Genomic DNA, 144,179 nt, shown 5'->3' on the forward strand with positions numbered 1-144,179 from the left:
AAGATTATCATGGAAGAGATCTAACAGAAGCAAATACGATTAAATGAAGATGGAAAGACTATACTGTAAAATCCCCTTCACAAACAGGATTAGAGAATTATAGAAAAAAGTTGGAGAGGTTTAACAAGCAATACACCAGCAATCAAAAAGGAAAGCACCAGGCATAGACCCAACAACTGGTTTAAAATTGCAGAAAAGAAAGATAAATAGTTAACAGCTGCATATCAGCAAATATGGAACAATACTATGTGACCTAGACATCGGAAAAGCTTGGAGTATATATCTAATACTGAAGAAAAGTGATGCAAGAGAATGTTCAAATGACTGGAACTTTGCACCAATTCCTTAAACTATAATATTTGTTTCAGTTCTTACAAAAAACCCAGAGCCATCCATGGAGGGATAAATGATAACTGAACAGGCAGGTTTCAGGAAAGGGGCACAAGATCAGTTAGCTAATGTAATATGGATAATGGAGAGAGCAAGAGAATATAAGCTTTCCTTCTGCTTTATTGACTGCAGCAAGGCCTTTGACTATGTGGATTATGCCAGAATGTGGAATATATTAAGGCTAATGGATGTGCCAGAACATGGGGTTATTCTTTGTAAAGAAACCTTGTACAATGGATAAGAAGCTACTGAACTTGAGAGGGACTGAGAAAAGGATGCATATTATTCCCACATCTATTAAACCTGTACAGTAAATAGGTTACAAGAATGGCAGGGTTGGGAAAAAAGACCGGACAGCTGGAAATAAAACAAAGAATTGAAACGTTAACAGTGTGAGATATGCATTGTAGGAGGAGAGCTGTTAGTCTATGATAGACCCAAATCAGGAAGAGTGCTGTAGCTCCTTTTCAGACTAATACATTTGATTAAAAGGCATAGACATTCATGAGTTACAGCTTACTTCGTCAGAGGCCTCCATGCATGCTAGGTTGAGAATGGGTTACCAGGCTCCTGATGCCTGAGATACACAGAGGATACTTTAGAAAAGTTCATTATGAAACAAAAAGCGGAAAATGGCAAAACTTGCCTGGTGTTCAGTATTAAGAAGACATCACTAACATCAAGCAATATGAGTACCTAACTTTCAGTTCTTGGCAAAAATGAAGGTGGCAGATATTTTTATTTTCTGGGGTTCAAGAGTAAAGATGTACACGGGGTCAGAGAAGTAAAGAGATTAATTCTACAGAGGAAGGCAATGACAAATTCAGATAAGTCTGTGAAGGATAAAGCTATCCAGCGCTCTTCTGGAAAAGCTACACATTTTTACTAGAGGCAGGTCAAGTTGATTCGTGTTTGTCTGTGTAATCCTTAGGAACTGAACGCGACCCGATGGCATCCAAATAAATATCAACCACAGCCATAATACAGGACAATTTAAAAGGATTATGGAGACAACGTAGACAAAGTGCTTTGAACGTTTAAAAGTGCTAGATAAACTGAGTGTTATTATTGCTACCTACTACTGCTTTCTCAAGCTTTTAGCTTTAGTTCCTGGCTCTGGCATGTGGGCATAATAGATAAGATTTAGCAGATGGCATTTCACCAAATGCTCTTGTCTTTTGAGATTGAAGATGAACCTATGTGGAATTTTCTCCAGTGTGAGTCTAATAGAGAACAATGACCTTGTCAGCTATTTTTATGTTTTTCTTAAGTGAATTCCTATCTGAGGAAAGCAAAATGTCTCTTAGGCCCCCGCTTGGTAAAAGGTTTTCCAAGTGTACACCTGCTTGGCATAGTCTCCCTCTCCAGTCCTTTAGAAAAGCGAATAGGGATAGCTGTGGGACCTTTGGAATCACAAGCCCATTTCCTCCCCACCCACCCCCTACCCACCCACCCCGGTTTGGCCTCTTTAAGAAAAGAGTGTGGCGGAAAATATTAAATCAATTATTCTTATGGCAAACACACCCACAGTCAATGCCATTTGCTCACTGACTGGCAGCATCCTTTCTGAAAATCTGCTATTATCTTCCTAGGACTTTCCAGAAACTTGCCTGCGTTTTGAAAATAGAATGACAGTATGATCCATGCCTAAGTGAACGAAAGAAACAGCGGCTAGTGAAATGGGTCGAGCAAAATGTTCTGCTTGTATTTTGTTTCTCACGTTTTATGCTTCTGGCCTTTCTGTGATGGGCCTTACAGCGATGGTTTAGTTTCACAATTATCCTCTTAAGAGGGTAAATTTTAATCTAGCCTTTCCTAGCTTGACTGGGAATTCAGAAAACTCTATTCCAGGGGTCTCCAACCTTGGCAACTTGAAGATTTGTGGACTTCAACTCCCAGAGTTCCTCAGCCAGCAAAGCTGGCTGTGGAACTCTGGGAGTTGAAGTCCACAAGTCTTCAAGTTGCCAAGGTTGGAGACCCCTGCTCTATTCCATTCCACCTGGAGGCACACTCGTAGAAGGAAACCTCTGGCGTAGCTCATTTAGATCACCCAGAAGATGCCATCTTTGTTTTTGTAATAAAACAAAAGCTTTAGCTCCCCTACTGCCATGAGCCAAGCCAACATGGCTTGAAGGGAGCCTCTGCAATGCTGCTCGTTTCTGCTCCCATATTCCCGCTAAAAACTCTAGTTCTGCGCAGGCTTTGCAAACATGCTGATCCTTGTCAGACTGCCACTCTTTATGAGTTCTGTTTGAAACCGTTTATTAAAGTTATCCGAGGGGTGCAAGGCTGGGGCAACAGGAGAGTTCCAGAACTGCAGGAAGATATAGAAGTCTCATGGCTGTGGAATACTAACAAAGTTCTCTGCACCCCAGCTGGGCATGAACCTGCCTGCTTGTACCCCCTTGAAATGCTGTAAACATTTTGTAGCAGAAGAGAAGGAATGATTTTTTTAAAAAAAAAGAAGAAGAAGAGGATGATTCCAGCTAAAGGCTTGCATAAAGCCCCATATCCTTTGTACCTGCTGGCCAGCAGCTCCCAAAGACCAAGGGTTTCCCCCCAAAGGCCAGGACTGCATTCATGGAAAACCCTCTTCACCCATGGCTGCAAAGGAGAGCTCCATCCCAAGCACAGGCGTTCCTTCCCCTCCCCACTCCTTGCATTCTCAGCCTCTACCACTTTTTATGGATTCCTGGGTGCTCCGACTGTGTGACATGCAGCATGGAGATCAATTATGGAAATTCCTGCCTCTGTGAACCCAATTCAGGGAGAATCACAGCTCATTAGGCCAGGATTTGCTTCCATTAATGCCATGACGATATCCATCTCTTCCACTGTGGTTTCCCTGGAAATTGCCCAGAAAACTCTCAATAAGCTTAGTAGTCACAGGATCACCCACAGCTCAAGGGAAAGAAACTATACACTCCCCAGGACGCACGGGCTGTCCTCTTCCTGATAAAAGCACATATTAAATGCAAACTCCAGAGCTCTTCTGGCTGAAACACAACAGTCATTTCTATCCCACAGGGCTGCTGGCCTTGAGACGATAGTCACCTCCCTTGGGGCTAGTTGGAAATACTCACAGCAGGGTGTTTGTGGGCCCAGACATGTTGATAAGTCTGTCGGGGAATAAGTAACGAACATGATAATAGAAACCAATGAGATGACGATGCCAGGAATATTTTCATTACCCTGTCCTCTTGCTCGTCCGCGAAGGCACTTTACTAACTCAAGGGCCAACTGTGCTTTCAGAAATTTATTTGCCGGAATAGCTTACATGAGGTGTATAGCATGACAGAGAATGACATTATCTGAGCAGGCAAAATGCAGAGTCGCCTTATGTTTTCATTTACTGCCGCAGAAGAACATCAGTCAGGGACCCATGGTTCATAACAAAATATAAAGGTTTCCCCTGCGTGCAGGGGAAACTCTCTGTTTCTTAGCTGTGGGAACCAGCATTCTCCGAAGACACTTCTGTGGTCATGAGGTCAGCATGACTATACGCCGAGGCGCACAGATCTCTGTTAACTTCCCACCAAAGTGGTACCTATTTATCTACTCACATTTGCAAGCTTTCAAACTGCTAGGGGGGCAGGAACTGGGGTAAGGAACGGGAGCTTACCCCATCGCACAGCATTTGGGTCTCGAACCTGGACTGTCAGTTTTCCAGCTGACAAGCTTAGCATCTTTAACTATTAAGCCATCTCACCCCTAGGCTCAGAATACCACCACTCAAAGCAATCATAACCATAGAAAAAAGCATAGAAAGAAAACCACTTGAGTTAAGAATTGTATACACAGACAACTTACAATTGAAGTAAGGAATTCAATTTTCTGCACAATACAGGGTATAATGATCAGTGATGAACATGTCAGCTTCCAAGGAGGCTACAGCTTAAAAGACCTCCCCACTCCTTTACAGATGTTGGCTAACTGCTTTCCTGGAGATTCCGATCTCTTCACCCACTTAATTATTTATTTTACGATAGTCTAAATAAATAGCTTCCCAGCATTCTGGATTTACAATGGTGATTTGATGGGCAGAATACTAGACAGGATAATGGGTTTATTGCCTGTAATTACAATCCTCTGAGTGGTCATCTGTGATTCACACATATGGGTAAACATCACACTTTTAATCTGGAAGAGGAATCTCATGAGATGACTGAAAACAGGATCAGTCTTCCAAAGGTTACATTTCTCTGGAGATGTAGATCCAGTTTATAGAGGCTGGATGAAGTTGAAGGAAAGAGGTTATACAGTTACCCAGCATAGGAATACCTTGTACTTTATAGAAAGGGAAGCAAGGCTGCTCCTGTAGAGTCAACACAAATGAGTGAAGGCATGACTCTTTGGCTACCTTACAAAAAAACCCAAAAGGGCTGCCACTCTCCACTCAGAGAAACTCATTTCTAGAAGGGTCTTAGAAAGTCAGGAATAAATGTTGGTCCTAATAAAAAAGTACCATGACATTTAAGTATACAGTGAGAGTGTGACAGACATCCAAGGAATGAAGAACTTCCCTATGGGTTCTTGAAAAAGTTGGAAAAATGATAGGTAATATAATGTATTGATTCAAACAGAAAGCCCCAATTCCCTTTGGAAAGAAAAATATATTTGGACAAGGGTCTACTTTGCCCCTATGAAAAACGAAGAAAACAGAATCTTAACAAGCTGACGTTATAATTGCTTTCCATGGCAGGATGTAAATTGGGGCAATAGATTCAATATTAACCTAGAAAGAATAAGAGAAGCTTGTTGTGTCTTGTCCGCTCTCACCGCAGCTGGGGTCTGCTTATCTGCTCCCGAACACGGAGGAATGTATGCCTCCCGGCCCCAGTCCTGGCTCCATGCCCAGACAAGCTGCAGAGGAGGGGGCACCTCCCGGTCCCAGCCCTGGCTCCATGCCCAAGCAGGCTGCAGAGGAGGGAGCATCCCCCGGCCCCAGCCCTGGCTCCATGCCCAGGCAAATGGAGCAGCTAGACCCCTCCCCCTCCTCCACAGCATGTGAGCCTGAGGAAAGTTTATTTCCAACAGCTGCTGATTGGAGTGACCCTCGCATCAGAAGACTGGATAGGCGGAGGCAACAGAAGGAAGGGAGGGGCAGGCCTTAATGAGTGCTGAGTCATGGAGCCACACCCCATGGCCTATATAAAGGATCTGCTTTCTGGCAGTCTCTGAGTCAGGCAAAGTCGAACTTATCTTGCTGAAGTCACTTTCTGGTCTCCTGCCTGCTCTGAGGACTTTGCTAGGATTTTGGGCAGAGCTGCAGAGGCAAGCCTGATTCGGATTTCCCTGACCCGGCCGTCAGCGGAGGAGTGGGACACGACAAAGCTGCAGGGTTGGAGATGTACTAAGGCTTCTCACAAAATGCCTTCTTAATGCGGGTTGGAAAGAGAAATATTTCTCAGTGAAAGCAAAAGGGAAGCGATGTCTGCAAAGTGTACCTTTGTTGAAAAGAGAGCAAAGCTGTTCGAAGCACAGGGAGAAAGCCAGAATGTGATGGACTTGATGTTGTAGGGAATTACAGTGTTGTTTCTGGACAGTGTTCAAAAAAATTGGTATGCAGCTGCATAGGACGCCTTTGCAGAAAGGCTCCCAAGGAGCTAAAATAATCTTTTCCCAGCTTATCCCAGACAGGCTCTGGAATTGAATCTTCCAGGCTGTGAGGCAGAGGGAACGAAGGTTCGACAAAAGACTTGTCCCAGGTGGATGGTGAGTAAGCTGGGAAATATTTGATTCAGAAGGCAGAGATACTTCCAGTGCACGGGACAGAGTATTGGATGAATCATAGATGCTGCAGCCAGTAAGGTATGATGAAAATGCAGTTATTTAAGTGTCTGTTGATCTTTGCTAGGACTCTGGTCTAGTCATCAGGGGAATGAAAAGAATCATATAAAAGAGGAAAGCATCAGTGCAAGACCAGGAGTCTATCTTGCCCCTGTTGTAAAAGCTTCAGCATGTGGCAAAATGATCTACCTTAGGGATGCCCGATGGTATCTGATAAAGGCCATCCTTGATGGGTGCAATCTCCTTTCACGAGTGGCCATTCTGATACTGCTGAGCTGGTCAGTGAGGATGTTGTCCCTTTCAGGCAGATGGATTGCCAGGGCCAAGATGAAATGATGGATGACGGCTGACAAATCTGTCATGCAAGGTACAGTGGTGGTATTTATCATTTGCCCTATGAACTAGAGCTAGATAAGAGAAGAAAATGATACCTTGTAGGTAGAAGAACCTGACAATGGATGCCATACTTTTAGAAAATAGAAAAACGTACGGTAGGGTACAAAAGATCAATGAAAGTATGCTTCCTGAAAATCTACAATGTAAGCTCCAACCCAATTACTGCAAGAGGGGAAGAATGGAGGCAATTGATATCATCTTGGCATAAGAATGTCTATAGATATTAAAATTGGAAAGGTGAAGTCAAATAAAAAAGAAAATGGGAGCCTAATCCTCAGGAGGTATAGTTTCCACACCCCTTACTTAGAGAAGAAGGGAAACCTCATGATTTTGATTTATTTTTGAAATTGACCTAAAGGTTTGGGTGGGTTTATGAATGAAATATGTAGCACTGTGGAAGAATTTTAAAAATCCACACATAATTAGTAACAATAACTCATGTATCTTGAAAGCAAGGCAGGTTATCCCTAAAGGGCCAGTATGGGGGTACATTAAGGACATAGATGTTTCTTGAAACCTTTGAAGTAGCATCCATGGCTTTGCTGTACTGATTGGGTAGATGGTGCTGATATCCTGTGAGCCCCACGGTATAGAACAGTTTGTCTTTTCCATTTGAAAGCCTGGTGACCTTGGTTGAGGCTTGACCAGGACCAGGAATGATAGTTGGAGGGGACAAAGTAGGATTGCTGCAAACCCCACTTGCTTGACTGTTTGTCTTTTCCTTCAGGCAAATGAGATAGTCACTGGGTAAAGAGATGTTGCTAAGGGAACAATAAGATAAGGAGAGACAGAACTACCTGTATGCAGTACATTTATTGGTCTTCCATTCTATAGTCTTCTCAAATTCTATCACCTAATTGTCCCTTGATTTGAACCAATGTGACGGGCAAAATTTAAAAAAACATATCTTTCCTGTTCTCAAGAACAGCTCTCTTCCAATACATTCCTTCAAGAAATTGTGTATTCTCATTCCAGACCGGCATGGCCTCTTCCTCATAGATCACCAACTTTCCCTCAGAAAGTTAGACACATATCTTCTGGCGCTAACTGGCTTCAGATTTTATCCACTGTTGTTGAGTGATTGGGTCCATCTCCTAGCAATGCTTATGCTCATCTCTCTGAACTACCTTAAAGTCTCCTCCTTTGGCTACTCAACATCTCCTTCAATATTGTTATCTAATGTTTAGGTTAAGAACCAGGTATCCATCTGTCCATTAGTAAATATCCAGTCTATTATAATGGTATTGAGGAAAGACCTTGGGAAATTGGACAAAGACACTGCCAAGGAACAGTCAGATAAGAGACAGCATAGCTTGCATCTGCAAAGTGGGTAGGACAAAAGGCTCAGAAGAGACCCTCCCTAGTTTCTCAAGTTATACAGGAGACAGGATAAAAGTACATGCAGACTTGCAAGATTCTTTCAGCCTTGTGGGGCAGACCAGCCTCTCAAGGTCTTTGCTACAGCGATCTCTTTTTCTCCCTCTCCCTCTCCTCTCTCTCTCTCCTCTCTCTCTCTCCCACCTCCCTCTTTCTCTCTTTACTAGAATCAGCTGCAGTTGCTAAATGAGGACTACTTATCTATCTTCAGCTATTCTAGAAGTATAGGCCTCCAACTGGGATCCTCACAGGAGCTTTGTGAGTTCATGGGAACTAATATAACAGGCAATCTATAGTACTTATGAGGGTTCCCCCTTCTTTGTATTAGCAAAATAAGGCAAACTTTTACTTCTGTTTCCAGGCATGTCAAGCAATTCCAGCGATGTTTATGTACAGTGGCTAAGCAAGCCTGATTCTTTCACCCAACATTCCTGTCCCTTGCAATATTTCAGATAAGATTGGTAAAGTAGTAGTACAAAGACTTGATTTAAGAGTACCAAACCAAGTATTTTAAAGTTAATTAATTTTCTACTGGAAGACAACCTATAGCATTGACGAAATATGCATTGCTATTTATGGATTCCTACTTAGAGTTAAGTAAGGGATACAATTATTCTGGTTGGCATTCTCTCTCAGGCTGGCAGATTATGACTTTTGCACTCTTCAGCTTCCCAATGAAGCCATGTGCCTCAGGAATAAAAATCTCATCCCTTGATGATCTTAAGGACACTCCTGAATACTGAATTCAGTAGTCTTCTTCAGAACCCATCATGGATCTAACATGTCTTCAGTAGTTTTTTAAAAAAATATCCATCTTAAGATCACCAGCTATCCTTTTTTAAAAAAAAAAATTCAGAAGCCTTTTCAGTAGCACTCCCATTCCTATTAGAAAGTTCTTCTATCTATGAAAAAGTTTGTTCTATTTTCTCAACTTCTGGTTATCTTTTCCCAACTTCTATTATAACCAAAATGGTGTGCATGTTTGCAAGCTTACGTGATAGGAGTGCTGATAGGCCTGGATTATGATATTCTGTCAGAGAGACCACAAATTGCTTGGTATTAGGAGGATCAATGATCTGCCCTAGAAGAGCAGAGCAGCACAACCAACTTTGGAGAGGAACACTGTTTGGAAGCAAGCTGGCCAACATATATGATCTTAGTGTTCTTGAAGCAGCCAAAAGGAAAAGTCAGTAATTTGAATTTTGTTGTTATTTGTTGCTTTGCATTATATTAAAAAAAAGAAGAAGAAGAACTGTCACATTGGGGCAGTGTTTATGGCATGGATGTTGCACTCCCATCTTATACGTTATACTGATTGGTGCAGAACATTTTTGTTTTGTTTTAAATGTATTGATTTGTCATAATACTATAGGACTATTGCATTTATAGAAAGATCAATAGTCCTGTGGCAAAAAAAAATAAAAATTAATCCTATCAGCTCTTCTCTGGGTAAGCGAGGTGTCCAATCTCTCTTGCAACCAAAGCCAAAATAGATATAGAAAATGATGATCAGCAAAAGGACAGAACACCAACGTGCTTAATTTTTTTTTATAAACAAGTCTTCCAGGAGAAAACAAATGAATAAAAAAATTGTGCAAACCAGATGCCTAATGTCTCCCATAGTCTAAGATTTGTAAGCTGATCTCTAAGTTATCACAGACTGCTCAAATGGTAAGATTCATGGCAAGGGAAGAAGAATAACAGTAGATATTAAATATGACTTCAGACTGCCAGTGCAGGGCCCTGGGAATAAGAAAGTGGAAACAACATGAGGACGTGTCTCTTGAAAATAGTTCCCAAGGAATCTTTCTGGCATGATCGGAAGATTGTAGTATGGCTGTTTCTTAAGCACCAATTTCCTTCATTCTACTGAAATAACAGCAAGACTGGATTCGACTTTAGGATGTATTAAAGCAGGATTTGTCAATCTTTTTTTTGCTCACGGACCCTTCTGAACCTCGTTTTACTTCTGGGACCTCTGTCTCCCTCTAGTCATTATTACCTGGGAAAAATGGTAACCGTGGCCCCATGAAAATAAAGGGGGAGGGTGCGTGGCTCATACTAAAAACCACTGTTTTAAAACAAAACGTATAAAAATATTAAAATCCAGCAATCCAACAATTAAAACAGGGGAATCAATCTGTAGCCTCCAGATGTGACTAGAATACAACTCCCAGCATCCTTCTCTTTTGGGTGTGCTGACCAAGCCTCCAGGGAGCTTATGTTTGCCAACACATTGCCCATCTTGTCATTAAACTATAAAAAGTACAACTGTTTATAGATACCCTAGCAATAAAAGAAGCATGCTTCGTTGTAATGTTCCTTGGATTTAGAGAGAGAGAAAAAAATAGGGTTTTTTTTTTACTGTTAGTCTTCTTTTATTTTCAATTCTCAATCTATTACACTTTATTCCTTCCAGACTGTTCTGTTTGTGTTTCTTATAAATTAGAGCATTGCCAATTCTTGCATATGGGAACCATTGAAAGTATTCCCTCATGGTCTGTTAATAAATTATGATATCCTAGTACAGTCAATATATTATAACTGTTCCACAAACAGTCAGCCTTGCCTCAATTTTCCCAGGTGGCACATGTTATCTCAGAGGTCACAGAGGTAACTCTCTGGCAAAGCAAATAAACGAATCTAATCCTGAGATCAGCATCTTCTAAACTGGCTCACCCAGTTCCATTGCACTGTAACTGCCACAATCCCAACAAACCTTAAAAATACCTGCTTGGAGTGAATTGATACAAATTCACTCCCCATGTTTTATCTTTGCTATCAGGAGATATTTGCCTAGAAAAAGGGCAACATAGCTGGATTAGCTAATTTCCATCTGTTGCTTCTATTCTGTTTTTGTCTCCCAGTAGTGCAGGTAACCACAGTAAATGCCATAAATCAAAAACATGCACACCAAAGCAAAAAATAAATAAATACATAGGTAGTCGTCGACTTGCAACAGTTCATTTAGTGACCGTTCAAAGATACAACGGCATTGAAAAAAGTGATTTGGGATCGTTTTCCACACTTATGACTGTTGAAGCATTTCCTCACCAACCCCCCATGGTCATGTGATAAAAGTTCAGATGCTTGGATCCTATTTATGACGGTTGCCGTGTCCCAGAGTCATGTGATCCCCTTTTGCGACCTTCTGACAAGCAAAGTCAAAGGGGAAAGCCAGATTCACTTAACAACCGTGTTACTAACTTAACAACTGGATTGATTCACTCAACAACTCTGGCAAGAAAGGTCATAAAATGGGGCAAAATTCACTTAACAAATGTTTTGCTTAGCAACAGAAATTTTTGGATCAATTGTGGTCATAATTCAAGACGTACCTGTAAAGATGGGTATATTTTAGAACGCTCACCCATGGTAATGGGCAGGAATGATTAAATATACGCCAGGAGCGGTTGCAAAGTATAAGAGACAATTTCCTCCTCCACTCTCTCTACCCAACATCCCCTCCATTTGCTTTTCAGTAACTCCTGTAATGTCCAAAATACTGTCCCACCTCCTTAATAATTCCTGAATTAATGTAGCTGCTTAATTAAATGTATTAGCTCAGATTATCTGGCTATATAACTGCCCCAACCTATTCCCTATCTTCTATCCCTCTCCACGCTCAAGCGGCAGTGAAGAGTTTCTTTATGGGCCATTAAAAGTGTAATGTTTAATTTATTGGTGCATTCTCAGGTGGGTGGGTTGGCTGGTCCCAGTGTCAACACTTTTAATTAAACAAGAAGAGCTTTTGCACAGAAAAGGGGCCACGTTTCCAGCAACTAATCAGGGAGCTACTGGGGTGAGGGCTCAGCTCTGGCAATGCAGACAAACATTGCTCTTCTTGCTAGTTGCGCATGACATGTCGGAAAGAGAAAATCTGGTGGGAGAACGAGCGGGCTCACCTTAGAGCAGACAATAGTGGCAGCAGCTGCGGTTTGTTCAGGACATCATTCCCAAATTTTCCTGCTGAGGCTTACCTACTAATGACCTTTGTGCACCAGAAGTAATGTGACTTGAAATTCTTTTCTGCTTTGCTTAAAATAGGGAATAGCTCTGACTGCAAAACACAGACCTTTAGAAGGCTCCCTCCTTTTAAAGCACTGGAGCAGAAAACCTCTTCTTCTTTTTTCTGGGAAGTTGATTATTAAATCACTGATTGCTTTGCTAGGCGGTGGATGTAAAAATCTGCACACCTGAATGTGCATTTACAGAATACGGAATAGACAGAATATTGATAATGAGATTGTGTTTTTTTCAAGCGGTGCCTTTGAATAACTGCACATGGGACTGCCCCTTGGAGGCAGTTTAGCAGATGGCTGGCCATTTAAAATACTGCATGCTAGGTTTGCAAAAGATGACAGTTCCGGAGTTTAATTAATGTGTTTATTTATTTATTTAGTGTATAGGAAAATTAATGTGTTGTTTCTTACCTTTAAGACCCTAAAACTAGAGGTTTTCAAATTATGTATCATGATCTTCTGAGAGATGATTTATAGTTTATTAGCAAATTTGAAGAGGATTACATTTGGTCTCATTCTGCTATAGGTGGCCTTCACAAACTGGGATGCATGGCCTTCACAACGTTGGGAGAAACTTGAGCTAGGCATGGATCCAGGCACTCGGTTTCAGCTTCAGCTCACGGACACAATTCCTGCCACAGTCCTCACTTACTTCTGAATGGTGCCCAAGGTGCCCTGACCAGAACTGAGGTGTTTTTGCCTAGTCCATTTCATCCTCTCCAAGGGTGTCTCTTTCTGGGTAGGGCACATGGTGTTCTGGCATTGACTTACATGTCCACTGAACTGTATCTCCTCTTCTTCAAAGAGGATAACCTCTTGATGCAAGAACCCATATATTTGGTGGCCCCTTGTGGGTGCTTAACCGATCGCCCTCCCTGGAGTTGAAGTTGCAAACAGGAAGAGTCAGCAGGGATCAGCATGGGCTGGTAGGCAGACTACTTTTTGCCGAAGTGTCCAGAGAAGGTGCATGGCTTCAGTGCTTCATTTGCTTTAATTCATTGTCCTGGGAGAGAAAGGAAATGCTTTGCAAAAACTGCACATGTTAGGCTCTGGTGCACTTGTGCAATTTTCATCTATTGGTGGGTGAAAGTCAGGACAAGGTTTCCCTCAGAGACAGGCTGAAATTGTAAATCAATATATATATTATGTTATGGGCATGGCCTTTGTCAATCAGGAAGAGGCTCTACTCTGCTCCTCTTGGCCTCATCCCCGACCCTCACATCACCCGTCTAAATGGGCTTACTCATGTTTGTGGGAGAGAGAGAGATACAGTTGGGGTGTATGCGTATGTCTGTGTGTCTGCGTTCACAATATTAGTTCCAATAGTTTTACTCAAGGAATTTAAGGAATGACAAGTTGCCATAATTCTCAAGATTCAGAACGTAATCTGAAATCATCATTGCTAAAGTGAATTACACCTTTTAAAGTTTTTGTTGTTGTTATTGTTAATTGCGAAGTCGTGTCCGACTCATCGCAACCTCATGGACAACGTTCCTTCAGGCCTTCCTATCCTCTATTATCCTCTGGAGTCCATTTAAACTCATGGCTACTGCTTCAGTAACTCCATCCAGCCACCTCATTCTCTGTTGTCCCTTTCTTCTTTTGCCCTCAATCTCTCCCAGTATTAGGCTCTTCTCCAGTGAGTCCTTCCTTCTCATTAGGTGGCCAAAGTTAGATTCCGCAAATAATCCTGTTTAATTTAAGACTAAACAAGGGGTTTTCTAGCCTCCTTTCATAAGGCATCCTCCTCCTGCAAGAAGCAGAGTCATTCATGGAGGTTCAGGTTGGAGAATTCCATATGACAACCTCAAAGAACAACCCTTAAATGAGGGGGAGGGCTTGGTTCAAGCCGGAATTCCTTGGGCAGAAATCATGAACAGATTGGGACCATTGCTGCAATTGTAAAAGTCACTGAAGGATAGCCCCAGCCCTGGAAGAGATATATCATAATGATCAGCACAGGCTGGTTGTCTTTGCTCAAGACCACTCCCAGATTATATTGTCCTCTACCTCATCAAAGTGACTCAGGATTAAGAATATTCACAATTTCAATTCAAACAGAGTGTCTTAAAGACAATCTTTTTCCAGGAATATCTTTCTATTCATTAAACACTTCTCTGAAGCTCTTTGTTATGATCTCCCCTCCAATCTTTCAGATTGATTTGTTTTTACTTCCTGTTCCAACCTGGCTCTTGCTCTTTCTTTCACTCTTTTATAGGATTTTGTATAGAGCTTATTAATTATTGCTTGTTCCAAAATCTTTTTCTGCCATTCTGGAAAGCAGGGAGAAGAATAACTTGGTTATATAAATCAAATAAATCAATAAACAAGACCTCTAATCTATAAATCTATAACTTGCACAAAATTCTGCAACATCTTGATTACTAAGCTTATCCAGTACACAGAACTAATGTAGTGATTAAAGCTTTAGACCCAGATCACAAATGCAGGATCACATTTTCACTTGACAAAGTACATCACTAACTTTGGGCCACTTTCTTTCAGCCCAATCTCAAACCAACTCATCATGAAATTTTTGAGAAAAATGTGAGACATAATTTCCAAAATAAATCATCTCTCCCTGTCCTTCTGGTCCTCCTTCTCTTCCCTCCTGTTCACCATTTCCCCAGCCTTCCAAAATACAGCACTTTTGGTGATCAGCCTTTAGTATGTGAACTACCTGCAGTCCATAGAGCTACAAGAAGTTTCACCTGCTGTTTCTCCAACAAGCTGATGAGATGACAAGTGGACCAGCCCACTTCTTACTGCTTAGCTAATGGCAGAAGGAAAACAGTATTGGGCAGTAGGATTAAGGGCCGTGGTGGTGCAGTGGTCAGAATGCAGTACTGCAGGTTACTTCTGCTGACTGCCGGCTGCCTGCAATTTGGCAGTTCGAATCTCACCAGACTCAAGGTTGACTCAACCTTCCATCCTTCAGAGGTCGGTAAAATGAGGACCCAGATTGTTGGGAGCAATATGCTGACTCTGTAAACTGCTTAGAGAAGGCTGTAAAGCACTGTGAAGTGGTAAATCTACGTGCTATTGCTATTGGAAGGAAGAAGGAACACTTGTTCCCTACTCCTGCCTCTAACTCTGGTTTACTGCTGTCATTAGAGGTGGAAATGAACAATCTGTATTAGCATTAGTGGGAGAAAAGGAGACCCGGTTCACAATGTCTCTACTCAGCTGCATGCATACATGGATACTGCAGATAGGTTGTTTGTATATCGGATGTGGGGTGGTCTCTGCAGTAGGGAATGGGCCAGCATTAATGATGTTACTTAGTTTGGGTAATGAAACTTCTGCAAGAAAATAACCAAGCTCAGAGAGCACCAAGGACCCTGCAGTTCAACACTGAGCTATAAATATTCTCTTCTGTATGTGATGTGCCTGTGAGTGGCACCTAGAACTTGATCAGCAAATATCACCCTTTTCAGTGCCAAAAGATCGGTTATCTTTTTACATGAGAATATGCAAATTATGTAAAGTGATCCAGAAATTATCCAGAAGTTGACCGACCCAGGTGGGAACTTCTGGAGGCTTGTCATCTCACCAGTTATCACCATTCCCCAGTCTTCATTCTCTATTCCACTCTGACCAAAGGGCAAGTAAGGCAGGTGAAATCTGCAGTCCTTTCCCTTTGTTCTCGTCATTATCCTCAGAAAGGAAGGGAAGGAATACACAGGGTGTTAGAGTTCATTAATGGGGGCACCTCAGTAGGCACTCGAGGAGGGCATCCCTATGCCCTTGGTGGGCATTTCACTGCAGGGCAATGGCATAGCTTTTCACCCCTCAGATGGAGCACAGAAAGCTGTGCTAAGGTTTTCTTTTTAATTGAATTTCAAACTGATGCAAATAAAAACAATTGCATGTAAAACTATTAAATTTCATTTCATTTATACTATTATCCCAACAGTGAAAACAAAGCAAAGAACAACAAAAAAGAGAGAGAGAGAGAAAAGATGTGAGAAAAAAAAGAGAAAAAATAGAAAAAGCTACTTTTATACCATTTCAAAATAAGAATAGTACAATATAGCATTCCATTTTTAAACATAACACTGGATCCCATATGGAAACATATTTTTAAATCTTGCCTTAGTTGCCTTTGTTGCAACAAAACTATCTAGAAGGTGGAGAATAATTAACACCCAGGTGAGCATAGTTTAACACCAAGATTAATATCAGACCAACAATCAAGGAATAAACAATACCCCAATTCTGCCAAACAAGCTAACAGTAAACAGCCCAAAGAAACACCAAGAACATTCCCACCAATACTGATAGGGCAAGCCACTAAAATATAAATTGACAGCAAGCCCCACTCCCTCCTAGCATTGATGACGTTACCTGGTTTGGGTAATGAAATGTCTGCAAGAAAACAACCAAACTCAGAGAGCACCAAGGACCTCTCACATATAATTAAATTAAACTTTAAAATCTGGTCTACATACATCTTTCAAAGAAAACTAAATAACTTGTTTCACGGTCATCCAACTATGATATATCCAAAGTTCTTAATAGACAAGTTCAATTTTTGGGAATGTAATTTAACATCAGATTAACATTTCTGGACCTTGGATCCAACAACCTGATCCAACACATTGATTTCAAGTCAAAAAGTGACTGCCAATGGATGTGCCCAAAGCATGTGCTACAAGTGTTTCTTCAAATTTATTGCATCTCCAGTGTAGAAAAGATAACCACCAATTTTTTTTTGAGTTCTATTTTATAGAGTGAGTTTTTAAATCATAAGGAACATACTTCAGCTTTCTTAAAACCTAAAGCCACTGTTCTGTAATATAGCATGCCCCCATTCTGCACTCCATGTCACTTGTATGTTATAAAAATTCATTTTAGAGAATTTTCTTCTGGACAGCTCCTTCTGTGAAATTTGTGGAATGAGGGTGGAGGAAAACTATATAATGGTATAAGGAATAAAGGCAGAGCCAGAACGGCTCTTAAGTATCCAGCTATTTCAACTGTGCTATTTAGTACTATTGGTACAATATATTCAAAATGGGACAACTTGCCATAGCCAACTCGCTGCGGCCAACTTGCCATAGTTAACTCGCCACAGCCAGCTTGCCACGGCCAAGTCACCACGGCCAACTCGCTACAGGAAAATTTGCCACGGGACCAGCACACCATGGGACAATTCTCTGCAAGACAATTTAACAAATCTATTTAATTTTTGTCATTCACATTTCATTCTGTCCCTCCTTTTGCATCTTTTCTTTAATGATCCTATTACACTATTTCTTTGCTATTAATATAATTCTTGTCCTGCAGTGAGTTGTCATGCGTTGAGTTGGCCATGGGGAGTTGGCCTGCACCAAGCTGGCCATAGCAAGTTGGCTGTGGCGAATTGTCATAGACCCCAATATGTTTGGCTGTGGGGGGAAAAAGGCAATATTGTCGGACTTTGTTGGAGGAGACAGGAAGATCTATACTGGATAACAGAAGCAAGTTTAGAATGTAAGGTTGGGAAGTGGAAGGACTGTAATTGTTTTTCCTTATTCAAAAGTACAATTGCTACCATGGCTGCTATTCTTTAAAGCTCTTCATGGCCTGGGGAAAAAAAACCTAGAAGCCGTGGCTTGCGTTATGTGAAACAGATGTGAGTGATCTCTATACCTATTGTGAAAAAGTAATGACAGCTGAGGGAAGGAGCTGTAGGCTTTTTTTTTTTTTTTTTTGGCATTTGTTTCAAGGCTATGAAACAGCTTCAGAGAATCATAGCTAATCAGTTCTTACTGCTTTTCAGAAAGGATGCACAGCCAACTTCTTTTAAAAGAAGAAGTGCTATTGCAATGGTAGCTGCTTTTAGCCGTTTTTGCCATTTTGTTTAACAGGCTGTTGCTATTTTCCTTAAAAGTGGACTTTGTGCTACAAAAATGCACCTAACAGCAAATATAACTCCTTGAGTAGAAAGAAAGAACATGTTTTCTTGCATCAAAACAGAGAACTTTGGGAATGCCCAATAAAATCACTAGGTTTGGGGAGGCAAATGAATACACTAGGCAGACATTGATTAGGGTAAATCTTCTGCTTCCTGATTGGTGATGGTGGTTGATGGTTTTAAAAGAAAAGTTGGGCTACTGATGGAGAATGAGCTTATGCAAAACTATCAACCTTGATGGCTAGGTAGAGCCTTTGAGGAGCAGTTATTTAGGGTAAATATCAGGACAAACATTTAGGGCAAACATGAAGTCTTAGCCTTCATTTTGGAAGCTTCCAAAACCTTCAGATTGCCTATGTTAAAAATGGAGTGCTGGACAAAATGGACTTTTGGTTTGATTGATCCCAAAACACTGTATCACAATATCAACTATATATAAAGTATTACTACTGTAGAAAATTGGTGAATCTCTCTGGATGAATAGTATGATTTCATGCAATATTGCAGCTCCTTGCTTTTGTGTATGTAGCTTGTGAACTAATACATTCCATAAAATCTAAGCTATTCGGGTCCAAGAAATGGATTTGGGATTGCAATCTAGCATATTCAAGGATCATGAATAATTACTTCATAAAAACTCCAACAGTCACTACAGGCAGTGTAGGCTGGGGTGGAAGTTTGTAGGGAATAGAGGCAAATAGACAACTCATCAGAAAGAATTAATCTATTTGGAGCACTCCCTTGTTTCTTAGACTGGTATCTACTGTGACTCCAAGACAAATTGCCTCTTAATGCTATTAGGAGTTCTAGCTTAGCCCTGGTATTTCCCCTAGATTCACTTCTACATTTTTTGTGAATTGAAATTCTGAGGCTTGGATTTCTTTACCACAATGTTGGGAAGTGAGTAAATATGAGTAAGACGGTCTAAACAAATGACCTCTTCTGGGCTTTGACTTCATGATCGCTTCAGTCCAGTTCGACCAGCAAATGCTCTTGCAGAGTGTGAGAGACACAACCCTTTCATCTGCCCCTGCAATCTTCTTCTCCAATGGCCAGACTTGTGTCACTGCTGTAGGCACTCCAGGAAATGGTTGGCAGAAGGAGCCAGGCAAAACTGCTGCGGTTGTCCCTGGTAGCGGCTGTTCCTTGACACACTCGGCAAGTGGGACTTGCTCCCAAACCTATTCTGTGCTCTATCCAGAAAATTCCATTCTTCAGCCACATCCCCTCCTGCTTCCATTCAAGGTGAATCTGGGGTGCTTCCAGTCCTTGCACCACTCCCTCCTGAACGTGAATCTACTTTAATTACAAAGCTAAACAACTAGGAAGGAAATATTAGAAATTTGCAGTGGAGGAAGGGAAGAAGAGTTGGAAAGAAAAAGGAAAAAGGAAAAAAAAAACTACACACAAAGCAAGTTTGCTTGGGTTGGCTGTTGGCTCACCGAGCCGGAGAACAGAGCAATGATGGCACTGTGCCGCTCACTAAAAGCATGAGTGTCACTAAATCAATAATTCATTTACTTTAATGAGATAAGTACTTTGAAAACTAATTGCAAACCTGCTCCATTTACTCCAACCCCGGTTATAGGCCTTAATGTAAATCGTACAAGTGCCGCTAGAGGAAAGAACTGGGGGAATCATGTGTCATCTTTCTCCCCTCTTCTAAGAAACAAAAATATCCATCATACACCAGAGAGAACCACTTCAATCAATCAAGGCATCTGACAAAGCTTCCATCCTCACCTTGATACACCATATACACCTTGGGAAAGCAATGCATGCCTGATCATATGAAATCCCAAATAAAGTATAATATGCGGCCAGGAAGAAAACAGAAGGTAGCCTTCTCCGTGGTGGTGATTAGACCACTAGGCTAGTTATATGAGCAGAGTGGCTTGAGAAGGTAATACCACACCTTAATCCACCCTATCAATCATACCTGACGATTAAAGCACAGTACAACAGATGTACATGGAATATATAACTTAATAGGATATGGTTTTTAATCACCCTTTTCTAATTTAGGTCCACCTTGGTTGAGAACATATATGGGTAAATCCAGCTACTGATATAAGGAATATATTTACTTGTTAACTGTGGCATGTACTGTCATATATAGGAGGCAAAGAAATGGGCAACCTGAAGGTAATGTCTCCAGAAGCCACCACAGGCAAAACTGATAAGAATAACTTTCATGGACTACAACTGTCATTGGTATTGTTGGAAGAGCAGATCTTTAGAAGAGAAAAAACAATATTAATAACAACAATAGTTACTGTATATCTTATATACCTAAATAAAGTAGACGCTGGCAATCAACATCCTTAATGCTATTAGCTAGTTTGTAGGGATAAAAGTCAGCAAAGGTCTGGCACTAGACAATTTATTAGTTTCTTGTTAAACAGCCCAATAAATTTCATACTGCCTACACACCATTTTTAGAATTTGAAAAAGTGTGATGGAGAAAAATGAACGGATGATGCAGCAAAAAAAGATTAGCTAGACAGAAATGGTTTTGTTTAATAAAGGATCACATTCAAGATGAATATGCATGTGACATTAATTATAGATCAAATCCACAAAGAAGGAGGGTTAAAAAAAAATCATAAAATCCCAAACCTCATCTTGACCTAATGAGTCTTGTGCTGATAGATACTGCAATGAAAGATAAAGTCAGCATCATGTATCTGGGTTTGTTGTGTACATATGTATATTAGTATATAGAGAAAGGGAGGGGGAGGGAGAGATTAGCTCCAAAAGGAAAATACTATTTTGGAATGCTCATAAAACAAATTCTATAGAAATAATATCTATTTGTAAATCTTACATGTTTATGTCATTTTCCTATGAAATAGGTTCCATCCCTGATTATCACTCACTGGGTTTGTCTGCTTGTGGCCCATGCATGACCCATTCATGGTCCCTCAACTATTTTTAAGTAGATGTTAGAGACCTATCCTACTGAAGTGCCAAAATTCAAAATTCTCCTACTGAAAATTGGAGGCATGGAGGCATGGTTTCCTATAACATTTAGGCAAGGAACAGGGTAAGAAGGTTGTTTAAATCTTTGAATAGACTTACATTATTTCACAACCCGCTAATCTTCTCCCCAAATCGGAACAAAAATTAAACTCATGGTCCCCAGCAGCAAATGGATCTGATATTATTACCAGGGAGGACAGAAGGATGCCAAGGCTAATGGTCCTGGCACCACTACAACTAAGCAAACAGTTTCTTTCTTAATTTGCATATGCTTATTTTATTATTTTTACTTTCAAAAATATTATTTCCAATAACCAAGCGGTGCTTATTCCCATAGTATAACCTTTTATAAGAACCTAAGAAACTAAGGCCTGAAATTACACAGCTTGCAACACTGCTGAAAAAAAAGTTGAAAATGCAGACAGGGGAATTCAGAGGTTGAGACATTATCTTAAAGAACTTACAGGTTTTTTTAGGCAAATTATGTTTTCTTCTTCTGGAATTTGCTATGCAAGAAAGGAACAGCTCTATGTGAAGAAGTAGAGATGATGGAAAGAATGAATAAGCGTTCCGAAAACTCGGCAACTGCTATAGATATTCTGAATTGATGTTACAGATCAGCCTTCCCCATAGACATCCATTGCAGAAATGCCTCTTCCCAACTAATTATTTACACTGCTATTAGAGGGCTGGCCTCACAGGAGGACTGATGTAACCAACAGGGGATGGTCTGATCCCAAATATTACCATTCCTTATGTTTATCAAATGTCTATATGCATAACAGAAAACGTCTCAAGCTTGGGGAACTTTAAGCATTAAAGAAAGATAGCAAATGTTTAAGGGGAAAAATGAACCGGGGGAAGAGCTGTGGAAACAGACCTATCAGTATAAACATTCTCAGTATCCAGAGGTTACTGAGAGACAGGATGATCAAATGAAAAATTAGAGAGAAATGGTATGAAGTAGCTCAGTAGTAGATACAGCTAATTCGAGTGAAACAGCGCTTGTGCATCTGATTTGTGTATTTATCAAAAGTTTTATACTTTAAAATGACTTCAGGTGGTTCACAATACAACAGAAGGCCCATTTTTTATAAGCTGTCCGAAAACACTGAGAGTGAGTGGCCCTATAAGTGTTCTTAAATAAATAAATTCTAAATTTAAAAAATCAAGTAATTAACTTATGTTAAGAATTCTGGTTATTTGGCAATGTTACAAAAAAAAACCCTATCTCCTTCGGTTGGCCCTGTGAGATGTCATGTTTTCTTATGGGTTACTTGGGAATCTTGCCATTCTATGCCATTCTACAATATATGAAACCTGGAATCGACAAACATTAAAGAAACTGCTCGACATCAAACATGAAAACAAGAACATCAAACGTGAAAAACTAAGGCAGATTTTTAGGGGAAAAGACTGCAAAGGGTGGCAGGTTCAAAGACAGATGTCAAACCTTGACATCCCTCAACCCTAGTGAGAAAGCAGACTAGGATAGGATGGCCATGTGGGTTGAAGAAAGTGGGATCATGTAGAGCTTTAGATCAATGCTTAGAAGGCAATGGTAGAGTCAGCAGGCATTTCCCCAGGCCAGCCATTGATTTTATACTAGTATGACATCTGAATAAGACTGAGGATTCAGCTGAATGTGCAAACTGTTTTCACTGAAAAATTAAATAATGTGAACTTGAAACCGAGTTGACATTGGATGCTTCTCTTGGTAGTTCTTTCACACATGCAAGTCAACACCTGAATCTGCCCTAAGAAGCTGTTTTCAAGAAAGAAAGAAAGAAAGAAAGAAAGAAAGAAAGAAAGAAAGAAAGAAAGAAAGAAAGAATAGTTGCGATAATAACTTGGCAATTCAGAAACAAGATAAACTTATGGGGAATCTAATACATTTGGGTGTAGATGCATAAGAAGATTAACCTTCTGAGATTATGCTAATTGTCAATATTATGGGATGAACCACAAACATTTTGTCAAGAAAAGCAGCAAAGGATGTAGAAAGCAGATTCAATGCAATAGTCATTAGCCTGCAGTAGTTATATTCTTTCCTGACCCCAGGAGCTTTATTCTAAGTACCCAAGAGGAACAGATCTGAACAGCATCAAAATTAATGATGTCATCATATTTTTAATTTCATTAAGTTCTTAATAAGAATTTGTTCAGTGCATAATAAAAGGCACCGGTATTCCAAACTGAATACTGCAGCTGTCCCCAAGTGTCTAGTCGCTGGGATTGTAAACCTAGAAATACCAATAGAGAGAAGTACGAACGTAGCCTCCAAAGACCAAATGCAAGAACAGCTCGATCAACATCAGCTTGGCTCTGAGACGTTTGTTTCAGGGAGGAGCAGGGAGGATAAAAAAATGCAAATTGCCACACCTTGAGTCTCTTTCCTGATCTAGCCTATATTGAAGGGCTGACAGCCAGACACCAGAAACACTGGAACTTAAAGTTTTCAACCTATTTTGCAGTGTACATAAGCCAAACCAACAAACACATTGCAGCTCGGAGTCTGGCTGAACCATTCCAGGCAGGTTGCAATAAAGCCAAAACAAAACCAGGAACATCTTATTTGTTATGAAAGCTTCAGAACTGAAGAACTGAGGCTGTTCAGAGCTGAAGAAGCTTCTTGGATGAGAAGTGAAACGTCTTCAAAGGAAAACCAGAAAGTTCAATTGCCTCTTGAAAAAGCACCTTTGGGACAACCATGACCTGGATGACTGAGAATCTCCATAGACATTTAGCTATCTTATTTGTTCCGGGTTTTGGGCAAAATAGGTTAAGGGTGTTATGAAAGGAATAGAGCAAGGCTACTGCCTTGCCATCTCCCCCCCACTCCCCAACACTTCCATAAAATAAGCCAACCCACCTGCTCATCTTCTCTGCCCTTTCCTTTTTTCACATCCTCTACAATATGCCATCAGCTGACCCTAAATACAAGTATGACACATTCAACTGGTTTATGTCAGTCTCCCAACATGGCTGGGCTGAACCCAGTTAAACAGACACATGCCTGAATCTATGAACGTTGGATAAGAAATGCGTTGTAAAGAAGATAAAAAGCCATTATGAAAAACATCCAGCAATTGGAACTTTTATATGTGATAATGTTAAAGTATCTTGCATATTTTTCTCTCAGACGCTTTGTGTAAAAGACTAGAATTTATTTCTCTTCTTGGTGGTAGTTACGTTTCCATTTGCTGCAGTGGTGGGCTGTTGCCGGTTCAGACCGGTTCAGGCGAACTGGTAGTTCTGATGATCAGCTGGCCCCGCCCACCCCACCCTATCCTGTCCTATATTTCCTTCTTTCTGGCTCAGCTGATTCATGCGGCATAGCTGATTTCCGTGCCTCCGCTGTTCTACTTACTTGCCTTAGAAGGTAAGCAGCTGAGCTTCAAATGGCTGTATTTTGAACACTGCATGCAAGCGCGTTAGGCGTGCGTTAAGGGCACGCTCACTGAACCTGTTGTTAAACCGGTTGCAGCCCACCACTGATCTGCTCCTTAATTTGGTAATGTCCCAGTATAGAATCAGGATGTTTGTTTTTGACCATGTGAACACTCACCTTTAAAGCCCACTTGTCTCTCTGGCCTTCCCAGTGCCTTCCTTTCCTTGCTTATGTTTAGCCGCTGCTACTGCCGGCCCTGATGGTCTTGTCTTTTTTCCACACTCTCCCACTCAGAATACTGTTGTCCCAAACAAACATGTTTCAGGACCATACTTGGACAAAACACAGATCTTTTAGCCTGGGCATGGATCACCTGGCCCATTTGGCCATTCCACACACTGAAAGTTTTGTATATTCCTACTTGTCTTCAATGGCAATGACTTGGACTGCCTGGGGGAAAAAAATGACTTTGTTTGGTGCTTGGGGAAGCTGTCACTGCAGAGAGACCCAGGAGGAAGAACTCGGAGAGAGATCTCTGCTGAGACTTCTCTGTTAGAACTGGGGACCAAAAGGCATGAAAGGCTTGCAGGAAAACTGTAGAGAAAAAGAAAGACCCCACTTTCCTTTATGCTCCCAATTATGTTATCGGGAACATCTTGAGATCTAGATTTCAGGTAGGTTGGCAAAGGTGCGGAGCCAGGAGAAGAACTCAGGGGAACAAAACTTCAGGTCCTTTTTTAGAGCAAGAGCAGTAACGTCATCCCAGGTAAATATGCACATGATTGCAGTCATGCCCCATAAACCTTACGGTGAGATTTGATTACTGGTTTGTTTATTTTAGATGCCTGTGTTTTATAATGGAGATTTAAACCAGAGTGTTAGTTCCTCTGAGTATAGATAATAGAAAAGCAGTATGTATGCATGTTATAGATTTTTTTCTGTGGATGTTTTAAATGCATACTTGGAGACATAAGTATGGATTTCTCTTTGACGACATAGTTAGGGCAGCTCACACGATGAACATCGAAACTTCAGAGTTTATCCCGACATGTTTTTTGAGAAATCAGCGCAATCTCTCAAATCAGCACATCACTAATCATAATTTTAGCCATCCCTGTTCCAAATAGGAAGATTCCTTCAACCTCACCAGAGTTCTCAGCTTCTGCATGCAGCCTCTGTGGATTTCTCTGAACGTCTAAGAGATCAGATAGAAATATTTCAAAGTTTTTAGTGGGACTTGTATATCCAGAGCATGATGATTTACACTAATTGAACAACCTTTTAAATAGGGCAGTGCTCAGAAACTCGATTGGTAAAAATAAACATGATATTTAATAAATGAAAAAATAATTGGGAGTGGGAAAAGAAAGCAACAGCAAAAAGGATAAAACAGAAACCCAAATGTCCATTCCTAAGAGCCAAGCTCTTCCCTAACATGCATTGAGGCCATAGCAAGGAATCCTAAATAATTTGCTTTATTTTTCTTAAAGATTACCCGTAAACCTGTCTTTTGTTATTGCAACTGTTTTCTTTTGCATTTCGCTTAGAGCTAGAGTGGACAACTTGTTAGCAGCAAACAAAAACCACGCTAGGCTTTCGAACGAAAGCTTATTGTTCTAAAATAAACCATGGTTTATTCATGTACACCTCTAATTGCATATCACATGAAATGAAAGACAAACCATCCAACTACATTATAGCTTTGCATGATGTGTGAACTCAGACCTGGATTTTCACATCTCATATTTGTCTCCATCTCCTAGATCAAAAACACCGGCGGTTAAAGATTTCAAGACTAGCAAATCTATTTACTACGGCATAAACTTTCATGGGCTACAATTTATTTCACCAGATGTAAACCTGGCACCTGATGCATTACAGTCAGCCCACAGATTCAGAATCTATTCAGCTGTCAAGGCAAGACAGAAGCCAGGTGATATCCATTCTCTGGAATAAGAGTAAAGATCTGGTGAGCCCAAAGCCTGGGGAAACCTGATGTACTGCCCAGATTCTCATACTGGCGCCAAAGCTTTTTTCTAACCGGAGCCTTGGTGAGAAAAGAAATTACATACAGATCCTCTGAGGAGGGACATCTATCTACTCAGCAGTTGCGATGGGGAGGAAAAAAAAGGAGGAGGCTTCTGAATCTTACTTTCTTTGTCTCACATGGCAAAGGAGCCCCCTTTTATTTCTTCAGCTGAGAGACACTGGAAAAGAACGGAGCCTTATGAAAATAAGAGATTGCTGAAAATTTTCCCTCCATTTATGAGAGGAAAGCAGAAGCAGAAGGCCAGAATCATAAAACGTGAGGGCTGGAAGGGAGCGCAGTCTCCATCGGCAGAGAGTACTTCTTGGGAAGGAGGAAAAACACTGAGAAGAACGATTCTGTGTCTGTGTGTGTATATATGTGTGTGTGTGTGAGGGAGAGAGAGAGAGAGGGAGAGAGAGAGAGAGAGGGAGAAAGAGCGCACACGTGCACACGTGCCTTGGTTATTATGAGGACATTACCAAAAAGGGGCAATCAAGAGAAAAGCAATGACAGTGAGTATATAGGAAATGGCTTGTTGATCACGGTGACTTTTTTTTTAAAGGAGTTCCCCAAGGCAGCTAACAAAGAAATAAAATTATAGTAAAGACAAATGAAACAGAAACCATGTTAAAGAATTTAAAACAAATTTAAAAAAAAGGATTTGCATAAGGGCAGTCAAGAGAAACCACAGAAAACACACTCAACTGATGGGAAGAGACAAATGAGTCAGATTAAAACACTAAGCTGCTGGATAGCCCTTAGCTAAAGAATAAAACTCTACTGATCCCCCCACCCTGCCCCGTGATCTTTGAGGTGCTCATCTCTTCCTCTGAGCCAAGGAAGGTAATTTTTTCTCCCTGCTTTTACATGCCACACACTTGGGAGGACTAAAAAGAGCCATGCCTCTCCAGCCTGGCAACCAGCTGCAAGCTGCTCTCCAAGCAAATACCTACACTTCATAGATTGTTTTGCTTCCCTTCTTTTCTCAGGGAAGGGTAGGAAAATCAATGGGTAACAACTCAATTTATCCCATGGGGAACTGGGAGAGGATGGAAATGGGGTTAAATCGATTTTGGTCCTCAATAAGGTTGGTGTGGTTGTCTACTCAGATGGCAGGACCCTTTCATCATCACTCTTATTTATAGGAGGTGTTGATTAGTAAGGAACTGGGATCCTGGTGCTGCTTGCAGTTAACACAGAGGAAATAGAAGCTGAGCCTTGTGCTCAACACTAAGTGGGGTTTCCACAATATACCCCTCACTTGTGGGTCCAAGTGACCAATAGCTGTATAATTTGTAGTATGGATTTAAGAGTAGATTTGGGAATGAGAGGCTGGAATACACCCAGATACGTATGAGGTTTTCTGAAGCCAGTGCTACTTATGAGTACTCAATGCTGCAGTTTTTGTCTGCTTTATGATCCTTCTTTTCTTAGAGACTGACAGCTTCCCACCATTCAGTCCCTGCATTCATGTTGGCAAGAGCTGGCTGCGTATATACGCTACAGGAAAGAGTTCAGGCCTAATATTGCAAAGCTGAATCGTGGAACTCTCACATCACAACATTTTGCAGTTAATAGACTTGTGATTCTGATGTTGGTAAAACAGTTCTGGAAACTGCTGAGAAGGCAAAAGTGATTAGGGAAGAATGATATTGAAGAATGTACATTTCAAAATCTGGGATTATAAAAATGCATGATACATGGCGGCTAACCACAGCTTTTTGCACAGTACGATCCCTGTGGAACCAGAAAAACAACAACATTATTTCCAGTAATTTTTTTATAGGTGAAGCAAGGGCCATTCCACAATGATGGACCAAGACTATTAAGAAAAATGGTTTTAGATTTTTTTACAAAAACATCTAGAATGCAGGCAAGTGATTCAGCCTCAAATGGAGCTGTTTGCACAGAGTGATAGATATTTAACTCTGAACAGAAAGGATCTGTTTATTTATTTGTTTGAATATCCTAAATATGGAAGAATGAAACAAATATAAAATCCCAAACTAGGAAAAGAGACATTTTATGAAATTATGAAGATTACTTATATTTACATAGATCCAGTTCATTTTGCATGCTATCATCCTATATAGTTAAGAAATTTAAAATCATACTTAGTTTGAAGAGCAGGTGGTACTTCATCTTAAATGAATAATTTCAGCTTGCTACAACCAGAGATGTAAACATTTAAGAGTCTGCTCCCCCTCTCTCAAGGTACCGTGAACATTTCAGCACTTTATGTAATTAAAGTTCTATTTTGAAAACAAAAACATATTTTAATTCTTTTGGCTGCAAAGAGAAGTCTTGAAAGCAAATGACTGGTGTTTGATGAACACAGAAAAGGTGGACTGCTTGTTTTCCCTTATTGCAAGCAGAAAGAGATTGCATACATGCAAAATGTGCATATATTATTTATTTAGTAAATTTATTTACATGAAGTGACTCTGGATATATACAACCATTAAAACAGAACAATAAATAAATAAAAAGCAGCCATTATTAAAAATGCAGCCAACCAGTTCAGGAGAAAAGAGATTACACATAATGCTAGAGAGTCCTTAATACATCCCCTGTCCCAAGGCCTGATAACAAAGCCACGTCTCGAGGGACTTACAGACCATTAAGAGGGATGGAGCTAACCTCACTTTGGCAGCAAGAATGTTATTTATTTATTTAGATTTTTTTATACCGCCCTTCTCCCAAAGGACTCAGGGCGGTTCACAGCCAGATAAAATAGACAATAATATAAATACAATATAAAATACTATTAAAAAACTTATTCCAATTGGCCAAAATTAAAAGAAATTTAAAATCATAAAACCCATTCAAAAATTAAAAACCAAATAAATCTAAAATCCTATGCCAGTCCTGCACGAATGAACAGATAGGTCTTCAGCTCGTGGCGAAAGGTTCGAAGGTCAGGGAGTTAGCGAAGTCCTGTGGGAAGTTCATTCCAGAGGGTAGGGCCCCCCACAGAGAAGGCCCTTCCCCTGGGGGTCGCCAGCCGACATTGCCTGGCAGACGGCACCCTGAGGAGTCCCTCTCTGTGAGAGCGCACGGGTCGGTGGGAGGCATTCGGTAGCAGTAGGCGGTCCCATATATAACCCGGCCCTAAGCCATGGAGCGCTTTAAAGATAGTAACTAGCACCTTGAAGTGCACCCGAAAGACCACAGGTAGCCAGTGCAGTCTGCGCAGGAGTGGTGTCACATGGGAGCCACGAGCGGCTCCCTCTATCACCCGCGCAGCTGCATTCTGGACCAGCTGGAGCCTCCGGGTGCTCTTCAAGGGGAGCCCCATGTAGAGAGCATTGCAGTAGTCCAAGCGAGAGGTAACCAGAGCATGAGTGACCGTGCATAGGGCATCCCGGTTGAGGAAGGGGCGCAACTGGCAAATCAGGCGAACCTGATGAAAAGCTCTCCTTCCCTGGAGACGGTCGTCAGGTGATCTTCAAAGGACAACCGCCCATCCAGGAGAACGCCCAAGTTGCGCACCCTTTCCACTGGGGCCAGTGACTCGCCCCCAACAGTCAGCCGCAGCTGCAGCTGACTATACCGGGGTGCCGGCATCCACAGCCACTCCGTCTTGGAGGGATTGATCTTGAGCCTGTTTCTCCCCATCCAGACCCATACAGCTTCCAGACACCGGGACAGTACTTCAACGGCTTCGTTGGGGTGGCCTGGGGTGGAAAAGTACAGCTGCATGTCATCAGCGTACAGTTGGTACCTCACCCCAAAACCACTGATGATCTCACCCAGCGGCTTCATATAGATGTTGAACAGGAGAGGCGAGAGAATCGATCCCTGCGGCACCCCACAAGTGAGGCGCCTCGAGGTCGATTTCTGCCCCCCTGCCAACACCGTCTGCGACCGGTCGGAGAGATAGGAGGAGAACCACCGATGAACGGTGCCTCCCACTCCCAGACTCTCCAGCTGGTGCAGCAGGATACCATGGTCGATGGTATCAAAAGCCGCTGGAGGTCTAATAGGACCAGGGCAGAGGAGTGACCCCTATCCCTGGCCCTCCAGAGATCATCAACCAACACGACCAAAGCCATCTCCGTACTGTAACTGGGCCGAAAACCGGACTGGAACGGGTCTAGATATACAGTTTCCTCCAGGTATTGGGGTTATTGACGTGCCACCACACTCTCTACAACCTTCGCCACAAAGCAAAGGTTGGAGACCGGACGATAATTTCCTAAAACAGCTGGGTCCAGGGAAGGCTTCTTGAGGAGGGGTCTCACCACCGCCTCTTTCAAGGCAGTAGGGAAAACCCCTTCCAACAAAGAAGCTGTTGTGTCTCGTCCGATCTCACCTCAGCCGAGGTCTTCTTATCTGCTTCCAAACACGGAGAAATGTTCTAGTATGCCTCCCGGCCCCAGCCCTGGCTCCATGCCCAGACAGGCTGAAGAGGAAGAAATACCTCCAGCCCCCAGCTCTGGCTCCATGCCCAGGTAAACGGAGCAACTAGACCCCTCCCCCTCCTCCACAGCTTGTGAGCCTGAGGGAGGTCAATTACCAACAGCTGCCGACTGGAGTGACCCTTGTGTCAGAAGACTTGATAGGCGGAGGCAACAGAAGGAAGGGAGGGGCAGGCCTGGATAAGTGCTGAGTCATGGAGCCATACCCCATGGCCTATATAAAGGATCTGCTTTCTGGCATTCTCTGAGTCAGGCAAAGTCTAAACATATCTTGCTGAAGTCACTTTCTGGTCTCCTGCCTGCCCTGAGGACTTTGCTAGGACTTTGGCAGAGCTGCAGAGGCACACCTGATTCGGATTTCCCTGACCCGGCCGTCAGCGGAGGAGTGGGACATGACAGAAGCATTAGTAATCCCCTGGAGCCAGCCTCATGTCACCTCCTGCGTGGCCAGTACCAGCCAGGAGGGGCACGGGTCCAGTAAACATGTGGTGGCATTCAATCTCCCCAACAACCTGTCCATGTCCTCAGGAGTCACAGGATCAAATTCATCCCAAACAATCTCAACAAGACGCGTCTCTGACCTCTCACCTGGATCAACCCAATTTTGATCCAAACCATCCCGAAGCTGAACGATTTTATCGTATAGATAACCACTAAACTCCTCGGCACGTCCCTGTAATGGGTCATCCCGCACCTCCTGTTGAGGGAGAGAGCGGGTCACCCGAAACAGGGCGGCCGGGCAGTTATCTGCCGATGCAATGAGGGAGGAAACGTGGAGACGTCTCGCTTCCCTCATTGCCACTAGATAGGCCCTACTATATGACCTAACTAGTGTCCGGTCAGCCTCCGAACGGCTGGATCTCCAGGAACTCTCTAGGCGTCTTCTCCAGCGTTTCATCTCCCTCAGCTCCTCGGAGAACCAAGGAGCTGGTTGAGACCTACGCCGGGTCAGAGGCCGCAAAGGCACGACACGATCCAGAGCCCCAGCCGCGGCCTGTTCCCAAGCCGTGACTAGTTCTTCAGCCGTGCCGTGGGCCAGACCCACAGGTAGCGGCCCAAGCTCCGTCAGGAACCTCTCCGGGTCCATCAGGCGCCTGGGACGGAACCAACGAATTGGTCCCGTCTCCCTGCAGTGTTGAGTGGCGGTCCGAAAGTCCAGACGAAGGAGAGAATGATCTGACTATGACAAAGGCTTGGTGACTAGATCTCCTAAATCCAGATCATTCAACCACTGTCCAGAGATGAAAATCAAATCCAGTGTGCCTCCCCCAATGTGAGTAGGGCCATCAACTACTTGTGTCAGGTCCAAGGCTGTCATGGAGGCCATGAACTCCCGAGCTGCTGTCGATGACACGCCGGTCGATGGCAAGTTAAAGTCCCCCATGACCATAAGTCTGGGGGTCTCAACCGCCACCCCGGCAAGCACCTCCAGCAGCTCGGGCAGGGCTGTTGTCACGCAGCAAGGAGCCAGGTATGCGACCAACAAGCCCATCTGACCCCTATGACTCCATTTTACAAAAAGGGATTTACAACCGGCAATCTGAGGAACAGTGGTCTCCCTCGGTTCTAGACTCTCCTTAATAACAACCGCCACCCCCCCCACCTTGGGCCCTCGGCTGATGAAATGCTCGGAAACCCGGTGGACACATTTCAACAAGGGGCACCCCCCCCTCCGTGCCCAGCCAGGTCTCCATAATGCCCATAAGGTCCGCGGACTCCCCCTGTATAAGATCCCGAATTAGGGGGGCTTTATTAACCATGGACCGAGCATTGCACAACATCACCCGAAGGTCCAAGCCCTGGTGATACTGGCCGCTCGGGGAACGGGAAAAGTCTGAGGGGCCGGAGCGTGCAATCGCCTTTAAACAGCGAGAGCGCGCCCCTTGAACATGATACGGCCCCTCACTTCTGCCATATCTGCCCCTCCCACTCACCGTGCTGATGGAACATCCCTCTGGAGTAGAATAATGAACCTCCCCGTTCACCTCCGAACCGGATAAAATCTCGCCGCGAGCATTTGTGAGGACTGGCTCCCTCCCTGACGGGTTTCCCCCATTACCCGACTTTACCCTCCCTCCCCTTAAAAATCTATCTAAAAAACTTCTTTGTTCAGCAAAGAAGTCCAGATAATCTGTTTCTTCCAAGGACCTCTGAAACCTTCTCAATCACCTTATCTCCAAAAGGTAGGCTAGATATGATGGACAGGCTTATTGAGGAGGGAGTGAACCAGAGTCTACTGAAGGGGTAAAGGAACAACCCCCTAACTCAGAGAAGAATTAAACACTGCTAAAACCCACTAGTATGAAGAATTAAACACCACTAAAAAACCCTAATCCCCAAGCCATTTTAACAAGCCAGAAGGGCACAGATCTAAAGAGCAGATGGCTGAGTTCACAGTCCTAAGGACCCTCTCTACTTCCTCAGGTCCAAGAGGTTCAAACTGTTCCCTGATAACCAGAGAAGATTCCTTCCCAGGCATCTCCTCTGGACCTGTACCAAAGCTGGCAACTTTGTTGACAGATCTCTGCACATCCTCCGAACCCTCTTTATTGAAGAAGGCTTGTATCTCCTGAAATAGAGCTGTGGTGATGCTATCTGCAGACACACATTACGGGCGGAGAAATGCTACCATTTTGCTTCCCTTACTGCCCCAAGGTAGTCCTTAATATTGGCTCTAAACAATGTTAGGTGGTGTTGAGCACCCTTTGTTGATCACCAGGATTGCTTGAGATCTTTTCTTTTCTCCTTTCATCTCCCTCAGTTCCTCTGTGGTTTGTTTGTGTGTGTGTGTGTGTGTGTGTGTGTGTGTGTGTGTGTGTGTTGGTATCCTTGAGAGGGGAAAGGTCACATGGGTTTACATTGGTGTTTACAAAGATAGCAGAAATGAATCTGCCTTAGAAGAATTTATAAATTCTTATAGAATTTATAAATATTTCTTAAACGACTCGATATTTTAAGTATCAAAACAAAACGTTTTCTAGATCTCTAATCCAGTAAAGCTATAATAAATACATTTACATTTCACATTATGCCAGGCTTCCCAACTCAAAATCAGGAGAAACTACCCAGTCACTAAACACAGATGAGGCAAGATTAGAATCTTGATTGCATTCTAGGATGAAGCATCGCAAAACGCTTGTCTGCCCTCTGTCCATATAGGAGTGCAGTTCATTCTTAAACCCAGAGCAGTTGATATCTGGCACTTCTTTTTCCTGCGCTTTAACTCACACCCCATTCGGCAATTCTCACCGTTAGTGGTACAACAGGTGGCAGGTGACTCTTGATATAACTGCCACGCCTGTTCTTAGGAAGTATAGTTCCCACCATGATTCTCAAGGTCCTACAAACTCTGCCCCTTTTGTGGATGGATGTGATATTGCAATGGTGGTAAAAAAAAGGGGGGGGGGCTTGCAATATTGTTTTAATCAGTCAGATCCTCCCTGGCAGATCTACTCCTTGGACAATCCACCCTAAAGCAGGAATCATTAGTTAGCTTCTGCTAACAAAACAAAGTAGGAGAATTTTGGGTAGTGCTGAAATCTGTATTAAACAACAAGAAAATAAATCCAGTTGCCATGGCTCAACTTTCAGACACCTTTACCTGAATGACTGAGAATCTTCATCGACATCCTGCCACACTTTGCGAAAGAAACCTCTGAGATTGGTGCAGGAGGAGTTGGTACATTCCAACAACTCTCTTCCTAACTAACCAGCTTTGACTGCTGAAGCTGCTTGGATGAACAGCGAAATGTCTCAAACTCACAAGAAAACAAGTCCAATTACCATGACTCAACTTTCAGACAATTTTACCTGGTTGACTGGGAACCTCAATGACATCATGTAACATTAAACAGTTCTAAACCAAAAGGCTTTAAACATCTCAAATAAGACCCTCCCCCCACCTATGTTGGGAATGCTCAGTTGCCAAGTTGCCAAGCCCGTCTCCACAAGCCTCAATCATTGAGGGTTGGAGGGAAGCAGGGAAGAAGATATGGCTGCTTTTGCCCTAACAGGGTTTCCCTCACTTTTTCACTCATGCCTTCCCCCTTTCTGTTCAATGGAATTGGAATAAGTTCTTCTCTCCCTCTGCCATCCATGTACATATAGCACTCACACACACACCCTCCCCTCAGAAGATCACTAGTTAAACTGCCTGAAAGCTTTTCATTTTTAGGCCTATCGTATCTGAATTGTATAAATCCGGATCAGTGGATGGAAGCAAAGAGTTGACTTCGCTTCCTACTCCTCTCTTTCTTTCCCACCGTGTGGTTGCCCCCAGGTTTTTTTCATCTCAGTTATGGCAACCCTAACTCACACAATCAGCATTGTTGAAAATACAGAGCAAAGAGTGGGTGGCAAGAGAGGCCTCTGTATCTGGAGGACCCCAAGCTGGCTTCCTTTGTAACTCATGATTGAGAGAAGGGGAAAGGATTCTTATCAGAAATACAGATCCACTGCTATATTGGTCAGAAACAATTGCTTTAAAAAAAACTCCTCTACAAACAGCCCAAAGTGTTTCAGAATCTGGCTAGAAGGAAGGAGTCTGATAGTGCTAAGGAAGCCCAGATGCAAGGTTAAATAATATATCCACAACATCGAGCTCTTTCACCCTGAGGTGTTTCCTTATGCATTCCTTTAAAAGTGGAAGGAGAAGGGTTTGGGTCTTTTTTTTTTTTTAATTCTCAGTTGCTTAATTTCATTACAAGTACAAAAAAAACCCATGGAAACAGCTTTTTTTACCGGTTGTTATTGTCTTCAAATTGGCATCAAATTCCTGCAAATAAGTTGCTGTGGAAGAACTTGTTTTGTGTGTGGAGGTTGACTGGCAGACAGATTTCATAAAGGTGCTTGGCTTTTTGGGGGTAAGAATACATCATTATTGTTGGATTCTGTTTATCTGGCAATTCATTCTTATGCATCTGCAATGTTATTACCCCCTCTTTTAATGCCAAAATGTTGAGCTGCTTTTCATTTCCTTCCATAATACAGAATGGCCCTTGTTGCATGAACGTTAACATCTGCCTTGCATCTCTCTTCATTCAAGTATTTGGTGAGAAAGAATCAATTAATGCAAAGAAGTTAAAGATGACAGTTCCTGCTCATTTACTAGAAGTATTACCATAAATTCTACCAGTGACAAAGAATTCCCTTTAACAAATACGAAATGTATTATCTTCCCTTGGAGTCTTAAAATAATTGACTCTCCTCTCAATAATGCAAAAGAAGGAGGAGGAGGAGAAAAAGAAGAAGAAAAATGTCTGCTTTGGAGATATGAACTGTTCCTTTGTGCTACAGTTAACAGGTTTATATTATTGCATAAATGCCATTATTATTTTATTGTAAATATTACGATATCAAGCATTACATTTAACACTTGGTTCTGCTTAATGTACTATTCCAGAATTGCCATTTTCATTCTTTTGCAAGAATCCTTAAGCGTTCTACCTATATTGTTTCTTCTTTGATTCTTAGAATTAGGGAAACATTTGGCAGTACAGTGTTTCCCCAAAATAAGACCAGGTCTTATATTAATTTTTGCTCCAAAAGATGCATTAGGGCTTATTTTCCAGTTAGGTCTGAATGTGTCCATCTGGCTGACAATCTTAACTGGGGCTTATTTTTTTGGGTAGGGCTTATATTATGAGCATCCTGAAAAATCACGCTAGGGCTTATTTTCTGGTTGGGTCTTATTTTGGGTGAAACACGCTAGGTAGGGTGAAAATTGTCAGCCTGAAGGTATACAGAAAGGGGTGGCTGATTGTTGTATAACAAGTTTCCCACCAGAATCAGAGCTCTGATACAGTACCGGCCCCCTTCTAGGCCAGGAGGCTGATAAGCCTTGATATCACAGCTTCATCAAGAAAGATCTGCAATTCACGCCTCTGATTTGGAGCATGGTGAGCTACTGTTTGTTCCTGAGGGCCAACAACACTTGCCCAACTCTGCTCTGTTCACTCCCCGAGATGTAGGTTGATTTCTTAGTAGCATCTGGGAGTAGATTTACAGCAGCTTTGGGAAACTATGGCAGTGTGACTTCTGAACAGACTTGGGCAAATGCCATGGGATGGAACTAAATCACTGTGCATCCCTAGATTATAATGATTAGCAGTGTCTGTTTTAAACTACAATGACACCAGCATGATGATATGCAGGTAATGCTGCAATCACAGGAATGTCATAATTATGTATCTTTCTATGATGCAAGTCTGATGTGAATATATACATATATGTATGTACACATACACACACACAAATATACATATGTTGTCATTTGTCTCTTTTGTCCCTCCCCCTAAGAATATCCATGTTGTTGTTGTTGTTGTTGTTGTTGATGATGATGATGATATTGAAAAGGACTCAAATTGTAGGTGCTTAGAAACCACTGTTATCATGAAAAAAATGAACTGCTGCATTAACTCATTGCACAAACTGATTGCCATGCCATCTTCTAAAAACCTGGTTTTATATATTTATGCCTTCAAGTCAAGAGTTTGGTGACTGGTGACTGCCTGGACAGGTTTTTGCAGTTTTCTTGGCAAGAGTTCAGATTTTTGCCATTGAACCCTTCCTACGGCTGAGAGAAACTGACTGGGACAAAGTCACCCAGCTGGCTTTGTGGCTAAAGTGGGACTAGAACTACACATTCCTGGTTTCTAGCCTGCAGCCTTAAGCCCTGCATCAAACTGGCCATCTTTCAACAACAAGAACAACCAGATAGCCGTACTTAGCTCTGAATCAATTTTCTGTACTAATTCTTAGTACAAATAGATTGCCCCCATTTTTCTTTTAATTGGTTGTGGAGTTGAAACTCCATCTTCCATTCAAGAATTTACATAAATAAATAAATGGCCAAAAATATCAACGAAGTCAAGAGAAATGGCAAGAATTTTCAGAAGCATAAGAGTAAACTATGCTTATATTCTTGATCTTTCATAAAGTATAGACATCATGATAGTGATAGATAGATTTGCCTGAAGTGAATATATCAACCTATTTGGATATGGACTTCACTATAGAGATTGTCTACAAGTACAGAATAGAACAAACCCATTTTTGGATGGATTCAGTTTTATGAAAACAACTTCATTATGGGCAGATTAAATTTTTAAGGGATCTCAAGTTAACTTTCTCATTCATTCCATAATCATTCTGATAAATACAGCATCTTGAGTACATTATATCTGCTCTGAAGAGTTACCTCGGTATGTGACATATTAATATTAGAATTACAGAACTAGTATTGTATTAGAAAAGCCTTGACAATTTACAATATTTTCTGGAGCTCACAGGGAATCGAGTCCAATACTGAGAAGGCTCAATTTGCCATATGTACCTCATGAGCAAAGCAAAGTGAAGCAAAGTGAAGCAAAGCAAAACAAAGCGGAAAAACATAAGACAAGACTAATTGCCAGTTGTTACCGTTTCAGCCACACAAGCAGAATATGCATTTCTAAGACTTGTTGACTTCGGCTAGAGTTTTTCCTCTTTTGTGTGCACTATTGTGTGCCCATGTAATGCAGAGCTAAGGAGGTCTGAGCTATCAATTCATGATGAGTACAATTTGGGTGCACTGGTCTTATAAAACCAGGTGTGAGTTTATCCTTGGATGGCAGGATTGGCTGTTTGTCCTTGGAAATGGAAAAATTTGAGGAAAGTTGGTTAAAATGGTAACTGCTTTTAAGAATGAGTTCCTATTAATTATGGAGAGTCAGGGTGCCACCAATATTTGCCCTACATTTTGTTCCAACAAGGATTTTTTTAAAGCTATCCATTAGATATTACCTCCCTTGAACCAAAGAGAGAAGCATGAATTCTACTATTTGAACTAACAGAAACAGAGAACTTACCACTCTGTAGTTATGTATAGGAGGATGAAAAGCACTATGTGAAAAACAGCCAAGTTACAGGAAAAGATCTGCTTTTCCTTGCAGGATATTCAATCCTGCAAACCCAAATTCACCCACCCTTAAGACATCACCCCTTAACAATCCTTGGCAATGGGGCATTGTCTGCCCATCTCAAGCACCACAAAATGTCATATTTTATCTTGATGTGTCAGGATTTATATAAAAAGGGATAGTTCAGCTCTAAATGTAATGAGTTAGAAGAACAGCCCTCCAGTGGCTTCCTTGAGCGTCGATAACATTGATTGCTAAAAATAACTAATAACCTAGGTCTGGTCCCGGCTGGGAGCTGCTCAGAGCAGGATCATAAAAATCATTGTATGCAACTAGTGTGTGCTCCCTATACAGCAGTGGCTCACAGGTTGCAGCATGGGAGGAGAGGTGTCTGCACACCAAAGCAAGAAGCATTGCTGTTATAAGGGTTCTCAAGGCAGGCTGCTTTTTCCTGTCCAAAAGATAGCCAAGGAAGGGAGTTTGTGAGACAGACTGGGTGGAAATGACATTTTCCTGGCTTCAAAATAAATGTGGGTCCAAAGAGAAGGCTAGGACAGAGAGTGTCAATACTCAGATGCTGCAGAACATATCTAGCATAGCATTTATGAAAGATATTTATTTGACAGAGGGAGAATATACAACCCATTTTCATTTTTAAAATTTGTTTTAATGTAATAAGGGGGAAAAAACCAAAGGGAAACAAAGGAAGACAAAAAAATAAACAATAACGAAAAGGAAAAAGATTACAGAAAACATGAAATATAAATACTGTGATGCCATTGGAATGATTTAAAAGTCAAAATTGTGCAGAGCAAAAAGAAGGAACATAAAGTTGAACTATTTGACCAGGGATAAACTATTGTTTCAGATATCTGGTAATTCCTAATGGTCGTTTGGCTGAACTAGAAATGAAAAGATGATTTCTGGATTGCATATAGATAAAAGTTAGGCTATGGGGAGAAGAGTTTTTTATCTATATCTTTAAAAGAAGATGAAAAGCTACTAGCTTATGCTCAGTGTGATGAAGTTACTACTTTATTATTGTCTTTGTTGCCTTTTTCTTTTTTCTGTACCTTCTGAACTTTTCTTTCACCCTTTTCTTCTAGTTTAGTTTGTGTTAGTTTTTGCAGCTTATTAAACACATCAATAAGCTTAATAAAAAAGAAAACATATTACATGAAATATAAAGTCCTTCAGCATCCAGCACAGACCACATGGAATCACAGTAATCAATCTTTGTGTTATGCCAAAAGAAGGACAATTCATAGACAGAAAATGAATAAGTGACATTTATGCAAGATTGCAGATCCTGGAACACCCATTTTTCCAATATGTTAAGTATAAAAGCATAATATATATATATATATATATATATATATATATATATATATATATATATATATATATTGCTGCATTCCATGCTTGGTAATTCCACAGTTCTTTGAACAATGCTTAATTCCACCTTTTTGGCATATAGTTCAAAAGCACATTCACATCTTTAAATCATATGAATCTTTAAAAGAACTTATTGGCCAACTTATAGATACTAAATCAGAAGTCTAATATGCCTGCTATATGCATCTGACGGTGGCAGATAAGATATATTGCAAAGTTGGCACTTTCCAGTTGGGTTGGACTGAAATTCTCTTATCTCGAGGCAGAAAGATTGTGCTGACTGGGTATAACAGGGGTTTCAGTCGAACATTTCAAAGATGCAAGTTGGGTAAGGAACTTACAGCCAGAGTGGGCAGGTGATCTGTAGATATAAAGAGATATGTATGGCTAAATAGGATGTGCAGTTGGATTCAGGAAATTTAGAGAGAAAAGCCACGGAATCAGGATGGATTCTAGCTGCAATTGGGCAACGTATACTGACTGGCAAAGGGAAAGTGTCTTTTAATTATCAGGGCAACTGGATTTTCAAGGAATATAGAATTCTGAAACTAGTTCAGGAAGAATCACTAGAATAAATGGATTAAATCAGGGGTGTCAGACTCAAGGCCCAGGGACCAGATCTGACCTGCAGGGCTGCCCTGAAAACAGCAAAGGACTGGCCCACAGTGCCTCTGCCAGCAAAAATAAAGCTCAGGAGGGCCACAGGTGGCCCTCCCGAGTTCTCTTTTCGCTGGTAGAGGGTTGGAGGAAGCCATCGCAGCCAAAAATGGAGCCCATTTTCACTGGCAGAACGCTCAGGCCACCACATGCGCCCCCATTACAAGTGATGTCGAGCTGGCCACACCCACCCCGACTCCCTGAGGTCAAACACAATGCTGATGCGGTCCTCAGTGAAATCGAGTTTGACATCCCTGGATTAAACAAAGAAGAAAACAAACTAGACTTCTGAAGGAATCCTTTTGTCCACACTAATTGAATTGCTTTGGCAAACAATTTCTGGTCAGTGTTAGCCTCTGTCTACTGGTAGTATTTGACTTACAACCATTCATTTAGTAATCATTTGAAGTTAGAATGACACTGAAAAAAGTGACTTATGACTCTTTTTCACACTTATGACTGTTGCAGCATGTGATTGAAATTTGGAAGCTTGGCAACTGGTTTATATTTATGACCATTGTGGTGTCCTGGAGTCATGTGATCACCTTTTGTGACCTTGTGACAGCAAAGTCAATGGGGAAGCCAGATTCACTTATCAATGGTGTTACTGGCTTATAACTGCAGTGATTTACTTAACAACCATGGCAAGAAAGGTCGTAAAATGGGGCAAAATTCACTTAACAACTGTCTCACTTAGCAAGAGAAAATTTTGGCGCGATTGAAGTTATAAGTTGACCTGTAGTCTTGTGAATGGTTCTTTTGGAAATTTTGCTCTCAAAAATAAAACATAACATAAAAGTATTTTGCATTTGTGAACTGTAAATGAATAATGAGAGTGAGTGTGGTGCAGTAGTTAAAGTGTTGGATGACAAGCAAGGAAATCCAGTTCTTATCCACTTTGGGTTGCAGAAGTTCCCTACATGACTTTGGTCCAGTCACATTTAACCAGTGGAACAGTTTGCCTTCAGAAGTTGACAGTGCTCTATCACTGGAGGCTGTTAGGAAGAGGCTGGACAGCCATTTAACTGAAATGGTATAAGGTCTCCTGCTTGAGAAGGCCATTGGACCTCCAAGGTCCCTTCCAAATTTGTTATTCTGTTACTCTCTCTCAGCTCAGTCTATGTCACAAGACTGTTGTAAGGAGAAATCAAGGATGGAATACAACCGATACCGCTTTGAGCTACTCTACAAAAAGCAGGATACAAATATAATAAATATATGAATAAATTAATGAAAGATACATACTGTAGATGATACAAGATCAGATAATGCTCTCAAGAAAGCATTTGAGGATAGTAAGGATTGACCTACCCTTACAAGTTGGCACTAAGGATATGCCTTGATCATGAGCCATGGGGGCGCAGTGGTTAGAGTGTAGTACTGCAGGCTACTTGACTGCAATTTGGCAGATTGAATCTCACCAGGCTCAAGGTTGACTCAGCCTTCCATCCTTCCAACGGAGGTAAAATGAAGACCCAGATTGCTGGGGGGCAATATGCTGACTTTGTAAATCTCTTAGAGAGGGCTGTAAAGGACTTTGAAGTGGTATATAAGTCTAAGTGCTATTGCTATTGCTATCATTACCCTATTTTAATGTTTTCTAATACTTCAGGGGTCCCCAATCCCTGGTCTGTGGCCCAAAGCCGGCCCTGGCTCATTGGGAACCAGGCTGAGCAGGCAACGGGTGAGCTTGCATGTCAAAGTGCATTTGTGCAAGTGGGGTGCACAAACATCCACTCTCCCCTCCCCTCCCCTCCACTACCAGTTTGCCAAGCCAGAAAAGTTGGGGACTGCTGTGTTACTTGATATAAAGCACTCAGAGCCATTTGGACTTGAGCACAATATAAATGCCTAGGCAAGTAAATAAGCAAGTGATAGACAGATAGAGCCAGATATTCTTGAAGTTTGAGATTGTAGATGAAGCCAGCTATGCAAGCTAAGAATGCACAAGTTTGTTCATTTGAAAAATGAATGCATCATTTTTCCAATCTTAAGTTTGAACTGGTTTCTTTGTTTTGCCTGATGTTGCATTAACTTGCATCTCTAAATAAATAAATATCCATTGTGTGCATTATTTATGAGCATTTCATATAATTTTACCAAATACATACATTTTGCAAGTAGTTTCTCTTTTTAATTGCATTGTATAGATTATTTTCACTTAAAAAATCACACGTTTTCATGCACTTCTTCTACACTACACTACTTAAAAATTGTGAATTTTACTGTAATTCAGAAAAGTGTGTATGCTGAAAGGCAAATACATTTATATTCTACTATTACTTCAAAAAGCACACCTTAAAATGCAAACCAACGATCTGTTCTCCCATCTTTTAAGGTGAACTCAAGCTGAAGTTGGCTTTTCTATGCATGACTGCAAAAGAAGAGGGAATTCATTAATGGCAACCAAGTCTCAGTCCCAAAAAAGTTCGGAAGAATGACTAATTCCCAAAGGTAATTTAAGGAATTCTTTATACATGCTCCACAGTATAAAATTTCATGAAAGACAAAGGCACGAATTTTATAGCCAGATGAGGCCTGGAACTATTGCAACTAAGAAAAATATCAGATATAGGGATGGAGATAAATAGATCAGAAACAAATCCATTTTGCTTGTTCATTTGCCTGAAAAGTTGCCATTATTGTTCTGTTTTCGCCGAGAACATCTATGTTAGAAAACATATAAAGAAACATGAAAAGCTGACCATTCAAGATAGCCAAGAGCAGAGCTTAGCAAAAAAGCTTAGCCAAAAAAAAAAAATGCATTGCCCTTCCAAAAATCTTGTACGCAAGCCATAGACACACAGTCCCACATCATCTCCGTTCAAAGTAAACTCTCAATGACCATGATCAACATGGGGCCTGTGAATTCTGGAAATTGTTATCCCATACATCTGGAGAGTATCATCTGGTATCAGAATGTCTAAGACCTCTTTGGGAGAAGGGAATTCTGCAGGACATCTCAAGGGTCACCAACCAGTATCCACTTTTTTCCAATAGTATCTGTAACTACAGCACTTATTTTTTTAAAACAACAACAACAACAACAGCAACAACAATATAAACACTGAAATGATCAAGAAGCTAAAATCAATTACTTGTATCATGCTATTCACTTTTTTTTTTGGCTTGGTTGTTTTGAAGTATGGAATACTGACAGGCCTGGTCAATACAATCAGCTGCAGCTTTTGGTTTCTAAGAACTTATAGATTATTTAGTTGTCACCTATTAGAGGATAAGCAACGAAGAGTGGCTTTAGTGATTCAATTTGCTTTGAGAAATGGAGGATAATGTTGTGATCTGGTGGGTCCTGCTTCAATGAGAGAAACATGCTTAGTCTGAGATGCACCATACCCATTACTGTAGATACAATTATAATATTGACAATATTAGAGATGTAACATTGTCCAAAAGATGTTAGAGGGAAAAGAAAACATGTAAAAAAAAAAAAAGAAATCCAGTGGCAATAAATCTCTAGGCTACAGCTAGAGAAATCTGTTTTCTGAAAATGGGGAAAATAAGAATTAAGAAGTTTTAAAATTATTTTAAAATTAACTATATAAATGACAGTAGCAATGGTTGAGATGTGAGACTTTGTAGTTACTTAAATACCTTTTGTAAAGAATGTTTCTTTCCAAAGCTTAAATGCGAGGGCAGAGGGGGAAAAAAAGAGAATGTTACAGCCATGCACTGGCACTATCCTTTATTATTTTATTTTTTAAAAAAATGAACCCGGCTTTTATTCCTGTGGAATGCCAGGCTAAAGTATGTACCTTTATAAAAGGGCAAATGCCAAATCATAACAATAAAATTACAAAGTTGAAGGCAAATGGTTGAGCCAACAAATAAATCAATCTAATTTTTTTTTTTTAAGTTAAAAGGCCGGGATGGGGGAAAAACACTATGTTGGTGCCAAGAGAAAGCAAGGTCAGCTCCAGCTGAATCTTATTTGGCAGGGCATTCCAAAGTCACTGACTCAGAGTTCTATGTCATGGTAGTCATACAGAGGCTGTAAAGAAGGACTTTTCCATTGTGGTTGTTCCCCTCGGAAGATCAGTCCAATCACAGGCAGAGTCTCCAGCAGTCAATGTTATAAAAATATGACCTACAGCACTTGGCACTTGGCTTAGGGCTGCCAGGACTTATGCATCAAGCCATTATGACATGGAGATCTCGACTTCCCATGGCTCTTCCCAATAATGAATTGATATTGTAACCATATTAGCCTGGGTTGTCTAGATTACTTGTTTCAAAAACCACGTTGTTCTGCAGATGGAAGGGAGCGGTTCTGAAATCAGATTATGAAACAGATGTTAGGGAAAGTATATAATTTCTCGTTCCTTGTTTGAAGTATTAATTATGGATTTATAAAGAATGGGTAGATCAGGCAAAGACTGGCTTCTCAGATGAACAAATACTGCATGGAGACAATCTAGGCAAGAATTATATGTGGAAAGTAAAATATAAGAATATAACTAGGTTTGGGTGGCAATATGCTAACTCTAGAATCATAGACAGCATGTCACCAATTATCAGGGAGCAATAAACAGAAGAGGAGAAGGATCCAATCTGGATTGGTCACCAGGATCAGAGCCTTCTGAGCTTTCAGACTCCTGCTGGAGCCCATCCTCAGGGAACTTCTCTCTAACACTGTTTGCTTTGAGCTATTCTCTGTGTGGTGCTTATCAGGTGCCTTGTGGTACCACTAGACATCCTATAAATAACACAAACAGAATAGCCCATAGCACACACTCTGCTAGAGAGAACTTCCCTGAGGATGGGCTCCAGTACAAGTTCGAAAGCTCAGAAGACAAAACTTCTGGTCCCAGGAACCGAACCAGATTAGATCCTGCAACATTTCCCTGGGACACATATATTTGCCTTTATTCATCAGAAGACGACAAAATTCTCCTGTCCTTGTTTGAGAATTTTTTGAATCTGATTGGTCACTACTGTATGTGCCATAGAAGACTGGAATGCAAGGTCTTTCTACATCACAGCTTTGTTATATTCATTTGTGACCCTAGAGATGTCTTGCTTTCTAGTCACTAGATGTCATTGGGATATTATTTTCTAAATCAGATGTTGTCTCTTCTAAGAGCTTTGAGATGGTTGGTCAAATTGCTATAGCAAAACTGCTTATCTTTCTTCTTTTAATTTCTAATAGAAAAGAGTTGATATATTTCTGTGTTAGTATTAGTACCACTTTATAATGCCTTGGTAAGGCCACACTTGGAATATTGCATCCAGTTTTGTTTGCCATGATATAAAAAAGATGTTGAGACTCTAGAAAGAGTGCAGAGAAGAGCAACAAAGATGATTAGGGGACTGGAGGCTAAAACATATGAAGAACGGTTGCAAGAACTCGGTATGTCTAGTTTAATGAAAAGAAGGCCTAGGGGAGACATGATAGCAGTGTTCCAATATCTCAGGGGTTGCCACAAAGAAGAGGGGGTCAAGCTATTCTCCAAAGCAGCTGAGGGTAGAACAAGAAGCAATGGATGGAAACTAATCAAGGAGAGAACCAATCTAGAAATAAAGAGAAATTTCATGACAGAACACTTAATCAGTGGAATGTCTTGGATTCAGAAGTTACGGGTACTCTGTCACTGAAGATTTTAAAGAAGAGATTGGACAATCTCTTGTCTGAAATGGTAAAGTGTCTCCTGACTGAGCAGGGGGTTGGAGTAAAAGAGCTCCAAGGTCCTTTCCTACTCTGTTATTCTGTTTCTTAATATAATATTGAATATTGATTTAATAGTGTGACATTGGTATGGAAATATCAAAAGAAACTGTTTCTGGAGATATTTATTTCACTCTCTCTAACTGGATAATTTACACAAGTACATTTTATATTAAAGAGTCATTTGTGCTGTAAGACTATACATTATGTAAGGTAATTATAGTCAGGTAGAACATTACCAATTGTTAGAGAACATAGGTAGGATTTACTATTGTTCTCAATTCTCATTTTTTGGCGGGGAGGAGGGGAGAGGGCGGCTTCCAGAAAGCATTTGGTTAGCTCCTGTGGGAACAAAATACTTGGCTAGAGAGATCTTTGATTTCATCCAAAACAGTCTCGCTTATATTTTATTGTATATTATATAATTATATTATATCGAGGTAGTCTTGCATTAAAATATGTATGCCTTCACGTTTATGTTTCTGCAGCTAACAGTGGTTTCTTTCAAAAACCAAAAAACTGCACAGGGATGTCCAGTCAGATATCAACCACATATTGATTTGCTTTGCCCTAAAGCAGTTTAGAGCTGGAAATTTGACTTGCAGCATCTAGCCCATGTTTAATCCCAACCTTTCCATGTCAATTATCTCCCTGAAATAATCCAACCAAAGTTGTTGTGATACAAAATATGTGAAGGAAGGGTTCCCCTGTCTTAATTACATAGAGTACCAATTACTGTTCCAGTACTTTCTCTTTGCAAATAGCCATGGTCAGATTTTGACCACATTTTAACACAACGCAATCACCAGTCCAAATCAGATTATATGGAGATAACAGCTGTAACGAATTCTTAATTATGGCCTTTGAGAAGGTACTAATACTCCTTTGATTGAGATCGGAAAGAAGGTGATCACAGCAAGCAGTGCCTAAATGATCCTGCCTTCAGGTAAAAAGAAAAACCACAGAGCTAAAAGACATATAGTTCTTAATGCTCACATCTGCCCAGTTGACAGTGAGCAGAAAGAGGAGCAATTTGCCCTGCCCATTCATTAACATCTATTATAAAGTGGCCTAAGGGGCCAAAAAAAAAAAAGCTACCTTATAGCAATTCCAGATGCCTTTAAATAGGAAAGTGAAGACAGAGTTTTTGAAGAGGGCAGCCAGACTTAAGTTTCATAACAAGTTACAATTTTTGGATGCTGACTGATGGCCAATTATGCTTTAATAGACACAGCAGAGATTCAATTCCCTCTTTCTCTCTAAAGAAGCGTTGTATTAATTATTTAATTAGTCTCAGGACCAATTCTAATTCCAACTCAGAGTAAACAAACATGATGTTAAAACAACTGTTCCATCAAAGGCATAGAGTTGTCTTCTCCTCCTTCTAGCAAATGGTACATTAAAACACAGCTTATGTTCTTGAATTGTTAACTCATATACAGCCAAAGTGCCATAGACCGAACATAATGGCAAAATCTACTTTAATATAAGCCAGTAACTCACCTCAAAGTATATGACAGGAGGAATGGTAGAGAATTAGGAAGTGACAAAATCATCAACCAGTATGGTATAGTGGTTAAAGCAGCAGGCTAGACTATGGGTTATAATCCCAACTGGGAGACTTTGGGCCAGTCCCTCTCTCTCTCAATCCTAGGAAAAAAGCAATCACAAATTACTGAAAACACTGAGAACTGCAGGGATTTGTTCATGCAGTTGTCAGGAGTCAAGACTGGCTCAAAGATTGATCTATCTATCTATCTATCTATCTATCTATCTATCTATCTATCTATCTATCTATCTATCTACTACCTACCTACCTACCTACCTACCTACCTACCTACCTACCTACCTACCTACCTATCTATCTATCCATCCACACACATACACATACATGTATTAGTGTGCATGCATGTATCCATCTACCAAGGTTTGAGAGATTGCACCTGATGAAGGCTTGAGGGCAACCCAACTGCAACTGAGCTGTATTTAAAAGTTTTGGAGTACTGTCAGGATAGAAGTGGCTTAACCTGCCTGGTCAGTGGAGCAGTCCCCCTAGGTTAGGATAGTGACAGTCTTTCTCTAGGGCAGCTCCCCCCGCTTATGGAATTCTCTCCCTACATAGCTAAGGTGCATCCCCTTACCTAGTTAATATTCTGTGAGAAACCCCAGGCTGTATAGTTTTAGTAAGCCTCTAGTGGTTCTGAATGGGGGCATTCACCTTTTATGTACTATATTACTGTTTGTTACCCAGAGTCCAATGGGACTGGAGCAAACTGTAAATTGTGTTGTTTGTGTGTGTTTGTGTGCATGTGTTGTGGGGTGTTGAAGCATCATCCTGTACCTTCACCCATTCATGCCATCTCACTTATTCACTAGCACACACATGCATATCAATTACATCCATGTATATACAGCGTAAAGAGGTTAACTCCTGTTACTTGTCCCAGTACTTCTGGGTTGGCAGAAGTAACCAGTACTTCTGGTTACTTCTGCCAACCTAGCAGTTCAAAAGTACATTAAAAAAATGCAAGTAGAAAAATAGGGACCAGCTTTGGCGGGAGGGTAACAGCGTTCCATGTGCCTTTGGCGTTTAGTCATGCCGACCACATGACCACGGAGACGTCTTTGGACAGCGCTGGCTCTTCGGCTTTGATGAGCACCGCCCCCTAGAGTCAGGAACAACGAGCACATATGTGCGAGGGGAACCTTTACATTTATATATAGTCGCACACAGGGCTGAAAACTACTTTCCCAGGGAGACTTCTGCTGTGTTAGGAAAATTACCTTATTTCTGAAAAAAATCCTAGACAGTCCTAGAAAAAGGCTCATTTCTAATCAGCAGATGGCTGGAAAAAAAATGTCCTTTTTCCTCTCAACTTCACCGCAGGGAAACAGAAAGGACCTTACGTCCAATCTGGTACAGATGAGAGGTCAACTCTAAAGGTAGGACCAGATAGAGGTCCTGTTTTTGACCCACAGGCTGGATGCTTCCCACAGCTACCTTGTACCAGATTGGTGAGAACAGATTTAGGAAGGAGTCTTGTGTCAAAGAAAAGGAAATAATGACACATATGATTTTACAAGTCGGAGACTCTTCATCATAAATACTTGGATGGACATTCGTAAAGAAAAAAAAACACTGTGATGAAACTGTTGTGCTAAAGAAGGATAGTTCTGTGCTAAACACACACACACACACACACACACACACACACACACACACCTGAGAATGCAGAGGCCAAGAGCACTCCAAATTATTTGCAAGTAATCCCTAATTAAGGAAGCTCCCTGACTTGGAAGGCTGAGGGCTATTCTAGGCAGGAACAACATTGCTCTCCTTCCTTCCCCTTTTCAGTTAACCGCTTGGGGTGGGATGGAGGGGGAGGAGGGGAAAGGAAGTTGGGAAGGCACCATTGTGAATTAGAAGAGACTTTGTTGCATTTAATATCAATTTATTTTGCAGACCTGCTGACACGGCAGGATTGCGCCACTTAGAATTTATGATCCTTTGAGAAGCGCAGGCGCAGAGAGTTGACTGGGGGTATTAAAAAAAACAAAAAACAAAAAATTCTTGCTATCAGCAAAAAAATATCAAGAGACCAGAGATAAAGGAGATAGGGCTTTTCTGAAGAGAATGACAGAAAAAAAAATCCTCTTATAAGTGGAGCTCTGGAGAGTGGCTGAGAGGAATTTCATTTGTATCTGGTCTCCTCACTCTTTTTTTCTCATACAATGAATAAAATCTCCAAACTGGCTTATCTGCCCAGTATCTGATCTAAGCATGCTGGAATTAAATGTCTGCTCTTCTGTGAGAAGCTCAACTTTCAGCGGGGGTGATTCTCTATTCTGCTTCTAGGAGTAAAGTCAGGCATCAAGGACAGGGTTTTGGGAGACCTAAAGTATTGATCAAAATCGCAACTCAGAGATGTTGCTAATGAGCAGTTTGTTGTTTGGACTGTGACCACCACCTCCATACTTCTTTCCCAGAAGCCCCTGGCAGAGATTTCTGGCACTAAACCAAGCCACTCCTTACTCCCCAAAGATGCCTCGGAACAGCACGAACAGGCAATAGCACTACCCACCGGTCCCAAGCTGAAATACTTCAAGTAGGTCAAATAGTGAAAAACCAGGAGAATTTTTTATGGCCCTTAAGGAGGAGGTACTCGGTGGCCATTGGGCCTACGCCAACCCATGTTCCCTTGGTGGTCCCAGCAATTGCTATGTGGATTTGTGTACAGGTAAGCTAGAGGCTCAATTCTAATATGTATGTTGTTTCTCAGAGGATGAGGTTTGGCACAAAAAAGCAAAGCAAGGGTTTTGGATAGAAAAGCAAACCGCAATACCATAAGGGGGCTTTAGTAGGAACTGAGAGTACTTTTATAGAGATGATGTGTTTTAGATTATAGCACAAGACACCCAAAGCATCATTATCTTCTCTTCTTCTTCTTCCATAATGCTCCCTCTGCCTAGCTCTTATTTCTCCCTGCTGCCAACATTGCTGGCTGGGCTGCAGCATCTACCTACTGTAGTTGGCTCCCACCGCACTGCAGCTGGTAAGACTGCTTATTATGTCCTGGTAAGAGACAAAGCACAGCCTGATGGGTTGGAGAAAGAGTGGAAGGCTCTTCTCACCTCTGCTTTGGGGGCTGGATAGTGAAACAGGAGGGGCCTGTCAACATTCAAAACTGGATGACAAACAGTGCTTCCTTCCTGAGGTAGCAATTGCTTTTGTTCAGTAAGGTGCTTATATTAAAAAAGCGAGCTCTTGCTATTGGGCTTGGCAGCTCTAGGACCAGCCATTGAGCCAGTCATGCCCAGCCTGATGGGTGACCACATCTCTCCTCCCACCTCAATTTGCCTAGAAAAGCCTTGTTGCAGTGCCTCACAATTCCCTTTCCAGCCCAAAAGCCACTAATCAAAGAGCCATTATTACCTATCCCCATGGGGGCTTTAACAAAGTGATGTGTAACTCAAATGGCTGCTGTAAACAGAGTTTTTAAAAGGGCAGTGTGCAAACTATAGCCTCCCCAAGGATAAAGAAAATTATCTCTTTATTTCTCCACCTCACTACCTTAGTGCTCTATTAATTATTAGCTATTACCAGTTGCTTGCTCTGCATGATAGCCACAAATCTGTTAGTTAGGGACCTTTTCCAACAGTTAGTTAGGGACCTTTTCCAACAGGGACCTATCCTGTAAAACCAGGGGACTTCGTGGAGAGCATATTACATACAATTTACCTGGGAAATTTCAGGGCAACAGGTTTAATGTGGTCTTTAAATTTTTCGAGGTGGCAGAAGAATGGATTCCATTTATACGTAAGTTGCCTAGGATTGCCTTGTGCTTAAACATACAGTGTATGAACACCGAAGCCATCAATACAATACCAATATATCAATACCTGGAAAGAAGTCTCCAAGAAAATAGTTGTTTTAACATGTCCCTTTCTCTTTAGCTTTGCTCAAAGCAATCAGAAATTAAATTCCCATTGCTGGCCAAGATATGTCTCTTGCTTCTTTCCCCTCTGTCTTCTTTAGTTCTTTGATTTAGTGGCCAAGCCTTTGATAGCCAGGTGCATTTAACATTTGGAGATGAATAAAGGGCACAGCAGGTGGATTGAGGATGCAAAATGAATAAGGCCATTTTAATACCATGTGCCTATTGGGCTTTGGTTTCCCATTTTTTTCTTGTTCTTATGGGTGGTGAGTCAAGCTTTTATTTCCTATTTAAACCATGGTAAGCCTATTTTAAAACCTACAATATGGTGCATGGGGGGTGGGGTGGGAGCTCGTGCCTCAAAATGGCAGGAAAGTCCAGAGTCCAGATTCAGCAATCATGCTTTCAACATTTGGTGATGCAATCTGAGGTGGGCAAAAAAGAGGCTTTGGGGACTCAGTGCAATTAGTGTGCAGCTTCTGCTTTAGTTGTTCTGCCATTTAGGGATTTGGTATGGCAAAGGAAGTGAACATCAACTGTAATTAATCTTGTAGAAAGTGAGAAAAATGTTCCACATGGAGGAGAAATCTTTAAGCATCCTGGGGAAGTCAGATTATTTGGTGGGTGGGGGGAATCCTACAATAACTGGCCTTGAAAAGACTGGCGAAGAGCAGTATCCATCCTGGATCAGGTGCAACATACATGTTGTAGGCTATGGAAGATGACAATTATTCCAGAAATGCCATGTTAGAATGGAAACTTGCATATTTATTTCAATCTGTGTGGCGGTTCTACGTTTTCCCTTTTGGCTTTTATACACTTCTTTGATTTCATTAAATTTCCTCTTGAGTTCATCAAAATTAATGATGAATGGCGTGTGATTAAGGAGCACACGCTCAAGGATTGAGGGTTTGAATACAAGGCTTCCCTCTTAAGGAAGCGAAAACTCAGATGCTAAGCAACACATTCCCCCGCCCCCCCCAGCTATGACTATAGGTTATGGCAGCAGGAGGAAAAGAGCATGGTCAGATGTCTGTTGCTTTTCTGCTGCACTAGAAGCAGCAAACCCAAGGCCCTTTCCTCCCCTTTAAATGACTGAGGAGAGAAGGGGCTGAAGGCTGGTAGCAATCCTGCTGCTCCTAGTCCTGCTGACTGAGGTAAGGGATAAGGAGGGACCAGAAGCAGAGGAAAGGGTGTTGTAGCAGCAACATCATTGGGGGGGGGTGGCAGCGGCTCCTCCCTTCCACGCTGTCATGACTTCAATTAGAGGCCCTGTGCAACCAGGTTTATGGACAATATGAGGCAAGGAGGAATCTGGGGCCATTTTTACCAGCCGCCAAAGCAACTGTTGCCCATCTTGATTATTTGGATACCTTCAATTAGAGGGGAACTCAGTTGTGGGAGCTTTGATGTCAGCCCTTTGAGTACACAAGATCAGGGAACAGAATCCACAGGATGACTAGAACTCTATTGAGGTAGGCTATAATAAGATAATCTTATGTGTCCAATTATATGTTACGTCTCCTCCCTCTTATACCCCAGTGTATCAGAAGGAGCCTGCCTCAGTCTTTTCCAAACCCTTTTTTGTTTTTCAGGTCTTAAACAATGCTTCTTCTTTGCTTATGCCATGGTTCTTACTTGAATTGTGGTAAAATGAGGGACTTTTATTGGCTGAGAGGTGGGTAGTTCTGGGTGGTGAGAGGCCAAGACTGAATTCTCATAATATAGTTGAGTCTGAGGAGGAGAGAGAAAGAGGAGGGAGAGAGGGAAGGGTTGGAGATAGGTTGAATGGAACATTTGAAATATGGATTGTTGGTATGGTTGCAGAGGGGTGTAGTAAGGATGGGTTAGAGTGGTTTTCCCAAAGCATATTGATACTCCCTTTGCAAAAGCATCCCTGTCTAAGTTACTTGACCTCACCACTGGGTTGATGGTGCTGGGAATTTCAATCTACTTTCCTTGAGGGAGGGGATCAGATACAGCCCAGGATTTATGGCCCCCCAACTTCCAGGGGCCGATAGAAGGCTGAGTCAAGGCAGGGTTAATTAAGCAGGTTGTGACAGAGGCTGTGAGGACCACCTTTTCAAAAACATGTCACTTAACCCAGCAATATTGAACAATTATGATACTGTCTTCAACCTCCCTTCTGGGGAAAACTTTGAAAAAATGATGTGGTAGTTGTTGCTCAAAACCTAGAGAAAATGGATTATATGGACCCTTTTCATTTTAGTTTTAGGCTAAGTACACTTCTGAGACTACAACAGTCATACCTTCAGAAAACATGAGGAGATCTAGAGAGAAGGATGGCAACCCTCCTAGTGTTACTGGATCTCTTAGCATCTTGCGATAACATTAACCATGGAAAAGCTCAAGCGTTGGACTGGGATGAACTTCCTTAAGGGATTGGTCCAGATAGTCCGGATTAGTCAAGCCCTTCAAGGCTTCTTACTTATGAAATGCCACAAGTTCAAATTTTGCTTGCTCCCATCTCCATGAAGCCACTGGAAGAGATAATCCATTTACAATAGGCTGATGATATATAGCCCTACATTTTAACTCTGCATGACAGAAGTGATGTAGCTGAAGCACTGTCCTAGTGCCTGGAGGCTGTTAGGGTCTTGATGTGGAGAAATAAGTTTAAAATCAATTCCAACAAGACAGATTGGCTGTGGATCAGGAAGCCATCAGGAAATCATCTGTAAAGTTGGGGTTTTCCTTGACTTACAGCTTCTGCTCAAAAGGCAGCTCCGTCTGATGTGCCAATTATGACTTTTCATGGAATAGAAGGTCCTATCAACAATCACTCGTGATTTGATTATCTCTGACTTGGACTACTGCAGTATGTGCCCTTTTTGGAGCTGCCCCTGAAGACCACTTGCAAATCCAAGTAGATTTTAAAAAGTTCTGCTTTGAGAGCTGGGCTGATTATCAGGGTGCACTTCAAAGTGTTGCTTGTCATTTTTAAAATCTTCCAAGGCCAAAGATCTGGTGTCTTTGGGACACAAGTATCTTCTCCCAATAGGACCTGATTGGCTGAAAAAGCAGAAGGGGCTTTTCCCCAGTCCCTGCTCTCAGGAAATGTTAGCTTCAGGGACCTCAGAGATGGGCAGGTTTCTTCAGCTGCTGTCCCCCTTCTAAGAAACCACATCTCCCTGTGATTTGCATGGCCTCAAACCTGCAGGGATTTTGAAAAAATAATCAAAATCTGGTTTTCCCAACAGTGTTAGATTGATATGTCCTGAATGCTGATCCTTTTTATGGTTTGGAGTTTTATCTGTATGGAATTCTCGAATTGCTCCTTGGAAGGGGCACGGGATACATATATAGTATCTCATTCCGGGTCTTCTTAGTCTAATTTTTTCATGTTCCGACTCCCACCTTGTGCTTCCAGCCATTGATAAAATCTTTTCCATGTGTCATCATATTCTGACTCTCCTTTGTTTTTTAATTCTAACATTAATCTATCATCTCTGCAGATACTAATATCTTCCTTATTATCTCCTTTTCTGAAGGGGTATTTTCACATTTCCATTGCTATGCATATACCATTCTCACTGCCATCAGGATGTGTAATATTAGGTATATTGACCCTTTGCCATCTGTTATAATGCCTAATAGAAATAATTCTGGCTTAAATTCTATACGTTGTCCAACCATTTTTTCTAGCCACCTCTGAATTTGTAACAAAAATTTCCTTCCTTTTTTACAGGCCCACCGCATGTGGTAGTATGTACCTGGTGATTGCTTACATTTCCAACATTTTGGAGATATATTACTAAACATTTTAGCCAATCTTGCCGGAGGAGGGGGGATATGCCACCTGTAAAACATTTTATAAAGATTCTCTTTATATGATGTGGCCAATGTCAATTTCCTATTCCTTTCCCAAAGTTTTTGCCAATTATCCAAATCAATATTATATCCAAAGTTCTTTGCCCATACAACCATTGTCTCCTTAACTTGTTCTTCCTCTATTTTGTAGTCTGGTAAATATTTATATATTGTCTTTATCAATTTGTCATCGGTCCCCACTAATAGTTTATCTAATGTCATTAATTCTCTATAGATACCACATACTTTCACATCCTTCACATAACATGATTGTATTTGCAGGTATGACCACCATTCTAGATCCACCCCTTGTTCTTTTAATTCTAGTCTAGTTTTCAATTCGCCCTTCTCATTTAATGTATCCTTATATGAAACAATTTTTTCCATGTTTATAAGATTTGGGTGTATTAATGCTTCTAAGGTGAAAAGCTGGTATTTTCATATAATTTTGTTGTTTGATTTTATTCCACACCGCTAATAATGCATTTCTTATGTAATGCCTTTGAAAGTATTGATGTGCTGTGCTTCTCCCGTACCCTTCAATAATAATAATCTCCTATTCCTTAAGGTTATCCACTCTTCTACCCATGTCAGTACAGCAGCTTGGTGATACAATTCCCAGGCAGGCTGGCCAAACCCTCCTTTCCCTTTTGATTCTTGCAATAATTTCAGTTTAATTCTCAGTTTTTTTCCTTGCCATATGAACTTCAACATTGTTTTATTTAAGTTCTCAAAATATTTTTTCTCTAATTTTATGGGTATGTTTTGAAATGAAGAGTATCTTCGGCAGAATGCTCATTTTTATTGCAGCTATTCTGCCCATTAAGGATAGTTGCAGATTTTTCCATTTCTCCATGTCCAATTTGATTTGATTTGTTAGTTTTGTGTAGTTATCCTCTTTAATTGTTATACACCTTGCTGTTAAGTAAATTCGTAAATATTTCACTTTTTTCACTATCTGAATCTTCATTCCCTTTGTTAGTTCACCCTTCTGTTTGTTTATCATATTTTTAACTATCATTTTGGTTTTTTAATCCTATTTACAGAACTTGGGTATATGAACAGCTCAGAATCTGGAACGACTGGAGAAATATATAATCCCAGCAAACAAATAAATAAAAAAAACCCTGCTTTCCTAACCCTTTTAAAATAAAGAGGCTAAGCTGAGCTACCTGCTTATGTCTGAGATAGGCTGCAGACACCAAGGAGAGTGCAAATTGGAGCCCAGTTGTACTATTTGGAAAACCAGAGATCAGTGTGAACCTGTGGTATTAAATGAGGCATAATATGCAATGCATTCTTCATTCTTGTCTCATCACTTTTAGCTATTATTCACTAAGGTTCTACAATATATACAATCATATACATATTGGTTCTGATTCCCCCGTCTTTTGTCTACTGTTCTTTGAAGATCACTAGCTCAACATTCTTACAATTCCATCCAGCCTTTGAATCTCAAACCAGTTTATTCTGACATGTCATTAAATGCTCAGATTACCCAGCTTGTTCTATGGTATAGTGTTCTGTAACTGCAATCTAAAATAGTTTGTATTGGACCTATTGGTGAAATCCTTTGTGTGTCTGGTCACATGTAACTATTATCAGGTAAAGTATGCACAGCATTGAGAGTTGGGGAAATTGGAAGGGAAGAAAGACGTGCTTAGGATTACATTATAATTGTGACCCCAAAGGATGAAAATTGCTGTTGTGACTGAGACCTCTTACCATACCTATTGGGAACATGCTGACCCAAGACTAATGGCAGTCCTGAAGGACGGTGGGAATTCTATACTCTGCAAATAGACTTGCTCCTAGAATTTGGGTTTGCACAAAGAATATGCTCCATGCGCTCTGGAGTATAAACTCCCCGAGGGACAGCATTCTTCTGTGATCTCTCCTTCAGAACTACTGAACTGGGACTAAAAACAGGTTTTGTTTAACGGAAATCAGCTAGTTGCCGGCTCTTTGAGTGCCTGTAGGAATCTTGATGACAAGGCACAGAAACACAAAGAAAGTGATTAAGAGATCTCCAGGGAACGGGCTGGCCTTGGGGGTGATCCCATCAGAAAGCTTGCTTGCCAGACTAATGTGTTTAATAAAAGGGTTTCCTTCTGTCTAATAAATGTTGGTATCTTTAATTCCCAGCCAAGGCTTCAACCCACCCCATTAAACCCTTCTCATTAAGCATATACCAGCTTGATAGTAGTCCTACCCTATTCCAGATACCATAAGCACATTAAAGCTGGCTATTCAAAATCTAAGTCACTCTTTATAGAGATATATCTTTGCATGCTGTCCTTTCTTACCCCTCAAGCAAGGCTTATATTTCACCCCCAGACAGGGGTTGCCATGTAAGCGATTACTACTCCCAGCGGCTGGATTATCTCATCACTATACCCAATCTTATCTAATGCCACTCTACCTGCCTCTCCTTGAGCTACCTTCCTACCAAAAATCTTTTTGCCTTGCTTAGAAGACGGAGTGCCCTTCATACTTATGCCATTGTTTTCTCAACCGTGTCAACTTGAAGATGTGTGGACTTCAACTGGCATACCGGCTGGGGAATTCTGGGAGTTGAAGTCCACACATCTTCAAGTTGACAAGGTTGAGAAACAATGCACGAAGGACCGGGCAAAATTATACTGAGTATAAAGCTCCCTGGAGGTCTGTCAGAAGTGTTTGTAGGGTTGAACAAAACACTCTGATCCCCATACAGAAAGGCAGAATATAAAGCAAGTGAACCAACAGACTTCACCAATGACCAGCAGTAATATATATGAACTCTGGTGCTGGAGAAGACTCCTGCGAGTCCCTTGGACTGCAAGGTGAACAAACAAGTCAGTCCTAGAGGAGATCAACCCTGACTGCTCTTTAGAAGGCCAGATCCTGAAGATGAAACTGAAATACTTTGGCCACCTAATGAGAAGGGAGGACTCACTGGAGAAGAGCCTAATGCTGGGAAAGATTACGGGCAAAAGAAGAAAGGGACGACAGAGAATGAGGTGGCTGGATGGAGTCAGTGAAGCAGTACGCATGAGCTTAAATGGACTCCAGAGGATGGTAGAGGACAGGAAGGCCTGGAGGAACGTTGTCCATGGGGTCGCGATGGGTCGGACATGACTTCGCAACTAACAACAACAACAAATATATATGCATCTCTTTCAAAACATTGGAATTGTCTCCTGCATGAAGCAAGGTGTTACCTATCAGATGCTTGCTGAGAAAAGGAAATTAGAATGGACCCCTATGTATGTTCAACAACCAACTCTTTTTCTTTATTATTAATTCATCCACAGGCTTTAAAGACAAAGTTCATTTAAGATGCTTCCGTCCAGCTGACCTAAATGAGAATGTGGCCACAATTACCCGAAGAGCCACTTGCTCTCAAAATAAGTATGGCCAGTCAGAAGAGGGATGAGAGAATTTGGAAAGGACATACATTTCCTCCTCCTTTCCTACTTCCTCACTGTCAACATTGCTAACAAATGGGGTGGGGGGAGAACAATCCAGATTTAAGGAAAGCAATTTTAATGCTAGTCAGGAGTGAAAACATAATCTTGAAAACTGTTAAGGGTAAAGTCTCCGACTGACTTACTGTAAGCCAATTAAGGTAAAATCTCTTTGAAGTGTTTCCTTCCCACTCGCACTCACCCGAACACATTAATACATGTGAGGTGGAATGTATGTAAGGATGCAATTTTCCAGAAAGGCAAACAGACCTACTTGTCTGTAAGAGAGGGTTTCTCGGTGCAAGAAGAGTTTACCTTTTCCTGTCTTGTACTACTTCCCCATTCATTTTAGATATCTCTCGGTACATTTAATGAAGTTAATGGAGGCATTTAATAGAAACTAATGCCTATGACAGAAGCAGCAAAGTAAAATGGTGACAGTGAAACTCCTCCGTACTGCATTAGATGGTCAGGCAGTGGAATTTTCCAGGGAAGTGTGAAATCAAAGATTTCTTCTGCATTTCTTACTGCAGAAAGACTAATATCGTGTTTATATTTTATCGACTGTTATCAAAACACCTTCTTTATTCTCAGTAAACATTTGGAAGGTTTATTTTGAGTGTAGCTGATGGGAAGTATGCCGCAGTTAACAGACAGGAAAAAGTGAAGCAATCAACTAGGAGAAAGTTCCTCTCTGTGGAGGCGATGTTGTTTTCCTAATCTTTCCTGCACACAGTAAAGGACTTTAGTATTTGGGAGACAAACACTCCGCTGTTCTTTAGGGAGCAGATATAAGCTAATAAAAAGAGGAATGTTATGGGTTTTTTAAAAATCAGATTTCTGTAGGTTGCTTGGAGGCAACATCTAGACCTAGTAAAATACTATAAACTCCAAAGATGCTCAAGACTATTTAATGCTGCAAGAAAGTCCTGGTCACAGGAAATAAATCTTCTGATTCCTTCCTCTCCTGTATGAAGGGAAAAAAATAACAACAAACCACAGTTGTGGGAGGGGGGAGGAGGAGAGATGCAAACAGTTGAGTTCAGGCTCTGTAAGGATCTCGGAATGCTGGCTATATTCCCACCGATATAATGAGGAAGCATTGGGCTTTGCTATTTGCTGGAGTAGTTAAGTTATGCTTCCACTAAGCACAATATTTAAACATTACAGCACACCAATAAATCATATCGGATTCCCTGCCAAAGGAATCAAATGTAGGGGAAGCACTGCAGATCTGGAGTTTCACCCTGCCGGAAGGAAGGATGTAAGCAGACTGAGAGCTTACATGGGGTATGAACTATTTGCAGGGGTGAAATGCTACCGGTTCAGACCGGTTCGGCTGATGGCAGTGGCTGGTTCAGAGAACCAGTAGCGACGGCAGCATGAGGCTCCGCCCACCCACCCAGTCGTTACTTCCTGGTTTTAACCAGAAAGTAACCTGTTTTTTACCCTCTGCGCATGTGCAGAAGGGTTTGCACATGCACAGAGGGTCCAAGTGCGCAAGTGACATGTGTGCACGCATGAGTGGAGCACTTCCAAACTGGTAGGGAAGGTAAGTAGATTTCACCACTTACTATTTGCCTTTATTTCTATTTGACACACAAGAGTCAAGCCACATGTAAGATTCTTTCAAACTGAGCTTGATTCCTGATGATTTTATGGACACATTCATGCGGTCTTCTTGGCAATAATAAGGAAATGATTTGCCATTGCCTTCTTCCATATCTATTTCTGGTAGATCTTCTATACAAGTAGTACATCGGTGCATACTACATCGGTGCAACTCTAGTTGGCTTTTTGAGATCAGCCAAGATCAGCTAAGTGCTACCATCTACTGTAGGCTTGGAATACCTCTATATTGCAGACAGTGATCAGCAACATTTATATTTAGCACACACACAAAATGCTAATATAACACACATCATTCCTAAAGTGAGGTTTACGTAATAATAAAGAAATGATATAGATAGGATGATATAATTCTTCTAGAAATGAAAGCGCAACCTTTGATGACCATATTAAAATGAACTTTGACTCTCCCTTCTTTAGCACAAGTTCCTGTGGCACAATGGCTAGATCAGTGGCAAATCAGGACAGAAAAAAACTTGGGAGAAATAGTCAGCTCTGAAATGTACCTTATCTTGTGCTACAATCATAACTGGTTTATGGTCTAATCTTCTTCCTTGTTGTAGAAATAAAAGGAGAAGGTGGAATAAAAATGTATTTAACATAAACCTTGCCATAAAACATAATTATTATTATTTTTACTTTGAGAATCTCTCTGGGTTTGTTTTTTTTTATTATTGTTTCTAAAGATCCAGTAGCTTGACAGCTAAGGGATCATTTTGAAATACAGCGGGACAAATTTTCAAGTGGCTTTGAAGTGAGAATGACTACATGTGTGACAATTAAGTGAGACCTACTTACAGTTCTCTGAAATTAACAGCAGCTTGTCGGTTCCCAGATCCACAAGGACCACTGCTGTGATTCAGAAGATTATACAAGCTTCTGTCTGTATAACAGAAGGGAAGAAGAGGGATTTCTATTTTCTTTTTTTTATGGGTTAGAAAAAGGCAGGAAGCTTCTCTGGTAAAGCTATGGTGGTTTCAGTGGTGTATGTTCAACTGAAACAGATCTGCTAAAGGAATTTTCTGCCTTTAGCTAACTTGCATAATGCAGAGATCAGTATTTGTATAAAGTGGGCTAACTGCTTGCAGCGTGACTCCTGTGCCTGCCTGCGATAGGGATTCCTGCAAGAAATCTGCAAACTACAGTGGTGACAGGATTTGTTACAGACCATTAACTACCTCACAGCGGAGTTAAAATGCAAGAAAAAATATTAACGCATATTGCCTTGAACAACTATGGTGGGAACGTGGATTGCTAATCAGAGTAACAAAGATACATGTTTGGCCAAGTGAGCCCAGGCAGTCATACATGCGCAAGGGAATACAGATTATTCTGGGATATTTTTTCTTTATATACTAAAGACTAACTCATTCGGTTCAGCAAAAATGCTTTTCTCCCATTCTTAGTTTATTTGAACTGAAATTTTTCTTATAATCTCTGATGCTTCCAATTGGATGCCAGTGTGTACAGTTCATGGTCCGTTTTATCTGGAAATTTTTCCGTTAAAGAATGAAACATAGTTCTGCATTTTAAAAATAAACTTTTGTATCTCAGTATGAAACACTAGTAATCTAGCTGGGTCCTTAGCTTATACCAAGGCCAAGACACAATTCAAGGAAGAAAAACTTAACTTGGCCATGTTTACAGAGTTTCCTATTTCCAAATTTCTTTACAGCATATCTTCTTACATTGGGAAAAGTTTATGAGTGCCTCTTTTTTGTAATGACATCTTTGCCCAAAGTGGTGGCCTATACTGTATTCATTTGTTGTAAACCCCAGTTATAATCTTCAGGCTTTCTTGCCATCTCCCACCCACCTCTGGTTGCTACTAACCTCCAAATTTTTTAATGTACATTCCTTTCTAAATCATGGATGAAGGCTGGCTTGCTTATTCACCTGAGTTCCATTACAGAGAGCCTTGCACTGCTGCGATGTGGTTCAGTTTAGTTTGCAAAAGAAAAAGAAATAGAAGGGGGGGAAAAACCAGCCTCTCAGGAGAAACCCACCTAGGAGCTGTCCAGTGCTGAACTCAGAGATGATGGACGATTATGGACCATCTGCACTTTCAGAGCAGGATAGATTTATGAGCTATACAGACAGCTGAAAGAATGTCCATTACTATAACTCACTGGCCTCTTCTAAACAGGCATTTTCTGCCACCACTGCAACGTCCAGGTTAAGAACTGGCAAGAAAGAATACGTGTGTGTGTGTTTGTGAGTGTGTGCGCATGCGCATGCATGCTGTCTTCACAGCATGATGCAGCAAAGTATACATCTGTATAGAACTAGAATTGGTCCTGAAACATCTCTTGATAATGGTACACTGAATACACATTTAGTCTTTACAGCCAAGCTTGAGTCTATGCATTTGGCAGGCTGCAACTACAATTCGGTCAGAAAGTATATACCGTATATACTCGAATATAAGCTGATCCGAGTATAAGCCGAGGTCCCCAATTTTACCCCAAAAACTGGGGTAAACTGGGGACTCGAGTATAAGCCGAGGGTGGGAAATGAGGCACCTACCGGTTGGGGAAACCCTCCCTCCCTCAGCTGAGAAGGCTGGCGGCTCCCCCGCCCCGCCCTCTCACTGCACCGGCAGGGCTTCCCCGCGCCGTCCGGTAAAATGTGAAAAAAAGAAAAAAAGAAAAAACTCGAGTATAAGCCGTATATACTCGAGTATAAGCCGAGGGGCTTAAAAAAAAAAAAACTCGAGTATAAGCCGTATAGACCCGAGTATAAGCCGAGGGGACGTTTTTCAGCACAAAAAACGTGCTGAAAAACTCGGCTTATACTCGAGTATATACGGTATATATATTATTCACTGATATTTCATACACATACACACATGAAATCTCAGTGAATAAATAACATCATTGTTATTCGCTTATTTCATTACTAAGGTCACCAAACATGTGATCTTCCCTTCAGTCAATCAATTCAATTAAAGGGATAATTACAGGCAGTTGTATGAGCATTTTATTTATCAAGCAGGGATGATTTGGATTATCCTTGCCATAAGTAAACATCCATAACAATATTCTCATTATATAGGTTCTGTAAGCACATGATGCTCCACTCAAACCAAATGTTTTCAAGACTTTTATAAAAAGTCACTAATACTTACCAGTCTGGAAAAGATTACCAAAAAGTCTTTACCCATCCATAGAATCATAGTCTTGAGATGTAAAAGATTTGAGACAATAATGAATCTTCCTAAGAGTCACCATCCTGTCAAAATCACTCCAAAAGCACAGCATAAAATCATACAACAAGTCACAAAGAACCCCAGCGAAACATCCAGGAATCTGCATTAATCTTGTGTCAATGTTTATGACCATCAAAAAAGCATTGGGTATAAATGGGAAGCATGTAACAAGACAGAAGCCATTTATCACTTAGAAGACCATTGATGCTCATCTCAAGTTTACCAAAAAGTTCCTGAATTATCCTACAGATTTTTGGAGGACTATTTTATGGATAGAGGGGTCAAAAGTAATTTCCGTTAGGATCCATCATCATTATTATAGCTGGAAGAAACCAATCTATGCTTAATTGTTAAGCATAGAGATGGTGGGTCCTTGATTGGAGGTGCTTTGCTGCCTCTGAATATGGATGACTTAGTATCCTTGAAAGAAGCATGAATTCTACTTTGTATCAGAAAATTCTACAAGAGAATATCGGATCATCTGTTTGTCAATTTAGGCTGAAGCACAAATGGGTCATGCAGCAAAAGGTCATAATTCCAAATACGCAAGCAAGCCTCCAAGAGAACTCATGAAGAACAAATTCAATGGAATGGCCATGGCAAAGTCCATAACTTACACAGAGATGTTGCAGTGGAACTGAAAATGAGCAATTCACGGTAGAAAACTCTCAAATGTTACTGAACTGAAGCATTTGCCAAGGAGAAACAGACCAGCATTTCTACGCAGAGTGTGAGAAACAGATTACCAACTACACAAAGTATCTGCTTGCAGTTACTACACTTACAGATGGTGCAGCTAGTTATTCGATATAATGGAGTGTTTATACTTTTCATTGCACATTATATGTTGGATAAGTTTGTTTATAAAATTAACTACCGAATGATGATGCTATTTGTTCATCCATACTCCAGTTATAACTCAGTAGGACCAGCATTCAGCTCTGATCACGTTCAGTGGCAAAAATATATGAACATTCAAAAAATCCAAATGCAAAAAAAAAAATTTTTTTTCACAGATTTGTAAAGTTCTGATTAAAACTTTGCAATTTTAATCTAAGTAGCAAGGCCTTCTTAGCAAACAGAGACTACCACAGGACATGGAATTCAGAGACTGCAGCTGAGATTACCAAATGAGTATTTAGTTTTTCTTCTGAATGCTTGCTATAATGGGACAACCTTTAAATTGATTACGTTTTGAAACTTCAAATGATTCAATGAAAGGAATTCTACAATTTGTACAATTAGAGAAAGAAGTAATTTCTTTTAACTTGCTTAAAAGTCCACAGCCACTTTACAAACTTACACTTTACACTTTGCAATTCTAGTTCTGAATTATAAAAAGAGATAAATAATAATTTGGTAAATGAATGCCCATCTCTTATCATCTATTTTATTTTCTGAAGACATAGGTGTTTAAACATATGCATTCTATAATCACAGGACTTGAGAACCCACACATGCTTGTATACAAAAGGGAGATTATAAGAGGCACATCTCTTATAATAGAGACACTACTGTATACACATCCCATCCACAGATGTGCTTTTTACCTTCATAATGATCACTCCTATTTTCCTTTTTTCCACACCATGGTATCAACAATCTAATATTTGAATAGGGAAAATACACTAATGAATAACAGTGGCCAGCTCCATGAACCTTCTGCTGATGTTTTAGCCATGGATTACAGCTGTCAAGTGGCAATTAAAAAGGTGTCATAAAATGTTAAGTGATCGTATTTCATGGTTCTTAGTCTCCTCTGTTGTGGAGAGACTTAGGGTAGACTGAAATGTGCTTCTCCCACGCTTTTTATTGTGATGCCAGAGGGTGAAAGATTTTGTTTCCCCTTTGGAAGACTTTGGGCAAAGATCTTGAGCCCAGGGAGACAGCTGGAAAATCCACTCCAACCTACTTCCTAAGTAGCCTTTGATAACTTTGCTTTGGAGGAACTAATTTTTCTGTCTTTGTGTCTGGAAGCTTAGCTTCTGTTTTGGAGGCTGTGGAAGTCTTTTTCCTGTGAACCAAGGTAAGTGAAACAAAATATTTGGGGGAAAGTAATTAAGGATTGGGAATGTTGTGCTCTGGAAAATTGCCCAGGAAAATTCACATCAAAAGGCTGAATAATCTAGGACCTCGTTCCAATCGTCCTTCAAAATTCTTTATCGAATTCGTGAACAGAGAAATGGAATGCAGAGTTACTCCAAATTTTTTATACTCCTCCAACTATCCTCTTAAGGGCCAGACTCTCCCTAAATAGCGACACCAGCACAACTGTTCTCACAAACACAGTGAGAAGACATTCCTCATTATTTCTTCCCTTGACAATTAATTGAAGTGTGAGATGTCAGGGAGGTGACAGACTGCTGGATAAATGATTTTATAATGAAAGGCTGGACATTCACAAACACACTCCCTTGCCACTAAATAAATCTAAGAAAACTATAGTTCATAGGATGTAATATCTTGGAAAGATATATTCTTCCTTTAAAATACTTTAGAAAGTAAATTTGCTTTTATTAAAGTTTTTATTTTGTTGTGTCCTTGGCCCAAACTGAATGGGGGTGCTATGCTGTTTGTTTTTTCAATAGGAATTTTACAATAGTAGATATCTGTTGTAATTGCATTGTTGCTGTTTTATTGTTTATTGACCATAGAGAGTGAGGCAACCTAGGAATGCCTTTAAATAAGTAAATAACTCAGCCTGAATAAGAACTGACTAAATAGTAATAGGTTTTCTCTCCATGTTTTATAGGAAGCTACCATATCAAAACAATCCAGTTCCTCTACCTCACTTCCACTTTAAAGCAGAAACTAGAATAGGAAAAGTGTGGGGACTAAAGATATACTACATTAAGCCTTAGTTCAAACCTTCACCAAACTGTGAATTCAGTAGTTGGCTGAAGAAGAACTATTATTCTGAAATGTTATCCCATACATGTCCATAAACTGAAAGACGGGAATAATAATACTGGTTTAACTTACTTAGTTACCATAAGTCACTAAAGTCTACAAAATCTTCAAAGATAAAAAAGCTGCATATAAATTCTAACTCTGATTAGAGGTATTTCTATATCTAATTAGGTAATAAAGGAATAAATGTTATATCCAAGAAACCCATAAAATCTGGATGCTCTGTTTTGTCCAACTCTAACAAATTACTAGGGGATTTGCTGAAATATGCTTTGCTTCAGGAGGTACTATATAAGCCCACTAGGCTTCCACAGCTGAAGAAGTATGCAGAAATGAGCAGATGTCTTTGCAATAAAAGGAACATAGTCCTAAAGAGTTGCTAAAAGAATCTGTATTCCGTGTGTCAGTTATCACTGATGGCTTGTACTTTTTGAGAAGGAAATCTGTGATGTGGAGATTCAAGAATAAGTGAATAAAAAGGGGGTATAGAAATTGTCTTTTAAAAAAATCCAGGGGTCCATCATAATGGGAGAGAGAGAGGGAGAGAGAGAGAGAGAGAGAGAGAGAGAGAGAGAGAGAGAGGGAGAGGGAACACAGAGATGTGTCAATATAAAATTGCCTTATACATTGTAAGCCGCCCTGAGTCTTCGGAGAAGGGCGGGGTATAAATGTAAACAAAACAAAAAAGGTAAATTTTCCCTAAAATTGAACAAACTTTACAGCAACGGCAATGGTTTGCCATTGCTATCTTCTATAATGTTTAGTTTTCCAGGTGAGTGTTCAGTCATGGGATTTCTTGCCAGTGTCCCATCCAAGTACAAAGATGGTCTAACTGTCCTCAGCTTTATCACATATGCACATCATGCACTTCTCACTCCAGCTACACTTAACATCAAAAGCAACTATTAACTAAAACTGAATATTTGCACCAACAGAAAATAAGACTTCATTTCACATTATTAAAGTTCAATTTTGGGAGGTGTAGAAATGGGAATATTTCTAGCTGATTTTTTCCCCTGAATGTAAAAAATATTTTTCATCATGGGGAAAGCTACCAAAAGTCAGATATAATTAATAAGTTGTCAGAACACAATATGATTGAGTTGCGGCAAAGTACCTCAGTCATCCAAACTTTCATCCCTTCCTCCATCCTAAATTTGATTTGCCCCTTTATTTGTGTCCAGTATCTAAAACACAACAAAACACACAAAACAAAAACACTGAATGCAGCCAATGGGGGAAAAAAAACCAAAGTACTTAATTCCAAAAGTATTAAAGTCCTACAGTGCAATGGAGTTTTCATTTCCTTCTTCATAGAGACACAACAGCTTGCAAGAGGAAAAGTCTTAAAAGAATTACAGGATTTCCTTTTGCAAGTTGCTAAATGCTTTTGCTGTATAAATAGTTCCTGGAACACACTGAAGTCTTGTCTGGGTCATTTGCAGGACTTGTAAGATAGACAGCCCTTTTCCATGTGGAAAAGAAAACAAAAACAAAAATCAGCTGCACCAAGGCCAATATTCAAAACAGGATTTGCAAGGAGTGCATCTGAGTCATCTTGTAGCACGTAGCCACAAGCTTCCTACATTTCACCAGCCTAGCTTCTACTGTGGGTCCTCCAAGTAACATTGTCGGAATGTCGGAAGTAAATGAGATTACAGACTCTGTTTGCCTAAGGTGCTGAGACAAGCTGTGAATGTTCCCTTATTAACTAAGCAGAAAAAGGCCCAACCTTGCCTTCCACATCAGATAAGGTGGAATTCCAGAAAAGCTGTAGAAAGAAAAAGTAGCCATACGGTGGGGTGTCATGTTAAGGCAGGCCGTTCACCCACATTCAAGATCCGCTTTCCCATGCTATAGATTCAGTAGGCTGTCTTAAAACTAGCTAAATAGCAACCTTTGCTTAAGGCACGGAAAAAAGATTAGCAGTAAGAGAGTGACTGTAAAGTAGTACCCCTAAGGACCAAACTACACATTATGTTTGCTATATAAAGAGTACTTATACTTTTCATTTAGAAGTGGGTGGTTGTTGTATGCAATCATATTCGAGGATGGAAGCAATCCTTCCCCATTCACTAGATAAATTCTCCCTCCTCTTTTAATTTATGAAGAAAAGATACAGTTGCACTAGGCATGCAGTAGGCTGAAACACAGAGCGATTCCTATGGTGGCTGCACATGAATCATTTCTAGAAGAAAACTGTACCCAAGGCCTCCCTGAATCACAACTAGACTTCAGCGTCTTCATGTACATTAAAGGCGCTAAATCATAGATTCTTTCTTTAGTAAAAGAGAGATGATGTTGGTGTCTGGACAGAATCTGGATCTGAAAGGATTCAGAGGAACCAGAGAGAGAGATCCATAGCTTATTGAGGTAACGTGCCAGGGCACCTTTCACCATGCCAAAAATGGACATGCACAATACAAATTCCAGAAACACCTGGAGATACACTGGGATGTCCATTACCAACTGAGGCTGTGCTGATGTCAGGAAGCCCAATGTTTTGGCCACACTTTTGGGAAGCAAACTATTGGTGTCAAATCCAATTTGTTGTGCCTTTCTACCACTTCAGATCTTTGAGTGGGCGTGGACAGAGGTAAGAAGTCCACTATGGAAATAGTACTGCTTGTTACACATCCGTCTATGCGGTTCCAGTGGTGAGCCAGGGGGACTCTGCCCTCGTCTCTTAAGCGGTTGTGATGAAGGGAAGAAGCTCAAGCATAAAATAAACTGCTTGCCAATAGTATCTGGCAAAACCATTTACCTGACAATTTAAAGAGCAACCTGCTCCCATTTCACAGCAAAGAATGTCTAACCACAGCATGCAATCAGTCCCTCATATACGATGCGGTCAAATCATAGACAAATGCCAGCTACCCAGTTAGCTGCATAACAAGAAACAAAAATATTCTGATGCAATGATTCTTTCCCCCAAACTCCATGAGAACATGGAAATAATTAATAGGCTAACCCACAGTAAAGTTCATTCTTCCAAGATTCCTTGCTTAGGAAAATGGAGAGCTTTCTACCAGATTTGTACTATCTCATCAACTGTTGTTTGGCATACCTGCCCTCTTCTTGCTCAATATCCCCAGTAAGAGACAGTTGAGGTGTTACCATAAGAAAGAACGTAAGGACTGCTAGCACACTTACTTCTACTCTAGTAACTGCAACCTGGTGGAAGAGCATATAATATAGAAATAGTATGCCAAGTTTTCCCACCTTTGGCATGAAATAACAGCATTATCTTATGGGATGAGGGGTGGGGGGAAAATCACAGCAGACTGATATCCAACTCTGAATTTCTAGAAAGAGAATTTCTCTAGGAAATTCTCCCCTTATTTAGAACATCAAGCAGAATTTGCCGCAAAGAAAGCCCTCTCTTTCTCCCTGTCCATTGTGCACTGCTCCTAGAGGGCCCCCACTGTATCCCTTCTTATTCTGCGTAATATTCATCATGCTGGTTTATTTATGGGGCCCCTTATTCGGGTAGGTATTTTTCAGGCCTGGTGAATAAAACATAAACCTCTGCAGTTTGTCAGAATGCATGCAGCTCCTCTGAAGCTGGCCTGACAAACGGTCTTTGGTTTTCTCTGATGACTGCACTTGGAGAGGAATACATTTGAATCTGGATTCTTGGCACTCAAGGGAGGGACGAAAACTTTCCCCAACGGAATAAGGGATTTTTTTTTTATTTTTACAGCTTCCTGGCAAAGCGCGATAAACCATTCTGGATTACCATAGGCTGCAAAGCACAAATACTGGATTGCATACCAGGAAACAAAATGTGCATTGTTGGGCTGAGAGTCTACAAGATGGGAGGGTGGGAAAAAGGCTGAGGAAAGGAAATAAAGAACTGTTAATACCTTTCTCAGAATTCACTTGTGGAGGGCTAGTTTTACTTGCAGTCCTTCCAAGTTCCTTGCAACTTCTGCTGCTTGCCAAAAATTGGCTCAAGGAAGCCTCGGATTACAAATTTCCATTTAGATCCCCTCTGAGGAATCTTACTTGTTTCTAATCCAAAACTTCACAGGAGTTGTGGGAAGTATCTGAATAAAAAAGCCCACCTTCCATGTGGCCGATTACTCTATCCAGGCCTCCTGACTTTAACCCTATTAGAAGGTATTAAAGGAGGTGGATATATGATGGGGTGGAAACTACAAAACACTAGGCATCTGGGCTACTGTCCCAGAAGTAAATTACCTGCGTCAGTTCTAGAAAGCTGAGATGGGATGGGAACACTGTCTTTTCTCATAGTATAAACTTGAGTTTAAAATGATAAGAATCTAACTCTATGCCGACCCATTTCAAGGCCTTTGTTTTCTTTGGCCATTGGCCAGTGAGGTTTTCTCCCCTTCTGGTAAGTTTCTGTTTGCAGAAGCAATGCATCATGCCACTCACTCCCCTCATTTTTAGTTCCTTTGAACTAGTCTTGACAGCAGTGGTGAAATTCAATTTTTTTTACTACTGGTTCTGTGGGTGTGGCTTGGTGGGCGTGGCTTGGTGGGCGTGGCAGGGAAGGATACTGCAAAATCTCCATTCCCCCCCCCACCCTAAGGCCAGCCAGAGGTGGTATTTGCCGGTTCTCTGAACTACTCAAAATTTCCGCTACCGGTTCTCCAGAAACTGTCAGAATAGCACCCCTGCTTGACAGGTCCCTCCACTTTTCTTAGCAGCATTTTTGGAAGTGATTTGCCCTTGTCTTCTTTTTAGGGCTTAGAGAGAGTGACTGGCCCAAGGTCACCCAGCTGGCTTTGTGGCTCAGGCAGGACTAGAACTCAGAGTCTCCTGGTTTCTAGCCTGGCACCTTAATCACTGCACCAAACTATCTCTCTTCTCCCTATTACATGTTTTAAAAAATCATTTTGTTAGCTTTTTATCTTGTGGCTTCCTTGGCAAATTTAAATAGTGAGATCTAGTGGCCTTGCTTAGCCTGTGGAATTAGACTGGATGCAATGGTTTGGGATGTCCTGTTTAAAAGCCTCAGTGCCCCCCTGAGATCCGGGGACCCCCATTAAAATTGCCAGAAGGAATAAAACAGATAAGGGATTAATTGCCTCCTCCAAATTACATAGCCATTGCCCTGACATGGATACCGGTTCCTGTGTGCAACCACTCTCCCATATTGCGCTCGGGGTGATCTAGGATAGGTCCATGGCAGTTGTGGTGACTATGAACTCCCAAGTTGTCTCAGTTCCCACTACTAGAGAAAACAGACTGAAGTCCCCACTCCCCATTATAAGTCTGGGGAACTCCACTGCCAACCCAGAAATGGAGTCAAGGAGCTCAGGCAAAGAGGTTGCTGTGCCGCAGGGAGGTTGGTGCAACAGCAAAAATCTCAACTGATCCCAATGTAATGAACCAAGTCTCCCATTCTGTGATCTGTGCCCAGCTCCCATGGAAGCTGTAAGAGATTCCTGGATGACAATCACCACATCTTCACCCCTACATCAGAGTTTCAGCTGATGTCACACCTGAAGCCGAGTTTGGCATATCTCCGAAAGAACTAACTCTCCTTTCCAGACCCAGCCAGGTCTTGGTGATACGTGCCAGGTTGGCCTTATCCTCAATGATTTAGTCACTAATGAGGGAGGCCTTTTTATTGACTGACCAGGCATTTAGTAGCAGCAGCTAAAAGTCAGGGCCGCTGAAGGTCTGCTGACACTGAAGGGTATTGGAGCCGAGGCCAAGGAACTGGAACACAAACCGGTATAAGATAATGGTGCTGCATTCCCCGAGAATAGCCTGCTCCCTGTCTCCCACCATATCTCCCCATGCCATAATCACCATCATAATATTATGGTCTGCCTCCACCTCCCCAATGGCGGACCCATCCCCACAGCCAGGGGAGGTAAGATCAGGAACCTTTCGTTGTTCTTTCCAACCATCCCTGGATGAGGAAGCAGGGAGCCCTTTAGCTTTACAGCTCACTTAGTGGCTTACAACCGTTCACACTGACTGAAGTTATAACGGCACTGCAAAAACTGATTTATGACCGTTTTTCACCCTTATGACTGCTGCAGCATCCCCATGATCATTTGATTTACATTCATGGATGCTTGACAACTGACTCACATTTATGACGGTTGCAGTGTCCTGGAATCACACAAACACCTTCTGCGACCTTCCGACAAGCAAAGTCAATGGGGAAGCCAGATTCACTTAACAACTGCGTTACTAACTCAACAACTGCAGTGATTAACAAATGTGGCAAGAAAAGTTGTAAAATGGGGCAAAACTCACTTAACACATTCCTCACTTAGCAACATAAATTTTGGGCTCAATTGTGATCGTAAGTTGAGGACTACCTGTACTAACTTTCAGCGCCATAAGGGTATCCAGCCACTGTTTCCCCATTCACCACAATACATTCATACTGCCTACAATGTATTGATACATACTAACTTATAGTTTGGAAAAGCTAGAAGCAATTTAATTGGCTTTCTTTTCCACCGGCAAATGAGCTTATCTCTAGCTATTGTATCTATGAAATAAAATGACATCCAGGATAGACTTTCCCAATTTCATGCACATATATACTAGAACCAGTACAGTGCTAGCAATGAAACATACTTGAAAAGTTGAATTAGGAATAATTATATACCATTATGCCACTCCCCTGTCTACATTTAATAGCGTAATTATCTTACGTTATCTAATGCTAGCTACTTAATATGGTAAGAGTTAACTATAATTATCTACATAAGATTGAAGGAGTTAAACAGGAGAAAGAGAAAGAAATGGGAGTGTCTAAAACGGAAATAAATCCAAGCTGTTTCTGTGGAACTAAACATTCCTTTTTTCTTCTACCCTAATAAAAACCAAAAGTCAAGCAAAGAAATGTATTTCATTACATCAAGTAGCATTCGGAATGCAGAGAAGATTTGAGTTATGTATCAGTCAAACACTGATGTTCAAAGCAAAATTATATTTTCAGTGTGGAAATGCTGGGGGGGGGGGAATTGAATGATTAGCTAAGACAAAGAGGAGAAAGGTTGGAACTCAAAAGCTCTTTTTGACAGATTACAAACTGTCCTCCCATATTGGCAGGACCTGCAAAATAATGTTTAAAAATCAGAAAAAGTAACTTAGTAAGGAATTCTAAAGAAAACACACTGCAGGATTCTCTCTCTCTCTCTCTCTCTCTCTCTCTCTCTCTCTCTCTCTCTCTCTCTCTCTCTCTGTGTGTGTGTGTGTGTGTGTGTGTTTCATTTCAGTTTTCAAAATCACTGGGCTAACGGAATCTTTAAATTGTAAAGGGTAGAAAGGGCAAATCTAGTAACTATATGAAATACTTTTAAGTTAGTCTCTAGTGCTAAACAAGCAATGCTATTTCAGGCTTTGCTAATAAATATTGCCTTCACTCTTCCAAACCAAAACCTTCAGATTAAAGAGAACCGATTATTTATGTTACAAGCTGAATCCAGGCACACCATTACCAGCAAGCCCAGTGTAAAATTATGTTCTCCCTCAAACTCATTATGTCCAATTCTGAGTACTTCACACACACACACACACACACACGAATACAAATTGGTATAGGCTAGATTTTGAGAACTCTAAAAATCCTCATTTTGAGGCTATAGAAAAACAAGCACTATAAGGAGAAATTGAGGAATCTGGGCAATCTGAAGAAACCAATTAAGGGAGGAGGAGGATGAAATAGTACTTTTCAAATACTAGAAGGTGCTTCATATCATAGGCTTACATTAGGGGAGGAGGAATCTTGTTGAAAAAAAGAGCTGTGTGATGCTTCACATGGGTAATTTGATTCCAAGGATTTGATCAAATCACCCCTTCAATCAGACTCTTTGAATCATTTAATTCTTTGAGGTGACCTCAAATAATGTCAAAGAGATGTGAAGACGACTGAGAAATTTAGTAGGCTTTCTGGTTTCAGAAACAAATTCTGTTGCAAATTTACTTTTACATATGGACGAAACTGGAGGGTTTGGATGTGGTGCTTTTGATATGATACCAATATTAGTGGGTAGTCGGTTGGTTTTGTCACCTGTGTAAACCTAAGGATTTTTGAAAACCGTGTACTGCTATTTATGTCTTCGGTTAAAATTTGTTCAGGCAGGTTTGCTGGGAGGGAGATTTTCATTCCGCTGCTCCTTTTTACCTTTCCCCCTCTTTCTTGTGAATCTCTTTTCTCACTTCAATGTCATTTTATCCTGACCTAATTCTCAATTTGTCTGACCAGCATTATTAGCCCCTAGATGCAGCCGTCTCAAGTTTTTCAACTTTTTCAATTTCCCTTTTAGTTTTTTAGTTTTCCCATGCTCATCTGGAATAATTCCCTTTCCCCTCTCTATTACTTATTTTTGTGTTATCTTGTCCTGAAAAAGTTAACTTTTTTCTTTTTTACATGAATGAGTCTGATGTAGCATACTTGTTATGCTAAACATTTTGGAAAGTTTTTGTTTGGAAGCTGAAGTATGATTTCAGTGTAGGTTCTTATATACACTTGGCTGGGGAATTTTGAAGGTTGCTGTGTAGTTCTCACCCTGGTTATCTCTGCCTTTAAAAGGAGGGGGAAAATGTTTGAAAAAAATATTGTGGTGAAGTTCTTGATGCTACTCAGCTCAAACAGTGTAATGTTAATGTCTTGTGAAGGGGTATGTCAAATCTGCTGTTTTCATGTTGTTCTCCACCACAATCAAAACAGCGCAAACGTTTTCAAGCTTCTTTGCAACAGACTAGGATCTTAAATCTTTAGCTGAAGACCAATTGGCCTGCATTGAATCATACTGCTTTTCTAGCTAGAATCTTCCATTTGAATTGAATGTTGCCACACATGAATCTCAAATCTTGACTGATTCAAGACTCTGCCGGTTATACTGCCAGAAGGTCTTCAAGCTGAAGTGGGCTACCCATATGTATTAAGGCACTTTCCAGCCCTGAGTATTCTGCACTGAACAGTGAACTGAGAGTGCTTTCAACCCCACAGATCTAAATACTTTAGAAATCCTGACATGCCATCAGATGCAAGCCAGCTACAGATGCTTTCAATCATTCCCTACCTCTCCTCTCTCATACTAACTTTGTCTCCATTTTGTCATTTGAGGAATTTCTGGCTCTCCCCCAAAACCCCTATTATAAAAATCAAACTATTTTAAAAATGGGGGGGGGAAAAGAAAGACGCCAAGAGATTTCCCTGTGCCACCATCTGCTAATTTACAGGGTTATTTGTGTCAGCAGTTTAGAAAGAAGCAAAGTGATATCAGGGTGTGTGTGTGTGTGTGGAAATCTTCCATAGATGCAGTTTTAGAAATGGGATTACTGGTTTCTATACACAGAACTTGCATTTCACAGATTTTAGAAATGAAAATGGCATACATTAGTCTTTGTTCACTCTGAAGCAAACTCAACCTGATACATCATGGAAGGGTACACAAATACATTTCCAATGAACTGGAGCAACACAGATGTGAGCTTGCATACTAAAGGAAGCTTGCTTTAAGCAATTAGTGGTGACAAACCATCTTTAGTGCTAAAAGGCACAGGCCATTAAGGAAGCAGTTCACCAGGCCACCAAGGGAAGCACTGACTGCTCCTTCATGCTCAAGTGCCCTACTCCCTCTGGTTGACCAGCCTCAACTTTCTTCCTGACATTTGAGGAGGAAACAATGTAGCATCATATGGGCAGGCATGGTCATTTTCTGAGTCTTCTGACTATCTGCCCTTCTCTCTGGCTCCGGCTTGGGAGTTGGAATGGAATGAGTAAAAAGGAATTCTTCTTAATCTCGCATGATTTCTGAGAGTCGAGACCAATTCAATATTTCCAAAGAAGCAAAAGGTCAAGGGAAGAAAAGCTGGAATACACAATAGGAAAGTGTGTTGTTATCTGTGTACTTATTGACATTGGGGATGCACTGAGGAAACATGGTTGTACAGTTGACCGTGTTTGTGTTTTTAAAGTCCCAAGCTAAGTCTCCTTATTAGGGAGTAAAGTTTCATTCCCAATCCAGATAAAAGATTCATAGGTAGCAGGACTGCAATATGATTTGGCCCGAGTTCTTGAAGTTGCTGCCAGCCAGAGTATATCACTCTGGTTACATAAATGAATGGTTGGCCCTAACAGCCTTTTTCATAACTCCATTTACCAAACACAAAGAGAACAGAGCTCTTCATCTGGGGCTGCACGCTTATTTTTGATCACATTCATTCCTGAATATACTGTGGCCCAATGTTTGAACAATATGAGTCTGATCCTCTTTACTATACATGGTTGCAGCAAGGGCAAGCTTATAGACATCAGGCCTGGAGCTGCAAGGAACCACACTTCAGCTCTTTATAAAAGGGAAATATGATCAATCAGATTAAAGGAAATGGAGGCAATATAACACAAGGTGACAAAAGAAGCAATTGTCTGTGAGAAAGGGAATCAAACAAAGAAGCAAGCCCTGTAGAAGACAATGACAAACAAAAACAGGGGATGGCAGAGAAATCCCATCATATACAATATATTTCACGTTATTGGAATGGAAAGAACATGCTTTCGGCCTTTACAGGGGAAAAAAAAGTAGTAGTACTTGGAGACATAATTATTAAGGCCGGAAGGGCAGAGATGCAGGTGTTCTTCACAAGACAAGAAACAGAAACATTCCGGTAATAGTTGACTCTGTCCTGTGAAGAACAGAAACATGTAACAGCCAGTCCCACTGGTTCATGAACTTCACTGTCTGCTAGGAGCAAGGATCAGGATGAGGCAGAACAATTTCCAAGACTTATCAGTTCTACTGGTAATTACCAGGCTAATTCATGTGTGACAAATTCTATCGCATGGGTGTCAAACTGGCGGCCCGCGGGCCAGATGCGTCATGCACAGGCCACACTCGCTTCAGTTCTGCAAACGGGGAAAAAATTCACAAAACGGCAATGTGATGAGGTGAGTCTGACACCTGCGTGCTATTGTGAAGAACAGCTTCAACATGGAGGTTTGAAGACCTAAGAGGGAGTCTCAAAAATTGAGGCTCAGATGCTAGCCTCTCACTCCTTGGAAGAGGACTGAGAAGAGAAGCAGGAATATTACAGGCGCATCATTGGCTATAAAAATCCTTGCATCAGGAGTGATTTCGTTACTAAGAGGATGGTAGCCTATTGACACAAGAGCAGAGGTGGGCTGCTGCTGGTTCGGACTGGTTTGGGGGAACTGGTAGTTGCGACTTGTAGGTGGGCCTGCCCACCCACCCCAGCGCTATCCTGTCCTATATTGCGGTGCTTTTGAAGCTGTGCGCATGTGCGGAAGGTTGTGTGCGCTCACATTTTCGGTGCAGGGCGAACCAGTTACAACTGGCAGCAGCCCACCACCGCATAAGGGGTTGCACTTTCCAAGAATTGACCAAAACTTGTTTGGTGAAAGCATGATAAGTTTGGATGAGGAGAGATTTATACTGAAAACCTGCTGTTGGAGACAAAAATCCTGGGGTAAGGACCTCAGATAAAGATTTGTGCACTATGAAAGGAACCAGCAGTGTTGCTTTAATGGGGCTCTAAACCACTCAATAAAGTATCAAGAGGAATATTGGCTCATAGCATTCAAGACCTTCACTGTCTATACATTAAGGCTCAAAATATGGAAAATGAACAAGATGAGCTTGAACTCTTAGTTCAAAAGGTCTTTAATAGACATAGTGGAGACCTGTGAAAGTGATGCCATAACCTCCATGCAGCGACTGAAGGATATAACTTGTCTAAAAGAAGCAACAGAAAGAGAGAAGGAATTGCACTGTAGATTAAAAGTATCCACCCCTCTTCAGAAATCCAAGTTAATGAATTTGGTGATTCTGTAGAAAGCATTCTGATTAAAATAATTGAAGAATAAAAATAATTCTGTTGTGTATTACCCAACTGAAGGGATGGCGTGAAAGGCATGAAATATTTTGATAAGAAGCTTAATTATATCCCAGCATCTGTTAGAAGGCAATTCCTTCAAGGATGTTTTTTTCATTGGGGAAAAAAAATCTTCTGAAAGAGTAAGGTAAAGGTAAAAGAGAAGAGCGATCCTTTTCTTACTACTAACCAATTGGGAAGACTCATCCGAGAACGCAGAAGTAGTTGGGATGTTCAAAGTAAACGATTGTGTAATGCTAGGGCTCCTTGTGTTATTCTGCACTGTCATTCCAGAGCTTTAATCTATTCCCCCCTGCTTAGAATTGATTGGCCTAGTTATGTAAATGGCTGTTAACCAGTCACTTCATAGCCACTTAAATCTTAAAATCCTCCGGCAATTAGCCAAGTTGGAGAGCAACCTGATCCTTGGAAATCCTAAAGTGCTCTACATGGACCAGTAATTCTGGGATCCTATATTATTAAAATCTAGTGAGCAGGCAAAAACAATTGTCTGGACCAGTTTAACGATAGCTCCTTTTCCCATTAACAATTATTTCTGTACTTTATCATATCTAATTATCCCCTCATGTGAAGCAACAAGCACCTGTTGCTGGGTATATTACATGAGCCTGACCCCTATCCTTTTTGTCTTCCCCATATCACAAAACAGTAAAACTTAACTTTAAGGAAAAGGTTGGGAGTGGTGTCTGGTTACATTTGCTGGAGATGCTTTTAGGGACTCCTGCACTGAACAGGAGATTAGATCTTACGAATTACAGATATTTTTTAACCCAAGCATTCAGTTGTTCTGTGATAGGATATGCAGTCTATCATGCAATTATGGAGAGCAGAATGAATAGACAAGATTGAAATTTGAGGTTGATAGACACGCGGGCAGGAAATACCTATTTATTTTCAGTATTTAAATTTCTAGAACCAACTGCATCAAAGATTACAGAAGGAACTTGCTAATGGACTTTGTGTTTTACCTTTAAAGATCCAGGAAAATGCGCGAAGTGCCAAATGACTGGAGGAAGACAAATGTTGGTTTCAAACATTTTGAAAAAAGAAGACTCCAAGGAACTACAGACCAATCAGCCTGACACTGGGAAGGTTCTGCAGAAGATCATAAAGCAATTGATTGGTAAACGCATTGAAAACAACACAATAAATTATTATCTTTCTCCTTCTCTCTATTTTGGTTGGAGTAATCTCCTCAGTAGATTATGGGATACTATTTATAGGATACTGTTTATAATACAGGCAGTCCCTGATGTACGACCATTCATTTAACAATTGCTTGAAGTTACAATGGACCCAGAAAAAGTGTCTTATGACCCATCCTCAAAGCTACAACCATTGTACAACTGCCATAGTGATGTGATTGCAATTTGGACACTTGGCAATTGTCTCACATTTATGATGGTTGTGGGGTCTTATGGTCACATAATTCCAATTTGCAATTTCCTCAGCTGACTTTTGACAACCCAAGTCAGTTGGGTAGGCTGGATTTGCTTAATGACCGTGTGATTCATTTATCAACTATATAATTGCTTAACAACCACAGTGATTAATTTAATGATCACAGCAAAAATGGTTGTAAAAATCAGATCTGGTTGCGTGACAACTCACAATACCGACATTGCTTAGTAATCAAAACTCTGGTTTCAACTGTGGTTGTAAATCAAGTACTACCTGTTATACCCCATTTTTTACCACAATTAGTTACATGAGACCTCAGTGACATGTCAATTAACAAGATACAGTATATAGCTCAAAGAATTCTTATCAACACAACCTCATTAACTGGAGTAAATATTGAGTTGGGTATTACAAAGGTTTGGCCCATGCCTTATACAGTTAAGTATTCTACTAATGATATGGATGAAAGAGGAGGGAATGGTCAAGAAATCTGCAGCTTACACAGAGTTAGGCAAGACAGCTAATTTTTCTGGAACAGGGGTCTCCAGCCCACTAACTGGCTGCGGCCTATTCGGAATTGGGTCACGCGAGTGGCTGACCCAGGTGCTCAATTCAACTCGTGTGAGCAGTGGGCACTTGCGCATGTGAGCATCAGCCTGCCACTCATGTGGCCCAGTTCCCCTCTCTCCCCCCACCACCACCAACTGGGCCGCCAAACCTCAAAGGTTGGGGATCACTGCTCTAGAAAACAGAAATAAAAGTCAAAATAATCTTGTAGGTTAGAGAAATGGACTGAAAGCCACAAAATGAGATTTGACAGAGAAAGACAAAATTATGCACTTAGCAAACTTAAGCCAAATATGCAGTTGTAGAAAAGGGGATAACATGCTTGGGAATTAAGACTAGTTAACTGGAAGCTGAGTATCAGCAGAGTAGAATGAAAAGACAAAAAAAAAATTAGATTGTGTTAACAGAACTACCCTTTACAAACAGCAGGGAGTAATTGCTCTACTGTATTCCACTTTATTCTGCAATGTATTGTATTTAAGCTTCACAATGGCAACGCCACATGTGAAATGCTGTAACTTGTGTTCTTAGATATTGGGATGCAAGTTTGTAATCATGGCCATTGTGGCTTCATATTGGTTTGTGGTTGATACCATGGCAGCAGCTCTCTGACAAGATTTTATAGACATAACTTTTATATAACTTAGAACTTGTAACTTGATAGATAATTCAACTTTCATACCAGTCTCCCTGCTTCTTAAGATCTGATTAAAGGTGAGTAACTGACTTGGTCATGAGAAGAAAAAAAAATATTTGCAGACATTGCCTGTAAATTATAAAAAATTTTATTCCATCCAGTTAAATCAGCATTGTCTTTAGCATAAGATGAAGCCCATCTTGATCATAAAATTGGAAGGGATCTTAGAAGTTATCTAGCCCAGTCCTTCCTTAGTGCAGAGTGTGAATTATAGCTGATAGATTTATTTATCTGACGTTTTCTGTTTCAACTGCACATTTTCCCCGTTTCAAGATTTGATCTGACTGCATGGCAAGCTAAGCCATACACCGTAACTTGGATTACAATGTCATTGGAGCCCCAAACGTGCCTACCGTTCCTGTCCTATTGCTTTTCTTTTCTTCTTCCTATATATGTTTATATGTGTATATACTATATAATCTTTTTGTATGATGTTGTGACAAAATAAATAAATAAATAAAAATAAATAAGTCAACTGTGTTAAAGAAGAGTTCTTTTATTGCCAGGATATAAAATTTGGATAAATAACGAATTATTTAAATCGCTATAAACCAAAATAAAATGTCAATATATGCTCATAATACCAAGCTTTTAAACTTTTTTTAACTAAAAGAAAAAGCAATCCATAAACAAAAAACCAAGAGAGTATTCCACCTCATTTCTCTATAAACATTTTAATAAGATGATGTGTGCTTGATTCATTACGAATGAGGAGATACGACTGAGCTCCAGCCACATGGCTAGATTTAATCTTTGAGCCAAAGATCAGGCAGATGGTGCTAAATGCTTAAACCTCCTGAGAGGAAGGGAGCAAACAATGTTTCTGATCTCCGAGTATTGTATTAGATTTATTGTTACTCTCGGTATGAAATCAAAAGCAAGGGAAATCAGGAATATTCAACTTATTTTCATTGTGCTCCGATTCCAATATTTTGGGGTGCTTCTTTTGCTATGAATGAAATTGCCCCCTTTCTCTCCCTACAGTGCAACATGTAGATAAGTAGTGGGTTTCAATTTCGGTCGCTACCGGTTCACTCATGGGTGCAGGAAAGCTCATGTGTGTGTGTGACGCTTCTGCACATGCACAGAAGCTTCTGCGCATGCACAGAGACGTCTGGGCGGGTGGGTAGAGCCTCCCGCCACAGCCACTACCGGTTTGCCCAATCTGGGGCAAACCGATAGCAACCCACCACTGATGTAGATGCAACTCCAAACAAGTTCCCAAGGGCAGCATTATACTGTACCTGCCTCTGGTTTCTTGCTAGAGAAAGAGATGTAAATCAAATTAATAATAATAAAAAAAATTCATAGCTGTAATGATGCTGATCTCTCAAATTTGCATGGGCCAAGTTAACTGAAATTACATGGCAAAATGGAAATTTATAGAAATGTTGCTAATGCTTTAGATGCAACAAACACAGCCTACATACAGCCTGTGTGTTTAGAGTTTCTATGCAAGGGAAATGTTCACTATAAGGGATGTCTGAATATTTGCCTATTAATGAATCCAGCAAGAGAGGTTGGCAAAATGGACATGTCGCTTTACAATCTAATAAAATAATTTTGTGTTCTATTAAATATTGTAAAAGATGTATTCTATTATCTATTATCTGTGTTCTATTACCGCTTTAGAGAGGGGCTAGTTAAACACACATATTGAATTATCAATGCAGATCTTAAAATTAATCCAAATATCCTTGGTACCCTCTTAACTGTTATCTTGGACTACAACTCCATCATACCCCAGCCACGCTGGCTAGGTATGGAGAAAGTGTTAATCTAAGGACATCTGGAAGGCTGAATTATGTATCTTTATAATGATATATACTTGATATATTACATAAAGCCTTCTTTATGATTCAAGACCACAAGAGATACAACTTGGGGAAAAAAATACCCTCTTTCAAGGTTTTGTACACTTTAATAAGGTTCCAATCTGATTCCTATATAAAATTTTGATTGCTGGGTTTAGCTAACCTTGTCATGCAATTTTCAGAAGTCTTGCAACATCTCTTCCAAGGAAAAGATCGTATGTCATATGGAAGGGACTGTTCAGGTACCGTTTTGACAAAAAGTACTGCCAAGACTAAATGTTTGTCATTCAATTTACCATTACATAGGTTTGAAGAAACTGCAAAGAAATCACATTCCTTTTTAAAGGGCTGCAATTGCAAAACTACAAAAGGTTCACAATGCCTCCGCTTCCCTTTTGCCTTGTTTCCATGAAATCAAATCTATATCTATTTGCAGAATTTAATCAATAGATTACATTTTCATGAATTATCCATCATATTTTTTCCATCTCTCCCTCTCGCTCTCTGTCTCATTCTCATACACCCAAAATATTTTACATTCACTTCTTATTCCAAGCATCTTAAGTATTCAAAACGCTGCAGATGGCATTTTCAAAAAAAATGCACTTAAAAGCCTTACTCTGATCTAAGTACACAGTGTAAATTACAATATAAGTTACAGTGTAAAACTGTTGGGAGCGCTCCAGGCACAACTGTAATACAAAATTATTATTACTGTTATTATTCATAATAGCCTTTGCTTTCAGAGTTTAGCTCGGCTCTCCCACTTGGTTTCCAGCACCACGTGTGCCTCTTACGCACACTTTTGTGAAGTCCTTAAGAGAATTATTTCGAAACAAAGAGCTCCATAGATTTCTCTGCTCAGCTCTCTCCTGTCCATGAGATACTTCATAGCTCTCTTTCTTGACGGCTTGTTGTACGGCTCTTTTATTTATCCATCAGGATGGGCTGTGAAACCTGGGATTTTTATGGTGGGTTTTGTTTTTAGTTCAAGTTAGTTTGTTCATTCTTTTCTCTGCTTCTTTATTTGTTCATTAAGGATTCAATAAAAGTGTGATAAAAATGTCTATTTCAGTAGTTAATTGCACTTGCCAGTTTAATATGCAAGTTGTACTCCACTCTCACTCCTGGGAGATATTCTGTGCCTTTCTGTAAATAAAAAAGGCAGCTTCTCTCGTCTACCAGACCAGTAAGGCAGACAGAGAAAGCACAGAATTGCTGTTGATTTGCTACTTTTTCCCCTCCTTCACCTGCACTCATTCCTGGTAGACCTTTTTTTTTTAAATGTATGGGAACCAGTGATGAAATCCAAATCTTTTTACTATTGGTTCTGTGGGCGTGGCTTGGTGGGCGTGGTGTGGCTTGATGGGCGTGACTTGATGGGCGTGGCAGGGGAAGGATACTGCAGAATCTCCATTCCCACCCCACTCCAGGGTGGGAATGGTGAGGCCCCTCCTCAAGAAGCCTTCCCTGGATCCAGCTATTTTAGCAAATTACCGTCCTGTCTCCAACCTTGGTTTTGTGGCGAAGGTTGTTGAGAGTGTGGTTGCACGACAGTTGCCCCAGTACCTGGATGAAACTGTCTATCTAGATCCGTTCCAGTCCAGTTTCCGGCCTGGTTACAGCACGGAAACAGCCTTGGTCGCGTTGGTTGATGATCTCTGGAGGGCTCGGGATAGAGATTGCTCCTCTGTCCTGGTCCTATTAGATCTCTCAGCGGCTTTCGATACCATCGACCATGGTATCCTGCTGCGCCGGATCGGGGGACTTGGAGTGGGGGGCACCGTTCATCAGTGGTTCTCCTCCTACCTCTCCGACTGGTCGCAGACGGTGTTGACAGGAGGGCAGAGATTGGCCCCGAGGCGCCTCTTATGTGGGGTGCCGCAAGGGTCAGTTCTCTCGCCTCTTCTGTTCAACATCTATATGAAGCCGCTGGGTGAGATCATCCGTGGTTTTGGGGTGAGTTGTCATCTATATGCTGATGATACTCAGCTGTATATTTCCACCCCTAACCACCCCAACGAGGCTGTTGAAGTGATGTTCCAGTGCCTTGAGGCCGTACGGGTCTGGATGGGGAGAAACAGACTCAGACTCAATCCCACCAAGACCGAATGGCTGTGGATGCCGGCGGCCCAGTACAGTCAGCTAATTCCATCGCTGACCGTTGGGGGCGAGTTGTTGGCCACCACAGAAAGGGCTCGCAATCTGGGCGTCCTCCTGGATGTACGGCTGTCTTTAGAAGAACATATGACGGCCGTCGCCAGGGGAGCTTTTTATCAGGTTCTCCTGATACACCAGTTGCGCCCCTTTCTGGACTGGGCTTCCTTATGCACAGTCACTCATGCCCTTGTTACATCCCGCCTGGACTACTGCAATGCTCTCTACATGGGGCTTCCCTTGAAGGGTACCCGGAGGCTTCAACTGGTCCAGAATGCGGCTGCGCAGGTGATAGAGGGAGCACCTCATGGCTCCCGCATGACACCTCTCCTGCGCAGTCTGCACTGGCTCCCAGTGGTCTTCCGGATTCAATTCAAGGTACTTGTCATCACCTTTAAAGCGCTCCATGGTTTAGGACCGGGGTACTTACGGGACCGCCTACTGCCACCAGTAGTCTCACACCGACTAGTGCGCTCTCACAGAGAGGGCCTCCTCTGGATACCGTCAGCCAAACAATGTCGGCTGGCGACCTCCAGGGGGAGGGCCTTCTCTGTGGGGGCTCCCGCCCTTTGGAACGAGCTGCCTCCGGGGCTTCGTCAACTCCCCCACCTCCGGACCTTCCACCGCGAGCTGAAGACGTTGTAGTTTCGACGTGCAGGACTAGCTTGAACATAGTTTTAAATCGGGGTTTTGAATTAGGGGTTTTAGGGGTTTTAAATGGGGTTTTAATTGTATTTAAAAAATTTTAGGCCATTAATCGAATCAGTTTTTTATATTGTTTTTAATTTGTATTATATGTATTTTGTTTTTACTGGCTGTGAACCGCCCTGAGTCCTTCGGGAGAAGGGCAGTATACAAATATAAATAATAATAATAATAATAATAATAATAATAATAATAATAATAATAATAATAATAATAATAATAATAATAATAAAATCCCCATTCCCTTCCCACTCCTGGGGGAAAGATATTGCAAAATCTCCATTCCCATTCCACTCTGTGGCCAGCCAGAGGCGGTATTTGCCGTTTCTCTGAACTGCTCAAAATTTCTGCTACCGGTTCTCCGGAACCTGCTGGATTTCACCCCTGATAGGGATCCAAGGCCAATCAAAGTAGATTTATTCAGCTCCTTCACTATATACTACTGTAGCCCTCCATCTCATAGTGACCGTCTCAATTTTTCCTCCTGAAAACTCTTCCAGAATACCCAGCTGGATGGCAATTCTAGGATTTGCGCTATCAAGGGGGCAGCAGATTAGAGAAAGCTACTGTACAGTATGTATTTTGGTCTCGGGCAAACAAGTGGACCTGGTAGAAAGGAATAGTGTGTTTTTGTATCTTTATAAACTTTATCAATGGAGAAGAAAGAAAAGGACAATAACCAAGTGCAATAATTAAGATTAATTAAAGATTAAAGATTAAGAAACAACAAAAAAGGAAACAAATTTCAAATAATTTTTAAACATGCTTATAAATATTAGAAAAATTAAATAGACGATGGGACTTGCATTTTAAACAACAATTAAACTCGGACCAGATGGAATCGTATTGATCAGATTTTTGATGACATCAATAAACAATCTTCTTAGCTGCTGCCTACAGACAATAATTCTTTGCACTTCAGTAGATTCCAAATGCTAGGAATGCAATTCAACATCACATTCCCACCTTTGACACTTATTTCTTTTCCAATCACTCCTTTTACAACCTGATGAATAATAAACTAAGACAATGTTACTGAGAGCAGGCCCCAAAGATCTGAGCTGTGCTGGACTTGCTTTATGGTAGGCCTTGACTTATGACTGTTCATTTAACAATGGTTCAAAGGTACAAAAGCACTGAAAAAAGTAACTGAGACCCATCCTCAAAATTATGACTGTCACACCACCCCTACAGACATGTGATTTCAATCTGCGTACTTGCTTGTAGCATCTTGCAGTCACATGATTGAGATTTGCAACCTACCCAGCCAGCTGCAAATAAGCAAAGGCAGTGAAGAAATCAAATTTGCTTAATGATCATGGTAAAAAAATGGTTGTAAAATCCGTTCTAGTCACATGATGATGCGCTTAATGACCACATCGTTTAATGAGTGAAATTTGACTGGAATATGACCCAACTGTGGTCATAAGTCAAGGACTACCTGGATACCACCGATGAAACCCAGCCCTGGCAAAACATTTTGCTAAATGTGAGCCGTGGTGGCACAGTGGTTAGAATGCAGTACTGCAGGGCTAACACAGCTCACTCCAGGCATTCGATTCTGAATGGCTCAAGGTTGACTCAACCTTCCATCCTTCTAAGGTCAATAAAATGAGGACACAGATTGTTGGGAGCAATATGCTGACTCCGTAAACCGCTTAGAGAAGGCTGTAAAGCACTGTGAAGCGGTATATAAGTTTAAGTGCTATTGCTATTGTTATTTTTCTGGGGTATTCAATATACGGGACCGCCTACTGCTACCAAATACCTCTCACCGACCCGTGCGCTCTCACAGAGAGGGACTCCTCAGGGTGCCGTCAGCTAGGCAGTGCCGTCTGGCGACACCCAGGGGAAGGGCCTTCTCTGTGGGGGCTCCCACCCTCTGGAACGAACTCCCTCCAGGACTTCGTCAACTTCCGGACCTCCGAACCTTTCGTCGCGAGCTTAAAACACACTTATTTATCTGCGCGGGACTGGATTAGATTTTAAAGTTATGGGTTTTAAGGGGTTTTTATTATTTCTACTATTTTAAATTTGGGCAATAGAATAAGTTTTTTAATTGTTGTTTTTTTAATCTGTTTTTTTATATGTATTTTAACTGCCTGTGAACCGCCCTGAGTCCTTAGGGAGATAGGGCGGTATATAAATTTGAATAAATAAATAAATAAATAAATAAATATACTAACAAAAAAAACCCTGTTGTTGAATTATCAACATCATGCAATACTAATGCAACATTCTTTAAGCCCTAGGCCTCCACTGATCCGTTAAGAAAAAATATTCTAGCTCATTATTCCAAATTACCTGTAAATTACCCATATACCATATTTTTTGGAGTATAAGACCCATCTATCTTTTTTGGTGAGGAAAACAAGAAAAAGAAATCTGCCTCTGCCTCCCAGCAATTTTGCCTCATTGCAGCAAACAGCAAATAGCCTGCTTTACTTTCATTTTCATTTTCAGTATAGCTTGATTAGCACAAGAAAAACAAATCTGCTCCCAGCAATTTACCTCTTTGCAGCAAGCAGCAGAGGCCGGTGCAAAATAGCTGAGAGTTGGGAGGCTGATCCAGGACAATCAACTTGTGCTAATTAGGCTGTGCTGAAGGTAAAATGGGCTGTTTGTTCTTGCTGCTTGCTGCAAGGAGGTAAATTGCTGGGAGGCAGAGGCCAAAGGGTGGGGGCCAGTGGATGGGTAGGGCTACATTAGGTGTATAAGACACACCTAAATTTTCATCCCCTTTTAGGGGAGAAAAAGGTGTGTTTTATATGCCGAAAAATACGGTATATCTTATACAAAATTTCAAGTGAAAATTAACATTAAAACTTTTCCTAGTAGTATTAATAATTAATAATGTTAATGAAAATTCATTTTTATCCAATTCTTATACAAGTTTTATTTTTTATAAAACATAAGTCTTTATTGTGTTGGGTACTAATTTTCAGTGGCTACTTCTTGAACAATGTAGGCACCAACTACTGCACCTACAATTTTTATGTATTTATATTTTATTTTTCCATATCTTTTTTAAAGTAGTAATAAAGGTAAAGTCTCCTTTATGTTGAATCTCCTGAGAACTCCTGAATGTAGCTTCTCACTACAATTCAGAAGCGTTTTGCCATTTCCTTCTTCCATAATGTTGCTTCATCTTCCTAGTCTAGCTTACAACCCCCAAATTAAATCTTTCACTGAAGTAGAATAGAATGAATAGAATTTTTTATTGGCCAAGTGTGATTGGACACACAAGGAATTTGTCTTGGTGCATATGCTCTCAGTGTACATAAAAGAAAAGATACGTTCATCAAGGTACAACATTTAGTACGAACCAAGATCTACTTTATTTTGTTTTTGAGGTCAGCCAAGGTTAGCCAGGTGTGTGTATATAAGCACACAGACATGTTTCTATATTAACATAGCAGTCCGTGATATCCTCCCCATCCCATACTGTGTTAGCACGCCATTTCAAAATGACAGTGGGAAGTTAGGAAATAAAAGAGATAATTCTTTTTTCTGCTTCCTCCCAAAGAGATATAAGATTATGCTTGTAATCAGGGTCACAGCCAATCAGTTACAGATTAGTCTTGATTGATCCTATTATCCATTGCTTTATGAGGGTCTCACCTCCAATTATATCCTTACTGTACCTTAAAAACCTTATTCCTCTTTACTATAAGCTAGTCCTCAGCCTAGTTGAGATTCTAGACGTAGAGCCTCTATGTCTTCTCCTCTGCAGGCATCATCTTCACTGCAATTTAAAAACAAAACAGGGAGCTATCTGCTATGCTTTTGTAACATTGTACAGCCCAGATGTTACGTAGGACTCCTTTTTTTAATACCATGAATATTTTGGTTGGGGTAGAATTCAGCAGTTCCTTGTAGAAGACTCGGAGCAGCAACAACTAAAAGTCATTTCAAACCCCATTCCTGGCGCTACCTATTCATTTATAAAAAAGCTATTTTCATAGGAGCCCATTCACCATTTAATATCTGCTGAGTTTAACCGGCATCTGCTTGTGTTAGGCATTGCCACAGGGGGAATGGAACATTCTCAGTTAATGCTACATATTTTATAAACACACTGCCTAGAATGCATGACAAAAGCAGCCTCCCCTAACCTAATGGCATTATGTCCAGGGATTATGGTAGTTGTGGTACAACACTCAAAGAGGCTGGAGGAGGCTGTCCAGATTCAAAACCCTTTCAAGGAAGCATTCCAATTTGTTTTAATCCAAAAAGCATTTAAAGTAACTACTACAACCCTATTTAACAAATAGTTTTACATTTTTCATTTCGATTCTTTTTTTCTATAAAGGCTTCTCAGGGATACAGAATTTTAAATAATTTCAAGTACTCATAAGCAAGTTGGCCTTTTCTGATAACCCAATTTTCCCAGTAAAATGTTCAAAGTTATTTTCAAAATAAAAATAAACATAGCAACTAACCCATCCGCACTACATAGATATGCAATTTCTCTGCTTTTTTCTCTCTCTCTCCCTTTTGATGTAGCGTTATTTACTCTCTGGTATGCCTGAAATTGTAACAGAAGCTTCTCTTTAATTATGGCATCTCCCACCATTTGCAGAAGTTTCCATCTCCATCAGAATATATTTCTCCTTATTTTACCATGAGTGATATACTTTAAAGTAGCAAAACTGATAACTTAATGTCAGTGAATAAGAGTATATCCAAATCTACCTTTAGACTGAACTATTTGAGGGTATCAAAAAGAAAATTCCGATCAATTTTGAAGACTATTGTTTGACTAAGTAACAATAAAAAAAACTTTTCTTGGATCTAATCCTTGAGAATGAAAAAAGGAATTTTAGTATTGTAAGATACAAATTATTTGTGAATAGTTTCCATCAGCAAGTCAGCAATATTTATGTATGTTAACAGTGCCACTTAAAAATTGTCCTTTCAGTATATAATTAATATGACAATTTTTAAGTGGCACTGTTAACATACATAAATATTGCTGACTTGCTGATGGAAACTATTCACAAATAAAAGGAACTGACTGAATATTCAGGAAAGGAATCCTAGAGCTCAGCTAACAAACCTGTGATAGTTGAATACATTTCACGTGGTTAATCAATGAAGTTCTGAAAACTTGTTACGTTCTCCCTTTCAGTCTGTGGAAAAAGTAATAAGATGGTTTATGTCCTGTCCGCTGGACATAGCATCTGAAAAAGCAAATAGATTACATATAGGTCTAGTCTTTCATTTCTCAATTTTAGATTTCAGTGTGCTTTCCACATTACGGTACTTGATGAATTTTTTCAGAATTTTGAAAATAATATAGAATCATTAACTATGTGTGCTTCAATGGTGGGTTGTCCCCAGTTCGGACTGGTTCTATAGAACCAGTTATATAGTTATAGTTATATAGTTATATAGAACCGGTAGTAAAACTGGCGGGAGGCTCCACACACTTTTTTTTTTATTTGCATTTATATCCCGCCATTCTCCGAAGACTCAGGGCTTACACTATGTCAAGCAATAGTCTTCATCCATTTGTATATTATATACAAAGTCAACTTATTGCCCCCAACAATCGGGGTCCTCATTTTACCTACCTTATAAAGGATGGAAGGCTGAGTCAACCTTGGGCCTGGTAGGACTTAAACCTGCAGCAATTGCAAGCAGCTGCTGTTAATAACAGACTGCATTAGTCTGTTGAGCCACCAGAGGCCTGGTGGCTCAACCTGGTGGCTCAACACTGACCCGAACATCATCAAAAGTGATCTGTGCATGGGCGATCGAACCGGTAGTAAAGGTAAGTAGAACCCACCCCTGCTGTGCTTGTGTTTTAAACCAGGCCAAACCCCCCACCCATTAAAGCAGCACAGCGGAGCTTCTGATCCAAAGCAGGTCTGTGAGCATGGCAAAGAATGAAGATACTTGGAATTCTGGAAATATATAATGGCTACAGTACTGAGCATGATCAATAACAAAAATATTTATGAGTTGTATCCTGACATTCTATCTAGATTCCTAAAATGCACTATATAGGTAGTCCTCGACTTACGACTACAATTGAGCCCAAAATTTCTGTTGTTAAGGGAGACATTTGTTAAGTGAGTTTTACGACCTTTCATGTCACAGTTGTTAAATGAATCACTGCAATTGATTAGTTAGTAACCCAGTTGTTAAGGTGAATCTGGCTTCCCCATTTGACTTTGCTTATCAGAAGGTCGCAAAAGAGGATCACATGACCCCGGATACTGCAATCGTCATAAATATGAACCAGTAGCCAAACTGTCAGCGTTCCAGAAAAACGCCTCACCAAGTAAAACTCCGAAGCACGCATCTTTCAAAGTTCTTTTACTAGGATAGGTAAACTGGCACATCTGGGAAAATCCAAATCTGAGAGATCCGGGTTTTCCCTCAGTAAATCAAAAAACCCCAAACCACCCTGACTCCTCTGCCGATCACATGCTCCAATTGCCAACCGTCCCATCTCGAGACATCCCTCCAACCACTCCTTCTCCAGCTGCAGGACCGGCCTGACCTTGACTGGCAGGAAGAATGTTATTATGTCTATTGGCCCCGTCTACTAAATTCCCCCTTCCTACTTTCCCACACATGAGAAAGTGACAGCATGGAAACTTCTGGCCTAGTATGGCTTCCAATGACATTTTGATCATATGATACTGAGGATGCTGCAAAGATCGTAACTGTGAAAAACTGTCATAAGCCACTTTTTTCAGTGCCATTGTAACTTTGCACGGTGACTAAATGAACTGTTGTAAGCCGAGGACTAATTCTATACCACCCAGCTTACCTTTTCTGAGAGATGGCCATGTTTTCCAGCAGAGCACAGGGTTTTAGTCACTCAACATTTTATTTTCTAAGAATTTCTTGTGAAGCCTATGTGAGACCAAGAGGGAGACCCGAGCACTAGCAGCTTGCTAGTTTCTCATTTTATTGTTTAAATTAAATAATGTACAGTATATACCAGGCAGCCAAAAGAGGTGGTTGCAGACATTCTGGAGCCTACAATTCCTCTGGTTATGATGGTTAAGGAAGTCTTCCCTATTGTAGTAACTCTTTGGCACTCTATGCTCAGAGGATTAATCTGAATTTTCACTAATTGGCTTAATATGAATTTACTGGACTGTCAGAAAAAAAAATTGGCATTCATAGAAAGCCAAGAAGTTTGTTTTCCATAAAATTATCTTTCGCTTCATTATATTGCCTTTAACGTGCTAGTGAAGGGATGAAGAAATAGATTGGTTCAACTTTTTAATATTTCAGTTTTGGAGTTAGGAACCGTCTAATCTATGTTTCCTTATTTAATTGTTTTTTTTTTTAAATACAAGACTTAGAATGGGTACAGTTGAAATCCTGCTCCCAAAGAAGTTTTTCATCCATTCTGGAGGTGAGTGGGGCTGTCAGAAGTACAGGTAGTCCATGACTTATGGCCATAATGGAGCCCAAAATTTCTGTTGCTAAGTGAGACATTTGTTAAGTGAATTTCCTCCCATTTTGTGACCTTTTTTGGCATGGTTGTTAAGCAAATTACTGCAGTTGTTAAGTGAATAATGTGGTCCGTAAATAAATCTGGTTTCCCCTACAGACTTTGCTGGGAAAGTTACAAATGGTGATCACATGACCCCAGGACACTGCCATTGTCATAAATACATGCCAATTGCCAAGAACCCGAATTTTTGATCATGTGATCATGGGGAGGCTGAAATGGTTGCTAAGTGTGAAAACCAATCATAAGTCACTTTTTCCAGCGCCACTGCAATTTCAAATGATCACTAAACAAATGTTTGTTAAGTCAAGGACTACCTGTATAGGTTTCCCAAAGGACTGTAGAGTGTCAACTAAACATTTGTAATGGCTTCAATGCTAATAAAATCTCATAAAAGGAAGAGATGATCTAGCCAAAGCTCTCAATCATAAAATGGTATTGAAATTACCAGGTAGCAGCACAGAACCACTTTCTAGATGAACCTGTCCTTTCTTGTAACCATTAGTTAATAGAGCAATATCAATAATGTGAAAGGAGATTTCTAGAATAAAAGCAAACTTATTTATCAATGCTACAGCAGGTAATCAGTAGTATGGCAAATATAACCTGCTGTAATACCCAGAAGGAAAGAGAAAACTCACACTGTATTTAATAATTAGTTCCTAATTTATGTAAGAAGGCCATTAAGCTACAGAAAAATCTAGTGCAATGCATACAGCAAGCCTTTACTTTAGAAACTGGCTACCAGAGCACAGTACAATATTGTTCTCCTGCTGCATTGTGATTTATCAAAGTCAGCATCTCCAGAGCAAGAGAAATCAAACATCATGAATAAAGTGCAACTTTAAAATTCCTCTCCTCTGACTGAGCCCAAGCAGAGCCTACCAACATGCAGGGTTTTTTTGTTTTGTTTTGTTTTGTTATTGATGCTCTTCTCTAATAAAGTCGATGCTGGCTTAGCTTCCATGCGTACAGCACATTTGCTCAATTAGAAAGGAACAAATAAGGCAACAGGCCAACATGGCCTAGAAATGAAACTCCATAGAAATGAAACAGGTTTTTGCAGTCAAGACAAGAAAGAGCTGCAATTTTATCATTTGAAGCGATGCTTTGGGTGTAACTCGCATGCCTAGGTCAGGATATTTAAGCAGTACAGGTAGTCCTCAAATTACAACGATTCGTTTAGTTACAACAGCACTGAAAAAAAGTGACTTATGATGGTTTTTCCCACTTAGACCATTGCAGCATTCCCATGGTCATGTGATCAAAATCTGAATGCTTGGTGATAGGTTCATATTTATTTATTTATTTTATTTTATTTATTTTTATTTTATTTATCTTATTAAATTTTTATACCGCCCTTCTCCCGAAGGACTCAGGGCGGTGTACAGCCAAAATAAAACAAAATATATACAATTAGAACAACATTTAAAACAAAGCAAATTATAAAGGCTGACAGTTGTAGTGTATTTATGACAGTTGTAGTGTCCCGGGTTCATATGATCATCTTTTGTGGCTATCAGATAAGCAAAGTGAATGAGGGAAGCCAGATTCACTGACCAACCGGGTTATTAATTTAAGAACTTCAGTGATTCGCTTATCAACTGTGGCAAGAATGGTCATAAAACGGGGCAAAACTCACTTAACAATTGTTTTACTTAGCAACAGAAATGTTGCCTTAATTGTGGTTGTAAGTCGAGGGCTAGCTGTAAGCTGTAAGAGCAGAAAGATTTAAAAAGAAAAAAAATGTACTTTTCATACTCAACTTAGACTGGGGATCTGCATGTCAAGTGTTCCTATAAAAAGAATAGGGGAAGCTAATCTGTGGTGGGATTCAGAGGGTTTGCACTGGTTCAGGCAGACCGGTTATTCCACTATCAAAGTGGAACCTGGGTGCTACGCTGCACTAGAGAAACAGGCCACCGAGCGATTGGCACAAGGGAAATGTTGTGGTCTGTCAGCAACCTATGGAGCTGGCAACGGAATCGGACAGCGATGAGGCTGAGGTCAGACCAGGGCCATCGGGAAGTGAGATGTGGACTCCAGAGCGTCCAGAGACTGATAGTAGTGAGGCAGAGGAACAAGAGGAGCCTGTTCCTAATGCATGCATGAGAAGAACTGCCAGAAGGCAAGAGCAGCTCAAGCAGAAAGGACAACTCGGGATAGGGCCAAGAGGTGATTGGTCTCTCCCATAAGGCTTAAAACAGACCAGTACCGGTGTTTCAGATTTGCCAGAAAACAACGTTGTAGCTGCGTCCTCTGCTTCATGTATGTCTTTGTTTTTGTGGCTTCAGGACATTTGCCAGGAAGGGCCTTTGGCAATTTGCCTAATTGGACTAAGGTTTGTGAGATAACAGTGGAATTTGTGTTGGGAGACATTTGTTTTACTTTGAGTTGAACAACGCTGGGAATGAACTAATTCCCAGCTGTTTGGATAAAGTTTGTTTTTTCACGGACTAAGTTTATTACTACCTACTTGGGCCTAGGTCCCAACAGGAAGGCCATTTTCCTTCTTTCTTCTCTCTGCTCCTCCTTCTTCCCTCATGCTGGCTGCTCCATTTTTCCATTTCTCTATTGCAGCACAGCGCCCAGGATCCACTTTGATAGCGGGGGGAGGGGATTAACAACCAGTTCACCCAGGGTCAGACTGGCCGTCGCAGGAGGCTCATCCCACATATACGGTGCAGCTGGAGGATGAGGATGGGCCACAGCTCCCCTGACAGCCAACCTGACCCTGGGTGAACCTGGTTGTTAAATTATTTCAATCCCACTACTGGAATTAATCATATAAAATAAATCATAAGTGTTGTTTTGGATTATGTCTGCAAAAATTAAAAAAGAAAGAGAAATGAAACTGCAATTGATTTTTTCTCTCTTCAAAGTCTTTTTCCCTTTGCCATTTCAATCAGTTTCTCAGGCATATGGGGCACACAGCTAAAACTCAAATGACCTCTAAAACAAGCCAATTGAACCTGAAAAGCCAAAACCAAAATTTCAAAATTCTGCTTTAGAGGAAAATATTTTCAAGTACTTTAGCTTAACTTATAGTTTATTCCAGTAGTATGGTTTTTCCTATATATAAATGATAATAAAATAAATGTCAAAGGGAAGTAAATGGCTTCAAACAGCCAAAGAGATTTTATGTAATAATTTTGATTATTGTTGGAAGGTATTAATTTAAAGCCTTTTTCTTCATAATCAAAAGGTTTTTCACATTATATATCTTTTGCTGACAATTTATAGAGAATATGCTAAAGTTATAGCTTTTCCATACATACATACATACATGGTTAAAAAAATGCCTCATTCGATATAAATGTACATCACTTACAATGATTATTGTTTGTGCATTATGGCATCATGTACATCCTAGTTTACTAAACCTTGTCAGGAATGCAGACCATTCACTATCAATTTACTGTTCTCTGTACAAGTAGACTATTCAGTCAAAATCCTAGAAGCAAACAAATTTCCTGTTCAATTTTTGATTCAAAATGTCAGACACTCTGAAGTCAAACCTCAATTATAAGCAGGCATGTTTGGAAATACAGTTTCAGATTGAGTTTTATTAGGAAGCAATGTTTAACTGTAACTTACTAGTTTGTGTAACTGCTTGCATGAAGCCAGGAGCAAACTCAGAACAATCGGACAGGAAGAAACACATTTTCTTGTGCACAATGTAGTATAATAAGCTCAGATACATGGTTGGTTGTGATGATAAACCAGGTTGGTTTATAGCTAAGCCATCATGCATAGAGCTGACTGAAGATTATATTTGAATTCTTATACCAGGACAATACTGATCCCAAGCAGATTTTGAAGCCTATTTTAATATTTTGAAAAAAAGACAAGCTACCACGTGAAAGATTAATTGAAAATAATATACTGCTGCAGGAGTCTCTCTACACGATAGCTGCTTAGAAAAGGATGGTGAGGAAAGAGAAACTTTTTTCAACCACTGGTTGACAGTCAAAGGTATGGAGCACTAATTCTCTGCCATCAGAGAATTATTATTATCAGTTATTTACTTTGGCCAGAATTCTTCTAAGAACAGCACAAGATCTTCTATTTTCTTTTGGATGCTTGATCTTAGATAAAGCAAAAGTAATCCTGTCCATTTCACATAATTTTGTTTTCTACAAGCTGGCACAATTGACGGCGTTGCAAATAGTTTCATAATGAGAACTGTAGTTTCAATTTGAATTCCATTTTGTGGCCTTGATAAAGCCAGAAATCCCATTTGCTGTTTGGAACAACTCGGGTTAAACTGATTCCCACTGTGAACTAACTCTGAGGCTGCCCCTATAGCTTTAAATGCTTCAGAAGAAACAAGCTTTTACTCAGAATGCTGGTTTCTCATTCTGGAGCTTTTGTGACTCAGTCACCTGCACTCTTTCTATACTGCAGAGGGAAAATCCTGCCTTTGACAGCAGACGGGGACTGGGGATAATAGAATCCAGCGTTATCAAGGATAGAAGTCACTCTTCTGGGGGAAACAGGATTGCTCTGGAAATGCTAAAGCATCTTCAGTAGGTTTCAGTGTCACAATTCCTTTCTGGATCCATACTAGTACAATTCGTATTTGGTAGAACACATTCTTTCCAGCAGCTTCAATGTCTAGGGTGTTGCTGTTACTGACTTTGGTAGAAGTTGAAAGGGAGAGAAAAATGAAGATTAATATGGTGAAAAGAGATGGATATGGTTGCTCAGGCACAGGCCAATTTCCTCCCTAGCTCCATTTCTTTCAACTTACAGCAAAATTGAGGATTAAAAAGCATTCCATTCAGTCTATCAAACCTTTCCTTAATTTCCAAGCCAGATAAATAGCCAGGGCTGTTAAAACAAAACACGTTTTTCTCCACAACAAAATGGACTTCAAAATTACATAGCGTACCTCATGGCTGCCTTCTGCTAACCAAGAACATCAGATTCTAAAGGAGGGATAAAACCAAGCTTTCTGTGGGCTATTCTTGTACTCTAAAGTAGATCCTGGTCTTTCCAAAATATTTGTAATTTAGTCTCTTTTGTAATACTTTATTGCAACCCCTAGCTGTCTTCTGGCCAATGATAGAAAACCAGAGTGGGGTTAGGGTTAGGAATTAAGAACTGAGCCAGAACTCTGAGAGCTCCACTGATCACCAGCTGTCCATTTTTGATTGAAACTACCACTATTATGTTGTAAAGCAGCCTTCCACAACCATGATGACGGAAAGTGGTGGGAGATTTTATATATATACCTATAGCTATAGCTATAGAAGAGAAAACCAAGAGAATTGCAGCCCACAAGAAACTCCGAAGTTGATCTGTCATCCCAATATAATTGCCACTGCATTGCATCACTCTGATTACTAATCTTGAGTTCTAAGGACACTCACCAGATCTCTTTTTCTTGGATCTTCTATCCTACCATTGCCCTTTAATCCCAACTTCAGTCTAGTGTCACTGGCACACCCTCCTATCATCATCCCTCAAATTTATCAGCCTTCCTGCCACCCACCTGGGTTTCCCTTGGTGAGTAACATGCCTATTGTTCATCATCCCACAGCATTACAACCCACCTTCTCCTCCCACCATCCAACCTGAAGTATTCCTCTATTTTTAACCCTGTGAATGCCCAGCTGCAGGACCCCTGCAAAGCTCAGCCCGTTCAATTCATCCCTGCTCTGGCAAAGAGGCTTTTAAAAAAAAATTTACACTGAGCTGTATCAAACTGCTCATCATTTTATGCAAATGGTCAAACGGTCTCCCTTGCAAAAATTCCCAGGTGGCATTTTTTAACAGTAACAGAGTTGGAAGGGACCTTGGTGGTCATGTAGTCCAACCCCCTGCTCACACAGGAGACCTGTACTAGAGATTCGAACCGCCGAATGGCCGACATTTCTGATCGATAAGCTCAGTGTCTTAGCCACTGAGCCACCTAGACAGGAGGACAGCATCGTAACCCAATTGGAGAAAGAGAATCCCTGTTCTACTTTCCTATCCCACTGTCAGCTTCCCACGGCTAAGCTGAGAGTTGCCTCCTTCTGCTTTCCCTGGATTCTGGCTCCAAGCAAGATATTCCTCATATACCTCAGTCTCCCTGGGGGTAATTTAACTGCAATCCCTTCCCCATGGAATCTGTCTCTGGCTGCTGCAGTAATAATGTGACTGCATCATCAAATCATGCGAATGGGGGGTATGCAGAGTCTCTCCATCAATGATACCAGGATATGTCAGCTTACTGCCCCCGTACTGAACCAGTGTTTGAGTAGAATTCTCTCTCAAGCTATTGCCCGAGAGGTTAATATTCTGCTGTGAACAAACTGACTCAATTAAATTAACACTGGCCCCAGCGTCCCCTGCCTCCCAGCCTGTTTGCTCAATTATCTCACCCCAGATGAGCCAGGGAGACTGCAGTGCTGCTGATCTAGAGATGGAGAATAGGAAAGCAGTACAAAGAAGGAGAAGTTGCCTTTGTGACGTGCCTTTGCCACTGGCACTTCCCTGTATCATTGCCCTGTGTTCTATTCATGGGTCTCTGGGATTGGAACTCATTACCAGCAAGAGCTTTAAATTTTCAATACTGACGGCAACTGTCATCTTGTACTGCAAAAAAAAAAAAAAAAAAAAAAGAGCAAGTCCTATGGCTCTTTAAAAATTGACCAGTTGACTTGTAGCATAATCTTTTGCAAGTTGAAGCAACCAACTGACTTCTAATTTACAAAGTTTATACTGTTCTACAAGAAATTGGTTAATGTGATGTAATGATTGGCCTGTCTGAATGCATGTTCTCTACCCTCATTGGTAACATTGGAAACTACAAGCTTGGTAAATGCTGTACCCAATCTATTCCATGTTATGCTAAAGGGTCCCATCTTGATTCCCAAAACCCATAGCAGGTTTTAGGTTAGGCCAAAAGACCAGGACCCCATGTGAAGTTCCAATTACACTGATTTATTACTACACACAGTAATCTACTCAACTAATGGCTAGCCTTATTTTGCTGCTGGATAAGGGTCAACAGAATTCAAGAGGGGCTGGACTTATAATAATAATAATAATAATAACAGAGTTGGAAGGGACCTTGGAGGTCTTCTAGTCCAACCCCCTGCGAGGCAGGAAACCCTACACCATTTCAGACAAATAGTTATCCAACATTTTCTTAAAAATTTTCAGTGTTGGAGCATTCACAACTTCTGCAGGCAAGTTGTTCCACAGATCAATTGTTCTAACTGTCAGGAAATTTCTCCTTAATTCTAAGTTGCTTCTCTCCTTCATTAATTTCCACCCATTGCTTCTTGTTCTACCCTCAGGTGCTTTGGAGAATAATTTGACTCCCTCTTTTTTGTGGCAACCCCTGAGATATTGGAACACTGCTATCATGTCTCCCCTAGTCCTTCTTTTCATTAAACTAGGCATACCGAGTTCCTGCAACCGTTCTTCATATGTTTTAGCCTCCAGTCCCCTAATCATCTTTGTTGCTCTTCTCTGCACTCTTTCTAGAGTCTCAACATCTTTTTTACATTGTGGTGACCAAAACTGAATGCAATATTCCAAGTGTGGCCTTACCAAGGCATTATAAAGTGGTATTAACACTTCACGTGATCTTGATTCTATCCCTCTGTTTATGCAGCCCAGAACTGTGTTGACTTTTTTAACAGCTGCTGCACACTGCTGGCTCATATCTAAATGGTTATCCACTAGGACTCCAAGATCCCTCTCACAGTTACTACTATTGACCAAGGTACTACATATACGGTACCTGTGCATTTTGTTTTTTTGGCCTAAATGTAGAACCTTACTTTTTTCACTGTTGAATTTCATTTTGTTAGATAGCGCCCAATGTTCTAGTCTGTCAAGATCTTTCTGTATATTGAGCCTATCTTCTGGAGTGTTGGCTATTCCTGCAAGCTTGGTGTCATCTGCAAATTTGATGAATTCCCTATCTATCCCCTCATCCAAGTCATTGATGAAGATGTTGAAGAGTACTGGGCCTAAAACAGAGCCTTGTGGTACTCCACTGCATACTTCCATCCATGTGGATGTAGTTCCATTGAGGACTACACGTTGAGTGTGGTTGGTCAACCAGTTACGAATCCATTTGGTGGTGGTGCTGTCTAACCCACATTTTTCTACTTTATCTAGTAGTAAGTTATGGTCTACTTTATCAAATGCTTTACTGAAGTCCAAGTAAATTATATCGACAGCATTCCTCTGGTCCACTAATTTTGTCACTTTGTCAAAGAATGCAATAAGATTAGTCTGGCATGATCTGTTTTTGACAAACCCGTGTTGGCGTTTGGTTATCACTTTGTTTGCTTCCAGGTATTCAGTGATTCGTTGCTTGATTATCTTTTCCAGAATCTTCCCTGGTATTGAGGTTAGGCTGATAGGTCTGTAGTTTCCTGGATCTGTTTTTTTTCCTAGGATGATTCCTCTTTTGACGCCACCCTCAGGTTCTGCCACTCCTTTTTCTCCCTCAGCACTATAATAGTTAAGGAATGCATTCATGCATGTTCCTCTTGCCAGTTAACTCATGGTGAACCAAAGAGACGATGGACAAACTACCCATAATGCCCTTCTGCCAGAAGGGAGCCCATTGGAATCTTCTCATTATTCCTAAGGACATCGCAGCAGGACCAGCACCATAGCTTAGCAGAGTTGGGCACCAGCTTACAAGATGGCAGAGTGCCCACTGCTGACCTCAATCTTGGAACCAGCTTCCAATTCCTCAGTGGGAGAAAAGTCTGGCAGTCACACAATAAATGGAGAGCAAAGAAAGTTGTACTTCAAAGGCTTGCCAAGTATGTTCCCATTGGGAAATGGGAGTCTGCCCCAGACAGACTCTGCTACAACCCCAGAAGTCTGGCAGAGCAAAATAACAGATTTTCCATATATATATTTTTTTAGTCCTATAGGCTCCTAGCAAGATGACAGAGTTTGGCCAGTCACTCTCAACTGGGAGATGTGTTTCTGCTGCAGAGGCCCCTATTGTGTTACCAAAGCTTCTGAAATGAGTCTCCATTGTCCAGTTTGATAGAAGGACAGCAATTCCCATTGACTTCTTTGAATGTGAGTGTGAACGTCCCCTGCTAAGGAGAAACAGGAATGTTTCTTCAAAATCTGCTGCTATTTATTGTGAAAATTACCGGGAAAGGAAAGCACCATCTTTTCCTCCAAGCCTTCTAGCTTGATTGGCACTCTTTAAAAGGAGCATGAAAACTAGTCGTTGTGCAATTCCTTGCAGCAGCAAAAAGCTATATATACAAAAGACCCATGGAGGAGCTGGGAGAAAAGAATATAGGGAGAAGGCTTTTTTTGTTCAACCAACCATTGCTCAACCAACCATCCTCCAACCACCCATCGTACAGATCCTCCAACCATTCAATGCTCAACCATCCATTGTTCAACCAACTGTTGAACAACCATCCAACCTCCAACCACCCGTCGTACATAACCCCCAACCAACTATCATCCAAAACTAGGTACGCACGCCCCTTACTTCTTCTACATCAAACACTGCAGATCTTAAATGCAAATTGATAAATGCAAGAAGCATTGTAAACAAATTGCCTGAATTTATCCTCTTGTTAAACAATGGTATATTTGATATTATATTTGTTTGCGAAACATGGCTGAACTCATCCCTCCCTAACTCCATTATTTCAAACAAAGAGTATCATGTTTTTCGATCAGATCGTGAAACCCGAAGAGGAGGTGGAGTGGCTATTTTTTACAAAAAGTCACTGAATCTAAAAAATATTCAAGTTGCACATAAACTTTCTCTTCCTGAAACTATTGTATGCGACCTGTCCCTTAACATCACACTTCGATTCTTACTATGCTACAGAGCTCCTGACTACAACATCGCTCATGCAAACATGTTAACCACACTGCTAACATAGGCTACCTCTTACCCATATCCTCTCATCTTCCTGGGTGACCTTAATCTACTTTTTATTAACTGGATAACAAATGAATGTACAACTGAACCCATCCATACTACACTATACAACGCTGTTACAAACATAGGTCTTGAACAGCTAGTAACTAACAATACAAGACTCAACAACTGCCTTGACCTCATCTTCTGCAACAACACAAACTCAATTTATGGACTACAAATAAAAGAACCCTTTTCCAACAGTGACCACTGCATGATAGATTTTTGTCTCAATATACGCCCTTACATAAATCGTCATAATAATAGTATTCCAAACTACAATTTCAAAAAAGCTAACTATGACCTTATAAACAACGACCTCTCATCTTTTGACTGGCAAAATCTGTTCTCAACCTGTATCACTGCTGAAGACCACTATAGAATTTTCCTACTTGAAATGTCAATAGAGTCATTAAACTTTACATACCACAAACCACCACCAAAAAAAAAACAAAAAACACAAATTACCCATATCAATAAAAAAGCTTCAATCCAAAAAAAAAAAAAATCCTCTGGAGAAGAAACAAAAAGGGCTATGTAGCAAATTTCAAAAACCGCTACAGAAATATATGCAACCAAATAAAAACTGAATGCACCAATTACCACACCAAGCAAGAAGAAGACCTTTTGCGCACAAATTCCTATCGTGCTTTTTATAATTTTGTGAACAACAAACTTAAAGACTCGAGATCCATCCCACCACTAAAAGAATCTAACGGCAAAGAATATAATGATGAAACAGTTAAAGCAAACCTCTTTAACACATTCTTTGGCTCAGTCTTGTTAACAGTAATGGCTCATACCCGACATTCCCCAATCGTACCAACAATGAGTACAACAACCTAACACATATAGACTTCACAGAAGATAATGTTGAAAAAGCTCCCCACAAACTGAAACCATCCCTATTTATTGGACCTGATGGACTATGTGCATACTTCTTAAAAAAACATTCCACTAATATAGCAGAACCCCTAAGCATAATCTTTGAAAAAGCTTTCACGACCAGTTCTCTTCCCAAACTTCCCAAACCCACGGTCATCCCTGTCTTCAAAAAAGGAGACCCCAGCCTAGTTGAAAATTACAGACCAATCTCTCTATGCTGCATCACCTGCAAAGTAATGGAATCTATCATCAACCAATCCATCACCCTCCACCTAAAAACAACCAACCAACTCTCTAATAAACAATTTGGTTTCAGAAAAAATTTATCATGGAACTTACAACTTCTTCACTGCAAAAACATATGGACTACAAATCTTGATCAGGGCAAAGCAATAGATGCAATCTACATAGACTTCTGTAAAGTCTTCGACTCAGTAGTACATGATAAACTTCTCCTAAAACTAAAATCCTACGGCATTTCAGGACCCCTCCACAACTGGATAACAGCTTTCCTGTCAAACAGACAACAAGTGGTCAAAATTGGCAATGCTCTATCAAATCCTGTTCCTGTCAAAAGTGGCGTTCCCCAAGGCAGCGTTCTTGGACCAACACTCTTCGTATTATACATTAATGATCTCTTGACCATATTACAAGTAATTGTGTTCTCTTTGCTGACGATGTCAAACTATTTAACATCACCAACAATACAATTATCCTTCAAAAAGACCTTGACTTTGTATCTGAATGGTCTAAAACTTGGCAACTCCAAATCTCAACCAGCAAATGCTCAGTCTTACATATTGGAAAAAAGAACCTAAACACTAAATACAAGCTTGATGGACATTACCTTACAGATGACCCCCACCCTGTTAAAGACCTTGGAGTTTTCATATCAAATGATCTAAGTGCCAAGGCCCACTGCAACTACATAGCAAAAAAGGCTTTAAGAGTTGTAAACCTAATCTTGCGTAGCTTCTTCTCCAAAAACACTACACTACTAACTAGAGCATATAAAACATTTGCTAGACCAATTCTTGAATACAGCTCGCCTGTCTGGACCCATACCACATTTCTGACATCAATACAATAGAACATGTCCAGAAATATTTTACAAGAAGAGTTCTCCACTCCTCTGAATACAACAAAATACCTTATGCCACCAGACTTAAAATCCTGGGTTTAGAAAATTTAGAACTACGCCGCCTTCGACATGACGTGAGTTTAACTCATAGAATAATCTATTACAATGTCCTTCCTGTCAAAGACTACTTCAGCTTCAATTGCAACAATACAGGAGCACACAACAGATTTAAGCTTAATGTTAACCGCTCCAATCTTGATTGCAGAAAATATGACTTCACTAACAGAGTTGTTAATGTTTGGAATAAACTACCTGACTCTGTGGTCTCTTCCCAAAATCCCAAAAGCTTCAACCAAAAACTGTCTACTATTGACCTCACCCCATTTCTAAGAGGTCTGTAAGGGACGTGCATAAGAGCACAAGCGTGCCTACCATTCCTGTCCTATTGTTTCCTTTCGTTATATCCAATTAATATAGTTATTACATACTCATACTTATATACATGCTTATATATAGTATAATTATTTCATGCTTATGCTTATATATACTGTGTGACAAAATAAATAAATAAATAAATAAATAAAATAAGGCACAACTGGGGCAGGAGAAGAGAACTCTTATTTAGAGTGGGAAAAGAAAGGACAGAATTGGCGGTGAAAGTTTTGTTAGGGAGAGGTAGGGATTGGGGAGACAGACAAGAATTACCAAGAACTTTGATAATGAAATCCTGAGCTGAGGGGGCTGACATAAAACCTGTAACTGGCACAGTTTTACACTCCCCTGTGTAATAGGAGCCGATACTTTATACTTAGAGCACCCAACGTGACCATTATATAAATCAAGGCTGCTTTGCTAATGGGAGAAAAGGAATATTTATTGGCAGAATTACTTTATAGTAGCAATCCCCTACATTTTGGGGCATAATATGAATTTTCAGGAAGTGTCGCAGGCATTTTCATAAAAATGGATGAATTCAGGTTAGATCTTTCTTAATTTCACTCGACTTTTACTTGTCCAATATTCATGGTTCCATTTCCTTATTTCAAGTAAACCTTAGACCTATTTTAAGGTTAAACCTGACAAACTGAACTAAAGCCACCTCCTTGTAAATGTCACAATGGAGGACTGCAATGTTCAGCTGCTTGTCTCCCGTAGGTGAACCGGGAGCTGGAAAAGAAGCTCACTCATAAAATCTGTTTTTGGATTTCAACCCCATCCTCCACTTTGGCCATCATGATGACCAGGTGCTATTCCTGGACTGAAGTTTTTTGGATTCTCCTGCCACTTTCCCCCTACTGACAATGCAAGAAAGCAACCATTAATCGGTCTCCCTTTTGTGGGCACATCCTTTTGATGACTGGTGAAAAAAACTGACTCCTTTTTTTCATGGGATAGAAGGGGGAACCTGACTGAATTCTGGTTAATTTGGAGAGTCCTTGGTGCTCTCTGAGCTTGATTGTTTGCTTGCAGATGTTTCATTAGAAGACAACATTTGTAGCTCAGAGCTGAACTGTGGAGTCCTTGCTGCTCGCTGAGCTTGGTTGCTTGCTTACAGAATTTCATTACCTGACTACATCAATACTAGTGAATATGGGGTTTGCTCTCTGTTTATATACAGGAGCTTGCCCTGCCAGTATTTGGGTCCCTCCCTTGGTAGTTCCTTGATTAGGGTATTGTTTTCTGCTTGATTGTTTGTCTGCTTGATTGTCCTTGGTATCCTGTTTCCCTGAAAATAAGATCCTGTCTTATACTTTTTTTGAACCCTGAAATAAGCACTTGGCCTTATTGCCATGTGCTCAAAAGCCCGATTGGGCTTATTATCAGGGGATGCCTTATTTTGGGGAAAACAGGGTAGTTCCTTGTTTATATGCAATAGATTTATATACAGTAGGGCACACACTGCTATATATAGATAAGGAGCAAACTGCATACCTCCTAGCATTGATGATACTGTATAATCAAGTAATGAAATGTTTACTAAAAAAACCCACCTTCTCATGACAGGCAGCCCTGCACAAAATAGCTGGAGACAGGTACACGCCCACCGTAGCATAAATCAACCAATGGGAATGAAGGTATTTACATAAGCTGTCATGAAGCACAGCAGGTGAATCCGATTCCCTGGTTTCAAATGGCAGGAGAGAAATCACTCATTTTGATGTAAAGCAAGAAAACTCAGGTGAGGATTGGGAAAAGTTAAAGCATCATGTCCTTGTCCTGTCCAATAGGAGGCGGTCTAGATCAGAAGTGCAGATCAGTCCTAAGCAGAGATATCAATAACCATTTTACTTTGTTTGATCCACCGGCAAAGTTTTAGAGTTCTGATGCAAGTCCTACTTGTCTTACAATACCTATAAAAGCTTAAAGTTGCCAGAATTTTCCTTTTTCAAAGGATGTGGAGGAATTGTTCCTGCAGCATCACTCATTTGTCTTCCCTCCCCCTCGCTATTACATTACTGAGATTCTGCAGCACTAAATCCAGTGCTTCTTTAATCAAGAAATCTGAAATTTCAAGCTATGTCAATTATGTGAGTCTCATTGTCTAGGATGATGAGTTCAAGAAGTGGGGTTATAATAAAGAATCGAGCCTTCATAATGATCTGCAGTGGTCTCTCCAACATTTTCATATTCCTGGTCACATTTCTAGCCCCTCCCCCAATTGTTCATCTCTTTCAGCCACATCCTCCCTCCTTCCCCCGTTTTAGGGCTTCTCTCTTTGTCCCTCCCTCTTGGGACCCTTCAGTCATTTCACCTTCTCTTAAAGCTCCCCATTCCTGCATTCCTGAGTCAGCTTTAGTTGCAGGAAAGGGAGCAGGGCAGCAGAAGAATTTAATTGTGTGTCAAAATTAAATCTCTTTTGATGAAGAACAATTCAACTCCAGCTCCGTCTAATCAAATTAACGAAGTCTTTTTTGATTTTCAATTATCTCTTTCACCAAAACACTTTATCTTAAAGTCCTGTGATGTTGCTGAAAAGTCTCGGCTAACAATTAAGGCAGGGTGACCACTAGCCCTTTCCGCCTCTCTTCTCGACTTTATAGCTCTGGAGGGGCAAGAGCAGCAAAAAATTGCAAGGGTTTGCTTGTTCCACCTGCCCATGTTTCCAGAACGCCCTGCATGGAGCAGTAAGTTCTCCAGCGCTCAGCATATTTATTTATTTAAATTTTTATACCGCCCTTCTCCCGAAGGACTCAGGGCGGTGTACAGCCAAAGATAAAAACAATAAAGTATACAAAGTTAAAATATCAATTTAAAAAACATATTCAATAATGGCCGAATTAAAACCGTCAATTGACCCAACCTAAATTAACCCATATAAAATTACAAAAAGTTAAAATTTAAAATTTAAAAATCAGGCCAGTCCCGCTTGGATGAATAAGTAAGTTTTTAATTCCCGGCGAAAGGTCCGAAGGTTAGATATTTGGCGCAAACTGGGGGGAAGTTCATTCCAGAGGGTAGGTGCTCCAACAGAGAAGGTCTTTCCCCTGGGGGCCGCCAGCCGGCATTGCTTGGCGGACGGCACCCTGAGAAGACCCTCTCTGTGGGAGCGTACAGGTCGATGGGAGGCATAAGGTAACAGCAGGCGGTCCCGTAAGTACCCGGGCCCTAAGCCATGGAGCGCTTTGAAGGTGGTAACCAGAACCTTGAAGCGCACCCGAAAGACCACAGGTAGCCAGTGCAGACTGTGCAGGAGCGGTGTTACCCGGGAGCAGCGTGCAGCTCCCTCGATCACCCGCGCAGCTGCATTCTGGACTAACTGGAGTCTCCGAGTGCACTTCAGGGGTAGCCCCATGTAGAGAGCATTGCAATAATCCAGGCAGTGGCGAGCATGAGTGACCGTGCATAAGGCATCCCAGTCCAGAAAGGGACGCAACTGGCGAACCAGGCGAACCTGGTAAAAGGCTCTCCTGGAGACGGCCGCCAAGTGATCTTCAAACAACAGCCGTCCGTCCAGGAGAACGCCCAAGTTGCGTACCCTCTCTGTTGGGGCCAGTGACTTGCCCCCAACAGACAGCCGCAGTTGCAGCTGACTGTACTGGGGTGCCGGCATCCACAGCCACTCCGTCTTGGATGGATTGAGTCTGAGTCTGTTTCTCCCCATCCAGACCCATACGGCCTCCAGGCAACGGGACAGCACTTCGACAGCTTCGTTGGGGTGGCCCGGGGTGGAAAAGTACAGCTGAGTGTCATCAGCGTACAGCTGATAATTCACCCCGAAGCCGCTGATGACCTCACACAACGGCTTCATGTAGATGTTGAACAGGAGAGGTGAGAGAATCGACCCCTGAGGCACCCCACAAGTAAGGCGCCTCGCGGTCGATCTCTGCCCTCCTGTCAACACCGTCTGCGACCGGTCAGAGAGATAGGAGGAGAACCACCGATAAACGGTGCCTCCCACTCCCAAACTCTCCAACCGGCGCAGCTGGATACCATGGTCGATGGTATCAAAAGCCGATGAAAGATCTAACATATATGAAATCTGTTGTGCAACAAACATCATAGCCTCTAAGACAGCCATGGGATGTATCAATAATTTCACCTCTGAATCTCACTCTCTCCCTTCCAGTCTCCCCCATTTCCCCCAAACTCCTTCCAAAGGTTCTCGCTTGAGAAAATTAGCTTCCTGGTCATCCAGCTTTGACAAAAGCCTTTTCAGCAACTGCAAACATTGCCAGGACCAACAGTATTCCTATCATCAAATGCCATGTAAGAATTAAAAAAAAAAAATCTGGCTTCAGAAACAGAGCTGGACCTGAGGCTCAGTATATTTGCATGAATTATTTTGCAAGGAATGCAAATCCAACTCAGATTAAGCATTTTATGCTATATAGTTTGATGGACAATGACCTGCTTGATGGCTAAACCTGTATTCTGGTCCTCGCTGTGGACCTACCAATTGCAATAGGACCATAATACCCTTAAATAATTGAAAAGGGAAAGGAGGGGGGAATAAGACAATTTTATAAAATAAATGTATGGCTGTGAAAGTTGGATCATAAGAAAGGCTGAGTGCCAAGAATTGAGGCCTTTGAACTCTGGTGCTGGAGAAGACTCCTACGAGTCCCTTGGACTGCAAGGCAATCAAACCAGTCAGTTCTAGAGGAGATCAATCCTGACTGCTCTTTAGAAGGCCAGATTTTGAAGATGAAACTCAAATACTTTGGCCACCTAATGAAGAAGAAGGACTCACTGAAGGAGAGCCTAATGCTGGGAAAGATTGAAGGCAAAAGGAGGAGGAGACGACAGAGAATGAGGTGGCTGGATGGAGTCACTGAAGCAGTAGGCGTAAGCTTAAATGGACTCCAGAGGATGGTAGAGGACAGGAAGACCTGGAGGAACGTTGTCCATGGGGTCACGATGGGTTGCACATGACTTCGCAACTAAACAACATAAAATAAAATCATCAGTTACTGAATATAATTTTTTCATTATACTGATTAAGCAGAGTCTAATTTGGGTTTCCCCTATATTGTGTCCAAAGGTATCTACAATAATTTGTAAAAAAAATTCAGTAAAACTGTACTAGAAGTTCTCCTATCAACCGCCTGTGCTATAAAGGCTTCAGTCAGTAGATTGCATTGCCTCTCAATACACAATGAGCTTTGAGCTATGCTAAAAAGAAATCTGATTCTGCATGATCTCTGACCACAGATAGATAGAATTATCTATTCTATCCAAAGAAGAAGAAAAAGATCAAAATAATGATTTGTAAGCAGAAGAGTGAGCATGTTAATCAATCCTTTCGCCTATATGTTTTGTGGGCAATTTTCCAAGAAGGTCAAGATCTTCTGTCAATTAAAAATATCACTTTCTTGATTTTGGATCAACTCTTTGAGATGAGCTTTGTAAATGTACCATGTTCCCCCCATTTCCCCCCATTTATTTCCTTCCTTCTTTCCTCTTTTTCTGTTGGTGGTTCTGGATTATCTCTCCTCCACAAACCAGCAGAGCTTACTTAAAAATCCCTCCTTAAGAAGCTTTTTCTGACTCTCAGACAATGGGCAACATTAATTGGCTTTAATCAGTTTCTTTTAAGCACAGCTTCCAACCATCCCTTCCTCTCTTCTGGTTGGTGCTTTGTATTAGCTTTTACCCATCTTATAAATCCAGCACATATATCACTTAATAAAATGACAATTAATAACTCCACCAAGGAGCTTGAAAAGCAAATCAATAACCATGCAATAACGTTCTGCAAAAATATACTGTGTGCAATGGCTTCTTTGTAATATTCGGGGCAACACCATTAGGGCTAAAACTCTCAGTCAAGAAACACTGTAAAATGGACTCTTTTAACACAACAATTTGAAAGCTGCGGACGAAGCACGTGAAGGAAAAATGAGAAAGGACTGCCAGTGAGCACCATGGCAAGCTAGATGTACTACACAAAAAGGAGAGCCTTTCTGACAGCGATCGTGGTTGAATGCTGTATCCAGAACAACAAAATCTCTCTGGATAAAAAGGAGATCATGAGATAACCCACATGTGGATCACAGGAATTGTGGTTGTGTATCAACTCATGACTTGAGTGGCTGGGAATCAAGGCGTACCATCTAAGCTCAAAGTTGTAAAACAGTCCCTTAAGGACAAAAGGCTTGACTGAGTCTCATATCTTAATCACTTTGGATTACCCTTTTATTGATTTGGAAATATGAAAGAGCTTTGGGATCAGCAAGTTTCTACTGTATTCACTAGTTGAGTCATCTCTTTCTTATTGAAAGAAGTTTTAAGTATAATTTTAAGAACTTGGGAAAATATTATTTTTGGAATATAGCAAAAGGGTTTTTACAATATTGATTTTGGAAAGATAAAAATAAACTATAGGTCCAGAGAGATTTGGAATAAATGTTTGAAATTAATTATAAAATCCTTCCCATGGGAAACTGGATGTTTACATTCTTTGGGAAAAAAATGTCATAAATTGGATCTTTGGTAGATGGGCACTAGAAGATCTATTCCATTATTGAAAGACTAAGTAATGCCATGGAAAGAGAAACAAATTTCACTTGGCAAAAATGAAATTGATTTAAATGTGAGCTTAAAAATGAAATTTTTAAAAAAGTATATAGAATAAAGTCAACTGAACATGCAAATGAAGCCAGCTGATGTTTTAATAATTAAAAAGGATTTATGAGTAATAGAAGAGTAGCTTGTACAATCTTTCTATATTGGATTTACCAAAAGAGTCTTGTTAATGTTATTTGTGATTTTGTGAGAAAATACAAAAGGAAAATGGAAAGACATTAAGTGTTGGCATATGATTTGAATGGGCTTAAGATCAAAATACTTGAGAGTAAGGAGAAAGAATATAAAGTGGGTTTATCTCACCAAAGTTACAATAGGTTATTTTTGACAGCCTTTAAAGAATCTTTTTTGACTTTTTAAAGGTTTTGTTCTCTAGATGAGAGTTCTATTTCTGGCAAAAAAAAAAAAATCTGATTATGGAAGATGTTTTAAGGTTTTGCTTTAATAATAAATAGTTATATGTTAAAAACATTATTTCTTATATTTTAAATTTATCTGATTTCTGGCAATTACTCCTGGTAACTTTTATTGGGTTTTTTATTTATTGTATTTAATTGATGAAATTTGGAGATTTGTTTAAGAATATAAAAAGAGATATAGATGTAAAGAAAGAAAATTAAGTGGTTTTATTAGAATAGGTTTATAATAGATAGGTGGTTATTTTTTGTAACCCTTAGTGGACTTTTGCTAATTAAGATGAATGAGGATTTAAAGATATGTTTATAGAGAATGAGGTGAAGAGATCATTTGTTATATTTTATAAAATGGCAATGTGTTGTTAAAGTTGAGGAAGTAAACTTTTCCTTTTTTTCTTTTTTCATCTTTTCTGTTTTATCTTTTGCAGTGTTTGTTTGTTCTTTTGCATTTATATTCCGCCCTTCTCCGAAGACTCAGGGCGGCTTACACTATGTCAAATAATAGTCTTCATCCATTTGTATATTATATACAAAGTCAACTTATTGCCCCCAACAATCTGGGTCCTCATTTTACCTACCTTATAAAGGATAATGTTTATTGGACCCATGTCCCTCCTGGCTGGTACTGGCCACCCGGGAGGTGACACGAGGCTGGCTCCAGGGAATTGTGAATGCTTCTTTGATGGAGGGTGTCTTCCCTACCGCCTTGAAAGAGGCGGTGATGCGGCCCCTCCTCAAGAAGCCTTCCCTGGATCCAGCTATTTTAGCAAATTACCGTCCTGTCTCCAACCTTTGTTTTGTGGTGAAGGTTGTTGAGAGTGTGGTTGCACGACAGTTTCCCCAGTACCTGGATGAAACCGTCTATCTAGATCCATTCCAGTCCGGTTTCTGGCCTGATTACAGCACGGAAACAGCCTTGGTCGCGTTGGTTGATGATCTCTGGAGGGCTCAGGACAGAGGCTGTTCCTCTGTCCTGGTCCTATTAGATCTCTCAGCGGCTTTCGATACCATCGACCATGGTATCCTGCTACGCCGGCTCGGGAGACTTGGAGTGGGAGGCACCGTTCATCAGTGGCTCTCCTCCTACCTCTCCGACCGGTCGCGGACGATGTTGACAGGAGGGCAGAGATTGGCCCCGAGGCACCTCTTATGTGGGGTGCCGCAAAGGTCGGTTCTCTCGCCTCTTCTGTTCAACATGTACATGAAGCCGCTGGGTGAGATCATCCGTGGTTTTGGGGTGAGTTGTCATCTATACGCTGACGATACTCAGCTATATATCTCCACCCTTAACCACCCCAACGAGGCTGTTGAACTGATGTCCCAGTGCCTGGAGGCCGTACGGGTCTGGATGGGGAGAAACAGACTCAGACTCAATCCCACCAAGACTGAGTGGCTGTGGATGCCGGCGGCCTGGTACAGTCAGCTAATTCCATCACTGACTGTTGGGGGCGAGTCATTGGCCCCCACGGAAAGGGCTCGCAATCTGGGTGTCCTCCTGGATGCACGGCTGTCTTTAGAAGAACATATGACGGCCGTCGCCAGGGGGGCTTTTTATCAGGTTCGCCTGATACGCCAGTTGCACCCCTTTCTGGATTGGGCTTCCTTATGCACAGTCACTCATGCCCTTGTTACATCCCGCCTGGGAGCTCTCTACATGGGGCTCCCCTTGAAGGGGACCCGGAGGCTTCAACTGGTCCAGAATGCGGCTGCGCGGGTGATAGAGGGAGCACCTCGTGGCTCCCGTGTGACACCTCTCCTGCGCAGTCTGCACTGGCTCCCAGTGGTCTTCCGGGTCCAATTCAAGGTGCTTGTTATCACCTTCAAAGCACTCCATGGCTTAGGACCGGGGTATTTACAGGACCGCCTACTGCCACCAGTAGCCTCACACCGACCAGTGCGCTCTCACAGAGAGGGCCTCCTCCGGATACCGTCAGCCAAACAATGTCGGCTGGCGACCTCCAGGGGGAGGGCCTTCTCTGTGGGGGCTCCCGCCCTCTGGAACGAGCTGCCTCCAAGGCTCTGTGAACTCCCCGACCTCCGGACCTTCCGCCGCGAGCTGAAGACGCTGTTGTTTCAACGTGCAGGACTAGCTTGAACATAGTTTTAATTTAGGGTTTTAATTAGGGTTTTAAACGGGGTTTTAAATTGTATTTAAAATTTTTAGGCCATTATCGAATCAGTTTTTTATATAGTTTTTAATTTGTATTGTATGTATTGTGTTTTTACTGGCTTTGAACTGCCCTGAGTCCTTCGGGAGAAGGGCGGTATACAAATATAATAAATAATAATAAAAAATAATAAAAGGATGGAAGGCTGAATCAACCTTGGGCCTGGTGGGACTTGAACCTGCAGTAATTGCAAGCAGCTGCTGTTAATAACAGACTGTCGTACCAGCCTGAGCCACCAGAGGCCCTTTATCTATACAATGTAATTTTTAATACAGTAATTATTAGAAAAGAGGAAAAAAACAGGAAGAATTAGTAGGGGAAGGATTTTCCTTATGAAGTAACATAGCACTAGCACTTAGACTTATATACCGCTTCATAGTGCTTTACAGTACTCTCTGGGCAGTTTACAGAGTCAGCATATTGCCCCCAACAATCTGGGTCCTCATTTTACCAACCTTGGAAGGATGGTAGGCTGAGACAACCATGAGCTGGTCAGGATCGAACTGCTGGCAGTGGAAGGCAGAGTTGTCTGTAATACTGCATTCTAACCACTGCACCACCACAGTTCACTAATACTTCCTCATCACAAACTTTGAAGGTCAACGTTCTTATTGCAGCACAGATAGGAAAGATAATCACCACAAAGAGAACTTTTGCAGGTATTCCTCTTTCTCCAGCTCCCACTTCATGCTATAGAAGATTATTTCCTGGAATATCAGCTTCTCTAGCCATATACATAGCAACTATTCTTGGAAATAAATAAATGAATGTATGAAGCAGGGGATATTGTAAAAGTCTCCTTACAGTTAAGCTTAACTTGTGGTTATTACACAGATATGTGCATATAATTTTCTCGGGAACAGTATGGAAGTGGCTTGCTATTATCTTCTTCCAGTCTGGGATATGTCAGTGGTCTCCCATCCATGTACTAACCAGTCCAGCCTTGCATAGCTGTTCCATACATTTGCTGAAGTTTGTTTTGCTTATGGAAATTCACTCTGAATTTCACAGCATTGAAGACCCCTTTAAATAAGACTGGGCAACTAGTGGGGCTTTGAGAACTGTTTCTTTTTTATCATTATTATTTGAGGAAGGTTTAAAGAGCAAAACTGAGTGACTGTGAGTTTTACAGAGACTTTGCAAGACTGAAGTCATCCATTTTGCCCTTTAACAGCACCTGCAACTGAACTAAACTGAGCCTACCCACTCTGATGGTTTCCTGACAAAACCATCCATGACTGAAGATAAAGGTAAAGAAAAGAAGACACTTTTCCCCTTGCAAAAAGCTATTCAGATCAGAATTCTGCTTTGGGCGACTCTCTCCGACAATGTGCGGTTGTCAGAGCAGCTGGGAAAGCTGAATAAGGTGTGAAGGATTTTGGTTAGCAGGGAATGGGGTGAGGGGACAAATTTAAGCCATCCTTAGCCCCCTGGTCATCACCAGTGAATTATTCCTCAAATGTTGTGCTTCCAAAGTCACTTGAGAAATTCAAGCCAACTTTTAGAAATGTAGATTTAAACTACTTTTCACCGGGCTGGGTACAAAACGTATATACAACAACTGTCAATAGTTCTCATTTCAGCTCACACAGAGACTGATTTTTCAACATTAACTCATTATAAAGCACTTACTGTTTTATAATTTAAACAGTAATTCTAAGGCTTTCAATGTGAATCATAACTCAAAAAAGGATGTGCCAATTTTCTTCCCTGCAGACATTAAAATGGTTTCCTTCCCACCACTCCACTATTACACTGTCAATAAGCTGGAGGAAAGGCCCTTAGAGTGAAAAGGAGCCACCTTTCTTGAAGTGCCTAAACTAAGCCATAAAATCTATGGAAAAGAGTCTCTGAGCATGTACTTTTCTCATTCAAAAGATTAGCTCCTAAATATTACTTCATCAGAAGCAAAGTGTTTTTGGAGGAAAACTAGGATTCAGGTAGCTGAGAAGAAGCCAAACGAAGTACAGACCACAAAGCATGAATTAAACAAGAAAACCTGAGCAAGGGCACTTTTTCTCTCTCCAAGTTTATACATTTCTATAACTCACAAAGTTAATATTAGGAAGTGAGGTCTGTTACTAGTTGACAGTAGCAGCGAGGCTTAGTTTTCCTGGTGTCCTGAGAGATCAAATCCAGTTTATTAAAGCAGCACTTGAAGGCTGAAAATTGCCTCAGGTAAATTTGAACGATCTTGGGAGGTCTGGAAATGGCATAAACCGCAAACACATTCTTCCAGATTCTATTACCTCTTATGTCCACAATTTTGTCAGCTTTCCTCCCTCTGCCTTGCTATGAGCCTGTGATCTCTACTCAAACAGCTCCTTTCCTCAGCTCATCTTCCTCAAAGATGATGAGTGCAAAATGCCTGGTAGCAGCAATGCAGCACGTGGGTGGATCAACCACAGCAAAATGATGGGGCAATGCAACGAATTGGACGGATCCTAGGGGAAAAGCCTTTTAAAGAGGAAGCTGAATTAGCATAGGCATAAAGGGACGGCCCTTTTCTCTAACACCGTCTAACAAGAGAATCTGGTGAATGCCACTCAGTTCAAAACTTATGGCCTTGCTCCACCCGAGAAGGAACATTGTTTTTAACTGGGAGCCCCTTTTCTGGCTATCAAACAATGGGGGGGGGATGGGATGGGATGGGAAGAAGGGAAGGGAAGGGAAGGGAAGGGAAGGGAAGGGAAGGAAAGGAAAGGAAAGGAAAGGAAAGGAAAGGAAAGGAAAGGAAAGGAAAGGAAAGGATTCACAGACTGAACCTGGTACCTTTCAAATACTACAGACTGGTGTAGTCAGCACACAAGGGCAGACACTCAAAGCTAATGCCACTGGATGCAGAAGCAGTCTTCTCTCTATGCTTCTAATGCTTCTGTTTCAGAAAGAGCTTATTTTTCCCTTTGCTCACCCCCATTTTCAGTGCCCCATCTTCTTTCTCTTCTCCTTCTCCTTCTTTTTGTTTTATCTCTCCAAAACCTAGTGTTGGATCCAAAAGCAGCACTCTAATCATAGGCTTTTAAAATCCAATGAAGTAAGAATTCAATTACTCTGTTGAGATATTTCAAAAGCCTGATTTCAGTGAATAAAATGGTGGAGCGGGTGAGAAAAGAATGAGGATCAGGTCAGCTGTCACCCGTCTTAACATCTGCTCATCAGCTGAAGACTGCTTAGGTGAGTAAGCTGTTTGTAACTGCTGTCCAAGTCATTTCTAGGGTATCCTGCACAGTGAGCAATCAAAAATTGCTCAGATCTTCAACAGAATGTGCAGAGGTCAGTAGTAATGATGATGAGCCCTGATCCTGCTCTTTCTACTCAGATACCTGCTCATGCTTAAAAATAAGGTTCGTCAGCTCTGCTTTTGTCTGCCCGAGAACTCCTTAAGGCATTGAAAGAGATTTTTGGTTTCCTGCAGAAATAAGAACTCTACCTGCAAAGATTTCCAGCATTAGATCTTGAGCTTTTAGATCAGCAATGATAATCAAAAATCTGGGAAACACCTACCTTGACTCTGATGGTGTGTCACTGTCACCCAACCCCGGACAAAAGAGAGACAATTCCAAACACAGAGTCATAAATTCAATTGTTTAAATCTAATACATAATAAATACTTACATAATTGTAAATATTTTACAAAATGCCTGTTCGAGGCAGCTCCAGTTCCCAGGAGGCCTGGAAGCTTCAGAGAATGCTTATGTCTGGCCTTGCAGCCTCTGAAAAGAGCGGGAGAGCATGACCTGTTCTCACGTGCTTTTTGGAGGCCGCAGAGGCTGTGCGAGAACAGACCCACAGCGACTTCCTGAAGGCCTGAAGGCCTGGCAGTGTCACCAAAAATACCACGGCATGTCATTTGTGATACATATGCCGGAATAGCTCAGGCTGTTAGAGCCTGTTATTAGAACACAGTAGCCTGCAATTACTGCAGGTTCAAGCCCGGCCCAAGGTTGGCTCAGCCTTCCATCCTTTATAAGGTAGGTAAAATGAGGACCCAGATTGTTGGGGGGGCAATAAGTTGACTTTGTAAAAATATACAAATAGAATGAGACTATTGCCTTATACACTGTAAGCCGCCCTGAGTCTTCGGAGAAGGGCGGGGTATAAATGTAAACAAAAAAAAACAAACATATGTCATAGTTTCACCATCACCGGTTTAGATTCTGGAGTCGGGACCACCTGCATTTCTCTGTATTATACATACCTCATCAGTTCTGATCTGGGGTGGGGGGTGCTGTTTCCCCTTATTTGCCTATAAACAAGGCCATAGCGTTTCTTTACCTCAACTGGGGATTATTGCTTCCTTGTCAGTTTCCTTTTGTGGAGTTCTCAAGCATTCATCCAACACTGCAGAATTTGATCAAGCTGCAAACTCTGCAGGAAAAAGCAGTGCATGTTGAGTTTGGGGGCTTCTTTTGCTGCTCGCCGTCCAGCTGCTGTTTCTACTTTGTTTTCAAACAGTGGTAATGAGTTTTAATTTCTCCCAATCAGAAAATGTCATGAAACCTGGATGGGTGTTTTCAGCCTTTTCACAGTGCCAGGAGCTACATTTGAAAACGGGATGCCTGTCTTACACAAAGCAAGAAGTTCTGCTAGGGAAGCAGGCTTTGAGCTAACTGATTCGTTGCAGAAGCTTTCACCGGCATACTAAACTAGAGCACCCTCTAGAGGATTTTGTACAAACTGCAGGCCTCCACAGCCACAAGAGAACTTAAAAAGGGGCTGCCCTAGAAACCCACACAGTGGCTTCTCAGACTTCCATGCTCAGAACACAAGAGGCAGTGTGGACAGTTGTCCTCATTTTGTAGCAACATTACTTTTACTACAGTGGTCATCTGGTCAAAGAACAGCTCGGCATGTGAAAGTCACAAATGCCACAATCTCTTCAGCCAATTGGCTAAACAAATAACACGTACATTGGGAATAAATGGGTATACGTGAACTGTATAACATGCGCATCCAACACCCAAAAGTAAATCTACAGAATGCATGAAGATGTTGCACTTACGACTTAGAGGTAGCCCTTGACTTATTATCACATTTGGGATTGAGGAATTCATCATTAAGCAGCACGGTTGTTTAAGCGAATCACCACAATCATTAAGTGAGACATGACACAATGCGGTTTGCGACTTTCTCTGTTGGCTTTCCCCTTAATTTTGCTCATGGAAATCCAGCTGGGAAGGTCATAAATTGTGATCACATAAACTGCAGGGTGGTACAACTGTGAGGTGGCTGCCAAGTAGCCTGAATTGTAATCACATGACTTCAGGGGTTGTGAGACAGACATAATTTCAGGGATGAGTCATAAGTTACTTTTTCAGCACTGTTGTAACTTTGAACAGTTGTTAAACGAATGGTCATAAATCAAGGATTACCTGAATCTTTCCCTAATGCTTTTTATGTATTATTTAGTTGTAACAGTTAGGTCCTGCCTTTTGACTATATGCACAGCACTCCTTCCTCCCATTTCCGCACCCCCCCATAACAATTAAGGAGGCAGTGTGGAAGCGAATGAGAAGCCCATCAGACAGGCAGTTTCTGTACCTGACTGTGGTCTTGAATCTTGACATCTCGATGGTTCAACATCTGGTCTTCACTAAACTTTAATAGCGCTTTATTAGAAATATGGCTCCCGTCTTAATTTAGAGGAAATAATTACCAAAGGATACAACAACGACCAGTTTTTAGCAGCTGAATACTGAGATTGCCTGTTTGGAGGTGAACCGACTGTGCGTGGTGGGAATGGGAACAGTAATTACTCTAATCTTCAGAGAATGTCAAAGCCCAAGGCTTATACAGACCCAGATAGTCTTGCCATGGAAAGAGGATGAATTTGATATAATGATGAACACTAAAGATGATGGGGGGAGGGGGGAGAATTACAATATTTTTCTGCATGTTTCCTGCAAGTCCTCAGGTCAGTAAAAATGTAGATACAGAGGCTCTTGATTCCTATGCAGTGAGCTCCGTGGCTTTAAGGAAATGGTTTAGTACTGCCTTCTTCCTGCATCTTTTTCCAGTCTAGCCAACAGCTTTACAACCATTTTCATAATGGGATTACCCCGTCTCTCTCCTTCTCCCCCTCACCCATCTACTAACTATTTCAAGCACAGAAATACCAACTTCAAAGTATCTGTTCGCAACTTGCCTTGTTCCCAACACAGTTCATTTCTCCCTTCCAAGTCCTACCGTGCCAACGTCCCTTAAAGACATCACAGAGTAAAATGTTGTTGAAACATGGCTGGCCCTTCTCTGGGGATTGTCAATGCCGTAGCAATTCGTTTTTGCTTTTGCACTGTTAAATGGAGTTCTAATTATTAGGGCCTATTTACCAGGTCTACCCCAGCCTCAGAAACAGTAGATGGTGTGTATGTGCTATTACTGCCACCTGCTGGGGCAACTATGCAATTGAAAAGAAATATTTTCCTGCTTAGGAATGCCTGAAAAAATAAACAAGGGCCAAGCCATAAGAAAAATCTTGTATTATTTGAAGCATCCCAAATAGCCTGTATAGAAAACAACATTTCTGAGCACCAAGAGAGTGATGGACTGCACTATTTGAATGTATTGTGCAACCAGAGCCATTTAATCAATTAATAATTATTAGGGAATGGTTGGCTACTGTTGTTTTTCTTTTAAAGAGGAAAACAACATAAAAGCATTCAATCTATATAGCCTGAGCTAGAGGCTTGTTGCTAAGAGCTTCTATATGATGCTATTTTAAAAATCTGTATTTTAATCTAAAGTTGTTCACTTTCATATAATATGAAATAAATTCTGTTTCTAAAGGCGGTGTACTTATCCACATGTTTGTTTAACATTGGAAGAGTAATTTTCAGAGAGTGGTAGAATGAAATCAAAGTTTGTTGAACACAAAAAAATGCAGGCATTCTTCAAGTAAGATAAATGCAAGCACAGCATGAAGATTAACTTCATAATTGGTGTCTTAATGTCTCCATTTCACATCTTGAAATTATTTTTAATTTTTTTCCCATTAGGGATGCTTTATTAGTTTTGAAACATTGTGTTTCTAAAACTACCCATCTAGCTTTGGTTTTAAATCTTCATTTAGTTTTTTCTTCTGGTGTATCTACAAAGACAAATGAAATTTTGCAGCACTTCACAGAGTCTTTCTATTTCAATCACATAGTCCAGTTGTGTGTGCCACATCAAGATGGTTTGTATTTAGCGGTTTCATTATGCTGACAATAACCCTCTTTATTAGGCAGAGTGTTCTTTAATTTTCATTCCACTTTTTCTTCTTTTTTCCATTCATACTTTTCAGGCTGTAGTAGCTAAGACTGTTTTAATCAGATTCCACTGAAACTCTGTGGGATGATGAAAAAGGATCCAATTTTTCTCAAATTCTTCATGGTATAAAAATCTTTTTAAATCTGTTCATAGTCATCAAAAATTGACCATGAAGATAAGCAATAAATACCTCTATACTCTGCTAAAATTACATTATATAAATTGTAACTTTTCTTGATTATGCTGGCAAAGCTATAAATACACTGGTTCACATTACTATCCTTGGTGGCAATATCCAGTATGAAATCCGTTTGGTCAAAAGTTTCTGAATAAATTGAAAATATCAGCCAATAATAAAGCCTGCTGTTGGTTCATTCTCCACATTTCTTAAGGTATATAAGTAGATGTAACCTAAAAAATTGATATAATTCCTTTTGTTAGAAGCTAGGTTTCTTATCGGGAAACACTGGTAAATTCAAATATATCTCTCACTGGAGGTATTTAAAAGTGTGGAAAACTGATTTGGTTAAAAAAATAATACAATTTGTTTTGGAAACACAGCTAAAGATAAATTTATTCATGCCTGATTAACTGTGATTAATCATATTAATCACATTTATCCAAACTGATTATATTTATGTGTACAAACATCATTCTGGCTATAAATATTGGGTGCTTATGATGTTTATACACTTACTTTCTTTTAAAAAACATATTCTCTTTCTCTCTCTCCCCCCCCACTCTCCCCCCCCTCTCTCTCTCTCACACACACACACACACGCACGCACGCAGAGTGAGAGAAAGTATTTCTATTTTTTCCTTTCTTTGTATGTTTTTTGGTTGTTTGTTAATTCTTTTTAATTTTGTTATTGTTTGTTCAGTTAAAAATATGTAAAAAAAATAAGGGCCTCCTTACCTACCCAAAATTAGTATCTTTCAAATGGATCTATGACATCATCTTTTCCTAATTATCTTTCACAGACATGTATTATTGGAGACTAGTCTAAATATTCTAAAGGAATATTTCTTTTACAGGGACTTACTAGTGTCCTTGGAGGAAAGGGGAAAATATGTCCCTGTTACGAGGAGACAACTGATCATCTCCCTTAGTCATGGGTTGAGTAACAGCTTTTAGCTCACCATACACCCTGTCCATATTCTGAAGATCTACAAGCCCCAAGGAATCCAAGGATACGCAGATACAAAAGTTACATTCCTATAACCTGCCCAAACAGTTCAAAAAAAGATCTATTTGACTTCATCTATCCTGAGCAATGCAAACATAAGACACTAATTTTCTGACTTCCTCCTTCCAATGTTTGATGGAGGAGAGGCTACCTAGTGTGGAAAGGCATTGTATCTGTTTTGTGCAGACGTAATGGAGGCATAAAACTAAGCACTAAGCCTCCACCGCAGGGGATAGAAATGCAAGTGAGGGCTTTACTTCCTGCTCGCTCTGATCTATCTTGAGAGTTGCTCTACTTTCACTCCAGCTGATGTCCCATTTGCTTTCTCACTCCCAGTTACTTGAGCAACAAGAGACAAGATTTAGGATCTGCAATAGGAAAAAGAGCAATCAGAATAATAGGAACAACTATCACAAATCAGCTAAAACATAATCAGTATCATTGACAATCAATGTAAAAAAAATCTACAGGTACTCTGGAACTGTGTGTCTCAACCTTGGGAACTTTAAAATGTATAGACTTCAACTCCCAGAATTCTGGGAGCTGAAGTCCTGACATCTTAAAGTTCCCAAGGTTGAGAAACATTGTTCTGGATCAGGGGTGTCAAACTCGCGGCGTCATGTTGTCATCACGTGACGTATTGTGACTTTCCCCCCTTTGCTAAACTGGGGGTGGGCGTGGCCAGCGCGTGACGCATCTGGCTCACGGGCCGTGAGTTTGACAGCTCTGTTCTAGAATCATCGTGTGCTTGGGTCAGACCATTTTAACCAGCCTTCCCTCCCTACAGAGGTTGGCGTTAGTCATCACTCTAACAGTTACTGGCAACAGAATCACACAGAATTCTTACACCTGCAGATCATCAGGTTGACCAAAAGAATGAACTAAATCTAGGTATTGTGTATATGTCTATGTGTAGGGCGCCAAGTATTAACTAACATAAATCCAAGGAAGAAATCCCAAACCACTCCGGAACAAAGAAGCTCAGCATGGAAACCAAAATTCTCCAGAATTAAGAACCTAGGGTAATCTAACTCTACTCCCAAAATCAATCCAAATAATCCAGTCTCTAGAAAAACAAACTGCAAGCAGTAGTGTGAATGGCACATTATCTTACACAGCTCTAGTTCTGTCATCCAAGAGCAACGGCATGCATTCAGAATTGGCAGATTGTCATATACAGGTAGTCTTTGACTTACAACTATTCTTTTAGTTACCGTTCAAAGTTATGCCACTGAAAATAGTGAGTTATGATTGTTTTTCACACTTACGGCCATTGTAGCATCCCCATGGTCATGTGATCAAAATTTGGATGCTTGACAATTAGCATGTATTTGTAACGGTCGCAATGTCCTGGGCCTATTGAGGCCTTCTGACAAAGTCAGTGAGGAAGCCAGATTCACTTAACAACCATGTTACTACCAATTGCATTTATTCACTTAATAACTGTGGCAAGAAAGGTCATAAAGTGAGGCAAAACTCACATAACAACTGTTTTGCTTGGCAACAGAAATTTTGGGCTCAATTGTGGTCATAAATCGAGGTCTACCTGTATCTCTTCTGTAAGATTGAATTCCCACAACGATGTCCATTAAACCTCTCATCTCCAATTCTAGCCTGCTTGGGTTTTTTTGTTAAAAAAATCATAGCTATTAAAAATGTAGATTATTCTTGAGTAAATTTAGGAAATATTTTGTATTAGATATATTTCTGAAGGAGAGGGGAATTGAGAGTGTGACTAAGTGTGGTGTGACTACAGATTATAATTTAGGAATTATTTTGGATTATGATTGTTAGTTTTGATACCCTGCATTTTGTTCTGGGAAGTCGGGGTGGGGGTGGGGGTAAGGGGAGGGAATTGGGGGTTTGGTAGAGATGGAGTGATGGTTAATGTACAGGGATTATTGAAGATGTATAAATATAATTAATGCAGGGTCGGGTCTGCCTAGTTACCATTTTAGAACGATGAGGAGGGAGAAAAGAGAGAGTAGGAGGTAGGAAAGAGGAGAAGAGGAAGGAAGAGGGATAGAAGAGGGAGAAGGAAGGTGTAGGGTGGAGGGAGGAGTGGATGTAGATAAGAGAAGGAGAGGAAGGTTTGGAAAGTAAAAGAAGGTAGAAGAGGGAAGAGTGTTAAAAAGGGTGGTGGTGACTGGGCAAGCCCGACTAATTGTATATAACTGTACATTGGATGAATTATTTGATATGATTGTAAAAATAAAACTTTTTATAAAAAAAAAATGTAGATTATTCCAAAAGGACGAGATTGAATACAGAGGGACTACAATATGAAAATGGATGCAGATTCCAATGATAATGAGGCTTCTACAAAGGTTAAACGGTATCCACCAATCATATAACAGTTGAAAAAGCGGAGGTATAGCAAACATAAGTCAGTTCTGTAAAAGTTGAGCCAACCACAGAGAGTAGATCAGTTCTTTCTGGATGAGGAAAGGTCAATTGGTTCTCACAAGGAAATCATAGAACGGCACTTTTCCTCAGGATTAAGAACCAGGAGACGAAGGGATCAGTCAGTTTGCTCACAAATGAGGGGGACACTTTTAAAGCAGGGGTCTCCAACCATGGCAACTTGAAGATTTGTGGACTCTTTGCTGGCTGAGGAATTCTGGTAGTTGAAGTCCACAAGTCTTCAAGTTGCCAAGGTTGGAGACCCCTGTTTTAAAGGACACTAAGTTCCCAAACCTCACTTTCTAATTATAGTACTTACCTATTAACCATCTTAAAGCCATTAAAGACCTTTGGAATGCCTATTTTGAAACATTGTTGGATGAGTTTAGCTTCAAATCTGAACAGAAGAAAAAAAATAATTACAAGCTTAAATAATTTATTTCAAAATAAACAGCAAAAAGCTAAATGATATTTTGATCTAAGAAAATTACAAATCGATTGAGGGTCCTGTTAAATCTGGAATATTGACTATTGATATAAGATTTTGAAATTAGCTAGAAAAAATTAATGTGGGAGCCAGAATTATTTTGGTTGTTTTGGCTCATAACAAAGATAAGCAATTTTATAATTTTAGAAACTGAACACTAGAGGGGACTAAAGACTCTTAAGTAGAAGAGAAGAGAAAATACAAGCGGGTTTTTGGTGTCAGTTAACTGGGTCTCATATTGCCGCACAAAATATAACATTGGAAATATTAAAGGAGATTTTTAAAGACTGGAGCCAGAGATTAGTAACTACAATATTAATAACATTTTGATGTTTTGATTCTATGGATAGATTATCTCTAAAAGATGGTAATGAGGGAATGACAAGTCAGAGGAAGTACTGGAAATGAAACTACAAGTGACAGCCAAGAGAATAATTTGGAAAAAGATGCTTTATTGTATATATAAAAGAAACCGGCTGAAGTTTTAAAAATTAAAGGGGAAACACACAACAAACCAAGAGAATGACCTGGAAAATATTTTCTGGTTGCATTTTCAAAAAAAGACTACATGTAAAGAAGACTGTGCAATGGGATGAAGAAGAACTGAAGAGAAATCGAATATAAACTTGGTTTATTTGATCAAGGTTAAAATAAAACATTTTGTTTGCTAAACGTCTGGCAACCCTTTACTTTCTGCTGCTACTAAGAATGAGAAGCTGATGTTTTAGGGATTTACTGATAGATAAGAGGTGGAATATCGGATGAAGAGATATCTGTTTGTAACTTTATAGAGGGTAAAGCATCATTATTTCTTCTATGAATGTTGGAAGTAACTTCTTTATCTTTTCTTTTTCTTTATCATATTCTTTATTTTCTTTTTCATTATGCACTTTCTATTCTTTCTACTTTTTTCCTTAAGTTTTATTTGTACTAGTTTTTACTACTGAAATAAAAATCATTAATAAAAATTATGTACATGTAGTCCTCAGCTTATGACCACAATTGAGCCAAAATTTCCATTGCTTTTTTTTTTTTTGCCCCATTTTACGATCAGGTTTGCCTCAGTTGTTAATCAGAGAAATTGTTAAGTTAGTAACACGGTTGTTAAATGAATCTGGCTTCCCCATTGACTTTGCTTGTTGGAAGGTTGCAAAAGGTGATCACATGACCCAGGGACACTGCAACCATCATAAATATGAACCAGTTGCTAAACGTCCAAATTTTGATCACATGACCATGGGGATGCTACTGTAGTCATAAGTGTGAAAAATGGTCGCAAGTCACTTTTTTCAGCGCTGTTGTAACCTTGAACAGACACTAAATGAATGACTGTAAGTCCAGGATGACCTGTGCACAAAATATAAGATGAAAGGATTGTGGGAATAAAAATTAAAAAAGAAACTTTTAAGTTAAAGGCTTTGCAAATGTCTTAGTGATGGTTCTGGAAGATCCTTTAAAGAGAATTGAAATATCATTGGGCAAATTAAAAGAATTTGTTGCATTAGCAAGTTTAAAGATTAATAAACAGAAGACAAAGATGTTCACAAAAATGTAAAAAGAGGAGATCAAACAGGTGATGAATAAAATGGGTTATTAGATTGAGGTAAAGTATCTGAGTATCACTATGACAGCTATGAATTGTATGTTACAGGTAGTTCTCAATTTACAACCATTCATTTAACAATAATTAGAACAGTACTTATATCCATCATAGAATCCCCACGGTCATGTGATCAAACTTTGAGCACCTGGCAAGTGGCATGCATTTAAATGCATTTAAATACCTCTCACCGACCCGTGCGCTCTCACAGAGAGGGACTCCTCAGGGTGCCGTCAGCTAGGCAGTGCCGTTTGGCGACACCCAGGGGAAGGGCCTTCTCTGTGGGGGCTCCCACCCTCTGGAACAAACTCCCCCCAGGACTTCGTCAACTTCCGGACCTCCGAACCTTCCGTCGCGAGCTTAAAACACATCTATTCATCTGTGCAGGACTGGATTAGATTTTAAATTTTATATTGGTTTTAATGGGTTTTATTATTTATATTGTTTTTAAAAAAATTGGGCCATGTAGAATAAGCTTTTTAACTGTTATTTTACCCTGTATCTATATGTACCTTTTTATTCGCCTGTGAACCGCCCTGAGTCCCTAGGGAGATAGGGCGGTATACAAATATGATAAATAAATAAATAAATAAATAAATAAATAAATAAAATGTTTGCAGCATCCCAGAGTCATGTGATCACCATTTGAAACCTTCCCAGCCCGCTTCTGATGAGTAAAGTCAATAGGGGAAGCCAGATTTGCTTAATGACTCCATGATTCATTTAACAACTGTGACAAAAAGATTGTAAAATTGGCTGTGACTCACTTAACAACTGCCCTGCTTAGCAATGGAAGTTCTGGTTCCAATTGTGGCCATAAGTCAAGGATTACCAGCATTACAAAATAGCTATCTTAAGACATGGAATGAAGTTAAAAAAAGATATGTTAAGATGGAAGAAATTACAACTGTCATTGCTGGGGAGAATTTTGTGATAAAAATGAACGTCTTGTCTAGAATGATGTTTTTGTTTCAGACAATAATGTTTTGACAACTGATGTGCTATTTAAACAGTGGCAGAAGGTTATATTTAAATTTGTGGGCCAGGGAAAAAACACAAGTTAAATATAAGTTGTTACAAGATAGAAAAGAAAGAAGAGGATTGGGTTTACCTGATTTGAAATTATATTCTGCAGCTTATAGTCCGAAGTGTTTTATAGTCTGAAAAATATGGGTAGTTGTCAAAGGTTATTTTATTTACATTTATTAGAAAGAATTAAAGTAGACAAAAAGGTTGTGGTTTTGAATATTGTAAGAGTAAATTTGAAATAGAATTGTGTAAAAATGAATAGGTTAATTGCTAAAATGTATTTTATTGAATTTTGAAACAGAATAAAGAGATGGAACAATAAGAAAATATGTAGTTGAAAGGATTGAAATTTACACTATGTGACAACTTTAAAAATACTTTTCATCAAACAATTCCTGTTGATGTAGGTCATCACAGAAATATACAGCATATAAAATCACTTACATTTATGTTGGAAATATGAACAACAAGAAGGGAATTTTTTTTCATGTTTGTTGAATATGTAAAAAAGCTAGAAAATTTTGGATTCAAATATATACACTGATTCAGAATATCCCAAAGCACCTGAAGGCAGAACAAAAAGCCATGGGTGGAAACTAATCAAGGAGAGAAGCAACCTAGAACTAAGGAGAAATTTCCTGACAGTGAGAACAGTTAATAGTGGAATGACTTGCCTCCAGAAGTTCTGGGTGTTCAAACACTGGAGGTTTCTAAGAAGAGATTGGAGAACCATTCATCCCATAGGGTCTCCTGTTTGAGCAAGGGACTGGACTAGTAGACCTCCAAGGACTCTTTCAACTCTGATATTATATTATTAAAAGATATTTTAAAAAGATTAATATACAATTGAGGCCAGAGGGTTATTTTTGGGGGAGGGATCTGGGAAAAAGTTGGGGTGTTGTTTTTGTATAACTGTAGCAAATTACTGTATGCACAAAAAATGGAATGACATTACCCACAATGAAGGAATTGATTTATGGTTTTGATGATAGTGTACAGAAAGACAGTTATGTTATAATCACAGAGTAAGATTCTAATTAAAAAATTATTATTGTAATTATAATTGCTGTAAAAAAGATCAGAAGCTACTTCTTTGCATCTTTCTTTGTTTTGTTTTTTGACTTTTTTCCCCTTGCACTTTTAGTTTTCTCTTTGATTTCTTTCTTTTTACATACTTTATATTAGTTTGTATTAGTCTTTATCTAGATTTTAAAAGAAATCTTCAACAAAAAATAACATTTTTATATACACACATGATAAATAACCCTGGAATAACCTAAACTTGCATGTGCACATATCTTCTGCAGTAACGTGTCAGGATGTATGATAAAATTGTTAGACACAAGATTTACAAAAACTCTGAATTACTGAATCTGACTGGAACATAAAAACTACAGCTGGTCTCTGCAATACGTTTTGCAAAAAAAAAAATTGCCTTAGGTTTTGGCACGGCACTTTTACATTAAATTGAAATAAAGACAAACGTTCTTCCAATAAATAATTAACTGACTGTATAGATTCCTGCTGATGTTAGTCACAGGCTGTGAACAACATCAGGTAACTCATAAGAATGGCTTGTGGCTTTTAGCATGACCACCGTACTTACATCCGATCCCTACACTTATGACTATTGATTGCAGCATCCCCAAGGCCACGTGATCAAAATTCAGGTGCTTGGCAACCAGCATGTACTTACAACCCTTGGGTCATGTGACTACCATTTGCCTAGCCAGCTTCCATCAAGCAAATTCAATGGGGGAACCTTGATTAGCTTAATGGCTACCTGATTCATTTAACAATTACAGTGATTCACTTAACAACCATGGCAAAAGAGGTCATAAAATTGGATGCAATTCACTTAACAGCTACCTTGATTAGCAATGGAAATTCTGGTCCCATTTGTAATTTTAAGTCACTTATACATAATAAAGGAGGGATAAAAATCTAATAAGGAAATAAAATGAGATCAGACCTAAGCATGCTTTTCATTAAAAGTACACCTTCCTTCCTTCCTTTCTTCCTGGACCATTGCCATGTTTGCCCTTCCAACAGATGCTTATATATGGAAAATCTAGACATCAAGGATGCATTTTGTTTCTCTCAAGCTATGTATCCCTTCTGGTTTTAATAACATGCAATTGTGGAAAAGGTTAATATGTTTTTGGTTCAGCAGAAGGGCAGCTAATTAGCTAATGGCCTTACCAACCCCCTTCCCTCCAGTCCCAATTTTGATTCCTTTCAACACCAACACATGTAAACTGATAGTTGCTATTGCGTGCTTCCCGAAGTCATTACATGACAATGAAAATTATCCAGAACAGGTGAAAAAGGCTTTCTTTTACTGAGTCATAAAGTCAGCTGGAAGAAGGGCAGCCATCCTTCCAACTATGCAGCAAGGAATATATAAAAGAGGCTTGGAGGTTTTAAGACCCCCCCTTTTTAAAATCCATTTTAGGAGGGATGGGGGCAAATACCCATTAGTGCTCTACTTTTCAGTTTTAAAAAGGGAGTGGGTACCTGTTGTGACCCAGGCCCAAGTAGGTAGTATTAGACACAATCAGTTCAAAAACAAACAGACTTTATTAGAACAGCTGAGTATTAACTCATTCTCAGCATAGTTCAAACTAAATCAAAACAAATTCTTCATAACACAATTCTTCAGTCTTATCACCAACCTTGGTCTAATTAGGCAAACTGCCAAAGGCTTTTCTTGGCAAAAGTTCAAAAGCAGAAGACGCCAACAAGAAATAAATGCAGCAAGACAAAGAGCAAGTCTATCAACGTTGTTTTCCGACAAAGAGCCCAAACGCCGTTGCTAGACTTTTAAGCCTTATAGGAGTGGCCAATCATCTCTTGGCCCTACTCCCGAGTCCTCCTCTTTGCTTTAGCTGCTCTTGCCTTCTGGCAGCTCTTCTCATGCGTGCACTAGGAATAGGCTCCTTCTGTTCACTACTGTCAGCTTCTGAAGGCTCCAGAGCCCGCACATCACTCTCCGATGGCCCTGGCCCCATCTCTGCCTCCAATGGAGAGCCCTCATCCAAGCCTTCCCCAGCCTTCAGGACTGGCCCATGTTCTTCCTCAGCCTCATCATTGTCCGACGCCGCTGCCAGCTCAGCAGGCTGCTGGCAAACCACAACAGTACCCCTCAAATATGAGTAAGATCTAATTTTAGGAACTTTATTCTATTGGGTGCTATTTATAATTACCAAGTTCTAACTTCCATCCCATGACAGAATAGGAAGACAGAATTGGAAAGGCCACTGAATCCAATCTTTTGCTATCGCACAAGTCTTTATTTCCAAGTGAGGACAAATCTAGATTCAATTACTTCTTTCTTAGACCCACAAAATAAATGTTCTATATTTTCTTCTGCGGAGGAAAAAAAAAAGTATAGAACAAGAATACACACGGAACAAACTTCTCAGTAGAGGAATGTGAGAAACAACAGTGCAAAAACACATTAGATCTAATTGGTTTTCAGCTCAACAAGGAGCAGGGTGGAAGCCTCCCTGGGGCTAAACTTCTTTCCTTCCACACAAATTTCAATGATGACCAAAAAAATAAAATAAAAATTAACGTGCCTTAGAAGCCATGTGGAATGAAAATGCCATAACAATATCCATGCTATTTTATCTTATAAAGACACACAATATCAGTTCTGGCAAATTGGCATAAATCTGCACAGGATGACATGCCAGATTCTGATAAGCCAACTGTGAAGTACTCTTCTGGAATCAGATCCTCTATATGACTTCCGCCCCAAAGGTACAGCCACCTGCCACTCCAGCTGTGAAACAACCCAGGGAGAGTGAGTGGCATCACATTTACCATCTGATATACTTGGCAGATGTACTGCTAGTCTCAGCAACCGCAGGAAGTAAAAAGATAAAAGATGCTGGGAGGAAGAAGAAGGAAAAGAAGGTCAAGAAGTTCAGATGCTGGAGTATTGGTCAAGGGCTCAATTTCCATAAAGATAATTAGCTCTACTGTCCACTTGGAAGACACCTGCAGAACCTCAACCTACAGCTGAGGAGGAGTTGGATGTCAGAAGGTCAAGTCAGAGCTAGGCCAACAAGAGGCCTGGCACAGGAGACGACATAACAGTTACGATTTTGTTTCAGGTGCAGCTTTTATAGCAGGTCTGTTTCAACAGCTTCAGCATTCAATCCAAGGCCCTTGTCTTAATGGGCCAGACCCCTCAACCCTGAAGCAAGTCATGGGATTAAGGGATGGAGACACCTACCACAATTCCATTTTACTTACAGACAAGTGTTTCCCAAGTGCAGAATCAGAATGGTTTGCTCAAGCAGGATGGAATTTACTGTAAGCAAAAGCCTCTGTTGCTGTGGAAACTATTAAAAATAGATTCTCCCATGTTCCCTCACTCTCATCAGAGAGAGAGAGAGAGAGGGAGGGAGGGAGGGAGGGAGAGGGAGGGAGGGAGAGGGAGAGGGAGAGAGAAGGGGAGGGGAGAGAGAGAGAAAGAGAGAGAGAAAGAGAGAGAATGATACAGCTGGGTTCCTTCGCTCTACATTTTTATTGCATTTTAATTATGAATAATTTCCACCCTTGCATAGGAAGATGGATTTCTGAAAAAGCACCAAAAGGTGGGGGGGAAACCACAACCACTTTCTAAACACAGGCCCTTCAGGATACATATCAATATGCAAACAGAAGTCAGCATGCATTTCAGAATGTTTATGCCACAGGGTAAGCACAATAACAAATCACTCTAGATTAACTCTTTCCATGCCAACAACCTGAACCTTGTAAGAACAGTAATTATGGTTCCAGGAGAGAGATCGGTGGGATGGGAGTTAAGGGCTTCTGTGGTTCTACAGCTATCATAAGGCAATTATGATTTTCGGCATTAGCAATCTACAGTATATACGACTAAAACTCTGGTCATGGCCTTTAACCGCACAAAACGGTGCATCACAGGGCAACGGTTTGGAACCAAAATACATCAAATGGGTTAACTTACGGAACGTATCCAAAATCTGGGACCTATGATTCCCCAGGGAATGAAATTTAGGAAAGCTGTGACTGTGCTGCTGCTGGAACTGCTCCTGTGATCACATGAACTTCATTTTCAACATTCTGTGACTGTTTTCCAGTCTTGCAATCTCTTGCTCCCTTCCCCATCTAGCAGCATTCCTGCCTGCTGGGGAAGGAAGGAAGGAAGGAAGGAAGGAAGGAAGGAAGGAAGGAAGGAAGGAAGGAAGGAAGGAAGGAAGGAAGGAAGGAAGGAAGGAAGGAAGGAAGGAAGGAAGGAAGGAAGGAAGGAAGGAAGGAAGGAAGGAAGTTTTCTAATGCTCTCTGCCAAATTCCCACACAGGATCTCAATGGGGAAGCCATCAGGAAATTAGAAGTTGCTCCCACTCCCACTGCTTTTTGGCCTGTCCTTGGTCACTCCGTTTCTCTTTAACTAAGGAAATATCTCTGAAACGATGACCTAATAGGTCACAGGATATCTAGTATTTTCTATTTGTATACTTTCCAGACAGAGCAAGTAGACAGGATTATACAAGTCCATTAGCCAAGTTCATAATGTTCAGTGCTTGAAGAGAAGAAAAAATTAATGGAGTTCTAAGGTCTCAGCTGTGGCAGTGCCCAATTCAATGACCTGAAAATCTGTCATCAATTGCTCATGTCAGACCATAATTCTGACATATTACTTCATGCTGTCTTTGAAATCAAATACATGGACATCTATGAAACTTTAGGATAGTTGTAACAATACAGGTGCAAAGCCAGCTCTGTATCCTCATTAAGGCATTGGTTGGTTTAACAGGTCCTTCCCGTAAGACTGCAGTAAGTTCCAGACATCACAGCCACAAATCAAAGAAGCAATCTGCTCCATGTGTCATCTTCAGCAGTTCCAGACATTTTGAATACACCAAGTGTGAAGATACCGCCTGGTCTCTCTAGCCAAGAACCATTAAATGAATGTTCTCTTTATGAATCGTATTAATCTTCTCTCAGGCAAAGCTATCATAATATTGACCAGCAATGTTCATTCAACTCGGTTATGTCGATCATGATGATCATTCTGTCTAACCTCCTGCAAATACAGAGCACAAGATTTATACTGCAATTAAGGCATTTCTTTCCCAAGGAGTCAGAAAGCGGCTGCCACTCCCAGTTGCTATGCTAATTTTACTACTTCTCACAAAGGTGGTCAGATAATTGCTCACTACCACAGATTTGATTTTCTGTCTACCAAATTCTTGTTTTCTCACATAAGCCAAGCAGCCTCGCTACAAGAGTTGAGTAGAGAACTTATTTATTTATTTAATCAAATATGGCCATCCATCTCAGTAAGTGATTCTGGGTGGTGAACAATGTTAAAATAAAATTAAAACCATTATAACCCACAATACAAGATTAAAATAGAATACTGCAGAAAGAAAAGCACTACTACTATTATTTTTGAAAGCAGTCTGGTATTTAATTAACATTATCTATCTATAGCCCAAAAAAGTTATAGTGTTTTAATTATGGATGAAAATGTGTTGGTTGTCATAAGATTTTGAGAAGCAAGAATAGGCTGAAGTAGAGCCCAACCAAGAGGCAGTTGCTGATTGTTCATTGTGTTCTCTATTCACACCAGTTTTATCTCTAGAGAGAAATGCACTGCTTGAGAAGGGGCAGGTTAGCGATTTGGGGGTCATTCTAAATTCTTGGCTCCTGCTTAAGCAGCAAGCAGAAGCCATGGTTGGAGAGACCTCTGCTGGTGTACCAAATACGGCTTTACCTGGTGCAGGGGACTAGATATAGTCACCTCATTAACACCATCAGACTACTACAATGTGTTTCTCATTAATATTGTGTATCTTTCATTAATCGCTAGTTGGTTTCCAGGTACAATTGAACCTTTTTTAACCTATAAAGCCATTTATGGCTTGGCACTTGGGTGCTTGCAAGACCGCCAACTCTAAACTTAAATGGCCCAACCTGCCAGATTATCTAGAGAGAGGCTCCACCTAACCAGCCCCAGACTTCTCTGCTGTGAAGGGAGTAAAGTCAGGAGCTTCAGACTAGCTCCTTCCTGAAGGCTTTCAAAAGCATTTTAAGCACTGAGCTTTTTTATAGAAGGTTCCAGCTAAGGTGATGACTTTTTTTTTGTATCTATTTTTTTTAATGTTGCTGATATGGTTTATTGGCTTTATTTGAATTATTGAGTCTATCATTTGCACCTCTATAACTGTCTGGTTCGGTTCTGCAACCCAACAAGAAAGACACAGACTTCAGAGGATAATTAGAACTGCAGAAAAAATAATTGCTACCAACCTGCCTTCCATTGAGGACCTGTATACTGCATGAATCAAGAAGAGGGCCATGAAAATATTTACAGATCCCTCACATCCAGGACAAAAACTGTTTCAACTCCTACCCTCAAAATGACGCTATAGAGCACTGCACACCAGAACAACTAGACACAAGAACAGTTTTTTCTCGAAGGCCATCACTCTGCTAAACAAATAATTCCCTCAACACTGTCAAACTATTTACTAAATCTGCATAACTATTAATCTTCTCATCGTTCCCATCACCAATCTCTTTCCATCTATGACTGTATGATTGTAACTTTGTTGCTGGCAATCCTTATGATTTATATTGATATATTGACCATCATTTGTGTTGTAAATGTTGTACCTTGATGAATGTTATCTTTTCTTTTATGTACACTGAGAGCATATGCACCAAGACAAATTCCTTGTGTGTCCAATCACACTTGGCCAATAAAAAATTCTATTCTATTCTATTCTATTCTATTCTATTCTATTCTATTCTATTCTATTCTATTCTATTCTATTCTATTCTATGCATTTTATAAGCTTGATATTTAATCTTTGATGTTTTAATTAACCCTTTCATACCATGCAATAGTCTGCAATAGTCTATATTTTTTTTTTATAACATCAGATATTTTCACCTTGCTTTGCTAGACAGAGAACAATCTAACTGATCTTTGAAGTCTTCAGGTGCTATTGCTAACTATCCAAGAAGGACCCTGTTTTCTTCCAAATGTATGACTACAGTACCTGAAAAAGTCTTCTAGAGTTTCTGCACACTTCAGTTTATTTTTAATTCCAAAGAGAATAACGAGGAAGGGTAACTCCTCTGTTGCAAGCACAATACAATGGAATGAAATAGTGAAGAGCAGCTTATCAGCACATGTATGATAAGAGCTGTTTCTAGGACTGTAGTTATTTATAGTGGAAAAATTTACTCATAGTATTTCTATGTCCAAGCAAGCACAATCACTCTTGATAGATCTTTTTCTTGAAGAAAAAAGTGAAGCTGGTTATGTACAAACCTTCCCCTATTTGCAAAGAGGTAAGAAATATGCAAGATATGTTAAGGGCAAATGAGGTTGCTTGACAGGAAACTTCAGTACTCCTTGTTACAACTGGATTTAATGCCCAGCTATTTTTTTTAAACTAAGATTCAGCCACACAAACATAACCTGTAATATTTGGATTAAATGTATATAATTACATCTGCATGCATTTGAGGACAACCCAGTCAAGGTTGTTGTGTGTGTATTACAACACACACTGATCTTAATTCTACTGGGGTGCAGATGCATCCCAAATACCAGGTACAAAAGGAATTACTGCCAATTTCCCTTTCTTGTCTCTTCTGTTCTTGCGGTTATTCTTCGGTTCCACTCTTCTTGCTGTTTGTATCTTTGTGTTTTTAGGCATATGCCGCCATTAATGGCACTTCTGTCATTTCATCTGCTGGCAGAGATTATGCTATCAGGGGAACTCTCTCCATGTCAGAGCTGAGATTTCCAGCCTTAAATCACCAATGGGGAAAGTCAAGCTGCTGTAGAGGGAAAACTTGGAAGACGTCAACTTTCTGCTCATTGGGTTGTATAATGACGCCTCTGGCAATTGCAATCCAGGGGTGGACCCCAGAAACATCTGCTGTGGACTGATATATTGCTCTGTGTACAGGTGATGGAATGGATGGCATGATGTGAAATCAAGTCTTAAAATATAGCTGAACAGGTTTACTACATTCACAGTACATTTTACTGACTTACTGTAAAAACCGAAGGAAAATAAAAAGGTGTTACATAAAAGAAAAAAGGATGGATGACGTTCTTAGGATGTTTGATACAAGCTGTTGAAGGAAAGAGGTCAGCTTCTCATATTGGCAGTCTAAGGTTCCTTGCTGTTAGTTTAAAATGCCAGCCACAAAGATGAGGTTTTGCAAAGTGGAAACACTATGGAAACACATTATTGAACAATCCAAAGATACTAAATCTACCATGAGAACCAGAACAGTGCAGGATCAGACCAAAGGCCTATCTAGTCCAGCATATTAGCTTCCCCCGTATCAGAGGCCTCTGGGAAGTCCCATAAAAACACATTAGCACCCTCTCATCCATGTTTCCAGTAACTGACACTAAAAGGAACATTGTCTCCAGTATTAAAGGCCATAGGTAGCCGTTGTATTGTCTTCTTATAGCTTCATTTCCTATGAAATTGTTTAATTACCTTTTAAAGTCATAGAGGTTGGTGCTATCTTGTGGTAGCAAATGCCTTTGTTTAATTATGCACTATGTAAAGTATTTCCATTGTATTCTTCTGCCATTTAATTTCATCAGATGACCTGAAAGGCCTGGTATATCTTTTCTAACAACTTCTACTCTATATTCTATATAACAGGTGATTCTAGCCCTTTAAATCACTTTCACTGCTATTTTTTTTAATCTTTTAAAGCACCGTAATATCCTTTTTGAATTGCAGTCATCAGAATTGCACATAATATTCCAATTGTGGTCACAGCATGCCCTTTTATAGCAGCAACACACTGGGCTGACACTTTCATCAAGCTATGCACCACAACACCAAGCTTCCTTTCCAGCTAGTTAATGCTAGCTCAGATATTACTCTCCATTTGCATATGGATTTGCTATTTTAGTCCCCATTCCCAATCTGCAGAAATTCTTCTGGAGTTCCTTGTATGCCCTTTTTACTTATCTCTTATTCCAGTTATTACCAACTAAACAACCCATGCCCCATTGGGTCAACATTTCAGACATATTTTCCTACTTAAGTAGAGAAATATAATGGCTACCGGAGATCAAAAAAGCAATGGAAGCAGGAGGACATCAAACTTCCTGTAGCCTTTCCCATTGAGTTTCCTTGTGGGAAGCTGGCAAAGACCAATGGAAACCTTCCTTCCTTCCTCCCTCCCTCCCTCCCTCCATTCCTGCTGGCTTTCCAATTATTATTATTTTTTTAATTTACATTTATATCCCGCCCTTCTCCGAAGACTCAGGGCGGCTTACAATGTATAAGGCAATAGTCTCATTCTATTTGTATATTTACAAAGTCAACTTATTGCCCCCCCAACAATCTGGGTCCTCATTTTACCTACCTTATAAAGGATGGAAGGCTGAGTCAACCTCGGGCCGGGCTTGAACCTGCAGTAATTGCAGGCTACTGTGTTCTAATAACAGGCTTCTTACCAGCCTGAGCTATTACGGCCCTTAACTTTGCTTGTGAGAAGCTTGCAGAGACAAAGTCCGCAGAGAAGCCACCAGGAAGTTACAAATCAAATGCCAGGAGTCAGGTAAGTGGCTGCTGCCAGGTTCTGGGAGGGAGCAAAGGATTGCCAAAGTGGCTGGGAAACTGTCATAGAATATTGAAAATTAGAATCTCACGACATCAGCAGCAACCAGGCAATGCTGAAGCAGCCACAATTTCCCCAATTTTCATTCCCTCAGGAGTAATGAGTCTTGGAATTCTTAAATTAGCCTATTTGAGGTACCTTCATTGGCTATGTTTTGCCCTATGATGCATCTTTTCACCCAGTTAAAGGTTACAGACACAAGAGTTTTAGCAGATAGATTTTTTAAACAGCATTAATATAATATCTTTTTGAGGAAGCCCTTTATGTTTGCTAGGCATGTCCATTTACTTCTGTTCTTTGTTCTCTGCCTTCTGTGTTTTACGTTTGTTTGTTTGTTTGTTTCTACCAGTTAGAAATTTGTAACAGAACCTCTTTACTGTGTCTTCTCATAAATTTTTGATGAGGGATTTTGTCTATAGCAGTGTCAGCGAACCTATGGCATGCATCCTGGAAGCGGCACGCAAAACCATCTCGCGAAGAATGCGCGGCCTCGCTGGCTCCTATTCCGTATTCCTGTGATCAGCTGGCCGTCGCGCGAGCAGGAGCGGTGGAACCCAGAAGAGCAGCGTTCCAGCACACATGTGCAGGCCAGCACCCAACCTTCTGGGTTGATGTTGCGTGCACGCGCGATGGCCAGCTGTTCATCAGGTGTGCTTCCATGCCGCTTTTCCGGGTATCGGCGCTCCCATGCATGCAAAGGCCAGCGGGGCCACGCATACCTTGCGGGATGGTTTCGTGTGCCACTTCCGGCATACAGGCCGGCACACGGGCACGCCATCACGGGTCTTTAGCAACAACAAAATCTAAAAAGAAAGTCAGAGGTAAATAACGTTTTTGTTCTGATTAGGACATTCAAGTTTTTGACAGCATAGTATAAATGCCCCTACCAAATGGTTGCCACTATTTACCTATTTACCAGAAAGGAAGCCAGGATAGTGCTTCTAGTGACCTATTTTATAGACTTTTTCCTATTTTCTAAGCTGGCCTACTTTTCAAATAAAGCACTGAAGAGAAGACACCCACCAGAATCTTGCCTAAATATATGCAGCCTAAACATTCTTAAATAATTAAATAAATATGGTGCTAAAGGCTATAAAAATATGTTTGGAAGGTTAGAAGGAATCATTTGAGGGTTATGCTGAGAAAAAGAAGAGGAGGTGTATGGATATGGTTATGGCAAAGAAATTACTGGCGTGCCTTTGGCAAAGTTAGGAATTATTTCTGAACACAGATCAAGATGGTGAGAATTTGTCCATGTACTCAACAAGATTCGCACATACATACATGGCACGTAATTAAGAGCAGGGAACTCCAGGACAGTGGCTGTATTTCCGGTACCCATGGAAATCACCCTCATCCAAATAAATACTGTTTGTTTTAAATGGGCAGAACCGCTTCCCGTTTTTAAGTCAAAAGAGCCTGTGGGATTCGCTTGTGCTCCAGCATAGATATCATCCTGCCTTCTACATTAGAAGAAGACAAGCTGCATCTGGCACTTTCAGCTGAGCATATTCGTGGGTCAGTAGAGGCACTGCCTTTCAGTCAAAATGAATCGAAACAGCTCAGACGCCATCTTTGGTTTATAGTACCCTTCCCAAGTTACCAGTAGTCCTAAAATAGAGATCCCATAACTGACAGTGGAGAAGTTGCTTTCTCACTCATAGCAACCAGCCCAGAATAATGATGAAAAAGAGAAACAGGATAAAAAAGCTCCACATTTTTCAAAACGATGTGTCAAAATGAAACCATGTAATCTAGTTTCATTAGGCCCTGTTGTCCCAAAAATTCTTCTGCTACTACTGTAGAATAATTTCTCATCGGCTCCTCCCTGTTTCCCTCATCCTTCCACCACCAAACACCCCTAGCAGGGAGAGAGAAAGGTTTGATGCACTGAAGCAATTCCAGCTAGGACTAGCATTTCCACTGCATCCATCATTTGAGCTAGGAGCCTTCAGAGGCTACAAGAGTGATATACAGGTCTCAGTGCTGTCCTCAATGATTTATTAAAATATCACCCAGATGAAATTTAGGAGGCCAAGAGCACCAATTCACAACAGGTAAGGGACAGGAACTAAGTAGAATGATGCTGATGGAAGAAATGAGAGAGGGAGATGCTTTATTGCTCAAATACAGGGAAAATAAGATAGGAAGCAGCCCAAACTCCAAACCCCTTCTGAAGTTACAACATGCTTTAAATAAGAGTACATTCATAGCTGCTGCTATATTGCTTCATGCAGAAAGCTCATGCATACAAGAAACACACTACACACACATGTACACGCGCACACCATAGAAGATATACATGCAATATAAAGTCCAGAATAGAGAACCAGTTGTTTCTACTAAAAATACACTGCTCTTAGCAGTTAAAGCTGGGCAGTGATTATTCATTCTCAAATCCCCTTCAAATGTCAGAGGCTTGCATATTGGCAAAGTTGAATTTATCTGCTGTTTCTGAAAAGAGATGGCAGGTTCCAGTGTGCATTGCAACTAAACACAGATTTGGGATGCTATGGGTCAAGGTTATATTTCTAGAAGTTTGCTGCTTAAAAAAAGGATAAAGAAAATAAAGTTTTCTCCATGCTTATTTTGAATTATAATCAACTTTGAATCATGTAGTTTAACAAAATAGAGCAACATTAAATAGTGCAAAAAAAATATCCCTAGATCTTTCAAACAAATATGAATCAACACTGCTGACTTCCAGAAGCAGTATTTTAGTATGTATGAGGGCAGGGACTGCTTCAGTCAGTAAACTGAAGAACAGAGGGAACACAAGATACTCACCAAATGCAGTATGGGCCACCCTTTCAGACTCGTTCATTCACTCATAACCCATCTTTATTGTTTTTACAAAGAATTCACGGTGAAAAACACATACCTCCTTCCTCCTTCTATTTTTCCCAGAACAACAACCCTCCGAGGTGGGCTGGGCTGAGAAAGAGTGACTGGCCCAAAGTCATCCATCTGGCTTTCATGTCTAAGGTGGGACTAGAACTCACAGACTCTTGGCTTCTAGCCTGGTGCTTTAACCAAACTTTTGAAGGCTCAGGTCTCTGAAGTATTTGACCAAAGAGTAATATTGTTGATGGTGCTAGATTTTGCCATGCATAGTTTTTCACACCTTTCCTATCCGGTCAATCTTGCAATCCCATTTTCTGCCTGCTGGAAAAGGGAGGGAGGGAGGGAGGGAAGGAAGGCAGGAAGGCAGGTTGAGGGGCTGAAAAGAGCCTGGGATTATGCAACCACAAATGTCAATCAAGTGTCATCCTTCAAAATGTGCACCTTGGAGCTTTGCTTAGATATTTCCTTTAAGGATGGTAAAGAAAGTCATTACTGTATTTCCTGCACCAAGAAACGGAAGGTGCCTAAATAAGAATAAGAGGCAGATATATTCTTTCCTATATCCTATTACCCCATTCAGTTCAGTACCTCAAATAACTGATGTCAGTCAGTAAGTCTGTATAACTTAATTTGTTACAAAAATGTTAGCACTTACAGGAAACAGCCTGGGGAACTGAGATATTATTTGAGTGACTGCTCATCAACAACCAGCTATATCCTTTGCCATGTGAACATTAAGATTCTGAAAACTGAGCAGAATGTGTGAAACATGTTCTAAATTTAAGCTGTCAACTATTTTCAGAAGTCAGAGGTGAAGTCCCAAAAGTGGAAATAATAGAATCAAGGGTGACAGGGACTCCCCCCCACATACACTTCAGTGATGACAACATGTAGACTGGAGTTCCTTCCATAGGATTATTTTCAGTCTTCACAAATCAGCATAAAACTTGCTTTTAATTAAGCACAGTATTCTTTGACATCCCATGAAAAGTCTATTCAATTTTACCAAATACAGTCATTCCCCAAACTGCTATACAGATAGCCCTCCATTCATTTAAGACTATTCAAAATTGAAACAACACTGAAAAACTGACTTATGGCCATTTTTCACACTTATAACCGTTGCAGAATTCCCATGATCATGTGATCAAAATTCAGATGCTTGGTAACTGATTCCTACTTACGACAATTGCAGTATCCTATGGTTATGTGATGAGCTTTTGAGACCTTCTGACAAACAAAGTCAACGGGAAAGCCAAATTCACTTAACAACTAGGTTTCTCAGTCAACAATTGCAGTGATTCACTTAACAAGAAAGGTTGTAAAATAGGTCAAAATGTACTTAACAACTATTTTGGGCCCAATTGTGATTGTAAGTCGAGAACTACCTGCATTTGATGCTGCCTTGCATGTAGTTATAAAAGATTGACAATGAAGGCCGTTGAAGGTAATGCAGGGACATATACAATGGCTCTGCATATCCTTACCAACTTCATTTTACACGGCAAATTTCTATTTTATTTTACAGTATAAGTGTACCCTAAAACAGGGGTCTCCAATCTTGGTCACTTTAAGACTTGTGGACTTCAACTCCCAGAGTTGAATTCTGGGAGTTGAAGTCCAAAGTCTTAAAGTGGCTAAGGTTGGAGACCTCTGCCCTAAAACATTGGTATATTATTTCATGATGACAGAACTGAAATCAACCAAAGAATTTATTCCATATAGTTGTTTCCCCCTCCCCCTACAATGGAACAA

This window comes from Ahaetulla prasina, chromosome 2, assembly GCF_028640845.1.
Source record: "Ahaetulla prasina isolate Xishuangbanna chromosome 2, ASM2864084v1, whole genome shotgun sequence".
In the NCBI taxonomy this organism is placed as follows: Eukaryota; Metazoa; Chordata; class Lepidosauria; order Squamata; family Colubridae; genus Ahaetulla; species Ahaetulla prasina.